The sequence below is a fragment of the Ranitomeya imitator genome, chromosome 1 (assembly GCF_032444005.1).
Source record: "Ranitomeya imitator isolate aRanImi1 chromosome 1, aRanImi1.pri, whole genome shotgun sequence".
Classification (NCBI taxonomy): Eukaryota; Metazoa; Chordata; class Amphibia; order Anura; family Dendrobatidae; genus Ranitomeya; species Ranitomeya imitator.
The window spans coordinates 410,265,729-410,409,907 of record NC_091282.1 but is presented as its reverse complement, the minus strand read 5'-3'; the positions used below and the strand labels follow the sequence as shown (position 1 = coordinate 410,409,907).

Here is a 144,179-nt window from a genome sequence, read left to right as displayed (position 1 = left end):
TACGTAGTATATTGCCCAGTGATGTAGTATATTGCTTATATATACTAGATGTTGGCCCGATTCTAACGTTTAATGCATCGGGTATTCTAGAATATGCATGTCACGTAGTATATTGCCCAGTCACGTAGTATATTGCACAGCCCACATAGTATATTGCCCAGCCACGTAGTATATTGCCCAGCCACGCAGCATATTATCCAGCCATGTAGTATATTGGCCAGCCACGTAGTATATTGCAAAGTCACGTAGTATATTGCCCAACCACGTAGTATATTGCCCAGCCACGTAGTATATTGCCCAGCCACGTAGTATATTTCCCAGTGACGTAGTATATTGCCCAGTGACATAGTATACAGCACAGAGCCACATAGTATATTGCCCAGCCACGTAGTATATTGGCCAGTCACGTAGTATATTGCCCAGACACGTAGTATATTGCCCAATTACGTAGTATATTGCCCAGCCACGTAGTATATTTGCCAGTCACGTAGTATATTGCCCAGTCACGTAGTATATTGCCCAGCGACGTAGTATATTGCCCAGTGATGTAGTATACAGCACAGAGCCACATAGTATATTGCCCAGCTACGTAGTATATTACCCAGCCAGGTTTGTCACAGGTTAAAAAATAAAAAATAAACATATACTCACCCCTTTTAGTCCATGGCAGCTTCCGGTCCCAGGGTTGGTATGAGCGCAGGACCTGTGATGACGTCGCGCTCACATGACCGTGATGTCATGGCAGGTCTTTCTAGCGCAGGCGCGCAGGGCCTGTGATGACATCGCGGTCACATCACCGTGACGTCATGGCAGGTCCTTCTCCATACCATCTTTGCCACTGGAACCTGCAACGGAAGATGGCGGCCGGCGCGAGCGACTACGGAGGGTGAGTATAGCAGTTTTTTTTTTTTATTATTTTTAACATTACATTTTTTACTATTGATGCTGCATAGGCAGTGTCAATAGTAAAAAGTTGGGGACACACAGGGTTAATAGCGGCGGTAACGGAGTGCGTTACCCGTGGCATAACGCGGTCCGTTACCGCCGGCATTAACCCTGTGTTAGCGGTGACCGGAGGGGAGTATGCGGGCGACAGGCACTGACTGCGGGGAGTAAGGAGCGGCCATTTTCTTCCGGACTGTGCCCGTCGCTGATTGGTCGCGGCAGCCATGACAGGCAGCTGGCGAGACCAATCAGCGAATGAATAACCATGACAGAAGGACAGACAGAAAGACGGAAGTGACCCTTAGACAATTATATAGTAGATATACATATATATAGAGAGAGAGAGAGAGAGAGAGTTTTTGGCAAAGCCAGCTTGCCGCTTTGAAGAAACAGGAATACATCCAACCCGTGGTTACAGGTCGCACGGAAAATGGAGTGGGAGGACAAATCCACACATGTAAAGAAAAACTTTTTGTTTCTCCTGCGATCAGTCCAATGATAGAGTAAAATATACCTTTTATTTATCCATTAAAAAGTTGTGGATTTCTTCAGTTACAATATTACATACATTCAATCCCTTATGTCCATAAGGGATTGAATATATGCAATATTGTAACTGAAGAAATCTGGAACTTTTTAATGAATAAATAAAAGGTATATTTTACTCTACCATTGGACTGATCGCTGGAGAAACAAAAAGTTTTTTCTATATATATACTGTATATAATATCTTTACAGTGTTGGTGCATATGTGGCCCTTGGGATTTGAATTGGCAGATATTTTGTGGGCTCATGTAATACCCTCAGCCAATAATACAGCATTTATACTTTATTTTCCTTATTTCATTGCAGACAGGATGTCACTATTGTCTTTGGGTTACAACAGCAGTGAAAAGAGTGTTAATCAGTCCATCATGCAGCACCAAAAAAAGTAAGAGGAAGTGATTGTGGTCAGTGGGTGTCTGAGTTTCATTTTATGTAAAATGTGTCAAGCACTGACTTTGGGAAACTCAGTCATTGTGAGACAATCTGTATCATTATTTAAAGGCACTTGGTTTAAAAAAAGATATACTATAAAACAGGGCCAGACTGGCTATCTGGCAATTCTGCCAAATGCCAGAAGGGCCTGTTTAGTTGTGGGCCTCCTTGTTTGCTACAGAGTTATCAGAATCTGAAGACACAAAAGCGCACAGAGAGGTAAAAAAATACTCTGTTGTAAAAAAGTCACAGTAAATAAGCAAGTGCTAGTCAAAAAATGAAAAAATACAGGGTATTTAGTTAATACGTTTTTTTTGCAAAAAAAGTATGTTAAGCTGCTCCACCAATCGCCAAGGTATACCCATAATAGAGCAGTCCTATCTAATGTATATAATCCCTATCTGATGTATTTAAAAACCTGATCATCTGTATAGTACCTGTATGAACAGGGTTCAGAGAGAAAATATCCATGTAGAGTTATCAGAATCTGCATCCTTGAGATGCCAATACTGTTAACAGTTGTGACGGAACACAAAGTCGCTGGCTTTGTCACTTGCTCCAGCAAGTGGTGGGCAACATTTCTGGCTGCGACCTGCTGGAGGCCAGCACCAACAGGAGACGTCGGCGGTGCAATAGCATCACTGCATTGCTCCGTCAGCATCTACTGCAAAAATAGATAGAAGAGGAGTCAGACATTGTGGATGATGAGGTGTCTGGATTAGGTGAGTATAGGGATTTTTTTATGTTGGGGGTTGTGGGGGACTATCACACTATATAGGTCACTGTGAGTTGACCGTCATAGTATATAAGAGGCTTTGAGGTGGATCACCATACTATATGAGGGACTGTGAGGTGGGCCATCATACTATATAGGGGTTATGAAGTGAACTATCATACTATATGGGGGCTATAAGGGTACCATCATATTACATAGGAGCTGTGAGTTGTACCATCACAATATATAAGGACCTGGTGGTTGAACCTTCATACTATATTGAGGGTGTTGTTGGAACATCATACTTTATAGGGGGATGTTGGAGGGACCATCATACTATATGGGGGAGCTGTGAGGTGGACCATCATACTATCATACTATAGAGGGTGCTATCAGGTGAAACATCATAATATATGGGGGATTGTTTAGGGTACTATCATACTGTATAGGGAATGTGAGCTGTACCATCATAATATATAATGAGATGTGAGGTGTACCATCATACTATATGGAGGGTGTTGGGGGAACATCATACTATATAGGGGTGATGTTGGAGGGACCATCATACTGTATGGGGGATGTGAGGTGGACCATCGTGCTATATAGTTGGCTGTGATGTGGACTGTTGTACAGTATAGGGGATATGGGGGATCTTCATAGTGTATGTGGGATCTATAATACTGTCTGGGGTGACTGTGGGGGACCAGCTGTAGGGTTTAGGGTGGTTGTGGTGGACATTATACTCTGTGGGGTGGCTGTGGTGGACATTATACTATCTGGAGGTCTATGGTGTACATTATACTATGTTGGGGGCTGTGGTGACCATCATACTCTATGGGATGGTTAAGTGGGACATCATAATGCATGAATGCTCATACAATCAGGGGTCTTTGATGGACATCAGACTTTATATAGGGTGTGGTGGACATCATACTGTGTGGGAATCTGTGGTGCCTCTCATACTGTATATGGGGGATGTGCTGGATACCATACTGAATGGGAGGCTGTGGTGACAATCTTACTGGGTGGGGCATCATACTTTATACAAAGTTTGTGGGGCAATCATACTGTGTGGGGTCATCATACTTCGTATGAGCGTAATATTCTATGGGGGTCATAAAAGGGGTATCATAGTCAGTGAGACCACTTAGGGGCTTCAGTAGGGGCAAAATAACTGTTTAAGTGCTGCAATACATTTCCTTCTATGTTCTTAAAATGTTGGGAGATATGCTCTTCTTTTACTGTGACGTGATAGGACTTTTTCTATGGGGCGCCTGTTATTTCTATGTACGCCCCCTGCTCAGCAGCATTAGTACAATAAAGAGGCACTGAGTGTCATTATTATAAGGAGGCACGATGGGGGCATTGTCATAATTTTCAGGGAAGCAAGGAGTCATTATTATTAGTAGTAATATTGTTAACATAAGAAAGCAAAGGGGATATTTGTATTATTATAAGGGGGCACAGGGTCATTATTATAAGTGGTCAAGGGGGGTCAAGCTTGAGAAAGGTCTCTACCAAGGACTGAAACATCGCCACATGGGCTATTAAAAAGCACTTTACAATTTTGGATTTGGTGTTCTGCCTCAACTTTTTTGGATATGTATTCATTAGGACTGGTATGTACCTGTGAGGCGTCTGCACCCTACCTCTTACTGTGCTGTTTTTTCTATATTTTATATAGATATACTTTGTATATATATATATATATATATATATATATATATATGTATATATATATATACTGCGTATATATATATATATATATATATATACAGCACAGACCAAAAGTTTGGACACACCTTCTCATCTAAGGTTTTTTCTGTATTTTCATGACTATGAAAATTGTACATTCACACTGAAGGCATCAAAACTATGAATTAACACATGTGGAATTATATACTTAAAAAAAACTGTGAAACAACTGAAATTATGTCTTATATTCTAGGTTCTTCAAAGTAGCCACCTTTTGCTTTGATGACTGCTTTACACGCTCTTGGCATTCTCTTGATGAGCTTCAAGAAGTAGTCACCTGGAATGGTTTTCACTTCACAGGTGTGCCCTGTCAGGTTTAATAAGTGGGATTTCTTTCCTTATAAATGGTGTTGGGACCATCAGTTGTGTTGAGCAGAAGTCTGGTGGATACACAGCTGATAGTCCTACTGAATAGACTGTTAGAATTTGTAGTATGGCAAGAAAAAAGCAGCTAAGTAAAGAAAAATGAGTGGCCATCATTACTTTAAGAAATGAAGGTCAGTCAGTCCGAAAAATTGGGAAAACTTTGAAAGTGTCCCCAAGTGCAGTTGCAGAAACCATCAAGTGCTACAAAGAAACTGGCTCACATGAGGACCGCCCCAGGAAAGGAAAACCAAGAGTCACCTCTGCTTCTGAGGATAAGTTTATCCGAGTCACCATCCTCAGAATTCTCAGGATAACAGCAGCTCAGATTAGAGACCAGGTCAATGCCACACAGAGTTCTAGCAGCAGACACATCTCTACAACAACTGTTAAGAGGAGACTTTGTGCAGCAGGCCTTCATGGTAAAATAGCTGCTAGGAAACCACTGCTAAGGACAGGCAACAAGCAGAAGAGACTTGTTTGGGCTAAAGAACACAAGGAATGGACATTAGACCAGTGGAAATCTGTGTTTTGGTCTGATGAGTCCAAATTTGAGATCTTTGGTTCCAACCACCATGTCTTTATGTGACGCAGAAAAGGTGAACGGATGGACTCTACATGCCTGGTTCCCACCGTGAAGTATGGAGGAGGAGGTGTGATGGTGTGGGGGTGCTTTGCTGGTGACACTGTTGGGGATTTATTCAAAATTGAAGGCATACTGAACCAGCATGGCTACCACAAAATCTTGCAGCGGCATGCTATTCCATCCGATTTGCGTTTAGTTGGACCATCATTTATTTTTCAACAGGACACTGACCCCAAACACACCTCCAGGCTGTGTAAGGGCTATTTGACCAAGAAGGAGAGAGATCGGGTGCTAAGCCATACCTGAACCCAATCAAGATGGTTTGGGGTGAGCTGGACCGCAGAGTAAAGGCAAAAGAGCCAACAAGTGCTAAGCATCTCTGGGAACTCCTTCAAAATTGTTGGAAGACCATTTCCGGTGACTACCTCTTGAAGTTCATCAAGAGAATACCAAGGGTGTGCAAAACAGTCATCAAAGTAAAAGGTGGCCACTTTGAAGAACCTAGAATATAAGACATAATTTCAGTTTTTTCACACTTTTTTGTTAAGTATATAATTCCATTTGTGTTAATTCATAGTTTTGATGCCTTCAGTGTCAATGAAACAATTTTCATAGTCATGAAAATACAGAAAAATCTTTAATAATAAAAAAAAATAAAAAATAGTTACATACTCACCCTCCGGTGGCCCCCCGGATCAGAACCGGCCCGGTGACCGCTGCATGCATTGCGGTCTCGAGAGATGATGACGTACGGTCTCGCGAGACCGTTATGTCATCATCACGCGAGACCGCAATGCACTCTTGGGACCGGACCGCGCACCAAGCATCGGGAACCGGCCGCTTCGATCCACAGGCTCCAGGAGGTGAGTATGTAACTATTTTTTATTTTAATTCTTTTTTTTAACAGGGATATGGTGCATACTATGTGACTGTGCTGTATACTACGTGACTGGGCAATATACTACGTGGCTCTGTGCTGTATACTACGTGGCTCTGTGCTGTATACTACGTGGTTCTGTGCTGTATACTATGTGGCTCTGTGCATAGCTGGGCAATATACTATGTGACTGGGCAATATACTACGTGAACTACGTGGCTGGGCAATGTACTATGTGGCTGGGCAATATACTACGTCGATGGGCAATATACTACGTGGCTGGCCAATATACTACGTGGCTGGGCAATATACTACGTGGCTGGGCAATATACTACGTGGCTGGGCAATATACTACGTGGCTGGTCAATATACTATGTGACTGGGCAATATACTACGTGGCTGGGCTGTGATAAAGACCGCTTGGTCGAAACGCGTCGCTCGCCTTACTATGTGTATGATGCCGTCCCAGGAGTTGTCTCCTTATTTTAATATGTTGGATTAAACTTTTATATTTTATTTGGAAGCTGGATCATCTTTTCGTTTTTTGGATATTCTTCACGTCACGTCAGGACGGAGATCCGTGCTTTCTGCATTTTCTCGGTGTGCTGGCTCCCTGCCTTTTGTCAATATACTACGTGACTGTGCAATATACTACGTGGCTGGGCAATATACTACGTAGCTGGGCAATATACTACGTGACTGGGCAATACACTACGTGACTGGGCAATATACTACGTGGCTGGGCAATATACTACGTGCCTGTGCAATATACTACGTGGACATACATATTCTAGAATACCCGATGCGTTAGAATCGGGCCACCATCTAGTCTAATATATAAAGCTGAATGTGTGTGTATGTGTGTGTGTATGTATGTCTGGGATTGGCATCTGCACCGTCGCAGCTACAGCCACAAAATTTTGCACAGTCACACGTCTGGACCCTGAGAGCGTCATAGGCTATGTTGTGAGGTGAAATTTTAACCCCGTGCTTTCCAATACACCAAACAATTTTGCCCCTATCTACATAATGGGGAAAAATTGAAAGGAAAAGTGTTGGAGGTGTCGCAGCTACAGCCACAATATTTTGCACAGTCACACGTCTGGACCCCGAGAGCGTCATAGGCTATGTTGTGAGGTGAAATTTTAACCCCGCGCTTTCCAATTCACCAAACAATTTTGCCCCTATCTACATAATGGGAAAAAATGAAAGGAAAAGTGTTGGAGGCAAATTGACAGCTGCCAGATGTGAACAAGGGGGACTTAAAGAATGAGAGCAATGGCGCCAAAGAGTATATACCGTACAGTTGCTAAGGTGGGGCCCCGACATGGAATACTCACTACACACGGGGATATGAACACACACACAAAATGCGCCACACACTACCACGTGCTTGAACACATATTACCCTCAGCACACATTTCACCACAAATACACCAACCTCACCACATAAAAGTCGAAACACAAAAGTCGCCGCTCAAAACTCGCCACGCGCTGAACTCGCCACATGCAAAAACTAGGCTCTTGCAAAACTCGCCACAAGTGCAAAACTCACCTCATGGAAAACTCGCCACACGCAAAACTTGCACACGCGCAAAACTCGCCATGCGCAAAACTTGCTGCACACAACTTGCTACACTAACCTGTCACATGCAACTCGACACACAAAAAGTTGCTACACGCATGTTGCCACACAAAACTCATCTCACAAAAGTCGCTACATGCATGTCGCCACACGCAACTGAACACACACAACTTGACAAACGAAACTCGCCCTAAAACACACACAAGTCTGGTATTATCCTTCAAAAATAAAAATCTGATTAATAAGCAGACAAACTACAACAAATGTACCATATAGGAAATACGGCAGCTGTCAGTCACATGACCTGTCTATTATGTGTATGTGTGAGCTAATATATACTGCCAGGGGGAGGGCTTCCTGTTGGCTGGGGATTTATCAGGCTGCCAATTTAGCTTACAAATACTGAGGTAAAAATACTGAGCAAATAACGTGTGAACGAGGTCTAATACAGGAGGAGATGACACACAGGTATATACTATATACAGGGGAGATGACACACAGATATATACTATATACAGGAGAGATGACACAGGTATATACTATATAGAGGAGGAGATGACATACAGGTACATATATATACAGGAGGAGATGACATACAGGTATATACTATATACCGGAGGAGATGACACACAGGTATATACTATATACAGGAGCAGATGACCTACAGGTATATACTATATTCAGGAGGAGATGACATACAGGTATATGCTATATATAGAAGATGACATGCAGGTATATACTATATACAGGAGGAGATGACACACAGATATATACTATATACAGGGGAGATGACACACAGGTATATACTATATACAGGAGGAGATGACATACAGGTATATACTATATATAGAAGGAGATGACATTCAGGTATATACTACATATAGGGGAGATGACACACAGCAGGTATATACTATATACAGGGGAGATGACATACAGGTATATACTATATACAGGATATGACATACAGATGTATACTATATATAAGGGAGATGACAAACATGTATATACTGAGGTGATGAGGTGAAAATGAGAGGTGTGAGGTGAAAATGAAAAGGTGTGAGTGCAAAATGAGAGGAGTGAGGAAAAATAGTGGAGTGATCAGAAAATGACAGATGTGAGGTTGAAATGACAAGTGTTAGGGGGGAATGAGAGGAGTGAGGGAGAAAATGAGAGGTGTGAGGGAGAAAATGAGAGATGTGAGGGGGTAAATGAAAGATGTGATTGGGAAAATGAGGCGTGATGGGAAAATAAGAGAAGTGAGTAGTCCGGTTCACTATGTATTGATTTAGGCCTTCGCCGGATTTTTTTGGAGAGTCTGAAAACTATACATTTTTGGAAAGGTTATAGTATAAGCAATACGAAAAACAATGTTTCCATTTGCCCCGAGTCCCACGTGACCGCCATATTGGATTTGAGAAAATGGCTGACGTAAAACCAATTTTCGTTAATATCTCAGCTTATAAATAACATAAAAATAAAATTTGACAGCTAAACATACATTTTAGGGCTAAGAAATGCAATATTACTAGTTGCAGATGTGTTTTAGATATTTACTACAGCAGTTTTTTATAATTAATTAGTATTGACATAATAATACATAATGACAGGAATCACATGTTTTTTTTTTTCTTTTATTACAGGAGTTGAACATGACAGACAAACCACAAGCTACTGAAGTCACTTGTGAAGGTGAGGCACCTATCAACTGGAAGCTATGTATGCTCTGTCAGTCTTCCAATGGCAATGAGAAGTTGGTGCAAAATCCTCGGATACAGTCTTACCAGCGCGTTTTGGACATAGTAGCAGAAAGGGCAAGTTTACAAGATGGCAACTATGTTGATATCCATCGACGGATTAGCAACAGGAAAGACACAATCGCTACACATCAGGCAGTCTACCATCGAAGTTGTTACACAAATGCAATTAACAACGACCAAATACAACGAGCCCGGGACCGTTATGCACATGCATTAGCTACTGGTAGCCACATTACCAAGAAACGAGGATTAAAAAGAGGACGTGCTGAAATGGACGAATCAGGTTCATTAACATCTGACTCTTCATCACCATTCACGAGGTCACATACATGGCCACTGGATAAGGAAAAATGTTTCTTTTGTCAGAACGATGAGAATGAGAAGCTTTATAATGTGAGGACAGTCAACGCAGGGAAATCGTTGAAACAAGCTATTGAAACATCAGATAATTTAACACTGAAAACAAGACTGAACACATGCATTGCACCAGGGGATGCACATTCTATTGACGTCCGGTACCACAAAAGCTGTTGGACAAAGCATGTTTTTCATGGACAACGAGAACGTAGTACCAACAGAACAGACCACAAAGAACCCTTATTACAACGTGCAAGTCTGCTAGAGTTGATAAACCTAGTGGATATTCAAACACAGAACCAATCATATCTATCTATACAAGATATCGAAACCACTTATTTGAATATGCTTGGTATAGAAGGCGTGGAAAATCACAAACCTACATTCACTAGAAAGTGGCTCAAAGAAATTATAATGAATGCCTTGCCACATCTGAAATCCTGTCTTTCAAAAAACAGAAGGGAATCAGCAGTTCTTTATTCACCAGAAGCCTGTGAGGAAATCATGGTTAATTCTGCAATGGAATGTCGTAGTGATGATGCAGACAACATGCAGACAATCTACAAAGCAGCACAGTTAATTAGGAAAAGCATTGCTAATTTTACAACGGAAGTCAATGATAAAAACACCATAACGGTCACTAGTGACATAAACGACGTTCCAGCAGAATTATATTCCGCTATCCGTTGGATCATAACAGGGCCGATTGACAGCCTTGAAACTCAAAGAAGGACCAAAATTGTTGACCGAGCAGCACTCACTATGAGTCAGAACATCATGTATGAATTCAAATCAAAACGCCAGGTCAACTACAAGCCAAAAACCGAATCATCAGTATTCAGACAACCCAACGCACGAGAAAACCCACAGGTCCTGGGGCTAGCTCTGACTGTTCATCACACAACTCGCGATAAGAAATTAATGAATCTTCTTAGTTCACATGGGTTTTGTGTTCCCTATGGCCGTACCCTACGAATGGAAACTGCTTTGGCTAATGCTGTTGTAGAAAACACCCGAGAGTTAAAAGGTCTTTACGTGCCAGCATTCTTGAAGAAGGGTACCTTTGTGTTCTTTGCAGTTGATAACACAGACTTTGCAGAGGATACCCCTGATGGGAAAGGAACCACACATGGAACTATTACTGCTGTATATCAGCAAGTAGATGCTGTTGGAGAACCAGTTGCACCACCCTTGAAGATAACAGATGCCCACACTTTATCTGTCACTCCATACCATGTACATATGTTGCACTGTGACAAGCCAAAAGTACAACATACTCAAAGATCAGAACACTTTGTCACAAACAAGGAAATATCAGGTTCTTCCCAACTTTCACAATTTGGATGGATTGTTGCTACTGCTGTATCCAGAATGCAGCAACTAGAGAAAGCATCGAGCAAAATTCCTGGATGGTCAGGATACAACTCACTGTTGTCCGAAAGCAAGTGATTTACCAACGTTGGAGCCTTACCACTGCTACCAGAGCTAGCACACGAGTGGTCAACCTTGCTGACTGTGATCATGCAAGCAAGTGAACTGAGGAAGTTGACTGTTGGTGAAGATCATCCCACTGTTATTTCATTTGATATGGCTCTGTATGAGAAGGTTGTCCAACTTCTAGATGCAAGACCTGATCTGAAACGCACCGTTGTTCCACGACTGGGAGAGCTACATGTTGTAATGGCTGCCCTGCGCGCTCTGGGTACCTCTACGGAGAACTCGGGTATTGATGATGCATGGATAGAAGGTGATGTGTATGGGTCTGCAACAACAAGGCAAATACTGAAATGTACCCATTACAAGCGTGCTCTTCGTGCTCACACATATACATATGTTGCTCTCCAAAAGGCATTTTTATTAAGAATATTCCCGAACTGCGATGGCATCTATTTTGCAAGCATATGGCAGAAAGTGACAGGTTACCTCCTACACTCGGAGCTCTAAAACAACATGTCCTCAGAGTCCATATCCAAGCCAGAGTGTGGGGACAAGCTAACATTGCTTTGCAGGATTCTCAGCTGGATCCCGAGAAGAATGGCTATCACAAAGGGTTGGATGGACAGTTGAAACCAACCATGACAGATGTTCTTCCAGCTCCAAAAGCAATAATCGAGATGATTAGTTGTCAATGCAAACATGACTGTTCTTCTTCAAGGTGTTCATGCCGAAAAAATAACTTATCCTGTACCGATCTTTGTCAGTGTGACAGCGAGTGTATGAATGACGAGGACACTCAGACCAAATATGAAACTGATGATGACAGTGATGGTGGCGATATGTAAAGACACTCTGGTTGTTCAAAAGTTAAAAACATTAACTCTCTGCTTTTCGAGTTCGAAAATTTGTTCAAATATAAACCGATACAATTTGTAGTCGTATATAGAGTATTTATTTGGATACCACTGCATTTCTTAGTACTCAAAATGTATGTTTAGCTGTCAAAATTTAAGTTTTACGTTACTTACAAGCTGAGATATTAACAAAAATCGATGTAAATCAGCCATTTTGTAAAATCCAAGATGGCGGCCACTTAGGACTCGGGGCAAATGGAAACATTGTTTTTCTTATTGCTTATACCATAGCCTTTCCAAAAATGTACATATTTGAAACTCTCCAGAAAATTCCGGCGAAATTACATAGTGAACCGGGCTAAGAGGTGCTATAACTAACCACAGATATTTACTATGCCCAGGCAACGCCGGGCTCTTCAGCTAGTATATATATATATTGAAGATCTAAACAAAAATATTGATGAAACATGCAACATACATAAAATTTGAAAATTAATAGGCAAAGCTCAATGGTCCTCCTATACTAATAGTTGAAAAGTGAGTGTTCTAATACACATATTTGTTAAAACCTTCAAGAAAAATATCACAATAAGGCCAGGGTCACACTTGCGAGTGCAATGCGAGAAGCTCGCACTAATCTCTTGCATCAATACCCTGCCGGCTCTTGGGACCGGAGCGTGCGGCTGCATGTACATCTATGCAGCCGCACGCTCCGGTCCCGAGTGCCAGCGGCAGTGCCAGGTATTGATGCGAGAGACTTGTGCAAGTTTCTCGCATTGCACTCGCAAGTGTGACCCCGGCCTTAAAGTAACCACAAGAGCAACTAATCTCAAGCTAACATATGAAACATCAACAGAAAGGGGCATGAAATTAAGCCCTAAAGAGCGAGTACTGTATATTATGCTCAAAAATATTAATAAAAAATTAGTATATTATATAATATAAAGCAATAATAAGGAACTGTGTACTAACAGGGAGAACACCATATAGGAAACCTAAGTCAAATACATGCAAAATCAAAACATTAATCGTACAGCATTAACCCCTTAGTCACAGAGCCAATTCGGTACTTAATGACCGAGCCAATTTTTACAATTCTGACCACTGTCACTTTATGAGGTTATAACTCTGGAACGCTTTAACGGATCCCGCTGATTCAGAGATTGTTTTTTCGTGACATATTGTACTTCATGATAGTGGTAACATTTCTTCGATATTATTTGAGATTATTTATGAAAAAAGCGGAAATATGGCGAAAATTTTTAAAATTTTGCAATTTTCAAACTTTGTATTTTTATGCCCTTAAATCAGAGAGATATGTCAATAATGTTAATGACATATAATGTTAATAAATAACATTTCCCACATGTCTACTTTACATCAGCACAATTTTGGTAAAAAAATTTTTTTTTTGTTAGGGAGTTATAAGGGTGAAAAGTTGACCAGCAATTTCTCATTTTTACGACACCATTTTTTTTTTAGGGACCACATCACATTTGAAGTCATTTTGAGGGGTCTACATAATAGAAAATACCCAAGTGTGACACCATTCTAAAAACTTCACCCCTCCAGGTGCTCAAAACCACATTCAAGAAGTTTATTAACCCTTTACATGCTTCACAGGAACTGAAAAAATGTGGAAGGAAAAAATGAACATTTATCTTTTTTTTGCAAACATTTTACTTCAGAACCATTTTTTTATTTTCATAAGTGTAAAAACAGAAATTTAGCCATAAATTTCGTTCTGCAATTTCTCCTGAATACGCTGATATTCCATATGTGGGGGTAAACCACTTTTTGGGCGCACCGCAGAACTTAGAAGTGAAGGAGCGCCGTTTGACTATTTCATTGCAGAATTGGCTGGAATTGAGATCAGACGCCATGTCACGTTTAGAGAGCCCCTGATGTGCCTAAACAGTGGAAACCCCCCACAAGTGACACCATTTTGGAAACTAGACCCCTTAAGGAACATATCTAGATGTGTGGTGAGCACTTTGAACCCCCAAGTGCTTCACAGAAGTTTATAACGAAGAGCCGTGAAAATAAAAAATCGCATTTGTTTACACAAAAATGATTTTTTCCCCAACAAATTCTTATTTTCACAAGGGTAACAGGAGAAATTAGACCACAAAAGTTGTTGTGCAATTTCTCCTGAGTACGTCAATACCCCATATGTGGGGGTACACCACTGTTTGGGCGCACCGCAGAGCTTGGAAGAGAAGGAGTGCCGTTTTACTTTTTCAACGCAGAATTGGCTGGAATTGAGATCGGACGCCATGTCACGTTTGGAGAGCCCCTGATGTGCCTAAACAGTGGAAACCCCCCACAAGTGACACCATTTTGGAAACTAGACCCCTTAAGGAACTTATATAGATGTGTGGTGAGCACTTTAAACCCCCAGGTGCTTCACGGAAGTTGATAACGTAGAGCCGTGAAAATAAAAAATCCTTTTTTTTTCCTCAAAAATTATTTTTTAGCCTGCAATTTTTTATTTTCTCAAGGGTAACAGGAGACATTGGACCCCAAAATCTGTTGACCAGTTTGTCCTGAGTATGCTGATACCCCATATGTGGGGGGGCACTGTTTGGGCACCCATCGGGCCTCGGAAGGGAATGAGCGCCGCTTAGAATGCAGACTTTGATAGAATGGCCTGCGGGCGTCATGTTGCTTTTGCAGAGCTTCTTATGTACCTAAACAGTAGAAACCCCCCACAAGTCACCCCATTTTGGAAACTAGACCCCCCAAAGAGCTTATCTAGATGTATGTTGAGCACTATGAACCCCCAACTGCTTCACAGAAGTTTATAATGTAGACCCATGAAAATAAAAAAAATCATATTTTTTCCACCAAAATGATCTTTTCACCCCCAAATTTTTACTTTCACAAGGGTAACAGGAGAAATTGGACTCCAAAATTTGTAGTGCAATTTATGCTGAGTAGGCTGATACCCCATATGTAGGGGAGACCACTGTTTGGGAGCATGACAGAGCTCGGATGGGAAGGAGCGCCGTTTTGGAATGCAGACTTTGATAGAATGGTCTGCGGGCGTTATGTTGCATTTGCAGAGCCTCTGACGTACCTAAACAGGAAAAAAAACCACAATTGACCTCATTTTGGAAACTAGACCCCCGAAGGAACTTATCTAGATGTGGGGTGAGAACTTTGAATGCCCAAGTGCTTCACAGAAGTATATAATGCAGAGTCGTGAAAATAAAAAATATTTTTTCTTTCCACAAAAAAGATTTTTTAGCCTCCAAGATTTTATTTTCACAAGGGTAACAAGAGAAATTGGACAACAAAAGTTGTTGGCCAATTTGTCCTGAGTATGCTGGTACCCCATGTTTGGGGGGAACCACTGTTTGGGTGCATGGCAGAGCTCGGAAGGGAAGGAGCGCCGTTTTGGGATGCAGACTTTGATAGAATGGTCTGCAGGCGTTATGTTGCGTTTGCAGAGCCCCTGATGTACCCAAACAGTAGAAACCCCCACAAGTGACCCCATTTTGGAAACTAGACACCCCAAGGAACTTATCTTGATGTATGGTGAGAACGTTAAATGCCCAAGTGCTTCACATAAGTTTATAATGCAGAGTCGTGAAAATAAAAAATATTTTTTCTTCCACAAAAAAAGATTTTTTAGCCCCCAAGTTTTTATTTTTACAAGGGTAACAGGAGAAATTGGACCCCAAAGGTTGTTGTCCAATTTATCCCGAGTACGCTGATGCCCCATATGTGGGGGTAAACCACTGTTTGGGTGCACGCCAGAGCTCAGAATGGAGGGAGCACCATTTGACTTTTTGAGCGCAAAATTGGCTGTCGTGTTTGGAGACCCCCTGATGTACTTAAACAGTGGAAACCCCCCAATTCTAACTCCAACCCTAATCCCAACACACCCCTAACCCTAATCCCAACGCGATGCATAATCCTAATCACAACCCTAACGATAATCACAACCCTAACCCCAAAACAACCCTAATCTCAACCCTAACCATAACCCTAATCAAAACCCTAAATCCAACACACCCCTAATCCTAATCTCAACCCTAACCTCAACCCTAACCCTAAACCCAATACACCCCTAACCCTAATCCCAACCCTAACCTTAACCCTAATCCCAAACCTAACCCTAATTCCAAACGTAATCCTAATCCCAAACGTAACCATAATGCCAACCCTAACCCTAATACAAACCCTAATACAAACCCTAACCCTAATCCCAACTCTAACCCTAACTTTAACTCCAACCCTAGCCCTAACTTTAGCCCCAACCCTAGCCCTAACTTTAGCCCCAACCCTAACCCTAACCCTAACTTTAGCCCCAACCCTAACCCTAGCCCAACCCTATCCCTAACTTTAGCCCCAACCCTAACCCTAGCCCTAAGGCTACTTTCACACTTGCGTCGTGTGGCATCCGTCACAATCCGTTGTTTTGGACAAAAAAAAGGATCCTGCAAATGTGCCCACAGGATGCGTTTTTTGCCAATAGACTTGTATTGCCTATGGATTGCGACGGATGGCCACACGTCGCGTCCATCGTGCACTGGATCCGTTGTGTTTTGGCGGACCGTCGTCACAAAAAAATGTTCAATGTAACGTTTTTTTGTACCTCGTGTCCGCCATTTTGGACCGCACATGCGTGGCCATAACTCCGCCCCCCTCCTCCTTAGGACATAGACTGGGCAGCAGAAGCGTTGAAAAACTGCATCCGCTGCCCACGTTGTGCACAATTTTCACAATTTTGAAATCAGGAAGGGGGCAAACACTTGTTCACACAACTGCATATACAGTGTGTAAATATATATATATATATATATATATATAAATAAATATATATATATGTATATATATATATATATATGTATATAAAATAAAGCTTCTTATATTTGTTTATGCTATTGTTTGCTGCAAAGTTTGCCTATCAGTTGCAATTAATTTATTTAATTTAAAGGGTAAATGTACTTTCAAATAGCTGCAATGATCTCTGCCATACACAGCACAGCACACAGGTATGAATTGGGCTCTTCATTTATTTTTTAGCATACATAAACAAATTGCAGCAGCATGGAGTAATTTATACAGCAGAGCTGAGCTATCTGAACGTGAATTAGCTTTCGGGTAAAGTAAATGATTTCATAGAAAGCTGATCGCAATTTTTGTATTTTTCTCTCTACCTGTTTCGCCTTGATGCTCCCCACTCCCCTTCTCTCAATAGATTATAATGAGCTATGTCACACGACACTTCCGTGAGCCTGCAGTCCATTTTGGGTGAACAAGGTGAATTTGGGCTATTTGTTTTTTCCAGAGTGGATGATAAGTTCAAGAGGTGAAGAAAATAATTATTTGATCCCTTGCTGATTTTGTAAGTTTGCCCACTGACAAAGACATGAACAGTCTATAATTTTAAGGTTAGGTTAATTTTAACACTGAGAGATAGAATATCAAAAATAAAAACAAGAAAATCACATTGTATAAATTATATAAATTTATTGGCATTTTGCAGGGAGAAATAAGTGTCAAAACCCTTGTTGGCAAGCACAGCAGTCAGACATGTTTTGTAGTTGATGATGAGGTTTGCGCACATGTCAGGAGGAATTTTGGTCCATTCTTCTTTGCAGATCATCTCTAAATCCTTAAGATTTTGATTTAGAGGCTGTCGCATGGCAACTTGGAGCTTCAACTCCCTCCATAAGTTTTCTATGGGATTAAGGTCTGGAGACGGGCTAGGCAATTCCATGACCTTAATGTGTTTCTTTTTGAGCCACTCCTTCGTTGCCTTGGCTGTATGTTTTGGGTTATTGTCTTGCTGGAAGACCCTGCCATGACCCATTTTTAATGTCCTGGCGGAGGGAAGGAGGTTGTCACTCAGGATTTTACGGTACATGGGCAGGCTCCATCCATTCTCTCATTGATGCTGTGAAGTAGTCCTGTTTTCTTAACAGAGAAACATCCCCAAAACTTTTATCAATATGAGCAAGTCATGGATTTCCAATTACTTTTGCACTCCAGTCGCAGACTGGGCAGACTGGGCAGACTTGGCGATCGTGTAATTTTTACTGTAATGCATTGATCTCGCTTTATTGCAGTCTGTGCCATCTTTGTGCTTGCTGTTGCTACTGCTGCTGATGTTATAAACAATTTTTTGAAATGTGGATAGTTCAAGTTGTGTCTCCATCTGGTGGGTTTCCTTTAGTAGAAGGTGTGTCAGAGGTCTATTAGGCTGCAATCACACTATCAGTATTTGGTCAGTATTTTACATCAGTATTTGTAAGCCAAAACCAGGAGTGAGTGATAAATGCAGAAGTGGTGAATATGTTTCTATTATACTTTTTCTCTAATTGTTCCACTCCTGGTTTTGGCTTACAAATACTGATGTAAAATACTGACCAAATACTGATAGTGTGACGGCAGCCTTATACTGTTTCTACTCCGTGGAAATTGATGCCACTTTAGTGGTGTGTAACAGTTATTTTTTGAAATGTGAATACTCCAAGTTGGGTCTCCATCTGGTGGGTTGCTTGTGCAAATAGGGCTCACAGAAAGACAGGCCTTCACTTACTTTCAGTCAACTACCTGTGTTACTTTCCTTGCATTTTTCTACCAATATTACTGTATAAAACTGATGTTTGTGCCATCTGAGTGTGCCTGGAAAAAAAAAATTGAGGTGCTGCAGCAGGTATTAAGGCACCTAACTAAGAAGACTTAGACCGCTACCTTAACCACCAGGTCCTCATTGAAACTTCAATTCCAAGCTGTAAATGCTGGGCCAGACCCTGATATCTCATGCATGGGCCATAGCTGACTGTATCTGTGCCATTATAAAAGGTTCTACTGTGGGCCAATTGATCAGTCAAATATCTATGCTACTTTCCTTTTATTTTTCTACCAATATTAATGTATGAAACTGATGTTTGTGCCATCTAAGTATGGCTGGAATAATAAAAAAAAATTGTAGGTGTTGCATGAGGTATCAGGTCTCCCAGCTAAGAAGGCTTACAACGCTCCCTTAACCATCATATCCTCATTGAAACTTCAATTCCAAGCTGTAAATTTGGGCCAGACCCTGATACTTCATGCATGGCCTATGGCTGACTGCTGCTGTGCCATTTGCAAATATCTACTCTGGGTCAATTGATGCCGCTTTTCATGGTGTCTTCCCCTAATTTTAGCTGCTTGGGGAGCTTTTTGTCAGACTTTAAGGTGCTGTGTATACGTTTGGTTTGGCCTCCCATTGAATCTAATGACGTTCGGATACATTCGGCCAACGTCTAAACGTTCGGTGAATTGAAACAAACCGATCCTTGAAAGGTTCATCTCTAATCCAGACTTTCAACACACAGTCTATTGACCTTCCACCTTGTAACTCTTTTATACAATTATCTAGTGAGTCCAGTAATCAAAAGCAGAGCAGAGCGTGCGGCTGCACCTCTGAGTGCCATGTGCAGTGCCGGGTATTGATGTGCAAGACTCATCTGAGTTTCTTGCAGGTGAGTATGAGCCCTAACACTATATCACATACATAGCCATCAGCTTTTATATTATGCATAGGTAATAATAATAATAATAATAATAATTTTTATTTATATAGCGCCAACATATTCCGCAGCGCTTTACAAATTATAGACGGGAATTGTACAGACAATAGACATTACAGCATAACAGAAATATAGTTCAATACAGATACCAGGAGGAGTGAGGGCCCTGCTCGCAAGCTTACAAACTATGGGGAAATGGGGAGACACGAGAGGTGGATGGTAACAATTGCTTTAGTTATTCGGACCGGCCATAGTGTAAGGCTCAGGTGTTCATGTAAAGCTGCATGAACCAGTTAACTGCCTAAGTATGTAGCAGTACAGACACAGAGGGCTAATACTGCATAAAGTGTATGAGAACATGATGCGAGGAACCTTTTTTTTTTTTTTTTTTTTATAAATAGGCCACACAGGGATCGTTAGGTTAATGCATTGAGGCGGTAGGCTAGTCTGAACAAATGAGTTTTTAGGGTACGCTTAAAACTGTGGGGATTGGGGATTAATCGTATTAACCTAGGTATTTGTTGTACCTATTTCTCTATAGCACACAAGTCCATCATAACCTGACAGGACGCGTACGCACTGTGCGCTGTGAGGATTCGTCAGTCTCAGAGCCGGGAATGGCAGTTACATGGCTGCAAGGGTGTGAAATGCGGACTTCCGGCCAGAATCTGACTAGAGGAACTGTTGGTGAATATAGGTCTGCACTTGGACCGCGGGTCTCCTGACCTGTACCCGGCAGCTTCACAGCATGTATGAGGATCCAGACCAGGGGATCAGTGTCCATTCCATGCACTGCTGTAGGAGCGCAGACCGACTTCCCCCTTTCAAAAATTACACTGACCTAATAATAAAGATGTTTCAAAATCATATATACCCACTTGCATCAATAATTCCTCACCCCACTTCCAAACCTCAACCAAAACTTATAAGGTACTGGATGATCCTGAGCACTTCTGCCTGATGTTGCAATTGGACATTTGGTTTTGCAGCAGGTCAGGGTCATCCAGTAGCTGATACATTCTTGTTGGTGAGTGGAATGGGGGGGGGGGGGGGGGGGCAGAATGATTGTATCATACACTCACATACTGAAATGGTGGAAAGGAGTACATGGACTTGTTAGTTACTCACACAGTCAATGTTGCCACCACGCCCACCACCCAGTCAAGAAGATGCTAATGGTCATCTCAGCCTGCCCACCAAATAAATGGAAAGTGTATATTATTGCATATACTTTATAATCACCGAGTATGCAAAACTAAAAAATATCTTTATTGGTATTTATTAAAAACTAGTGATGAGCGAATATACTCATTACTCGAGATTTCCCGAGCATGCTCGGGGGTCCTCAGAGTATTTTTTAGTGCTCAGAGATTTAGTTTTTCTTGCCGCAGCCGAATGATTTTCATCTGTTAGCCAAGTCCTTGAGGTGGTTGCTTGGTTGCTAGGGAATCCTCACATGTACTTATGCTGGCTAACAGATGTAAATCATTCAGCTGCGGCAAGAAAAACTAAATCTACGAGCACTAAAAAAATACTCGGAGGACCCCCGATCATGCTCAAGAAGTCTCGAGTAACGAGCATATTCGCTCATAACTATTAAAACCTATAAATTCTAGAACATAAATACACCTCAAAACTTAACTCAAAGTGATTATATAAAAAAAAGTAGTCAAGAGTAAAGGGGTGATCACTCCATTTGTTTATTTTACACACTTTTATAGCTGTTGTGAATTCTGCTCTTGGGCATCCCTCCGGTGGTTATGAGTGGTAGTGCTGCGGTAGTTAGATCGCAGCATTTATCAGGTGTATCCATTTTATGCAATTTGGGCTGGGCTACTTAAGTCCTGCTTTATCCTTTAGTCAGTGCCAGTTGTCCATTATTTTTGGAGGATTCACATCTATACTTGGTCTCTCCTGGTCTGCTGTTCATTTCTTCTAAGATAAGTTCTGGCCTTGTTTTTGCTGTCCACCTGCTGTGGACCTTATAGTCTGTGCATTTTCTTGTTTTGTTTTGTCCAGCTTTGTCTGTGAAGGATTTTTTGCAGCCTAGCTGTGTCTCTGGAGATGCAGATATACCCTCCATGTCTTTAGTCAGATGTGGTGTTTTGTATTTTCTGTGGTGGATATTTTCTAGTGTTTTAATACTGACCGCATAGTACTCTGTCCTATTCTTCCTTTTTAGCTAGTATGGCCTCCTATGCTAAATCCTGATTTCATGTCTGCGTATGTTATTTCCCTCTCCTTTCACAGTCAATATTTGTGGGCGGCTGTCTATCCTTTGGGGATTTTCTCTGAGGCAAGATAGTTTTCCCGTTTCTGTCTTTAGGGGTAGTTAGTTCTTAGGCTGTGTCGAGGGGTCTAGGGAGTGTTAGGTACCCCCCACGGCTACTTCTAGTTGCGCTGCTAGTTCAGGGTTTGCGGTCAGTAAAGGTACCACCTTCTCCAGAGTACGTCTCATGCTGCTCCTAGGCCAGCAGATCATAACAGTACAACTGGCCAACAATGAGTTAAATGCATCTCAGAAGAAGGGAAGGAAGCTCTTGAGCCAATTTTTTTCTCCAGTCTATTCTGTGTTCTCTTCCCTCTTAATCTCTGGGTGGCTACGGAACCTAGTATTAACATGAAGGTTCAGGAGTTAGTTTCTCGGGTGGATCAGCTTGCTGCTAGGGTACAGGGTATTTCAGATTTTATTATTCAGACTCCTGCCTTAGAACCTAAGATTCTCACTCCTGATTTATTTTTTGGTGACAGATCCAAATTTTTGAGTTTCAAAAATAATTGTAAACTGTTTTTTGCATTGAGACCCCGTTCTTCTGGTGATCCCATTCAGCAGGTTAAAATCATCATATCCTTGCTGCGTGGTGACCCACAGGATTGGGCATTTTCCCTGGAATCTGGCAATCCTGCTTTGCTTAATGTTGATTCTTTCTTTCAAGCATTGGGGTTATTGTATGATGAGCCTAATCCTGTGTATCAAGCTGAGAAGATCTTGTTGGCCCTGTGTCAGGGTCAAGAAGCGGCAGAATCGTATTGCCAGAAATTTTGAAAATGCTCTGTACTGACTAAATGGAATGAGGATGCCTTGGCGGCAATTTTCAGAAAGGGTCTTTCTGAATCCGTTAAAGATGTTATGGTGGGGTTCCCCACGCCTGCTGGTCTGAGTGATTCTATGTCTCTGGCAATTCAGATTGATCGACGCTTGCGTGAGCGCAGAGTTGTGCACACTGTGGCGTTGTCCTCCGAGAGGAGCCCTGAGCCTATGCAGTGTGATAGGATTTTGTCTAGAGCTGAACGACAAGGATTTAGGCGTCAGAATAGGTTGTGTTTTTACTGCGGCGATTCTGCTCATGTTATTTCTGATTGCCCTAAGCGTACAAAGAGAATCGCTAGTTCTGTTGCTATCAGTACTGTACAACCAAAATTTCTGTTATCTGTGACCTTGATCTGCTCATTATCGTCATTTTCTGTCATGGCATTTGTGGACTCAGGCGCCGCTCTAAATTTAATGGACTTAGAATTTGCCAGACGTTGTGGTTTCCCCTTGCAGCCTTTGCAGAACCCTATTCCTTTAAGGGGGATTGATGCTACACCGTTGGCTAAAAATAAACCTCAGTTTTGGACACAGCTGACCATGCGCATGGCACCAGCCCATCAGGAAGATTGTCGTTTTCTGGTGTTGCATAATTTGCATGATGATATTGTGCTGGGTTTTCCATGGTTACAGCTACATAATCCGGTGTTAGATTGGAAATCCATGTCTGTGACTAGTTGGGGTTGTCAGGGGGTTCATGATCACGTTCCTTTGATGTCGATTTCCTCTTCCCCCTTTTCTAAAATTCCTGAGTTTTTGTCAGATTTCCAGGATGTATTCGATGAGCCTAAATCCAGTTCCCTTCCACCACATAGGGACTATGATTGTGCTATTGACTTGATTCCAGGTTGTAAGTTCCCTAAGGGTCGACTTTTCAACCTGTCTGTGCCAGAACATGCCGCCATGCGGAGCTATATTAAGGAGTCTTTGGAGAAGGGGCATATTCGGCCATCTTCTTAACCATTGGGAGCAGGTTTTTTTTTTGTTGCCAAGAAGGATGGCTCCTTGAGACCGTGTATTGATTATCACCTCTTGAATAAGATCACGGTCAAATTTCAATACCCTTTGCCTTTGCTTACTGATTTGTTTGCTAGGATTAAGGGGGCTAGCTGGTTTACTAAGATTGACCTTCGAGGGGCATATAATCTTATTCGTATTAAACAGGGTGACGAGTGGAAAACTGCATTTAATACGCCCGAAGGCCATTTTGAATACCTAGTGATGCCATTCGGACTCTCTAATGCCCCATCTGTGTTCCAGTCCTTCATGCATGATATCTTTCGGAGTTATCTTGATAAGTTCATGGTTGTATATTTGGATGATATTTTGATTTTTTCCGATGATTGGGAGTTTCATGTGTAACAGGTCAGGATGGTATTTCAGATCCTCCGTGATAATGCTTTGTTTGTGAAGGGGTCGAAGTGCCTCTTTGGAGTGCAGAAGGTTTCTTTTTTGGGCTTCATTTTTTCTCCCTCATCTATAGAAATGGATCCGGTTAAGGTTCAGGCCATTCATGATTGGATTCAGCCCACATCTGTGAAGAGCCTTCAGAAATTCTTGGGCTTTGCTAATTTTTATCGTCGTTTCATTGCCAACTTCTCTAATGTGGTTAAACCTCTGACCGATTTGACGAAGAAAGGCGCTGATGTGACGAATTGGTCCTCTGCGGCTGTTTCTGCCTTTCAGGAGCTTAAACGCCGATTTACTTCTGCCCCTGTGTTGCGTCAGCCGGATGTTTCTCTTCCATTTCAGGTTGAGGTTGACGCGTCTGAGATTGGGGCAGGGGCCGTTTTGTCTCAGAGGAATTCTGATGGTTCCTTGATGAAACCGTGTGCCTTCTTTTCTCGGAAGTTTTCGCCTGCGGAACGCAATTATGATGTCAGCAATCGGGAGTTGTTGGCTATGAAGTGGGCATTTGAGGAGTGGCGTCATTGGCTTGAGGGGGCCAAGCACCGTATTGTGGTCTTGACCGATCATAGGAATCTGATTTACCTCGAGTCTGCCAAACGACTGAATCCTAGACAGGCTCGATGGTCCCTGTTTTTTTCCCGTTTTGATTTTGTGGTCTCGTACCTTCCTGGTACTAAGAATGTTAAGGCGGATGCCCTCTCTAGGAGTTTTTTTCCTGATTCCCCTGGGGTCCTTGAGCCGGTCGGCATTCTGAAGGAAGGGGTTATTCTTTCTGCCATCTCCCCTGATTTACGACGTGTTCTTCAGGAATTTCAGGCTAATAAACCTGACCGCTGTCCAGTGTGGAAACTGTTTGTTCCTGATAGATGGACTAGTAAAATGATTTCTGAGGTTCATTGTTCTATGTTGGCTGGCCATCCTGGGATTTTTGGTACCAGAGATTTGGTTGGTAGGTCCTTTTGGTGGCCTTCTTTGTCACGGGATGTGCATTCTTTTGTGCAGTCCTGTGGGATTTGTGCATGGGCTAAGCCTTGCTGTTCCCGCGCTAGTGGGTTGCTTCTGCCTTTGCCGGTCCCTGAGAGACCTTGGACGCATATTTCTATGGATTTTATTTCAGATCTTCCGGTTTCCCAGAGGATGTCGGTTATCTGGGTGGTTTGTGACCGGTTTTCTAAGATGGTACATTTGGTACCTTTGCCTAAATTGCCTTCCTCTTCTGATTTGGTTCCGTTGTTTTTTCAGCATGTGGTTCGTTTGCATGGCATCCTGGAGAATATTGTGTCCGATAGAGGTTCCCAGTTTGTTTCTAGGTTTTGGCGGGCCTATTGTGCTAGGCTGGGCATTGATTTGTCTTTTTCTTCTGCATTTCATCCTCAGACAAATGGCCAGACGGAGCAAACTAATCAGACTTTGGAAACTTATTTGAGATGCTTTGTGTCTGCTGATCAGGATGATTGGGTGGCGTTCTTGCCATTGGCCGAGTTTGCCCTTAATAATCGGGCTAGTTCTGCTACCTTGGTTTCACCTTTTTTTTGTAATTTTGGTTTTCATCCTCGTTTTGCTTCAGGGCAGGTTGAGCCTTCTGATTGTCCTAGTGTGGATTCAGTGGTTGACAGGCTGCAGCGGATTTGGGCTCATGTGGTGGACAATTTGGTGTTGTCTCAGGAGGTGGCTCAGCGTTTTGCTAACCATCGTCGGTGTGTTGGTTCCCGGCTTCGGGTTGGGGATTTGGTCTGGTTGTCTTCCCGTCATGTTCCTATTAGGGTTGAGCGACCTTTACTTTTATAGGATCGGGTCGGGTTTCACGAAACCCGACTTTTTCAAAAGTCGGGTCGAGTGAAATCGTCCGATCCTATAAAAAAGTCGGGGTCGGGGTCGGCCGAAACCCGAAACCCAATGCAGTGCATTGGGTTTCCAATGGTTCCCAGGGTCTGAAGGAGCGGAAACTCTCCTTCAGGCCCTGGGATCCATATTTAAGTGTAAAATAAAGAATAAAAATAAAAAATATTGCAATACTTACCCTCTGACGCGCCCTGGTACTAACCGGGAACCTTCCTTTCTTCGAATCAGCGCTTTCAGGACCTTCGGTGACGTCGCGGTGACGTCGCGGCTTGTATTAGTATATTAGTATATTAGTATTATTAGTATACCTAATAGGAATATACTCACCCTCGGACGCGCCCTGCTTCTTTCCGGCAGCCTTCCTTCCTAAGAATCAGCGCTTCCAAGACCTTCGGTGACGTCGCGGTGACGTCACGGCTTCTGATTGGTCGCGCGGCGGTCACATGGGCGGTCGCGCGACCAATCACAAGCCGTGACGTCACCGAAGGTCCTGAAAGCGCTAATTCGAAGAAAGGAAGGTTCCCGGTTTGTACCAGGGCGCGTCAGAGGGTAAGTATTGCGATATTTTTTATTTTTATTCTTTATTTTACACTTAAATCTGAATTCCGATACCAATTCCCGATATCTTAAACATATCGGGAATTGGTATCGGAATTCCGATTCCAGATTCAGAAGATCGCCGACTTCATGGCCGACCCCACACTGGGGTCGGGTCGGGTTTCATGAAACCCGACCTTGCCAAAAGTCGGCGACTTCTGAATATTACCGACCCGTTTCGCTCAACCCTAGTTCCTATGAAGGTTTCTTCCCCTAAGTTCAAGCCTCGGTTTATTAGTCCTTATAGGATTTCTGAGATTATCAATCCGGTGTCTTTTCGTTTGGCCCTTCCAGCCTCTTTTTCCATCCATAATGTGTTCCATAGATCTTTGTTGCGGAAGTATGTGGTGCCCGTTGTTCCCTCTGCTGATCCTTCCGGCCCCGGTGTTGATTGATGGGGAGTTGGAGTATGTGGTTGAGAAGATTTTGGATTCTCGTTTTTCGAGGTGGAAGCTTCAGTATCTGGTCAAATGGAAGGGTTATGGCCAGGAGGATAATTCTTGGGTTGTTGCCTCCGATGTTCATGCTGACGATTTGGTTTGTGCCTTTCATTTGGCTCGTCCTGATCAGCCTGGGGGCTCTGGTGAGGGTTCGGTGACCCCTCCTCAAGGGGGGGTACTGTTGTGAATTCTGCTCTTGGGCTCCCTCTGGTGGTTATGAGTGGTAGTGCTGCGGTAGTTGGATCACAGCATTTATCAGGTGTATCCATTTTTTGCAATTTGGGCTGGGCTATTTAAGTCCTGCTTTATCCTTTAGTCAGTGCCAGTTGTCCATTGTTTTTGGAGGATTCACATCCATACTTGGTCTCTCCTGGTCTGCTGTTCATTTCTTCTAAGATAAGTTCTGGCCTTGTTTTTGCTGTCCACCTGCTGTGGACCTTATAGTCTGTGCATTTTCTTGTTTTGTTTTGTCCAGCTTTGTCTGTGAAGGATTTTTTGCAGCCTAGCTGTGTCTCTGGAGATGCAGATATACCGTCCATGTCTTTAGTCAGATGTGGTGTTTTGTATTTTCTGTGGTGGATATTTTCTAGTGTTTTAATACTGACCGCATAGTACTCTGTCCTATTCTTCCTTTTTAGTTAGTATGGCCTCCTATGCTAAATCCTGATTTCATGTCTGCGTATGTTATTTCCCTCTCCTTTCACAGTCAATATTTGTGGGCGGCTGTCTATCCTTTGGGGATTTTCTCTGAGGCAAGATAGTTTTCCCGTTTCTGTCTTTAGGGGTAGTTAGTTCTTAGGCTGTGTCGAGGGGTCTAGGGAGTGTTAGGTACCCCCCACGGCTACTTCTAGTTGCGCTGCTAGTTCAGGGTTTGCGGTCAGTAAAGGTACCACCTTCTCCAGAGTACGTCTCATGCTGCTCCTAGGCCACCAGATCATAACATATAGCACGGCTTACTGACACAAGAAGAGGACTTAAAAAATCCTCCCAAAATTTTTCAAAAAAGTCACAGAGAAAGAAGAAGAGATGATTACCTGCTCAGGCCTCCAAAACATATGCATTGGCAGGGTGCAGCGGACCCGAGTAATGATGGCAGAAACACAGGTGCAACAATATCGATGAAACAACCACTTTCAATCTCGTGTTGACTGTTTGATATTTAACTGCACAAAAAGATAAAAGATAATAGTCTGTATGTGGCATTATTCACACAGGCAATGCAGAGCATCTGGCTTACAGCCTATTACTGACGCACATACAGGCGGGCCGCCCAGTGCTACAAAATGCATGCTGTGCGAACAGAGGCCAACAGTTTACAGAGCCATCTTGGTCCAACTGCACCCTGCAAGATAAAGTGCAAAAAAAAGCATATCAATATATGCAAGGTATTGGTTAATATTGGGGCCCAATATATAAGCTGGCAACCCACGTCAAGGGTCCTTACATTTTGCCAGTCCCAACACTAAACATCTCCTAACGCTAATCAAACAAGGCTCACCGACACAAAAAGAGGACTTAAAAAATTGTCCAAAACTTTTAAAGAAAAAAGTCAGAGAAAGAAGCAGAGATTACCTGCTTCTTACACTTTAATAGCACCATTAATTCCACAACTCTTTATACTTGTCAACTATTCTTGTTCCTACCTATTTGCAGAGGTTGGCACTCTCTTGAAACGCAATCATCAACTAGCCCTGGTGGTCCTCGCCATCTCCTCACCGACCCAGCAGCAGATTCCCCCTGCGGGATGCAGACTCACCCTAGCAACTTCCACCACTGGGAAGCAAACTCCCCACAAGAATCCCCCTGCAGGATGCAGACTCACCCTAGCAAACTCCAACTGCTGGATGCAGACTTCCCTCAGCACTCTTCCCCTACTAGCCTCCCCTCACCCTGTTGGATGTGGCCCCCAGTCCCCACTAGCCTCCCACTAGGCCCTGTTGGACATGGGCCCCCAGTCCCCACTAGCCTCCCCCTGGGACCTGTTGGACACAGCCCCCAGTCACCACTCTCCTTCCCTCATGAGCCACATGCTGCCAGACACAGCCACCTGAAGCCTATTCTGCTCACCAGAGAGACCATACGCAGTCTCCTCACTTCCCTCTGCCTGTCCGCCCCTGCCGCCTGGCCAGCTTACTTGTCTGCCCGCCGGTGCCGCCTCACCCTGCTTGTCAGATCTGCCTCAGCCTGCTCGTCCGCCTGCCGACTCATGATACACCGCATGCTGCTCTGCTCTGGAATGAGGAAGTGTGAGCACGAGCAACATGACGTCAGGACCATGATGCAACCGGGCCGGCTGCAGCTTAAAGGTACAGTGCCCATTTCCGTCCTCCGGATGCATTAACACTGTTGGTGTGTCTTTAAATCACCACAATGTTGTTATGCATCGGGCATTCAGCAGACTTGAACAAAATGTCCAGGGGCCCGATAAACAGAAGAAAAGAGTGGGGGGCCTGAGCGGAGCAGGCTGCCAGCGTGTTCGGGCCCCCATTTTTGGCTCTGACCACAGGGCCTCATACAGTAGTAAGGGCAGTAATGCCCTGATGGCAGCCCTGGGTAGAGTATTTGCTCTGCTTGTTCTTTTGAGTATATAAGAGTGTTAGGGGCCAGTGAATGGAAAGGGCCTTATATGAGTTAATGGTTTCCCAAATGAAAAATCATATAAGATTTTTTCCTGATTAATGCCTCAGCAAGTGAGCAAAGAAATAATGCTGATGCTGCTGATTGCGTATTGTTAGATGATATAAGGTGATTTTTAGGGTTGAGCGACTTTTAGTTTTTTAGGGTCGAGTCGGGTTTCACGAAACCCAACTTTCTCAAAAGTCGGGTCGAGTGAAATCGGCCGATCCTATTGAAAAGTCGGGGTCGGGGATCGGCCGAAACTCGAAACCCAATGAAAGTCTATGGTTTTTTTTTTTTATATATATATTTCCTTCAGGGCGATATAGCAGAAAAGCCGGTAATTCAATTACCGGCTTTTCATTTCTCCTGCCAAAACGCGACATGATATGAGACATGGTTTACATACAGTAAACCATGTCATATCCCCATTTTTTTTTTGCATATTCCACATTACTAATGTTAGTAGTGTGTATATGCAAAATTTCGGCACTCTAGCTCTTAAATTTAAGGGTTAAATTGCGGAAAAAATTGGCGTGGGCTCACGCACAATTTTCTCTGCCAGAGTAATAAAGCCAGTGACTGAGGGCAGATATTAATAGCCTGGAGAGGGTCCATGGTTATTGGCCCCACCTGGCTAAAAACATCTGCCCCCAGCCACCCCAGAAAAGGCACATCTGGAAGATGCGCCTATTCTGGCACTTGGCCACTCTCTTCCCATTCCCGTGTAGCGGTGGGCTATGGGGTAATGAAGGGTTAATGCCACCTTGCTATTGTAAGGTGACATTAAGCCAGATTAATAATGGAGAGGCGTCAATTATGACACCTATCCATTATTAATCCAACTGTATGAAAGAGTTAAAAAAAACACAAACACATTATTAAAAAGTATTTTAATGAAATAAACACATTGTTTGTTTTAATATTTTATTGTATGCTCAATCCACTGGCTGAAGACCCTCGTTCTGTAACATATAAAAAATAATAAACCAACAATATACATACCTTCCGTAGATCTGTAACGTCCCACGTTGTAAATCCATCTGAAGGGGTTAAAATATTTTACAGCCAGGAGCTCTGCTAATGCAGCGCTGCTCGTGGCTGTAAACCCCAGCGAATGAAGGTAATGTAGGTCAATGACCTGTAGTTACCTTCATTCGCGGTGATGCGCCCCCTGCTGGATGTCCCTGGAGCGTGGCAAAAGTTCCCAGGCTCGAGGTCATATGAGGACATCCAGCAGGGGGCGCATCACCGCGAATGAAGGTAACTATAGGTCATTGACCTACATTACCTTCATTCGCTGGGGTTTACAGCCGCGAGCAGCGCTGCATTAGCAGAGCTCCTGGCTGTAAAATATTTTAACCCCTTCAGATGGATTTACAACGTGGGACGTTACAGATCTACGGAAGGTATGTATATTGTTGGTTTATTGTTTTTTATTTGTTACAGAGCGAGGGTCTTCAGCCAGTAGATTGAGCGTACAATAAAATATTAAAACAACCTGTGTTTTTATTTCATTAAAATACTTTTTAATAATGTGTGTGTTTTTTTTTAACCATTTAATGCAAATGGATTAATAATGAATAGGTGTCAGAATTGACGCCTCTCCATTATTAATCTGGCTTAATGTCACCTTACAATAGCAAGGTGACATTAACCCTTCATTACCCCATATCCCACCGCTACACGGGGATGGGAAGAGAGTGGCCAAGTGCCAGAATAGGCGCATCTTCCAGATGTGCCTTTTCTGGGGTGGCTGGGGGCAGATGTTTTTAGCCAGGGGGGGCCAAAAACCGTGGACCCTCTCTAGGCTATTAATATCTGCCCTCAGTCACTGGCTTTACTACTCTGGCGGAGAAAATTGCGCGGGAGCCCACGCCAATTTTTTCCACGATTTAACTCTTAAATTTAAGAGCTAGAGTGCTGAAATTTTGCACATACAATATGCAAAAAAAGGGGGGATATGACATGGTTTACTGTATGTAAACCATGTCTCATATCATGTCGGGTTTTGGCAGGAGAAATGAAAAGCCGGTAATTGAATTACCGGCTTTTCTGCTATATCGCGCTGAAGTTAATATAAAATATATATATATATATATATGTCTGAATGACATATATATATATATATATATATATATATATATATAACGAAACCCGACTTTTCAGTAGAGATCGCCGACCGCCGACCCGATCCCAGAGTGGGATCGGGTCGGGTTTCACGAAACCCGACTTTGCTAAAAGTCGGCGACTTTTGAAAAGTGCCGATCTGTTTCGCTCAACCCTAGTGATTTTGGCATTAATGTGCAGGGTTTCATATAATTGATCTCACAAAAAGTCATAATTCAACTGGTGGTACAAAAATGGGTTAATAGGCATAACCAAAAGGCTCTGTCCACCCAGCTATGCCCCTATATGACATTTGAGATGTATATGTTAGTATAATATGACCCCACTTTTATGAGTGCTTTATTAAGGCTTCCTACATCCCAGAGGATGTGCTGAACCATAATTAAGTCGTGTGCATGAGCCAAAACAGCTTATCTAGGTTCCTAAAAAATAATGAGCTCTTTTCTAGTGTATTTCTAAAATAGATCATTTTATAGTGTGTGGCGCAAAACTAAACCTCCCACAATACAAATCAATTTAGCATGCTCTGTAAACTGGACTATACAGACAGAACTGAGAGACTTGCAGAATTGTAAATGAAGGTTCAGGTAGACTATGTATTCAAGACTGTTGAGTGTAAGTCAATCAAATCAAATTGACAATTGATTTGGATGGATTTTCCTTACAAAGGTTAATCATGAGCATTACTGTGTAAAAAAAGCTTTAATAACCTAACTTCTACTCATTTCCCATCCAGGCCACAGAGTTAAAGGGTTATTTGTATATTCTTAATCTCCCTTCTAATGGTAGAATAGCAAAAATAATAAACCAATATTTGCCAATGTTGTCACAAAAGCGCCCTTTTCTCCAGCTATTTCATCCTGATTTTTAGGACTGTTTGCCGCTCTTCCTCAGGGTGTTCAGCCACTGTTGCGATACAACATTGTTGGCTGTACATGCACTATAACTGGATTGAGGGAAGGTTTATTTAAGGGATGCCTCTCCAATTCTCTATTCAGATGTATTGAATGCATTAGGGCATGAGCAACAACCCTGAACCCACTCTGTAGACCTGCTAATAGCATTTAGTAGCTGAGCAAGAACTGTCAAGTCAGGCAAAAGAGGCGGCCCACCCAAAGACCAGGGTATTGACAGATGAGCCAGCGAGAAACGGGGGCTATAGGAAGTTTGCAATAGCCTTTAAGTGTTTTAAATCACTTGGTAATTAAGTTTTCATATAACTGTCTTATGGACATTGCTATCATCGGTACACATATTTTCCATACAAGTAGACCACAAAACTTGTTTAAAAATGAAAATTGAGAACATCACTGAAATTGATTTACAAACTAGTCTGAACTATAGATTAACAGGACAGATAAACTCTAAACATTATTCTGGTTCTATTGTTCATGAGAACTGTATGTGATGACAAAATAATTCACTCCTTTGATTCCAACCTTCTAAACTAAACAAACCACTAAAAATAGGTATAAGAGTAAAGCTGTGCCAAGAAAATAAACACTCTATTCCGAAGAGGCAATAAAGAACATGCAAGCTTCTTGCCAAAGTATAATGAGAATTTTGGCATCGACTTGTAGATGTTATTGAGCACTAACAGCCTAGATCAGACCAATACAGCCTGTACAAATGGATGCTACACGTCAACCAATACAATGTATGAATCACATAAATACATAAAGTCTTTTATCTCTCCTCCATACAAGGCTTGCTTTCCTAAATAGATGCTCCCCACAGCATATGTTTGTCTTAAAGCTCATTTGAAAGAATGATTACTAGTATTAAATATGAAGCTGCAGAGATGTTGGGAAGAAAAAAAAACACCTTGGTAGTTCTCCAAAAAAGCACAATGCAGTTAACCAGAAAATATGAGTTATTAGCTTATCATAATTACATCCAGTTTCTAAAGTAATGGAGCAGTCCGCGGTGAATTTCTTCAGGGAAGTGTAACAAAGAGTGTGAAATGAGCAGATGGATTTAATTTTTGATGAATTTCGACTGCTAAAATGATCTCTCTAGCTATCCTTGGTTTGGCATGTATCGTGTTAGTGGTTCTTAACCCTTCTGATGACAAAACTATGCAGAGGAAATACTTTTTTTTCACTATATCTTAACATATAAAGGGTTTTTGTCAAGTTTGTCATAAGTCTACTGTCAATTTATAATGTTTAGCTATGCCTACCTTAGGCTGGTTTCACATTTGCGTTTTTTTTTGCGTTTTTGCGCTAAAAAACACAAAAAAAGCATGCGTTTTTTTCCCTATACTTAACATTAACCCCTTTACCCCCAAGGGTGGTTTGCACGTTAATGACAGGGCCAATTTTTACAATTCTGACCACTGTCCATTTATGAGGTTATAACTCTGGAACGCTTCAATGGATTCCAGTGATTCTGACATTGTTTTCTCGTGACATATTGTACTTCATGACAATGGTAAAAATTATTTGATAGTACTTGCGTTTATTTGTGAAAAAAACGGAAATTTGGCAAAAATTATGAAAATTTCGCAATTTTCCAACTTTGAATTTTTATGCAATTAAATCACAGATATATGTCCCACAAAATACTTAATAAGTAACATTTCCCACATGTTTACTTTACATCAGCACAATTTTGGAACCAAAATTTTTTTTTGTTAGGGAGTTATAAGGGTTAAAAATTGACCAGCAATTTCTCATTTTTACAACACCATTTTTTTTTAGGGACCACATCTCATTTGAAGTCATTTTGAGGGGTCTATATGATAGAAAATACCCAAGTGTGACACCATTTTAAAAACTGCACCCCTCATGGTGCTCAAAACCATATTCAAGACGTTTATTAACCCTTCTGGTGCTTCACAGGAATTTTTGGAATGTTTAAATAAAAATGAACATTTAACTTTTTTTCACAAAAAATTTAATTCAGCTCCAATTTGTTTTATTTTACCAAGGGTAACAGGAGAAAATGGACCGCAAAAGTTGTTGGACAATTTGTCCTGAGTACACCGATACCCCATATGTGGGGGTAAACCACTGTTTGGGCGCATGACAGAGCTCGGAAGCGAAGGAGCGCCATTTGACTTTTCAATGCAAAATTGACTGGAATCGAGATGGGACACCATGTTGCGTTTGGAGAGCCCCTAATGTGCCTAAACATTGAAACCCCCCACAAGTGACAACATTTTGGAAAGTAGACCCCCTAAGGAACTTATCTAGAGGTGTGGTGAGCACTTTGACCCACCAAGTGCTTCACAGAACTTTATAATGCAGAACCGTAAAAATAAAAAATCATATTTTTTCACAAAAATTATCTTTTCGCCCCCAATTTTTTATTTTCCCAAGGGTAAGAGAAGAAATTGGACCCCAAAAGTTGTTGTACAATTTGTCCTGAGTAAGCTGATACCCCATATGTGGGGGTAAACCACTGTTTGGGCGCATGGGAGAGCTCGGAAGGGAAGGAGCGCCGTTTGACTTTTCAATGCAAAATTGACAGGAATTGAGATGGGACGCCATGTTGCGTTTGGAGAGCCACTGATGTGCCTAAACATTGAAACCCCCCACAAGTGACACCATTTTGGAAAGTAGACCCCCTAAGGAACTTATCTAGAGGTGTGGTGAGCACTTTGACCCACCAAGTGCTTCACAGAAGTTTATAATGGACAACCGTAAAAATAAAAAATCATATTTTTTCACAAAAATTATCTTTTCGCCCCCAATTTTTTATTTTCCCAAGGGTAAGAGAAGAAATTGGACCCCAAAAGTTGTTGTACAATTTGTCCTGAGTAAGCTGATACCCCATATGTGGGGGTAAACCACTGTTTGGGCGCATGGGAGAGCTCGGAAGGGAAGGAGCGCCGTTTGACTTTTCAATGCAAAATTGACAGGAATTGAGATGGGACGCCATGTTGCGCTTGGAGAGCCACTGATGTGCCTAAACATTGAAACCCCCCACAAGTGACACCATTTTGGAAAGTAGACCCCCTAAGGAACTTATCTAGGTGTGTGGTGAGCACTTTGACCCACCAAGGGCTTCACAGAAGTTTATAATGCAGAGCCGTAAAAATAAAACAAAAATTTTTTCCCACAAAAATTATTTTTTAGCCCCCAGTTTTGTATTTTCCCGAGGGTAACAGGAGAAATTGGACCCCAAAATTTGTTGTCCAATTTGTCGTGAGTGCGCTGATACCCCATAAGTGGGGGGGGAACCACTGTTTGGGCGCATGGGAGGGCTCGGAAGGGAAGGAGCTCCATTTGGAATGCAGACTTAGATGGAATGGTCTGCAGGTGTCACATTGCGTTTGCAGAGCCCCTAATGTACCTAAACAGTAGAGACCCCCCACAAGTGACACCATTTTGGAAAGTAGACCCCCTAAGGAACTTATCTAGATGTGTGGTGAGCGCTTTGACCCACCAAGGGCTTCACAGAAGTTTATAATGCAGAGCCGTAAAAATAAAACAATAATTTATTCCCACAAAAATTATTTTTTAGCCCCCAGTTTTGTATTTTCCCGAGGGTAAGAGGAGAAATTCGACCCCAAAAGTTGTTGTCCAATTTGTCCTGAGTACGCTGATACCCCATATGTGGAGGGAACCACCGTTTGGGCGCATGGGAGGGCTCGGAAGGGAAGGAGTGCCATTTGGAATGCAGACTTAGATGGAATAGTCTGCAGGCGTCACATTGCGTTTGCAGAGCCCCTAATGTACCTAAACAGTAGAAACCCCCCACAAGTGACCCCATATTGGAAACTAGACCCCCCAGGGAACTCATCTAGATGTGTTGGGAGAACTTTGAACCCCCAAGTGTTTCACTACAGTTTATAACGCAGAGCCGTGAAAATAAAAAATCTTTTTTTTTTTCCCATAAAAATTATTTTTTAGCCCCTAGTTTGTTTTTTCCCAAGGGTAACAGGAGAAATTGGACCCCAAAAGTTGTTGTCCTATTTGTCCTGAGTACGCTGATACCCCATATGTTGGGGCAAACCCCTGTTTGGGCACACGGGAGAGCTCGGAAGGGAAGGAGCACTGTTTTACTTTTTCAACGCAGAATTGGCTGGAATTGAGATCGGACGCCATGTCGTGTTTGGAGAGCCCCTGATGTGCCTAAACAGTGGAAACCCTCCAATTATAACTGAAGCCCTAAGCCAAACACACCCCTAACCCTAATTCCAACGGTAACCCTAACCACACCCCTAACCCTGACACACCCCTAATCCCAACCCTATTCCCAACTGTAAATGTAATCTAAACCATAACCCTAACTTTAGCCCCAACCCTAACTGTAGCCCCAACCCTAACTGTAGCCCCAACCCTAACCCTAAACCTAGCCCTAACCCTAACCCTAACCCTAGCACCAACCCTAGCCCTAGCCCCAACCCTAACCCTAGCCCTAACCCTAACCCTAGCCCTAACCCTAGCACTAACCCTAGCCCTAACCCTAGCCCTAACCCTAGCCCTAACGGGAAAATGGATATAAATACATTTTTTAAATTTTTCCCTAACTAAGGGGGTGATGAAGGGGGGTTTGATTTACTTTTATAGCGGGTTTTTTAGCGGATTTTTATGATTGGCAGCCGTCACACACTGAAAGACGCTTTTTATTGCAAAAAATATTTTTTGCGTTACCACATTTTGAGAGCTATAATTTTTCCATATTTTGGTCCACAGAGTCATGTGAGGTATTGTTTTTTGCGGGACGAGTTGACGATTTTATTGGTAACATTTTCAGGCACGTGACATTTTTTGATCGCTTTTTATTCCGATTTTTGTGAGGAAGAATTACCAAAAAACAGCTATTCATGAATTTCTTTTGGGGGAGGCGTTTATACCGTTCCGCGTTTGGTAAAATTGATAAAGCAGTTTTATTCTTCGGGTCAGTACGATTACAGCGACACCTCATTTATATCATTTTTTTATGTTTTGGCGCTTTTATACGATAAAAACTATTTTACGGAAAAAATAATTATTTTTGCATCGCTTTATTCTCAGGACTATAACTTTTTTATATTTTTGCTGATGATGCTGTATGGCGGCTCGTTTTTTGCGGGACAAGATGACGCTTTCAGCGGTACCATGGTTATTTATATCCATCTTTTTTATCGCGTGTTATTCCACTTTTTGTTCGGCGGTATGATAATAAAGCGTTGTTTTTTGCCTCAATTTTTTTTTTTTCTTACGGTGTTTACTGAAGGGGTTAACTAGTGGGCCAGTTTTATAGGTCGGGCCGTTACGGACGCGGCGATACTAAATATGTGTACTTTTATTGTTTTGTTTTTTTTATTTAGATAAAGAAATGTATTTATGGGAATAATATTATTTTTTTTTTCATTATTTTGGAATATTTTTTTTTATTTTTTTTTACACATTTGAAAATTTTTTTTTTTTATTTTTTTACTTTGTCCCAGGGGGGGACATCACAGATCGGTGATCTGACAGTTTGCACAGCACTCTGTCAGATCACCGATCTGATAGGAGTGCAGGCTGCTTCACAGTGCCTGCTCTGAGCAGGCTCTGTGAAGCCACCTCCCTCCCTGCAGGACCCGGATCCGCGGCCATCTTGGATCCGGGCCTGGAGCAGGGAGGGAGGGAGGTAAGACCCTCGCAGCAACGCGATCACATCGCGTTGCTGCGGGGGGCTCAGGGAAGCCCGCAGGGAGCCCCCTCCCTGCGCGGTGCTTCCCTGCACCGCCGGCACATCGCGATCATCTTTGATCGCGGTGTGCCGGGGGTTAATGTGCCGGGGGCGGTCTTTGACCGCTCCTGGCACATAGTGCCGGATGTCAGCTGCGATAGGCAGCTGACACCCGGCCGCGATCGGCGGCGCTCCCCCCGTGAGCGCTGCCGATCGCATATGACGTACTATTGCGTCCTTGGGAAGTAAAGCCCACCCCACATGGACGCAATAGTACGTCTAATGGCAGAAAGGGGTTAAAAACGCATGCTTTTTTGCATGCGTTTTGACACGTTTTTGCAAAGCATGCGTTTTTTCTCTGCATGCGTTGTATTGCAGAAATGCAACATGTAATAATTTTAGCGGCGTTTTTTTGCGACAAAAAAACGTATTGATGTCTATGTAAACGCATGCGTTTTTAAGCACATGCGTTTGCATGCGTTTTTATAGAAAAACACAAGAATACACACTGATAAGCCACCCCCAAACCCTAACCCTAAGGGATCCTAACCCTAAGGGTTAAGATCCCTAGGGTTAGGGTTAGAGTTTGGGTTAGGGTTAGAGTTTGTGTTAGGGTTAGGGTTAGAGTTTGTGTTTTAGGGTTAGGGTTATAGTTTGTGTTTTAGGGTTAGGGTTAGAGTTTGTGTTAGAGTTTGTTAGAGTTTGGGTTAAGGTTAGGGTTTGTGTTAGGGTTAGAGTTGGTTCCTCCATCTGTGCTCTTTTTCAAGTGACATAATTTCAAATGACCATGACCTATTCAATATATTTTTAAGCTAAAGCTGGTCAGCATTCAAAAAAAACAAAATGGACAGTGGTGGTGAGCAGCCTCTGACCTCGTCACCTCTGGTATCTTTAGTAATTAGATCAGAAAGACAGGGTAGAAAGCCGTGTGAACAGTCTCTTCTTAACTCAGCCTATCGGACATTTCCAGTATTAGATCAGAAAGTCATGGTGGACAGCAGTATGATCAGACTTCTTACAACAACACTCCGGATATCGCCAGTATTAAATTAGAAAGATATGGGGGACATCAGTGTACGCAGCATATTCTTATCTCATCTCAACACATCTGGCATTTCCAGTATTAGATCAGAAAGACATGATGGACAGCAGAGGGAGCAGACTTCAAACCACACCTCTCCAAATATCTCCAGTATTAAATCAGAAAGATATGGTGGACAGCAGTGTAAGCAGCCTATTCTTACCTTAGCACATCTGGTATCTCCACAATTAGATCAACAAGACAGGGTGGACAGTAGTATTGGTGCTTTTATTCTTATCTTAGCACTCCTTGTGTCTTCAATATTAGATAAAGAAGATAGGGGGGCAATAATGTGTTTATTTTATCAAAGCACCACTGGAGTTCTACAGCATTAGATCAGACAGAATGGATGATCAGTTTGAGCATAGTCTTACCACAGGACACAGAAATTACACAGAAAAGAAAGACAGGAGTGTGTTATCTCAGAACTCGTGGTACAGCGGGTACGGAAAGTATTCAGACTCCTTTAAATTTTTAATTCTTTCATTGTAGATATTTGGTAAATTCAAAAAAGTTCATTTTTTTCTCATTAATGTACACTCTGCACCCCATCTTAACTCAAAAAACAAATGTAGACATTTTTGCAAATTTATTAAAAAAAGGAAAACTGAAATATCACATGGTCATAAGTATTCAGACCCTTTGCTCAGTATTGAGTAGAAGCACCCTTTTGAGCTACTACAGCCATGAGTCTTCTTGTGAATGATGCAACAAGTTTTTCACACCTGGATTTGGAGATCCTCTGCCATTTTTCCTTGCAGATCCTCTCAAGTTCCATCAGGTTAGATGGTGAACGTTGGTGGACAGCCATTTTCAGGTCTCTCCAGAGATGCTCAATTGGGTTTGGGAAAGGGCTCTGGCTGGGCCAGTCAAGAATGGTCACAGAGTTGTTCTGAAGCCACTCCTTTGTTATTTTAGCTGTGTGCTTAGGGTCATCGTCTTGTTGGAAGGTGAACCTTCGGCCAAGTATGAGGTCCAAAGCACTCTGGAAGAGGTTTTCATCCAGGATATATCTGTACTTGGCCAGATTTATGTTTCCTTCAATGACAACAAGTCATCCTGTCCCTGCAGCTGAAAAACACCTCCATAGTATGATGCTGCCACCACCATGTTTCTGTTTTGGGATTGTATTGGGCAGGTGAAGGTGATGAGCAGTGCCTGATTTTCTCCACAAATACCACTTAGAATTAATACCAACAAGGTCTATCTTCATCTCATCAGACAAGAGAATCTTATTTCTCATAGTCTGGAAGTTCTTCATGTGTTTGTTAGCAAACTCTATGCAGGCTTTCATATGTCTTGCACTGAGGAGAGGCTTCTGTCAGGCCATTCTGCCATAAAGGCCTGACTGATGGAGGGCTGCAGGGATAGTTGACTTTGTGGAACATTCTCCAATCTCCCTATTGCATCTCTGAAGCTCAGCCACAGTGATCTTTGGGTTCTTCTTTACCTCTCTCACCAAGGCTTTTCTCCCCACAATTGCTCAGTTTGGCTGGACAGCCAGGTCTAGGAAGACTACTGGTGGTCCCAAACTTCTTCCATTTAAGGATTATGGAGGCCACTATGCTCTTAGGAACCTTGACTACTGCAGAAATTCTGTTGTAACCTTGGCCAGATCTGTGCCTTGCCACAATTCTGTCTCTGAGCTCCTTAGCCAGTTCCTTTGACCTCATGATTCTCATTTGGCCTGACATGCACTGTGAGCTGTGATGTCTTATATAGACAGGTGTGTGCCTTTCTAAATCAAGTCCTATCAGTTTAATTAAACACAGCTGGACTCCAATGGAGTAGAACCATTTCAAGGAGGATCACAAGGAAATGGACAGCATGTGACTTAAATATATGAGTGTCTGAGCAAAGGATCTGAATACTTATGACCATATGATATTTCAGTTTTTCTTTTTAAATAAATTTGCAAATATTTATATATTTCTGTTTTTTTTATGAGGAAAAAAAAGAACTTTTTTTGAATTTTCCAAATGGCTGCAATGAAACAAAGAGTGAAAAATTTAAAGGGGTCTGAATACTTTCCGTACACATTGTTTATCTGCATCAGATTAGAAAGACAGTTAAAAGCAGTGTGGACAGCATATACTAATATCAGCGCTTAATGTAAAGCACCATGGAATAAATGGCGCTATAATCATAAATAATAATGTATCTCCAGCATAGGATCAGAAAGACAGGGCAGACTGCAGTGTGAAAAAATCACTGAAAACAGGCAGAGATGCTTACCTGCCTAGGGCTAAAAAAAAATGCACCATCAGGGTGCAGTGGACCCAAGTAATTATGGCAACAATACAGTTGCAGCAATACCAATAAAGCAATCACTCTCAGCCTACCAACCCATGGATGGAGTGATTGTATAGTATACAAGTGCACACAGAAATATCTCCAATCTGTATGCGGCATAATTCACACAGGTAATGCAGAGCATCCGGCTTACAGCCTATTACCAACGTCCATACTTTTAGATCAGGCTGGCTGCCCAGTGCCTCCCAAATGCATCCAGTGTGAACAGAGGCCACAACTACAGCGTCATCTGGGCGTTGGTAATAGGCTGTAAGCAGGATGCTCTGCATTACCTGTGTGAATTATGCCGCATACAGATTGGAGATTTTTCTGTGTGCACTAGTATACTATACAATCACCCCATCCATGGGTTGGTAGGCTGAGAGTGATTGCTATATTGGTATTGCTGCAACTGTGTTGTTGCCATAATTACTTTGGTCCACTGCACCCTGATGGTGCATTTGTTTTGAGCCCTAGGCAGGTAAGCATCTCTGCCTTTTTCAGTGATTTGTTTTTAAATTTTGAGGATTTTAGTCCTTTCTGTGTCAGTCAGACTGCAGTGGGAACAGCCTGTTGTTACTTAAGCACCCCTGGTGTCTCCACTATTACATACAAAGAGAGTGGGCAGCAATATCAGCAACCAATTCTTACCACAACACCTCTGGTATCAATAGTATTAGATCAGAAAAATAGGGAGGACAGCAGTGTGAGCAGCCTCTTCTTATCTAAGCACTGCCGGTAATTCCAATATTTGCTTAGAAAGACAGGGTAGAATGCAGTGTGAGCAGCCTCTTCTTACCTCAGTACCCCCTGGTATCTTCAGTATTAGATCAGAAAGAGAAGGTAGACAGCAGTGTGTGCGGTCTCTTCATACCTCAGGACCCATAGTGTCTCCAGTATTAGAGTAGAAAGACATGGTGGACAGCAGTGTGAGCAGCCTCTTCTTACCTCAGTACCCCCTGGTATCTTCAGTATTAGATCAGAAAGAGAAGGTAGACAGCAGTGTGAGCAGTCTCTTCTTACCTCAGGACCCATAGTGTCTCCAGTATTAGAGTAGAAAGACATGGTGGACAGCAGTGTGAGCAGCCTCTTCTTACCTCAGTACCCCCTGGTATCTTCAGTATTAGATCAGAAAGAGAAGGTAGACAGCAGTGTGAGCAGTCTCTTCTTACCTCAGGACCCATAGTGTCTCCAGTATTAGAGTAGAAAGACATGGTGGACAGCAGTGTGAGCAGCCTCTTCTTACCTCAGGACCCATAGTGTCTCCAGTATTAGAGTAGAAAGACATGGTGGACAGCAGTGTGAGCAGCCTCTTCTTACCTCAGGACCCATAGTGTCTCCAGTATTAGAGTAGAAAGACATGGTGGACAGCAGTGTGAGCAGCCTCTTCTTACCTCAGGACCCATAGTGTCTCCAGTATTAGAGTAGAAAGACATGGTGGACAGCAGTGTGAGCAGCCTCTTCTTACCTCAGGACCCATAGTGTCTCCAGTATTAGAGTAGAAAGACATGGTGGACAGCAGTGTGAGCAGCCTCTTCTTACCTCAGGACCCATAGTGTCTCCAGTATTAGAGTAGAAAGACATGGTGGACAGCAATATGAGCAGCTCTTTCTTACCACAGTACCCCTGGTGTCTCCAGCATTAGATCAGAAAGACAGGATAGGCTGCAGTGTAAGCAGCATCGTCTTACCTCAGCACCCATTGTGTCTCTAGCTTACATACATAAAAAAGACAGTGCGGATAGCAGTGTGAGCGGTCTTTTTCTACCTCAGCATCCATGGTGTCATCTGTATTAGAAATAAAGACACAGTAGACAGCAGTGTGAGCAGATACTTCTTACCTCAGCACTCCTGATATTGCCAGTATTATATCTGAATATTCACATGGCATGTCTCCCTACACATGAAAGAAAGGGGCTCAGCTTCCTATGGCAAATGTACACAGGCACCTGATATATTAGTTCTTGGATAGGTGTCAGTAACAAGACAGCAGCCAGTTTGATGTACAGTAGTCAAAGGAAACAAATGACATTTGACGATTTATATGGACACCATCTTTAATTATATTTTCTCTGGAGAATCCCCTTATTTGACACTCGTCGCTTGATCACACTTTGAGGTGGATTGATATGGCTTTGTTTGCCAGAAGTATATAGCAACTGTTTACTAGCTGAGGATACATGGTGGTAGTACTTTGGGGATGGATTGCTGGCTAGTAACAGGTTAATACAGGGATGGATTTACACAGTTCCTTTTTGATAGGCCTCGTTCAGACATCGGTTTGTGACGTGTGTTTATTCATGGTTTTCACAGATAAAATATGTATCCATTATAGTGTATGGGGCTATTCACATCTGCAAAAATATCTTGGAGACAGATTAAAATTACCCACACAAGTCTATGGGTCCTTGAAAACCATGGACAGAACACGGATGGCATCAGTGTGCAATCCCTGTTGTGTTCATGGTTACCATTGCAATATGTAGGAATAGCTTTTTTTTTCATTTTTCATACGTGAAAATCACTGATGGTAAAAACCGACACACTGTCCAAACATTGATGACATTCATATTTTTTTTTTTAACAAGCATGAAAAAAAAAAAATCAGAGATGTCTGAATGAGACTTTAAAGGGAGTCTGTCAGTACCGAATATCTGCTCAAATCAAGTAAATGTGCACCCTTGGCATGGGCAAATCTTTACTTTCACCTTACCACCTACTGATTTTCCATTTATCTCTGCCCTTTTCTGGCTCTATAAAGTCAGAGCTGTCAATCAAAGAGTGGGTGGAGATAGAGGGAGAACACTTAAGTGGGAAGGTGTATATAAGGCAATGTGCACACGTTGCGGATTTGGCTGCGGATCTGCAGCGGATTGGCCTTTGCGGATTCGCAGCCGTTTTCCATGCATTGTACAGTACCATGTAAACCTATGGAAAACCAAATCTGCTGTGCCCATGGTGCGGAAAATACCACGCGGAAATGCTGCGTTGTATTTTCCGCAGCATGTCAATTCTTTGTGCAGATTCCACAGCGTTTTACTCCTACTCCTCAATAGGAATCCGCAGATGTAAAACCGCAGGTGGATTCCGCACAAAAAGCCACGGTAAATCCGCGGGTAATCCGTAGGTAAAATGCAGTGCGTTTTACTTGCAGATTTTGCAAAAATGGTGCGGAAAAATCTGCACACGAATCCGCACATAGCCTATATGTTTTGCCACACCAAGGGTGCACCGAGCACCTTTACTTGGTTTGAGCAGCCAATCTGTTGCATTTTGCATTTATGACTGTATTTTCTAAACTACATCTTGAATCGTTCAACGAAAAACCACAAAACTAATAATGATAAAAATGCAACTAAAGAAATAAATTGCATGTACTAAAACAGCAACTTAAAAGTGGCTATCCAGGCAAATGATATTGTTTACCAGTTCTTATCAATATCTGAGGGGATCAGACAAGTGTCACCCCCACAGATCAGATGTTCTCACCATCCATAAAAGAATGGAAGCTCAGCAGGAATTCTTCAAAGTCCACTACAAAGCCACATCCTATCCAAAGGATCATTAGCCTGGACAACACTTAATCACAAAAGTGTATGTGAAAGTAGCAAAATGTCCAGTGATCAGACTGCAGGATGGTGCTGAACCGTAACTCGTATCAAAGCAATTTGCTTCCAAGAGTTCCAGTTTTTAATCCAGGCAGGAAGGCGCCCAAACTACTGCTGTTTGCATAAGGCCCAATTTGCTTTCTAAACAAAGATTCAATTGCAATGTTTTAGAAAATTGTGAGGTCGCGTGCCCACGATCAGGAATGGCATTTTAACCCCTTCACGCCGCAGTCCATTTTCATTTTTGCATTTTAATTTTTTGCTCCTCTTCTTCCCAGAGCCATAACTTTAATTTTTCCATCAATATGACCGTCTGAGGGCTTGTTTTTTTGTGCGGCAAGTTGTACTGTTAAACAACACCATTAATTTTACCATGTAGTGCACTAGAAAATGAGAAATAAATTCCAATTTCAGAGAAATTGCAAACAAAAAAAAGTGCAATTCCACAATTGTTTTTTAACCTTACCCACCAAATGCTAAAACTGACATGTCATTGTGATTCTCCAGGTCATTTCAAGTTAGTAGATACTAAATATGTGTAGGTTCTTTTTCATTCAAGTGGTGAAAAAAAATAATGCAAAGTTTGTGTTAAAAAATAAAATTGCGTCATTTACCGAAACCTGTACCAAAACCTGTAGTATCCAATTTTTGGGATCTGGAGCTGGGTGAGGGCTTATTTTTTGCATGTGAAGCTGACATATTTATTGATACCATTTTTGTGCATACACAATGTTTTGATTAAAATCACTTTTAATAGGTCCAGTAAACCTGCTGCCATGTAGTCCTCCAGATTTATGATCTCTGTATAACCCTGCCCCCAGCACCAATTTGAAGCTTCCTGTGGACAATATACAAAGAGCTGCCAATCATTAGTGTGTTCGGTTCTATACGGAGCCCAGAATTCAGAGAATTGCTAGACATGCAGCAGATAAAAAGCCTAATTACTTACCGGTAATGCTCTTTTATGGAGTCCACGACAGCACCCACGAGAGGGATCCGTCCATAGGAACAGGAAACCTGCAGAAATAAAAGGGGGCAGTCTGCCTCTCCTCCTCAGTTGGATTTCAGAGTACCAGAGGAACCGCCCGAGCATTAGGTCAAAATATAAGTCTTTTTTTTTTTTTTTACTTACTATATACTTATATATAAAAATATAAATTCCTATATCCAACCACCATTACGTGATCTGCTTATATCTAACTTAGGGAGGGTAGTGAGTGGGTGCTGTCGTGGACTTAATAAAAGAGTAAAAAGTAATCCGCCTTTTTACTCTTCGCCACGACAGCACCCACATGAGAGATTTTCAGAGGGACCATCGTGCTGAAGACAGCTCTCCCACAGGCTAACTCCGAAGCAGATGCAAGATCCAGCCTGTTTTGGTTATAAAAGGTGGATTAAGATGACCACGTTGCGGCCTTACATATAAGTTCAATTGGAATGTCCGCCCTCTCAGCCCAAGAGAATGCCACTGCTCTCGCTGAATGCGCCTTTATACCCTCTGGAGAATTTTTGCCTTTTGCAGAGTATGCCAGGTAGATTGCATCCCTGATCCAATGGGATAAGGTGCCCTTCATGATCCCGTACCCCTTTCTGCGGCCCTGAAAGGATACAAATAGAGCCCTACGCTGTCTCCAGGTCCTAGATCTGTCTATGTATTTTAGGACAGCCCTCTTCACATCCAGGGTATGAAACTTCTCTTCCTCTGGAGTGGATGGATTACTAAAGCAGGAGGGAAGAATAATCTCCTGTGATCCATGAAACTTTTCTGCCACCTTAGGAAGGTATAATGGATCTGGTTTCAGTATAATTTTGTCTTAAGATACTAGCAAAAAAGGAGGATCTATGGAAAGAGCTTGGATATCGCTAACTCTTCTGGCTGAAGTCAACGCTACCAAAAGGGCTGTTTTTAAAGATATGTATTTCAAAGGGAACCTGATAGGGCCTCCAGAACTAAATTTAGATCCCAGGGAGGAACTTGGGAAATGTAAACCAGGTTACTGCGTTCACAAGCTGCGATGAACCGAGAAACCCACCTATCTCCTGCTACATTATAACCATAAAGGGCCCCTAAGGCAGATACCTGGACTTTTAGCGTACTAATGGGCAGTCCCAGTTCTCTACCTCTCTACTGAAATTCTAAAATAGGTGTGATCGGAATCTCCCTATAGAGGGTACCTGTATGGAATTCAAGGAATTTCCTCCATACTTTACTATAAATTTTTGTTGTAGACTCCTTCCTACTCTGCAGGAGTGTGTCAATTAAGCCTTCCGAGAATCCCCTTAATTTCATTAACTGCCTTTCAAGTTCCATGCCATCAAGTGAAGGCTCTTCACTTGAGGATGAAGGCATGATCCCTGAGAGAGTAGACCGGCATTGATGGGATGATCCATGGGTCGGTCATGGACATGGCATGCAGCCAGGAAAACCAAGGCCTCTTGGGCCAGAATAGTGCAATGAGGATTATCCTTGCTTTTTCTTCCCCTATTTTCCTGATGACCAGTGGTAGCAGCATTAATGGTAGAATGGCATATGCCAGTTTGAACTGCCAAGGAGCTTGAAGGGCATCCATTATCTCCGGATGGTCTGTTGTATTCAGAGAGTTGAATCTTCGCACTTGCTTGTTCTGCTTTGTGGCAAAAAGGTCTATTTGAGGAAGACCCCATAAATCCACGATGTTTTTGAATATATGGCGGTTGAGACACTATTCTCCTTGACGTAGCATATGATGGCTCAGGAAGTCTGCTTTTGAGTTGTCTTTCCCCCTGATATGGACAGCTGAAAGGAAAAGTAGATGGGCCTCAGCTAAATTGAAGATTTTTACTGCGGAAGACATCAGCTTTTTTGATCGTGTTCCGCCTTGTCGGTTCACATATGCAACCGCCGTGGTGTTGTCCAACAGGACTCTTAGGGTATATGCACACGATGCAGATTTAGTGCAGTTCTGCAGCGTTTTTTTCTGCAGCAGAAACGCTGCAGAACTGCACTGTGAGTTACAATTCAATGAAAATCAATAGGAAAAAAAAAGCTGTGCACATGGTGCAGAAAAATCCGTGCAGAAACGCTGCAGATTTCAAAGAAGTGCATGTCACTTCTTTTGTGCAGTTCTGCAGCATTTCTGCACCCATAGGCTCCCATTTTGTGGGTCAAATCCGCATAAAAACTGCAGATGTAAAAACCATCTGCAGATTTTATGCGGATTTGGGTGTCAAAACCGCAGCAGACGGAAGTGACGTCAGTGATGTGGAGGAAGTGTGTGGGCGGAGTGTAGTGAAAATGGATGGGGATCGATGTGAAGCGCATGGTGGAAATGGTATGTAGTGTCTGTGTGTGTGTGTGTCGGTCTGTGTGTGTGTCGGTCTGTGTGTCTGTCTCTCTGTCAGTAGTGACTCATTGTAGTCGTTCGTCGGGTGGAACTACTTCTCCCATCGAAATGTGATGATGGGAGAGTTGTCCCATCGTCAGGCGACTGACTACAATGGGTTAAAAACACAAACACACATAAAACATACATTACATACAACATATAACATGTGCCCCCACCCCACCGTTCCCCCCCCAAGCCACCGATCTGTCCGGTACACTGCTCCGGCTCCCCTCCGTCCTGTGCTCCGCTCCCCCCGTGCTCTTGTCCGCTCACCCCCGTGCTCCAATCACCCCCCCGTGCTCTGATCCAACCCCCCTGGACTCCGATCCACCCCCCGTGCTCCGATACACCCCCCCGTGCTCCGATACACCCCCCCGTGCTCCGATCCACCCCCCCGTGCTCCGATCCACCCACCGTGCTCCGATCCACCCACCGTGCTCCGATCCACCCACCGTGCTCCGATCCACCCACCGTGCTCCGATCCACCCCCCCGTGCTCCGATCCACCCCCCCGTGCTCCGATCCCCCCCCATGCTCCCCCCCACCCCATCATACTTACCGTTCCTCCTGGGGTCCGTCCGTCTTCTCCCTGGGCGCCGCCATCTTCCAAAATGGCGGGCGCATGCGCAGTGCGCCCGCCGAATCTGCCGGCCGGCAGATTCGTTCCAAAGTGCATTTTGATCACTGAGATATAACCTATCTCAGTGATCAAAATAAAAAAAATAGTAAATGACCCCCCCCCCCCCCTTTGTCACCCCCATAGGTAGGGACAATAAAAAAATAAAGAATTTTTTTTTTTTCCACTAAGGTTAGAATAGGGTTAGGGTTAGGGCTAGGGCTAGGGTTAGGGTTAGGGTTAGAAAATGACATCATGACATGGACAAAAATTTTTTTTTAACTTTATTAATTTAGCTTTAAAAAACGCTTACAAAACTGCATGAAAAAACGCACTTCAAAACTGCACTGAAAAAAAACGCATAAAAAACGCACAAAAAACGCACCTGCGGATTCTGCCAGGAGATGCAGATTTAGTGCAGATTTTATGCAGAAAATTCTGCACCAAATCTGCATCGTGCGCACACAGCCTTAGGCTGTGTGCACTCAAATTCTTTATTTTTTTAGTGTCCCTACCTATGGGGGTGACAAAGGGGGGGGGGGGTCATTTACAATTTTTTTAATTTTGATCACTGAGATATTATATATTATATCTCAGTGATCAAAATGCACTTTGGAACGAATCTGCCGGCCGGCAGATTCGGTGGGCGCACTGCGCATACGCCCGCCATTTTGGAAGATGGCGGCGCCCAGGGAGAAGACAGACGGACCCCGGGAGGAACGGTAAGTATAATGGGGTGGGGGGGGAGCACGGGGAGGATCGGAGCATGGGGGGTGGATCGGAGTGCAGGGGGGTTGGATCAGAGCACGGGGGGGTGATTGGTGAGCGGACAAGAGCACGGGGGGAGCAGAGCACAGGACGGAGGGGAGCCGGAGCAGTGTACCGGACAGATCGGTGGCTTGGGGGGGGATCGGTGGGGTGGGGGCACATGTTATATGTTGTATGTAATGTATGTTTTGTGTGTTTGTGTTTTTAACCCATTGTAGTCAGTCGCCTGACGATGGGACAACTCTCCCATCATCACATTTCGATGGGAGAAGTAGTCCCACCCGATGAATGACTACAATGAGTCACTACTGACAGAGAGACAGACACACAGACCGACACACACACACACAGACCGACACACACACACACACAGACACTACATACCATTTCCACCATGCGCTTCACATCGATCCCCATCCATTTTCACTACACTCCGCCCACACACTTCCTCCACATCACTGACGTCACTTCCGTCTGCTGCGGTTTTGACACCCAAATCCGCATAAAATCTGCAGATGGTTTTTACATCTGCAGTTTTTATGCGGATTTGACCCACAAAATGAGAGCCTATGGGTGCAGAAACGCTGCAGAACTGCACAAAAGAAGTGACATGCACTTCTTTGAAATCTGCAGCGTTTCTGCACCATGTGCACAGCTTTTTTTTTTTCCTATTGATTTTCATTGAATTGTAACTCACAGTGCAGTTCTGCAGCGTTTCTGCTGCAGAAATAAACGCTGCAGAACTGCATTAGATCTGCATCGTGTGCACATACCCTAACATGCGAACTTCAAAGCTGTGAAACAAAACAATGTAGTGCATGACTGACCGCTTTCAGCTCTTTCAAGTTTGAGGAGTTCTGCATCTCCTCTATGTTCCACTGTTACTGGGCTAGGCTGTCCCCTATATGGGAGCCCCAACCTTCCGGACTAGCATCTGTGGTGACTAGACTGGACGGTCTTATTACCCATGGGACACCGCTGGAAAGATGGGTATCGTCCAGTCACCAAGTCAAGGTGGTTAACACTTCTGCAGACGAGGTTATTATTCCCTCTAGATGACCGCGCAAGTTCTCCTTGCAGAGGACCTCATGCTGCAACCCCCAGGTATAGCACTGTGCCCATTGGACTGCCAGAATGCAGGAGGTAAGTGATCCTAAAAGTGATATAGCTTCTCTTCCAAGGTTTGTCCATCACCATTCTAACTTTCACATTTATACCTAATTTTTTTTACCTCTGGAAGCAGACATTTTTGATTTGTGGAATCCAAATGAAGGCCCAGGAAAGTCTGAAGGGTCTGTGGCACCAGCCTGGACTTCTCGAAATTGATAATCCATCACAACGCCTGTAGAGACGAAAATGCGTAAGTCGGTTACTACTTTGGGAGGTAGGTTGAGTTTCCCACTACTAGGAAATCATCTAAATATGGTATAATCAACGTATCCTGCGGACGTAAAAAGGACATCACGTCCAATATTATTTTTGTGAATAGTCAAGGTGCCATGGAGAGACCGAAGGGCATTGCTGCAATCTGAAAATGGCAGACTCTCCCTGCTACGATCACTGCCACACTGAGATACTGCTAGTATTTGATATATATAGGAAGATGATAATATGCATCTTTTACATCCAATCCGGCCATCATACATCTAGGAAATAAAAGTTTGATAGTGGAACTAATTTGACTCCATCTTCAATTTACGATTGTAAAGAAAGGTGTTTAAAGGGACACTGTCACCTGAATTTGGAGGGAACAATCTTCAGCCATGGAGGCGGGGTTTTTGATTCACCCTTTCCTTACCCGCCGGCTGCATGCTGGCTGCAATATTGGATTGAAGTTCATTCTCTGTCCTCCGTAGTACATGCCTGCACAAGGCAATCTTGCCTTGCGCAGGTGTGTACTATGGAGGACAGAGAATGAACTCCAATCCAATATTGCAGCCAGCATGCAGCCAGCGGGTAAGGAAAGGGTGAATTAAAAACCCAAAAACCCTGCCTCCATGGCTGAAGATTGTTCCCTCCAAATTCAGGTGACAGTGTCCCTTTAACTTCTTTAAATTTATAATTGTCCTAAATGACCTGTCCAGTTTAGAGACCAGGAACAAAGGGGAATAAAATCCCCTTCCTTCCTGACCCACTGGAACTTCTACCAGGACATTTTTGGACACTAAGTTAAGGATTTTTGATTCAAGAGTTACAGTGGGGCAAAAAAGTATTTGGTCAGTCAGCAATAGTGCAAGTTCCACCACTTAAAAAGATGAGAGGCGTCTGTAATTTACATCATAGGTAGACCTCAACTATGGGAGACAAACTGAGAAAAAAAAATCCAGAAAATCACATTGTCTGTTTTTTTAACATTTTATTTGCATATTATGGTGGAAAATAAGTATTTGGTCAGAAACAAAATTTCATCTCAATACTTTGTAATATATCCTTTGTTGGCAATGACAGAGGTCAAACGTTTTCTGTAAGTCTTCACAAGGTTGCCACACACTGTTGTTGGTATGTTGGCCCATTCCTCCATGCAGATTTCCTCTAGAGCAGTGATGTTTTTGGCTTTTCGCTTGGCAACACGGACTTTCAACTCCCTCCAAAGGTTTTCTATAGGGTTGAGATCTGGAGACTGGCTAGGCCACTCCAGGACCTTGAAATGCTTCTTACGAAGCCACTCCTTCGTTGCCCTGGCGGTGTGCTTTGGATCATTGTCATGTTCAAAGACCCAGCCACGTTTCATCTTCAATGCCCTTGCTGATGGAAGCAGGTTTGCACTCAAAATCTCACGATACATGGCCCCATTCATTCTTTCATGTACCCGGATCAGTCGTCCTGGCCCCTTTGCAGAGAAACAGCCCCAAAGCATGATGTTTCCACCACCATGCTTTACAGTAGGTATGGTGTTTGATGGATGCAACTCAGTATTCTTTTTCCTCCAAACACGACAAGTTGTGTTTCTACCAAACAGTTCCAGTTTGGTTTCATCAGACCATAGGACATTCTCCCAAAACTCCTCTGGATCATCCAAATGCTCTCTAGCAAACTTCAGACGGGCCCAGACATGTACTGGCTTAAGCAGTGGGACACGTCTGGCACTGCAGGATCTGAGTCCATGGTGGCGTAGTGTGTTACTTATGGTAGGCCTTGTTACATTGGTCCCAGCTCTCTGCAGTTTATTCACTAGGTCCCCCCGCGTGGTTCTGGGATTTTTGCTCACCGTTCTTGTGATCATTCTGACCCTACGGGGTGGGATTTTGCGTGGAGCCCCAGATCGAGGGAGACTATCAGTGGTCTTGTATGTCTTCCATTTTCTAATTAGTGCTCCCACTGTTGATTTCTTCACTCCAAGCTGGTTGGCTATTGCAGATTCAGTCTTCCCAGCCTGGTGCAGGGCTACAATTTTGTTTCTGGTGTCTTTTGACAGCTCTTTGGTCTTCACCATAGTGGAGTTTGGAGTCAGACTGTTTGAGGGTGTGCACAGGTGTCTTTTTATACTGATAACAAGTTTAAACAGGTGCTATTACTACAGGTAATGAGTGGAGGAAAGAGGAGACTCTTAAAGAAGAAGTTACAGGTCTGTGAGAGCCAGAAATCTTGATTGTTTGTTTCTGACCAAATACTTATTTTCCACCATAATATGCAAAAAAAAAATGTTAAAAAAACAGACAATGTGATTTTCTGGATTTTTTTTCTCAGTTTGTGTCCCATAGTTGAGGTCTACCTATGATGTCAATTACAGACGCCTCTCATCTTTTTAAGTGGTGGAACTTGCACTATTGCTGACTGACTAAATACTTTTTTACCCCACTGTATTTGTTGTTCTGGGGATTTGAGAGCTGTTAAAACGATTCATGAGGAATTCAACAGAATTCCAATCCGAACCTTACTAGGTTTAAGACCCAGGTACTTGCTGTCATTTCCTTCCATTTTTGGTGGAAAAATGTTTGTTTGCCTCCTACTGGAGGATCTGGGCTATCAGAACCTGCTACCGTTCTGTGAAGAATGTCCTTTGAATATAGCCCCTTTGTTTGCCCTCTTTCATTGCCCGGTCTTGGCTTCTTGACGTCTTTCTTTTGTTAAATGGATGTCTCTTAAATGCTCTCCTATAAAACGGAAGAGACTGATTAGGGAACCCCTTCTTTCTTTCACTCTGGTGAGTATCTCATCAAGTACACTTCCAAAGAAAAACTCACCCTGACACAGGATCGCAGTTACATTTTTGAGTCCGTATTTCCCTTCCAGCTCTTGAGCCACAAAGTGCATCTTTTGGCATTAACTAGACCAACTGATCTAGCAAGTGGAATGCAGCCGCTCCTCTTATTAATGGAGTGGTGGATAACAATTTTGTCTGCTCAATCTGTTGCTCAAGTTGGTCTATCCATACTAGCATTGACCTTGCCGTGCAGGTCGTGGATATGGCTGACTTAAATGTCCCAGTAGAGGCTTCCCACACCCTCTTAAGAGAGGTCTCTGCTCTACAATCAAACGGTTCAGATAACACCCCTGCATCCTCCACTGGCAGAGTTGATTGTTTAGATGTGGAGGCTACTGCTGCGTCCACTTTAGGGACTTTAGCCCAGTTTAACAATTCCTCATCACTAAATGGATATTTCCTCTTAGAAGCTGAGGGAAGGAAGCCCCTCTGGTTTTGTTTGTCCCATTCCCTTTTTACTAGGTCTTTTACTGCCGGAATTACAGGAAAGGCTTTCTTCTTTCTCTGAGCAAGTTCTGCAAATATTATGTCTTGAGTTGTTCGGGCTTCTTTGCATTTATGCACCCCATAGTGTTCCTAACCAACTTAACCAAATTGTCTATACTTTCTATAGGAAAGCACGATCGTCCCTCTACATCAAATGAAAGGGAGGATGAAGACAACTGCGAGGAGTCAGAAGCCTGTTCCTGCAGTCAATAGTAATAACGGTCCTAGGAGCGCTGGAAATGAGACCAAAACAAGGATTTTAGTGTTGAACAACAACGCGTTTCAACAGTTAAACCGTCTTCATCAGGTGGAACTTCCACCTGATGAAGACGGTTTAACCGTTGAAACGCGTTGTGGTTCAACACTAAAATCCATGTTTTGGTCTCATTTCCAGCGCTCCTAGGACAGTTATTACTATTTACTGCATTTTGTATCTTCCTAGAAGGTTAACGGCTGGAGCTGCGGTGGACCTTTTGCTTTCAATTCTAACTGTGACCCTCACAGCGCTCCCTAGTGACCGCTTTCTTTTCCCTTGTATTTCAGAAGCCTGTTCTTGGTCTCTATCGGACTCTGAACTGGATATGGGGGCCATCTTTTTCCTTTTTACTCATATGGCTCTTCGGTGTTTTGGTCTGGCCTAGGGCCTGACGCTCCTCTCTTAACATGCTAATGTCCGTTGATGTTACTACAGCCTCCCCCTGTAGCGTCTCACTAAAACAACCCTGACATAGTCTCTTGGGGTAGGAGTCAGGAAGGGACTCCCTGGATAATGCACACTCCTTATGCTTAGATTTTTTTTGCTTGGTTTAAACGGAGGTATACAGAAAGGGGAGTTACCTTAATAGGTAGAGCTCCGCACAGTCACCCAGTGAAGCTTATACGGTACCGGTTCTGGAGGTCGAGATACAGTCAAGAGTCCTGGATGGGTTTGATATTCCACCTCAAACTCCTGTCCATGTAGCCTCCTTCTCTGGAGTGTCCACTGGTCTTGCCCACACTATGCTCCTGTAAATCCACCACTGTTGGGTGTGTCTCATGTTCACCTGGGGATGACGTGTTTAGCACCCCGACGGTACTATATCCACCAGTATTTATAGTTACCTCCCAGGCATCTTTTTTTTTTTTTGCACATGCACAGTGCGATCCCCGCCATGCGCCGTCTGCATAACCTCCTCCAGTCCCCCCGGAAGTTATCCAGCCACTTCCAGGGCAGGGAACACTTACGGTCTACTGCACGTGACAAGCTATTCACTTCCCCGACACTGCGCGCTGATACCGGTTAAACAGAGGAGTCGGCAGCCGATGCACAAATCCTAGCTCCTGCATGAGCCCGGGCGGCCTCACACCATTCACGCACCTTCCGCCATATAGTCCTCCGTAAGGTAGGTGTGGATCTGGTCCTCACATACCCAGCCCAGACAGGAAGGGGAGGGGGGGGGGTGAAGAGACTGATAGACAGGGTTTCCCCAACACCACTTCTGGAACCGCAGTCCTTGCCGTTCTCAACGGATACTGCACAGGAGGCATGCATTGGCCTAGGTACGCTTCTTTTCTTCTCCGTAGGTTGTCCTTCGGTTCCTGTAGGAACAGGAAACCAAATGAGGAGAGGCAGGCCGACCCCTTTTATTCCTGTAGGTTTCCTGTTCCTATGGGCAGATCCCTCACATGTGGATGCTGTCATAGCGAAGAGTAAAACAGGGAGTTTATCAAAACTGCAGCAAGCAGTCCAGTAAGTGATGTTATGTTGCTCTCAGCTGGAACAGCATAAACTTGACACAATGCCTTTAAAATACAATAAAAAAAAAATAATAATAGAAGAAGGGGGCCCAAACAAATTACCTAGATGCACCATAATTTTGAAGCAGACTAAAAGGTGAAGAGTAAGCAACCCATGACTTTGTGTAATTAAGAGTAACAGGCTTGCAATATACACCAAACATATCTCACTGTGCACACCATTATGTTGCATTTTGCTGCATCAGCAGCCAGCATGGCCTACTTCCAAGATGTCCAAATGTAAAACCGCATCAATAAGTCTAATCCAGGTTGTCACAAAACAGAAACCTATAATAAACGGCCTCAACCTTGTTTGTCAGGCAGAGCCAGCTCTACGCTCCCACATCTGCATACTTCTCATACCTCACCATTAAAATGAACCTGCTGAGCCATATGGACAAACTTGAAAAATAGAGATTGTTGAGCAAGGCACAGCAGCGGTATTAATTCCCAGAAGCGATTTTCATGATTACCCCATGAGAGAAAATAAGCCATAATGGTTTTGCCATTCTTTGGATCAAACATCTAGATCTGGGGAAGGTTTAACATCATGAACACAAAAGCTCTACGTAAATAAAGCTAAATCTTATTATAATACTGTGGACAAAACAGAACTAAGACAAAAAGGTAGTGTTGTAGGCAAGACATTACTAAATGTCAATCCCTAGTATAAATTTACAAAGAGCTTGGTTGCCATAACGAGGTCCATTGCTGCTGTTGGGTGGGTGATGAACTGCAATCTGAAATGTGAAGAAAGCCAAAGAATTTGTTTAATCACTAAACATGTATGTATTATAGTATAAGTTAAGCAAAATACTTTCAAATTGCCATCTTCCCTGGTTTCCAGCAGCGCTCTAGTCCTCTTCTCACTCATGTGACTGGAATTCAAGACTTGACTAATCACACTGGGGTTTGTGTGTTAACTGGAAGTCGTTTTTTTACAATGTGACTTCTGGATCACATATAAAGCCCAACAGAAAAGTTAGAATAGAAGTCACATGAGAAGAGGATCAGAGCCAGGTTTTAAATAGGGGAAGACTGCTATCGGTAGCTTTTATTGCACTTACACAGTTATACAGGTTTAGATAAAAAAAAAAAATCATCGGAGTGCTTCTTTAACAATGGGTCAACACTGGAATACCATTTAATACTCTATAGACAAGTCATAATTGATATAAACTTATGATCCTGGTTTGGTTCAGGAGCACTGTGGGAAGTCTAGTTATTGTGGCTAGAAAGCAGATGCAAAATATTGTCTTATTACAACATCTGAAAACTTTTTTTTTTTGGGATGCAATGCACAATTTTTGTTGTGGTTTATGCAACTTTTATAAAGAACACTAATTTGCTGGTGTTTTAACCAAAAAAAAAAAAATGTAGAAAAAAAACATAATATATACAGCTCTGGCAAGAATTAAGAGACCACTGCAAAATGTTCAGTTTGTCTGATTTCTCTCTTTATAGGTATATTTTTGAGTAAAATGTAAATTGTTCTTTTATTTTATAAACTTCTGCCATGTCTCCGAATTGCCAAGCAGTAAATTGTTTTTTATTTCTGAAAAGGAGAACTGGTCAAAATTACAAAAAAAAAAAAACCCCAGTGCTTTCAGACCTCAAAGAAAAAAAGCTGAAAATCATTTAGAAACAACAATACTAATGTTGTAACTCAGGAAGAGTTCAGAAATCAATATTTTGTGGAATAACCATGATTTTTAATCACAGCTTTCATGCGTCTTGGCATGCTTTCCACCAGTCTTTCACCCTGCTGGTGTAATAATATAAGCAGTTCTTCTTTGTTTGATGGCTTGTGACTATCCATCATCCTCTTGATTACATTCCAGAGGTTTTCAATGGGGTTCAGGTCTGGAGATTGGGCTGCCCATGGCAGGGTTTTGATGTGGTTGTCTCAATTTTTTGCCAGAGCTGTATATTACATTGAAGAGGGAAAAAAAAAAAATTATATATATCTTTTCAATGCTAGAAGCTTCCAAACAACGAGAGAGTATATCAAAATATTTTGGTCACAGCAGAACCTGAAATATCAATCTTACTGATGAGAACATGTATAAAAAAAAAATAGAAAATAAAAAGTATACAGTGTATAAAAGTTTATTCAGACATACTAATGAAGTTTATACTTCATTAACATTAAAGTGAACCTTTAAAGCCGTTGAATGATTCATCCTAACAATGGAAGCAGAAATGGTACCAGCGTGTTGACCACTTCTTCAGCAAGAATACAACTAATGTTGTGCCAGCAACACAACCACTCTTTCCACATATCTCTAGCGAGAGTCTTATACATTCTGTCATGTGTGGACGTGGCCTTAAAAGTATATATTCCAAAATCTGCGGGTGGCAGTCTATGAATGAAATATGGTATCGAACGGGTGTAGGTTACGAATCTGCATTTTAAGACTAGAGCAACAAAAGAATATTCTGCATGACGCATCTATAAGAGCATGAACACTAATTTAGATCATACCACAGAGAAGGTCGAGAAAGTAACTTTAGGCTTAAATGGCCAGCTAAAATATCAAGCCGAATATGAACCCGAGACTTGAGATGTCACTAAATAAATGCACCCATCTAAACCGTCAACATCAAGAATATAAAAATAAAAGTGGACATTTCTAATCTTAAAAACGTATCTGTGTATGCACAGACTGACTCTTAAGGAAGGGCTCAGACAGGTATATTTCACAGTTCACATATGGATCGGATTTGCTTTGACCAGGTCTCACCTTCAGTACTTCGCAATGAAAACCGTAACTGTTTATTTCGTAAAACCAATAGCACACATGAAAAAGTGAGATTTCCTAATACATCTTATCAAAGAAATCTGCTACTTTCTACTCCAGGACTAAACGTTTTCAAAATCACAGGTAAGATCTGTCTTCAGTGAATACAGATTTCTCCATTAGAGAGAAAATCTCATCAACTGTCATTTATGTAAATCACTGCAAAGGGCCCATATATTATTCTTGCACAGGGGTCCTCTTCTGTTCGTGCCCACTCCTCCTCCTCCCCCTCTCACCTGCATAGAATGTGATCAGTAATGACAGTCGTCTCCCATTCCAGTAATGTAAAAATCTGTCTGCACTGAAGACAGATTTTACCCAGAAATGAAGCGTTGTGTAGACCCAAATGCTGTAGATCTGCATTCAGTTCGGCGACTTCTGTCTGTACGTGGACCATTGAATACACTGGTCTGTACCCAGTCTAAGTTTTGGGGTCTCAGTTTTGTGCAAAAAAGGGTTTTCTGAATGTCAGAGTTAACAGGAAGACCTCCACATAGGTAAAGTTATGAAGTTACAAGCAGATTGAGATAGGAGAAAAACAAAAAAAAGCTTCTGAGCTATAGGTCATTAAACTAGCAGCCTAGTACCCAGACGACAAGTGACTGCAGCTGCACTTTACAACATTTACAACTTCACTATACCTACTACAGTGTACCAAAAGTAAAATAGACCTCGACAACCTGACCGAATAATTACAAATCCTATATACACCATGGGTATCAATTTACATATTTGACAATAAAAAAAATGCTGTTGGTACTAAAGCCTTTACTGTAGGAAAACAAATATATTTACATTTTATACAAAAACCTTCAACAAAAAATATAATAAAAAAGTAAAGAAATGGACAACAATATTTAGGAGCTTGTATTTCAAGAATCTGGTAAGTCCTCCATCTTCAGGATATCTGTGCCTCAACACGAGTCACCAAAAAAAAAAAAAAATTCAGCAGACACATTAAGACATTTGATGTCCATCTTCTCTCGAGTTCGGTTTGTTCCAAGCCATTACTGAACCCACAATATATATGGATATATGTCTGTTTGTATGCACAGGTACAGTTTAAAATCCAAGTTAAAATCCCATTCTTCTCTTCTGTTAGAACAGTCTTCCTACTTCTACACAAACCCACAGATTTTGGCCCAGATAAGTCTTTCGAAAAATATGGCAGCCGTCACTTTGTGTGGATAAGCTTCAGTGATGATTGGTCACTATAGTCCTCACATATACGCACATGGTGGATTATTGTGGACTGCGGTGGTGGTGCATCATTTGTAGTCGTTTTATAGGCTGTTTCCCAGCCGTCACTTTCAGTAGATTACTTCATAGACTGTGGCCTTCTTGTCCCCTGATCCAGTGACAATGTATTTGTCATCCACAGAGATGTCACAGCTCAGCACAGAAGAGGATTCTTTGGACTGTAGGAAGAAAATTAAGAAATTAATTTGCAATTCTTAAAACTTAAATGAGTACCATATATATACTCGAGTATAAGCCGACCAGAGTATAAGCCGACCCCTCTAATTTTGCCACAAAATACTGGGAAAACTTATTGACTCGAGTATAAGCCTAGGGTGGGAAATGCAGCAGCTACCGGTAAATGTCAAAAATAAAAATAGATACTAATAAAAGTAAAATTAATTGAGACATCAGTAGGTTAAGTGTTTTTGAATATCCATATTGAATCAGGAGCCCCATATAATGCTCCATACAGTTCATGATGGGCCCCATAAGATGCTCCATATTAAACTATGCCGATATAATGCTGCATAAAAGGTTAATGATGGCCCCATAAGATGCCCCATAGAATATTATGCCCCATATAATGCACAAAGGTTGATGGCCCCATAAGATGCTCCATAGAATAATATGCCCCATATGCTGCTGCGATTAAAAAAAAAAAAAAAAAAAAATAGTAAATAAAAAAAAACAAACAAAAAAAAACAAAACACGACACTTGTCGCTGGGGGTCTGGTGCCGTGTCCTGAGCAGGTGCTGACAACGGCGCTCTATGGGGGCCAGGTGCGGGAGTCGCCGCTGGCTCATGACACCGGCACTTGCAATATTAACTTGTCCCCGTTCCACCGCCGCGCACCGCTTTGTCTTCCGGGTCTCTGCAGTGACTGCTCAGGCAGAGAGTGCGCACTAACCACGTCACCATAGTCAAATGCCAGGAAGCATCAAAAATCAAAGCTGCTTTATAGAAAACATGACGTACCAAAGAGCCAAAAATGTAATAAAAATGCATGTAGAAATACACATTAAAAAAATAAAATCAAATAACCCAATTAACCTAATTCGTGCAGAAAATCTGTAACATCAAGAACTCAAATAACCATAATGGGAACATGGCCTTAAAGTTATAAAATTAATGTAAATACTCACCTGGAATATACTGGCTCCATATGGAGTTCTCCAGGCATTAAGAAGGTTGTCTTTCCCTGTACTCACGAACCATTTACCTGTGCCAAAGAAAATAATAAGTCACTACAAATAAGGAAAGTCACATTAACATTTATTGCAGAATTTCAAGGATAGAAAAACTAATCAGGAAAAGCCAGGGATTTTCATTGCAGCTAATGGCCCGCCAATATTTAGCATTCGGCCATGTCGGGCACACGAGTACCTGTGTGCTCCCAGTCTGGAGGCCTAAAACAATTTTCATACTTAAATGCCCATCAAGTCATACAGGAATGTTTACAACTTTCCTATACCAGCAGTCGATAAAAGAATGAAAATCTGTCAGCTTTCAAAGTCCGGCTGCGTGCGGCAGCATAAATCTTGCCTAAAAATGTATTACACAGCATTGGTTAGCCACCCAACCTCACACTAAGGAAAAGAAAAGTGTTGGATGATCTCCAACACAAGCTTGGCACAGGATTGACCAAGGTACTAATAAAACAACTTGCTCACATTAAAGCTGGGGGTGTTTGCAGCTTTCAGCGCACATTCACTGTGGTCTGACTTTATAGCATAGCTGCCTTTTAGTCAGTCTAGCCCTGAGCTACAGTTTAGAGAAACTAACAGGAAGGGGACAATGTCACAGTGTTCCCCATCAGACCTTAAAGATGCCAGCGTCGCATCCGCTGCCGGCTGGCGCTATTGCCAAGGCAATACCCAAACTTAATCAGCTACTGACACAAAGCTCATCCCACCTGACTTATAACCGTTATTTTCACTGTTCTGTCTGAAGTATTGTGCTAGTTTTTAATCCAGAATTTCGTTTGAAAATGTGAAGTATTTTAAACACAATAGGTCTCGAAATCTACTTACCACAATAGGCAAACTTTAAGGACAACACGCAGCTCTCGTGAAGGTGTAACTGATATTTGTCAGGCTTATTAACATGTAGAACCTCCACATTACTGCTCTCCATTCCTACTGCAAGCCATTCACCCGTTGGACAGTACCCAAGAGAGAAGATCTAGAAGGTATGCAAGAGCATCAAGAAGATTAAATCACCTCTTTAGGTCCCAAAGGACAAACTGTTAGTGATAAATCACAATAAGTAAAGGTACCGTCACACATAATATCGTTAACGATATCGTTGCTTTTTGTGACGTAGTAACGATATCGTTAAGGAAATCGTTATGTGTGACAGCGACCAACGATCAGGCCCCTGCTGGGAGATCGTTGGTCGCTGAGGAAAGTCCAGAACTTTATTTAGTCGCTGGACTTCCCGCTGACATCACTGGATCGGCGTGTGTGACGCCGATCCAGCGATGTCTTCACTGGTAACCAGGGTAAACATCGGGTTACTAAGCGCAGGGCCGCGCTTAGTAACCCGATGTTTACCCTGGTTACCAGCGTAAACGTTAAAAAAACAAACACTACATACTTACCTTCGCTGTCTGTCCCCGGCACTGTGCTTCTCTGCACTCCTCCTGCATCCTGTGTTAGCGCCGGCCAGCCGGAAAGCACAGCGGTGACGTCACCGCTCTGCTTTCCGGCTGACTGGCGCTGACAGTGCAGAGGAAAGCAGAGCGCCGGAGGACAGACAGCTGAAGGTTACCGGGGACCTCGGGATCGTTGGTCGCTGGACAGCTGTCTGTGTGACAGCTCTCCAGCGACGCTGCAGCGATCGACATCATTGTCGGTATCGCTGCAGCGTCGCTTAGTGTGACGGTACCCTAAGCAGCAAGTAATGATAAGATCTGTTTGAAGTTCCTATAATACAGCCATACAGTTGTTAATCAGATGAGCGCCTACTCTTTAGCAACAGTACCGTTTTGCCAAGTCAGAACCCAGCAAATTTTATTTTTTAGTTCATGCCCACTGCTCACCGGAGTATATATTTTTTAAACCTTTCACGACACAAGGAATTGCCGCCAACAGGCAATTGTTAACCTGATTAAATGCGGCTGTCAATCTGACAGCAGCACTTTGTGCGCAGAGGAGTGAGAGTGTCCTTGTTTCCATCCATCGGAATGCCTATGGCAGAGCTTCAAAGGAGACAGCATACTGCGTACAGCACAAGCCATCTTCAATACACATTTGGTATTGCCACGATCAGAAAAGTCTGATCTATTAAAATATAAAAACAGTTAATCAGATCAGTGAACGCCGTAAACGGGAAAATTTCAAGAACGCCAAAATTACGGGGTTTTTTGGTAGCCAAAATTCCACCCCCAAAAATGCTGCAACAAGCAATTAAGAAGTCACATCTATCCCCAAAATGGTACTAAAAAAATTAAATAAAAAAAAAGTATTGCCCCCCCCCTAAATAAGCTATCATACAGCTTCATTGGATGAAAAATAATAACATTCCGGCTCTCAAAAAAGGTCAACTTAATTTTTTTTCTTTTTGCAAACTTCAGATTTTGTTTTCACCACCAAAATAAAAAAAACTGGACATATTTGGTACCACCGTAATCATACTGATGAGGCGAATCCTACTGCATGGCCATTATTAACCCCGCAAAAAAAATTACACCGTAAAACCAATTCCCAAAAAACAGTATCAGATTTGTGTTTTTTCAGAATTTCACCGCACTTGGAATTTTGTTCTCCTGTTTTTGAGTACATTATGTAGTAGATTTAACAGGTTCTCATTCTTGATAGGCGGATCCCCTCTCTCGTGTGGTGATGTCTTTGGCTCTAGAAATTTCTATTACTTGTATTTTATGCTTTTTTTTTTCTTTTTTAAACATATCCAATTGTGAAACTTATTCAAAGATCTACTGGCTATGCTTTGCAGACACGAGCCGCGATGGCGACAGTTTTAATTATATGACAAAACTGGTGACAGGTTCCCTTCCACCCCTTCATGCCGCAGCCCATTATTGTTTTTTTCATTTCTATTTTTCCTCCCCTTCTTCCTAGAGCCATAACCTTTATTTTTCTGTCCACATAGGTATCTGAGGGCTTGTTTTTTGCAGGATGAGTTGTACTTTTAAATGATGCCATTCATTTTACCACACAATCAAAATAGAATTAGTGGAGATGTAAAAAATAAAATAAAAATTTTTCAAACTATCATTTACCTTACACAACTTTCTCTCTAGGAATTGCAATTTCAATGTTGAGTGCATTTGCCCAGCTCAGAATAAATTCAACAAATTGCAGCCATAGCCACCTTACTAGTGACAGAAAACCATGGAATAGTTTTTTTTTTCTGATAGGCAATTTATACAGCCCCAACCACAGGCAGCATGGTCATATCGTATGAAACACTAAGTTTTGGCTGCCAAACTAGTTTGCGGGTAACTGACCGGTCTTCATCCATGTGTGCACATTGGAAGAGACCCAACTATCTTCTCCAGCAACACTGGGAATGGCCACTCAGGAGTAGAGCCAGATTACTTTAGTATTTTCCTGTAGTCTACAGCCAGATTCTTTTAAAGCAAGTTTCTTTCTGAAAGGTCAGAGCATTTCAGAGAAGAATATACTTTGCTGCAATCATGTAACCAAGTGGCGATTCATGCTCCCTATGGCTTGGACAGCGTGAGTCACCTGACAGGTTTCATTTAAATCCTTAAGAGCTCCAGGTACTAGCCCAGAGTTAAGAAGTCTTAATAGCATTAATGAGTTATTCGCTCCTGAGAATATGCTTTGTAGAGATACAGTTAGCTGTTAGCTGAAATTTAGCATTTTGCTCTTTAACAACTTTCCACAACAGAGAGGGGAGGGATATTATAGTAAGTCAATGCCATGTCAGGTAACCACATAAAACAAACAAGGGCTGCTCTGGTTGTAGAAACAGACTGGAGAGGTCAACATGAAACCAAGAAACTTGAGCAGGTGCCCAAGGCATGGTTTGTAGGCCATGTAAAGCTGAAGCTAGAACAAACAAAAAGTGGGTGAAACAAAAGCTACCTCCAAAAATAAACCAGTTACCTGTGAAGTGAAGTCGTGTTGCTGGAGCTGTCGGCCTTCACGTAGATCCCAGGACCTCACGGTGTTGTCCAAACCTCCAGTCCAGAGCTTGGTACCATCATTAGAAATGTCAATACAGCTGGCTCCATCTGTGTGGCCCTGGAATTGCCTGATAAGACAAACAAGATTGAATAATGATTTCCTGCCAGTAGTCAAGGTAAACATTGCTACATTGTTAGCTTTGGACTTTCCCTACATGTGTCATCTCTTGTAAATCCAGTGAAATGGAACACTAACCCTCCCATGCTAACACATCTAAACTACAACCACAGGTTCAAGCTGCTAGCATTATTAGAAGCAAGTTCAAAAGGCTTCAGTCTAAAGGCCCCTTCACATTAAGCGACGCTGCAGCGATACCGACAACGATCCGGATCGCTGCAGCGTCGCTGTTTGGTCGCTGGAGAGCTGTCACACAGACCGCTCTCCAGCGACCAACTATCCCGAGGTACTCGGTAACCAGGGTAAACATCGGGTAACTAAGCGCAGGGCCGCGCTTAGTAACCCGATGTTTACCCTGGTTACCATGCTAAAAGTAAAAAACAAACAAACACTAGATACTTACCTACAGCCGTCTGTCCTCCAGCGCTGCGCTCTGCTTCTCTGCTCTCCTCCTGTACTGGCTGTGAGCCGGAAAGCAGAGCGGTGACGTCACCGCTCTGCTTTCCGGCTCACAGCCAGTACAGGAGGAGTGCAGAGCACAGCGCTGGAGGACAGACGGCTGTAGGTAAGTATCTAGTGTTTGTTTTTTTTTACTTTTAGCATGGTAACCAGGGTAAACATCGGGTTACTAAGCGCGGCCCTGCGCTTAGTTACCCGATGTTTACCCTGGTTACCAGTGAAGACATCGCTGGATCGGTGTCACACACGCCGATCCAGCGATGTCAGCAGGGAGTCCAGCGACGAAATAAAGTTCTGGACTTTATTCAGCGACCAACGATCTCCCAGCAGGGGCCTGATCGTTGGTCGCTGTCACACATAACGATTTCATTAACGATATCGTTGCTACGTCACAAATAGCAACGATATCGTTAACAATATCGTTATGTGTGAAGGTACCTTTAGTAATACTGCACAGAAAGGCACCAAACCGTTTCCAAAACCGTGTCAATTTCTGGTACCATCAAAAACCAATCTGAAATTCTTGGAACTTTGTGGCTACCCCTTTGGAGGGAAAATGGCAGATTATGTATAAGACTAGACATCATTAAATTGCTTTAAAGCACTTTTTGCGTTTTCGTTCCCCTCCTTCAGAGCCATAACTTTTTTATTTTTCCATCAATATGGCCATGTGAGGGCTTATTTTTTGCGAGAAGTTGTACTTTTGAACGACATGATTGGTTCTAGCATGTCGTGCACTAGAAAACAGGAAAAAAATTCCAAGTGCAGCAAAATTGCAAAAAAGTGCAATCCCACAGTTTTTGGTTTGACTTTTTGCTAGGTTCACTAAATGCTAAAACTCACCTGCCATTATGATTCTCCAGGTCATTACGAGTTCATAGACACCAAACATGTCTAGGTTGTTTTGTATCTAAGGCTGGGTTCACATTGCGTTATGGCAGTCCGTTAGTCTGACTGCGTTACACCGCGGCATAACGCGGTGTAACGCAGTCCGTTAACGCTGCCATTAACCCCTGTTATCGGGCGCATCACCAACGCATGCCATAATGGGCATGTGCTAGTGATGTACCGTCATTCAGTGACGGACCCTCGGACGTGGACTGCAGCGTCTGAGGCTCTGTCGACGCTAGCACAGATAAATCTGCGCTAGCGGTATAGAATAACGCGATGGCGTGTATGCTATAGCGTTAACGCAGCCCGTCAACACTACGCGTTGAACGGGCTGCTTTAACAAAATGTGAACCTGGCCCAAGTGGTAAAAAAAAAAAAAAAAAAAAATGAAATTCCAAACTTTGTTAAAAGAAAAAAAAAATTGCACAATTTTCCAATACCCGTAGCGTCTCCATTTTTTGTGATCTGCGGTTGGGTGAGGACTTATTTTTTACGCCCCGAGCGGACATTTGTAATGATACCATTTTGGTGCAGATACATTCTTTTGATTGCCCGTTACTGCATTTTAATGCAATGTTGCGGCGACCAAAAAAAACGTAATGCCGGCGTTCAAATTTTTTCCTCGCTACGTCGTTTAGCCATCAGGTTAATCTTTTTTTATTGATATATCAGGCGATTCTGAACGCGTCGATACCAAATATGTATAGGTGTTTTTTTTTATTGTTTTATTTTGAAAGGAGCAAAAGAGGGGTGATTTAAACTTCTGTATTTTTTTCATATTTTTTTATTTTAAATTTATATTTTTATTTTACTTTTGCCATGCTTTAATAGCCTCCATGGGATCAGGTGATTGACTGCTACATAGTAGCGATGCGCAGATCGCCCCTATGTAGCCAAATTACAGCACTGCTATGAGCGCCGACCACAGGGTGGCGCTCTCAGTAATCCGGCATCAACAACCATAGAGGTCTTAATAGACCTCTGGTTGTCATGCCGACGCATCGCTGACCCCCGATCGCATGACGGGGGTCAGCTATGTGCTCATTTCCGGCCTGATGGTCGGAAGCACTGGTAAATAGCGGTGGGTGGATCGCGATTCCACCCGCTGCTATTGCGAGCACATGTCGGCTGTACAAAACAGCTGACATGTCCCGGCTTTGATGCGGGCTCACCGCCGGAGCCCGCATCAAAGAGGGGGTTCTGACCTTGGACATACTATCCCATCCGAGGTCAGAAAGGGGTTAAAGTACTATGAAGTATCGTTCCTCTCCTACAAATAAATGAAGAGTAGCACGTGTGTAGCTACCTTCCTAGTGGCATGCGTGATGGCACACCGTTCTCCGGCAGAGGGTTGGAAGAACCGAATCTGCACGAGATGAACTTTATACTATTAATGAACACTAAGAGAGAAAAACATTATCCAAGTTTTTATAGCTCACACTTTTCATCATGTAAGAGACATGTAAAAGTGGTTAACAGATCCATAGCATTTGACGAGGAAGGGCGGGTGGATAAGGGAAAGGACACTGGCTGGACTTGCTTAAAATTACATCTGAAGGTTGAGAGGAGAATTATCAGAGTCCCAAATCTGTCATGTGCCTGCCAAACAGCCTGTAAAGCCTCATGGATTTATTCCAGACAGAATAGTTTGCTGGCCTCCTATACAAGCAGGTTTGCCAACCTAATAGGATTCAAGAAGATGTGAGCTACATACAACCTAGCTCTAAGAGCAATTAAATAAAAATCCCTGCTAAGCCTTGTTTAACCCTTTTGGCATTCGCTGCTGGTATTAAGATATTCCAACTGCCAGGGTCATGGAACATAAAATACAAAAGGTCAGTTCCCAAGAACGTTATGTCAGCATTTCTCCATAATAAAATGACATTACCCTCCAGGAAAGCCATCAAAAGAGATGTCATTATTTAAAGAGAATACTAAAAGGGAGTCTTCTACTTTGGCTAAAATCTGACAACCACGGCAGATCCTTAGGAGGCAGCGCAATATTACGGTATGAGGTATTAAGAAGGAAAGAAAGGTGCGAGCACAGATTAATTCGTTTGACAGCATTCAATCGTGGGTGAAAAAAATTCAGCTTCTTTATTCTGCCTTATACTGCAACGTTTTGACCTACCAAACTTCAGAGACCTATGGCAGGTCAAAATGTTGCAGTACAAGGCAGAATAAAGCAGCTTTGAGTTTTTCACACAAGATTAAACGCTATCTGTCTATCTAATTCATGGCTTAAACACCATGTTAATGCAAATAAACTACTTTTCTGACATTTACTAGAAACATTAGACGTAAAAAATACAAATGTAAACGCACACAAACGATCGAATGCTACGTACATGTATATGCCGGTGTATATCATTTACGGCAGGGGTCCCCAACTCCAGTCCTCAAGGCCCACCAACAGGTCATGTTTTCAGGATTTCCTTTGCATTGCACAGGTGATGCAATTATTACCTGGGCAAGACTAAGGAAATCCTGAAAACATGACATGTTGGTGGGCCTTGAGGACTGGAGTTGGGGATCCCTGATTTACGGTAGGTGGCAGTGCAATTGCCAGTTATAAGTCTAAGTGATCAGGAGATTCCAGGACCACTAACAAAGCAGCTACCATTTATAGCTTCTGTTACAAAACTGCATGTAAAAGTAGAAGTATTTGTGAACCACAAAGCTCAATTGTAGCATTTTAGATAAAAAAAAAATAAAAAATAAAATCTGCCATCTCTAGTAAAGTTAGAGTTTACTTACAAAATTAATAGGAGATGGCACGACTTACCTTACAAGGGTCTGATTGTGCAAGTCCCACACGGCAATGTTGCCATCACTACAGCAGGAGAAGCAGACCTTGGAATCGGGGCTGATGGCCAGGGCATAGCAGGCGGGAGCAGATGAGGTGAGCTCTGCTTTTATACGTGGGGTAGGAGCTGCCAGGTCCCATATGGATAACGTGCTGGCTTCCCCTCCGACAATCAGAGTGCATCCATCAGGGAGTAATTTACATGACCTGATGTAGTTATCTCGATTCTAGAGAAAACAGAAAATCTAAAATGATTTTTGCATTTTGCCTAGGTATTCAACAGACGCCAACAGCGTGCTTAACTATGGACGCTCACATGTCCAAACACTGCTTCTGTAAACTTGTGGAAAAATAAAAACCACCCATGAACATTACGGGACAGGCCACTATTTCTGTGATTAGATGCAAGTTAAACACTTCACTTACTATTCTAGTGTTATAAATAGTGCACCATTATTTGCACAGGTACATTCCATTAAACAAATGACAAAAGGCAGTCTGTACGTGTACACTCAGAGCAACGCCAAGTCCTAAGATTATTTTTCATAACCGTCCTCTAACAATTTCCAACCACCTAATTGGCAAACAAGCAAAGTAAACACACACAGCGGAGATGACGGAGGCTCGGCCCACACGGCATGGGAATCCATTCTTTCAACTATCATACAATGAAGTAGTACTGAGGTGGCGCTGAACAAGAAGCCAAGAGATCCGAAGCAGCCCCAAGCCAGTGTGTAACTGCTACCACTAGACTTTGCCACAGGAACAAATCTGGTAAATTTAAGAGGAAGTGTTGTCAAAAGCAATATTAACCAAGTGCACTCCTAAAATACACATCACTAGAGGAAAAGTGAAAAAAAAAAAAAAAAAATTGTCCTGTGCCAAAATAACAGTACTCATTAGAAAACCTCGAGAATGTGTTTGGCAGTATTCAAGGCTTTAAGACAACACAAGCGATGGACCAAAAAACCATTTCCTTGTTCATTCTCCAAGGAGACATTACCTAGAACACAAGTTCCTGCTCCACTTACCAAGCAGTCCAGCTGAGAGACAGGGCTTTTGTTGCCAGGTTGGCTAATGTCCCAGACCTTGACACATCCCTTTCCACCGGTGTACACGTGTCTAGTGGGGTTGCTGATGGTAACTGCACAAACCACTTCCCCGTGATTTAGTGTGTTTATCTGCCGCGCGTGCCGAGGGATTCCGGGGCCAATCAGAGCATCAGGAGGGAATGGGACCGGCTGCATCTGGCCGTCTGCAGTAACGTGAAAGGAATAAGCCCTGGGGGACAAAATTACATTAAACAATGATGCAAGGAACACCTCGGTTGCAGCACTACAATGTGATCTGTAATAATTGCACGAGGACAGGCGTTCTGCTGTAAGCAGGAAAACACTTCATGATTAAATATAGTTTCCGATTTGGCCTGAAGCTTGGAAAACAATTAGAAGTTGAAATCTATAAGCATAGGACTATTTTCTCACTTGACATACATCTTCTGTGACAAAAATCAGTGCAACAACATCTGGGCTTCCACTTATTGTACGTGTGACACTACATAAGGGCGTTCTTCTAACAGGATATCCAGCTTACCCGCTCTACTGGGGTACACACAGTCTCGATTTCAATACACTAGAGCAAAAAGGGCCCAACTTGTGTAAGAGGCAAATAGATGGATTTTAACCTTACATGACTTCATCCAAGGCATCATACACATCCGTGTTTAAACACATAAGTGAAAAAATTATACTGGTGTCATCAGTGATGAGTGTTTTCCACTGATTGATAAAGACATTCCAAAGCTTCTCCTATACTTTGCAATGGTAAACACGGACAGGACATATACACAGATGTGTGTTTTTCAGACTTGCATTGGTCGTCATCTGTACTGCCGATAAAAAGAGAACATGTCCCCATGTGTTCTGCACAAAACACACGGTCTGTGAAAAGACACGGACATTTGAATATCACTATAGATTATAATAGGTACATGTGTGTCTATTAAAAACTATAGACAACACGTACATGGAACAAAGACGTTTGCATGCGACCCAAATGTTGGTAGAACATGATCGTTTCCAGTTTATAACAGTAAGCTTTACTTTTGGATAGAATAATCGGGCGAGTATGTGCATAAATCAATGAAATACAAGGCAGAGCCTAACCAAAAAAGAAAACCAATGTGGCAGGGTCAAGCAAGGTCACCAGGAGGCCCCATCTGTGCCTCCCCTTTAAAGCTTCATTCTCAATGATGCTACTGGAAAATGCTCAAGGTTTTAGAATCAGGAAGGAAAATGTGAAGAGACACAGTCCACCCAGTTTCGCAGGTAAACACCAGTATTCCCTGGAAACTCACACAGACATTACTCCAAACTGATGGAATTGTCAAAAAGATAAGATTTTAGCATGGTAGCTACACCTCTATTAGTGTGCAGGTAGAGATACAGTCGCTCATTGGGGCCACAGACAAGGCTGAGGAGCGATACAAGGAAAAGTGCTGTCAAATTTTTTCTGTTCCATTACTAGCTGACATCAATAATCAAAAGAGGGGGCTGTGTTCGGCATGAATAAATGGTCACCAAGGTGAATAATTGTATACGTACGGCTTTCCTCCAGGGATTCCAGCTAGATTTGGGGGCATTCCTGGCACTCGCATATGAGGAGGAGTTTCAAAGCCAACCTGGGGAAAATAATTGGAAACTGCAGTTAATCTTTGGCTTCTTGGGTGATGACCACTAAAGGCCGTCATTACAAAAGCCTAGAGGTAACAGATTCTTCATTACTAGGCAGAGTTCACCTATATCTTTGTTTATTTACGGTGCGAAATACCAGCCAAAAAGCTAAAACATGGCAGAGCAATACAGTTAAAGATGCATCACAAAACCAATTTGAGTGCAATCAGAATTTTTTTTTTAAATAAATTTGACATTGGGACATCATTTTTTTTTAAATTTTAAAATAAAATGTTGCCCTCACCATTGGTGACCTGCCATATGCCACTACGGCGGCGGCTGCAGCAGCTGCACTCATCTGCGGAGACATATTGTGTAAACTTGCGTATGCGGCTCCTGGACTGGTAAGTTCACCATTCATTCCGGCATGAGGTACCATCCCAAATGGGGAAGCATAGGGACCGGGAACTGCTAATGGTGTCCTCAAACCAGCAGCAGCTGAAATGAAAGAAGAAGAAGGGCTTATTATAGGTCATGATGCATTAGAAAACATAGGGAAGGGTGCACATACAATTCCAATATCACACTTTATGGACAAAATAAATAAAATGCAGCGGAACTTTGCGGCTTTGTCCTCTCCTGTAATGGAATTTCACCCCTCTTTTACATTGCCTGATCTCTGTTTACAATATATTTGCCTGCGCCAAAACTGAAAGATAAAGGCTGAGAGATCTGGAATTAATCTTATTCTAGGCCAGACTCCTGAATTTTAATAGTGGCTTCACAAAAGGAAAATAGATTTCTGCAAGGATTTACATGAAAGGACTTGCCTGCGAAAGTAAACATCGCTGCGTTCATTTGCTGTATGCATATAGCAAATATTAACCAACTGGAACTGGGAATTATGGGTTTGAGACCGGCATTACACTGAGAATACGTAGATGGATATCTCCCGCCTGCCTTTCTGAAAATTGGAGTATTTGGAATTAAAATAAAGCCAAGTGTAAACAGTCTGACGGAAAGTGGCGCAGCTGCTGAAAATGGAGTGCAAACATCTGCTATTCATCAGCCCGCTTTGATGGGAGGAAAGGGGAGAAAAACAGATTTAAGATTCATAGGGTATTATGTACGTAAAATATGCAATGTAAACAGCCGAGACGAAAAAAGGGAATTCTCACCAGCTTGGTTAACCAGAGGGTCCATGGAGGGAGGCTTGCCAAGTCCCGGACGAAGACCTGATGTAGCACTTGTGCCGGGAGTCGGTACATCGCTACGAGGAGTTGGCGTGCTTGATTTCAGGACAGGCGTGCTGGCTTTTTCATGCTAGTATCATTAAACAAATTAAATGAGTATTATTTTTAATCCAAGCCATATTACACAATTTATCACAACAGCAGCTGGGATACTGGGCATCTAATACCCGCGCCTTCAGCCAATTTTCATAAATCCACACAATGTTGACAGCATTAACTTGTGAGAAAGAAATGTTGACCTTTCATTCTACTGCCAAGACGAAAACTCAGATCTGTAGAAAGTGTTACACATTTTTTTTTTTCCCCTAGCTACAGCCGCGTAGAGATTGTTTAAAACTCATTTCTAAGCCTGCATATAATTTCCTCAATGTGGTCTTTTCACAGAGCTTGACAAATTAAGGACTATCTGGCATGAAGAGCGCTCTGCATCCAATACGGTTACAACTGGCCTACTAAGCTCGCGAAAAACGCAGGCCTCATGAAGTTGCCATCACTTAAGGCAGAAACGGATGCCAAACACCACGTTCTGTGGGATGTATGTTTCCACTGCTTTGCATTTAACTTACAAGCAACGTTCACACATTATAAAATATAAAGTTTAAAGAGGATCTGACAACCATCATACAGCCAAAACAATGAAGGAACTTTACAATCTCCCAAATACATTAAGGCCTTGACTCCACAAAAATCACAAAAGTGGAATAAAAGCTTTGAGAAGTTGCAAAATGTTAGCATGGTTTTTCACATCCACCTAAAGGGTAACTAGCTGTGGTGTTCCCCACTCCAGAAATCTCACTAGTACAATTTCTGGAGTAACACACTGGGCCACAATCCATTTGTCAGATGCTCGTTGCTCCGGTTTTCCCGAGCCCGCTCGGGTGCTCTCCGACTATTTGTAAGTGCTCGGTGATTTAGTTTTCGTTGCCTTGGCTGCATGATTTACGGCTACTAGCCAGCCTGAGTATATGTGGGGGTTGCCTGGTAGCTTGAATACATGTGGGGATTCCCTAGCAATCAGCCATAAATCATGCAGCCGAGGCAACGAAAACTAAACCTCCGAGCAGTTACAAATACTCGGAGATCATCTGAGCGTGCTCGGAAAAACCCGAACAACGAGTACACTCGCTCATCACTAATGAAGACACATGCACCTCCACCAGAAAAGTCGCCAGTCTTGATGAATCGGGGCCAAGACTGTTCTTAAGTTGTGATTGCACTGCTGCCCTGAATCACTGATGCAGTTATACAACCACTTAACTTTTCAGGGAAATGGATGATTCCTTAAAAACTCCAGTTAACCATTCATTCATTTTTTTAGAAGAGGCAATAGGAGAAAATATATTCCATAATCTATAAAGTAATTTTGGATACTACTAGGCAGAGCTTCAACAGGAAAAAACACCATTTGGTTTCTGGAGATGGTTTGCAGGCGCCACTTGCAGAGCCCTCAAATGGTCAAAACAGTATAAATCCCCCCCAAGAGACCCAGTTTCAAAAATTGCATCCACACAAATTAAAGGGACTCTGTCACCTGAATTTGGCGGGACTGGTTTTGGGTCATACGGGCGGAGTTTTCGGGTGTTTGATTCACCCTTTCCTTACCCGCTGGCTGCAATATTGGATTAAGGTTCATTCTCTGTCCTCCATAGTACACGCCTGCGCAAGGCAAGATTGCCTTGTGCAGGCGTGTACTATGGAGGACAGAGAATGAACTTCAATCCAATATTGCAGCCAGCATGCAGCCAGCGGGTAAGGAAAGGGTGAATCAAACACCCGAAAACTCCGCCCATATGACCCAAAACCAGTCCCGCCAAATTCAGGTGACAGGTTCCCTTTAATTAATTTAGGTTTGGTGCGTATTTTTAACCCACGGGTGCCTTTGAGTTTTATAATGCTGGGTCGTGGAAATTAAACTAAAAATATGTTTTATCACACACAAAAAAATGTTTTAGCCCCTGATTTTTCACAAAAGAAATATTAAGAGAAAATGTACCCCATAATATCTAAAGTAAATTCTCCTGAACGAGGTAGTATCCTCTATGTGGACAAACTATTTGGGAACACAGCAGATGGGGTGGTGTTCCATCCGTATATCGGTTTGTTACGGTCACTAATGGAGAAATTTTCTGATCAGTGAGTTCGAAAGGTGTTAGAACCCTACCAGTCTCATACTGAACCTATGGAAAGAGAAGTCCATTAAATCCATGTCCATCCCTTTAAGTGTGTTATGCCCCTCTGCAGCTATGCCATACATGTTGACGTTAACTGTGGTTTGGACATGCTGCTGTTCTTAGAAGGCTCCATTCGACTTTGGAAGCATAGACTTTACTGGATAAGATTTTGGGAGCAATATCACTATTCCAGATCCTTTGAGCCACCAGTGACATGGAAAACGTATTTTTTATTGACAGACAAATCTGAATAGGGGCTTGTTTTTTTTTTGCAAGCGTTGAGCTTTCTATTGATTGTATTTTCATCATCACTCTAGTCTGACATTTGGCAACCAGGATGAACAAAAAGAAATTCAGGAATTCTGTAAATTTATTATGCAGTTTTACCTTGTCGATTGTGCGGGTTAGTACGATTACAGCCAGGTCGGGGCTCTACACTTTTTTGTGGACACTTTAAACTTTCCACCTATAGAGTTGCGCAGTGGCTTACATTTGTGGGAGGAGTTGAAGCTTCTATTGGCACTATTTCGAATTACGTGATAGCGTCTGTAGATTTGAGTGGCATAAGGAACGAGAAACAGATTTGTTTTCTCTTTATGCCCTTCGTTTAAAACCGCATCCCCCCCCAGACAAAAAACCTTTATATATAACTTTTTGATCTACTGCCATGCTAATTTTTGTGTGTCCATAAGATTAAAACGATAGAGAGTATAATATATTAATATATATATAAAATTAATTTTTTTAGTAACACTGCACTCTGAGGCACTTGATCTCTCACTAGTATAATCACTGGTCTAATACCCGCAATACTTATGCTTAGCACCGACAGGGGGCCTGTTAAACCCTGCTTATGATGGCACCAATCGCAGCAGGGTGTCAGTCATTATATATAGCCGACTCCCGCAGATAATGAATCCGGCTTCCTCATCATGTCCTGGAAATGTAGTGCCCGATGCGCCAGACACGAAAGGCGGATGTTAGGAGAGAGTTAAGACCAGAGTGGCTCAAGGCTGCAGTGCAGTAAAACTGCTGCAACTGAACATGGCTTTAACAGTCTTTTCAATGGGACGAATACGTCTTCTCTCAGCACTTGCAAAAGCCTTACAGTCTATTCTCCTATTGCAGAATTTTCGCAACTAAATTCGCAGCGAATGTTCAACTGTGCACGGATCTGTGGCAATTCCATTCACATGAATGGTACAGATTTTCAGGTGAGGAAATTTCAACAAAATATGAAGTGTGGGAATTCACCCTTAACCCCTTCATGACCCAGCCTATTTTGACCTTAAAGACCTTGCCGTTTTTTGCAATTCTGACCAGTGTCCCTTCATGAGGTAATAACTCAGGAACGCTTCAACGGATCCTAGCGGTTCTGAGATTGTTTTTTCGTGACATATTGGGCTTCATGTTAGTGGTAAATTTAGGTCAATAAATTCTGTGTTTATTTGTGATAAAAACGGAAATTTGGCGAAAATTTCGCAATTTTCACATTTTGAATTTTTATTCTGTTAAACCAGAGAGTTATGTGACACAAAATAGTTAATAAATAACATTTCCCACACGTCTACTTTACATCAGCACAATTTTGGAAACAAAATTTTTTTTTGCTAGGAAGTTATAAGGGTTAAAATTTGACCAGCGATTTCTCATTTTTACAACGAAATTTACAAAACCATTTTTTTTAGGGACCACCTCACATTTGAAGTCAGTTTGAGGGGTCTATATGGCTGAAAATACCCAAAAGTGACACCATTCTAAAAACTGCACCCCTCAAGGTGCACAAAACCACATTCAAGAAGTTTATTAACCCTTCAGGTGCTTCACAGCAGCAGAAGCAACATGGAAGGAAAAAATGAACATTTAACTTTTTAGTCACAAAAATGATTTTTCAGCAACAATTTTTTTATTTTCCCAATGGTAAAAGGAGAAACTGAACCACGTACGTTGTTGTCCAATTTGTCCTGAGTACGCTGATACCTCATATGTGGGGGTAAACCACTGTTTGGGCGCACGGCAGGGCTTGGAAGGGAAGGAGCGCCATTTGACTTTTTGAATGAAAAATTGGCTGCACTCTTTAGCGGACACCATGTCACATTTGGAGAGCCCCCGTGTGCCTAAAAATTGGAGCTCCCCCACAAGTGACCCCATTTTGGAAACTAGACGCCCGAAGGAACTTATCTAGATGCATAGTGAGCCCTTTAAACCCCCAGGTGCTTCACAAATTGATCCGTAAAAATGAAAAAGTACTTTTTTTTTCACAAAAAAATTCTTTTAGCCTCAATTTTTTCATTTTCACATGGACAACAGGATAAAATGGATCCTAAAATTTGTTGGGCAATTGCTCCTGAGTACACCGATACTTCACATGTGGGGGTAAACCACTGTTTGGGCACATGGTAAGGCTCGGAAGGGAAGGAGCGCCATTTGACTTTTTGAATGAAAAATTATCTCCATCGTTAGCGGACACCATGTCGCGTTTGGAGAGACCCTGTGTGCTTAAACATTGGAGCTCCCCCACAAGTGACCCCATTTTGGAAACTGGACCCCCCAAGGAACTTATCTAGATGCCTAGTGAGCACTTTAAACCCTCAGGTGCTTCACAAATTGATCCGTAAAAATGAAAAAGTACTTTTTTTTCACAAAAAATTTATTTTCGCCTCAATTTTTTCATTTTCACATGGGCAATAGGATAAAATGGATCCTAAAATTTGTTGAGCAATTTCTCCCGAGTACGCCGATACCTCATATGTGGGGGTAAACCACTGTTTGGGCACACGGCAGGGCTCGGAAGGGAAGGCGCGCCTTTTAACTTTTTGAATGGAAAATTAGCTCCAATTGTTAGCGGACACCATGTCGCATTTGGAGAGCCCCTGTGTGCCTATGCAATGGAGCTCCCCCACAAGTGACCCCATTTTGGAAACTAGACCCCCCAAGGAACTTATCTAGATGCATACTGAGCACTTTAAACCCCCAGGTGCTTCACAGAAGTTTATAATGCAGAGCCATGAAAATAAAAAATAATTTTTCTTTTCTCAAAAATGATTTTTTAGCCTGGAATTTCCTATTTTGCCAATGGTAATAGGAGAAATTGGACCACAAATGTTGTTGTCCAGTTTGTCCTGAGTATGCAGATACCCCATATGTGGGGGTAAACCACTGTTTGGGCGCATGGCAGGGCTCAGAAGGGAAGGCACGCCATTTGGCTTTTTAAATGGAAAATTATCTCCAATCATTAGCGGACAACATGTCGCGTTTGGAGAGCCCCTGTGTGCCTAAACATTGGAGATCCCCCACAAATTACCCCATTTTGGAAACTAGACCCCCAAAGGAACTAATCTAGATGTGTAGTGAGCACTTTGAACCCTCAAGTGCTTCACAGAAGTTTATAACGCAGAGCCATGAAAATAAAAAAAAAAAATTATTTTCTCAAAAATGAATTTTAGCCCGCAATTTTTTATTTTCCCAAGGGTTACAGGAGAAATTGGACCACAAAAGTTGTTGTCCAGTTTCTCCTGAGTACGCTGATACCCCATGTGTGGAGGTAACCCACTGTTTGGGCACACGTGGGGGCTCAGAAGGGAAGTAGTGACTTTTGAAATGCAGACTTTGATGGAATGGTCTGCGGGCGTCACGTTGCGTTTGCAGAGCCCCTGGTGTGCCTAAACAGTAGAAACCCCCCACAAGTGACCCCATTTTGGAAACTAGACCCCCCAAGGAACTTATCTAGATATGTGGTGAGCACTTTGAACCCCCAAGTGCTTCACAGACGTTTACAACGCAGAGCCGTGAAAATAAAAAATCATTTTTCTTTCCTCAAAAATGATGTTTTAGCAAGCAATTTTTTATTTTCTCAAGGGTAACAGGAGAAATTGGACCCCAGTAATTGTTGTGCAGTTTGTCCTGAGTATGCTGGTACCCCATATGTGGGGGTAAACCACTGTTTGGGCACACGTCGGGGTTCGGAAGTGAGGGAGCACCATTTGAATTTTTGAATACAAGATTGGCTGGAATCAATGGTGGCGCCATGTTGCGTTTGGAGACCCCCTGAAGTGCCTAAACAGTGGAAACCCCTCAATTCTACCTCCAACACACCCCTAACCCTTATCCCAACTGTAGCCGTAACCCTAATCACAACCCTAACCCCAACACACCCCTAACCACAACCCTAACCCCAACACACCCCTAACCCTAACCACAACCCTAATTCCAACCCAACTCTAAGGCTATGTGCCAACGTTGCGGATTCGTATGAGATTTTTCAGCATCATTTTTGAAAAATCCGCGGGTAAAAGGCACTGCGTTTTACCTGTGGATTTACCGTGGATTTCCAGTGTTTTTTGTGCGGATTTCACCTGTGGATTCCTATTGAGGAACAGGTGTAAAACGCTGCGGAATCCGCACAAAGAATTGGCATGCTGCGGAAAATACAACGCAGCGTTCCCGCGCGGTATTTTCTGCACCATGGGCACAGCGGATTTGGTTTTCCATATGTTTACATGGTACTGTAAACCTGATGGAACACTGCTGCGGATCCGCAGCGGCCAATCCGCACCGTGTGCACATAGCCTAATTCTAAAGGTATGTGCACACGCTGCGGAAAACGCTGCGGATCCGCAGCAGTTTCCCATGAGTTTACAGTTCAATGTGAACCTATGGGAACCAAAAATCGCTGTACACATGCTGCGGAAAAACTGCACGGAAACGCAGCGGTTTACATTCCGCAGCATGTCACTTCTTTCTGCGGATTCCGCAGCGGTTTTACAACTGCTCCAATAGAAAATCGCAGTTGTAAAACCGCAGTGAAATGCACAGAAAAACCGCGGTAAATCCACGATAAATCGGCAGCGGTTTAGCACTGTGGATTTTTCAAATCCGCTGTGGAAAAATCCGCATAGGACCAGAATACGTGTGCACATACCGAAACCCTAACCCTAGCCCTAACCCTACCCCTAACCCTACCCCTACCCCTAACCCTACCCCTAACCCTAACCCTAGTTCTTACCCCAACCTTAGTGAAAAAAAAAAAATTCTTTGTTTTTTTTATTGTCCCTATCTATGGGGGTGACAAAGGGGGGGGGTCATTTACTATTTTTTTATTTTGATCACAGATATATCCTATCTCAGTGATCAAAATTCACTCTGGAACGAATCTGCCGGCCGGCAGATTCGGCGGGCGCACTGCACATGCGCCCGCCATTTTGGAAGATGGCGGCGCCCAGGAAAGAAGACGGACGGACCTCGGGCGGCCAGGTAAGTATAAGGGGGGGGGGGGAGATCAGGGCACGGGGGGGGCGTCGGAGCACGGGGGGGTGGATCGGATCATGGGGGGGGGTGGATCGGAACACGGGAGGGAGGATTGGAGCACGGGGAAGGATTGGAGCACGGGGTGAGGGATCGCTGTGCGGGGGGGGTGGATCGGAGCACGGGGGGGGGTCGCTGTGTGCGGGGGGGGGGATCGGAGTGCGGGGGGGTTTGATTGGAGCGCGGGGGGTGTGATTGGTGCACGGGGAAGCGGACAGGAGGACGGGGGAGCGGAGCACAGGACGGAGGGGAGCGGACCACAGATCGGGGGACTGGGGGGGCGATCGGAGGAGTGGGGTGGGGGCACATTAGTATTTCCAGCCATGGCCGATGATATTGCAGCATCGGCCATGGCTGGATTGTAATATTTCACCAGTTTTTTAGGTGAAATATTACAAATCGCTCTGATTGGCAGTTTCACTTTCAACAGCCAATCAGAGCGATCGTAGCCACGAGGGGGTGAAGCCACCCCCCCTGGGCTAAACTACCACTCCCCCTGTCCCTGCAGATCGGGTGAAATGGGAGTTAACCCTTTCACCCGGCCTGCAGGGACGCGATCTTTCCATGACGCATATGCTGCGTCATGGGTCGGAATGGCACCGACTTTCATGACGCAGCGTATGCGTCAAACGTCGGGAAGGGGTTAAAGGGAGTAGGTCAGCATGTTTTTGTAATCTGAGGACAGCATGAGATAGGAGTTAAACACTGATTTCAGCAGTGTGTCACTTGGCCAGCTGTGCGCTTGTTACTTATTCTGAAGGTTTTATCAGTTGATTATTGTCTGGACTACATCGGTTACAGCAGTGCCTGCTAGTCCCACTCCACCCCCTCCTGTGATATGCAGCCCACTGCCTATAACGTTTACACATATAGAACCTGCTGTGGGCGGCGGCAGCTTTCTCAGCTTTGCTGCATTGCCAAATCTAATACCTGTCAGTTTACTGGGTGCAGCCATTCTAAGGCCGGTTTCACATTTGCGGTTGTGTCCGCAGCGTCTGACGCACACATCCGCATGCGTCTTGAGTTCCTATCTTTAACATTGTAGACGCAGGTGCATGCGTTCGCCCGCGTTAGCTTACGCAAGCGTTTTTTCGCAGTGTGACGGGGCGCGGCTAATGTAACACGTTGGAATTTTTGAGGCGGCAAACTTCGGTCAAATATGCGCAGGCATGTGCATTAAAAAAAGGATTACTGTCTATGTGAATGCATGCGCGCGCATGTCTTTGCATACGCATGCCCTTGCGTACTTCGGCCTGCGCATGTCCAGGAACTGATTTAGACACGCCCACTGAGATACGCCCTCCTGGAAATATCAAACATGTGCATAAAAAGCGCAAACTGATTTAAAAACGCACACAAATACTGCAATTTTTTGCCGTCATGCGTAAGCTGATGCGGATAAAAAAAAAAAGCGTTTGCGGACAATACGCTGCGGACTCAAACGCAAATGTGAAACTGGCCTAAGTGATACATCATCTCTTTGCCTACATCAGGGGTATCAAACTGCATTCCTCGAGGGCTGCAAACAGGTCATGTTTTCAGGATTTCCTTGTACTGCACAGGTGATAATTTAATCACAAAGTCATTATTTGTGTAGGTGATTAAATTATCACCTGTGCAGTACAAGGAAATCCTGAAAATATGACCTGTTTGCAACCCTTGAGGAATGCAGTTTGACACCCCTTGCCTACATCATGCTGCTCTGAGTTGAGGTAACAAAAACCTGCTTAAAGATTCCCTTTAAAGGGAAGGTACCGCGTTTGTAGATCATTAATTAATCAATGTAATGTAGCATAACATGCTGTTATAACCCAGATTTGAATGCATGTAAAACAGATTTCGTGTGATATATGAGTAGAAAGAAGGAACTGGGGGCTGACATCTTGGTTTTGCAGCAGTAGTACGTCACTATCAGTGTCAGATTACGGCACCCCATGGACATAGGAGATAATAGACCGGCTCGGACCCTATCTGTAACATTGCAGCAGCATTAGCAGTGAGCTGGGCACGCCTCTGTGGGCTGCACAACTCACTGCTGTAGGTGTGACTAGCTGCCATTTTATTAGAGCCCAGTGCCATCTGCCGAGCTCCACTTGCTCTCTATCGCAGGACAGAAGCCCTCACTTCTCCTCTGTACTCCAGGCACTGCAGGTTCTGGGCAGACATCCTCTGCTCTCACACTCTGCCGTGTGCTTCCCTCTGCTCTGTCTCCGCCTCCCCACTTGCACAGAGTCCCAGTGATCTCCGGTAAACTGCACTCTCCCCCTGTGTCGCGGCGTGGGGGGGTCTCTGTGCGGCGTGGGGGGTCTCTGTGCGGCGTGGGGGGTCTCTGTGCGGCGTGGGGGGGTCTCTGTGCGGCGTGGGGGGGTCTCTGTGCGGCGTGGGGGGGTCTCTGTGCGGCGTGGGGGGGTCTCTGTGCGGCGTGGGGGGGTCTCTGTGCGGCGTGGGGGGGTCTCTGTGCGGCGTGGGGGGGTCTCTGTGCGGCGTGGGGGGGTCTGTGCGGCGTGGGGGGGTCTGTGCGGCGTGGGGGGGTCTGTGCGGCGTGGGGGGGTCTCTGTGCGGCGTGGGGGGGTCTCTATGCGTGTATGCAAGCATCGTCCGATGGGACTACAAGTCCCATCGGACGATGCCTGCTACAATGACAGTGATTGACACATTAGCCAATTATGGGACAGTAATAGTCCCATCATCCGGCTAATGTGTTGAATGAAAAAAAAAAAAAATACTCCATACATACATGCCACATACATGCTACATACAATACATTCATACATTACATACATATAGACATACAGTACATTAAACATAGATTTCATACTCCCCATTACTTGTCACTTTGTTCCCCGAAGCCAGTGTCATCTGTAAAAAAAATATTAAAAAAACAAACAACCAATATACTCCCTGTCCGCAGAAATCCACGAGTGTCCCACGATGATCTCCCGTGGAGAGCAGCAGCATCAGATAATGCGACCGCTCTCTAGGGGCTCCAGGAACACAACACAATGACAGCAGGAAGGTATCCTTCCACCACTGTATTCCTCCGCCGCTGTAAAAAAAAAAAAAGTCCCTAGTCTCACTTTATGCCATTGGTGTATGAGAAATTTTCCCAGGCAGCAATTGCCATAAAGTGAGACTTTGTCCTAAGGTAACCTCTCAGTGATGCACTGTAGGAGCCATTTTCTCCTGTCACTGTGTCACTGAGGGTCCTATAGAACAGTGACATCACCCGATGTCACTGTTCTATAAGGGGAGATCGTCGTGGGACACTCGTTATTAATTGGACTACGGCGGACAGGTAGTATACGGTTTATTATTTTACGTTTTTTGCAGGCGCTGAAGTATGGCAAGTATGGTGAAATGAAGAATATTAAAATACTTTTTTCCTAATGTGTGCGTGTTTTTTTTAACCCTTTCTTAGTATTGGATGTCTTATTGACGCCTCTCCGTTATTAACCCGGCTTAATGTCACCTTACAATAGCAAGGTGACATTAACCCTTCATTACCCCATATCCCACCGCTACACGGGAGTGGGAAGAGAGGGGCTAAGTGCCGGAATTGGCGCATCTTACAGATGCGCCATTTCTGGGGCGGCTGCGGACTGGTATTTGTAGCCTGGGGGGGGGGGGGGCAATATCCATGGCCCCTCTCTAGGCTATGAATATCAGCCTGCAGCTGTCTGCGTAGCCTTTCTGGCTATAAAATATAGGGGGACCCCACACAATTTTTTTTTTTGGGGTCCCCTTATTTTAATAGCCAGTAAAGGCTATACAGACAGCTGCGGGCTGATATTCATAGCAGGCTACAGATATTGGCCCCCAGCCGTCGGCTTTCCCCCTCTGGCGCAGAAAATTGTATGGGCGCCCACACGGTTTTTTTTTTTTTTTTTTTTTAATTCAACCCTCACAAAGGCCTTCTTCACACTTGCGTCGGTATGAGTCCGTCGCTATGCGTCGGGCCGACGTACCGACGCACGTTGTGAAATTTGTGCCCGACGTGGGCAGCGGATGCAGTTTTTCAACACATCCACTGCCCATTCTGAAGTCTAGAAGGAGGGGGCGGAGTTTTGGCAGCGCATGCGCGGTAGAAAATGGCGGACGCGCTGGACAAAAAAAAGTTCACTTGAACGTTTTTTCATGCCGACGGTCCGCCAAAACACGACGGATCCGTTGCACGACGGACGCGACCACGCGACGTGTGGCCATCCATCACGATCTGTCGCTAATACAAGTTTATGGGAAAAAAACGCATCCTGCGAGCACATTTGCAGAATCCGTTTTTTCCGCCAGATCCGTTTTTTCCACCGGATCCATTTTTTCCTTCCAGATCCGTTTTTTTCCGCCGGTTCCGTTTTTTCCCGCCGGATCCGTTTTTTTCCACAATTTCCTTTTTTTTCTGCCAGATCAGGTTTTTTTTTCCATCGGATCCTTTTTTTCCTGCCTGATCTGTTTTTTTCCACAATTTCCTTTTTTTTCTGCCAGATCAGTTTATTTTCCATCGGATCCTTTTTTTCCCGCCTGATCCGTTTTTTCCCGCCAGATCCGTTTTTTTCCCGCCAGATCCGTTTTTTTCCACAATTTCCTTTTTTTTCTGCCAGATCAGTTTTTTTCCATCGGATCCTTTTTTCCCCGCCTAATCAGTTTTTTTCCGCCGGATCCGTTTTTTTCCCACAAGTTCCTTTTTTCTGCAAGATCAGTTTTTTCCGCCCGATCCGTTTTTTCACGCCAGATCCGTTTTTTCCAGAATTTACTTTTTTTTCTGCCAGATCAGTTTTTTTTTCGCCGGATCCGTTATTTTCTCATTGAGTTGTATTAGCGCCGGATGGCCACACGTTTCATCCGTTTTTTGCAGGATCCGTCAAAACAGCTGTTTCTGCCGGACGGAAGACACATACAGAGGAACGGTTGAATCGCGATCTCACCTGCCGCTATTGCGGGCACATGTCAGTCATGTTTTTTTCTATTGACAGATTGGGCGATTCTGAACGCGGCGATACTAAATATGTGTAGGTTTGATTTTTTTTTTTGTTTTATTTTTGATGGGGCAAAAGGGGGGTGATTTAACCCCTTCATGACCGGGGGATTTTTCATTTTTCCGTGTTCGTTTTTCGCTCCCCTCCTTCCCAGAGCCATAACTTTTTTATTTTTCCGTCAATTTGGCCATGTGAGGGCTTATTTTTTGCGGGACGAGTTGTACTTTTGAACGACATCATTGGTTTTAGCATGTCGTGTACTAGAAAACGGGAAAAAAATTCCAAGTGCGGTGAAATTGCAAAAAAAGTGCAATCCCACATTGGTTTTTTGTTTGGCTTTTTTGCTAGGTTCACTAAATGCTAAAAATGACCTGCCATTATGATTCTCCAGGACATTACGAGTTCATAGACACCAAACATGACTAGGTTATATTTTATCTAAGTGGTGAAAAAAAATTCCAAACTTTGCTAAAAAAAAAAAAAAAAAAAAATTGCGCCATTTTCCGATACTCGTAGCGTCTCCATTTTTCAAGATCTGGGGTCGGTTGAGGGCTTATTTTTTGCGTGCCGAGATGACGTTTTTAATGATAGCATTTCGGTGCAGATATGTTCTTTTGATCGCCCGTTATTGCAATGTCGCGGCGACCAAGAAAACGTAATTCTGGCGTTTCAAATTTTTTTCCCGCTACGCTGTTTAGCGATCAGGTTAATACTTTTTTTTAATTGATAGATCGGGCGATTCTGAGCGTGGCGATACCAAATATGCGTAGATTTGATATTTTTTTAATGATTTATTTTGATTGGGGCGAAAGGGGGGTGATTTAAACTTTTATGTTTTTTTTATTTTTTTCACATTTTTTTTAACTTTTGCCATGCTTCAATAGCCTCCATGGGAGGCTAGAAGCAGGCACAACTCGATCACCTCTGCTACATAGCAGCGATCTGCTGATCGCTGCTATGTAGCAGAATTGCACATGTGCTGTGAGCGCCGACCACAGGGTGGCGCTCACAGCGACGGGCAATCAGTAACCATAGAGGTCTCAAGGACCTCTATGGTTACCATTCACAAGCATCGCCGACCCCCGATCATGTGACGGGGGTCGGCGATGACGTCATTTCCGGCCGCCCGGCCGGAAGCGGTAGTTAAATGCCGCTGTCTGCGTTTGACAGCGGCATTTAACTAGTTAATAGGTGCGGGCTCACCGCGGAACCCTGCATCAAAGCAGGGGAGCCGGCATCGGACGGTATAGTACGTCCGATGCCGGTAAGGGGTTAAACTTTAATTTTTTTTATTTTTTTTCATATTTTTAAAAACTTTTTTTTCACATTTGCCATGCATCAATAGCCTCCATGGGAAACTAGAAGCTGGCACAACTCGATCGGCTCAGCTACATAGCAGCGATCATCAGATTGCTGCTCCGTAGCTGAATTACAGGCTTGCTATGAGCGCCGACCACAGGGGGGCGCTCACAGCAGGCCGGCATCAGTAGCTATAGAGGTCTCAAGGACCTCTATGGTTACCATCCCGACGCATCGCCAACCCCTGATCATGTGACGGGGGTGGACGATACGCCCATTTCTGGCCGTGCGGCTGGAAGCGGTAGTTAAATGCCGCTGTCAGCATTTGACAGCGGCATTTAACAGGTTAATAGCGGCGGGTGAATTGCGATTTCACCTGCCGCTATTGCGCGCACATGTCAGCTGTACAAAACAGCCGACATGTCGTGACTTTGATGTGGGCTTAGCGCCGGAGCCCACATCAAAGCAGGAGACACGACATGCGCAGAACATGTTGCGTTTTTTACTGCGATGCGTTTTTCCCCCAGAAAAAACGCAACATATGCACAAAAATTGCAGAATGCATTATAAATGATGGGATTCATATGTATGCATTTTTAAATTGTTTTTATCACATTTTTATAGCGAACAAACGCAAAAAAATGCGAAAAATCCTGAACGTGTGCACACAGCCTCAATGTGTATCTCCCCATCACACTCCATATGTCTCACTCATCATACTTCACGTCTCTTTCTCTCCCATCAGTCACTCTTAGGCCGGGGACACACACAACGTATAAAAAAACGGTCCGTTTTTGATGGACGAGAATCGCACAAATGTTACCAAAACAGTGATCCGTGTGCAGTGCGAGGATGCGATTTTCTCGCATCCAATGATCCGTTTGGCATCCGTGTGACATCCGTATGGCGTCCGTATGGTGAGATTTTCTCACACACTTGCAAAATGAGCAAATAATGGCCGAGCCTTTCCTGTCACCTGCTCAATGCCTGAGAATTTCTTGCACGTCACACTGATGGTCCGTGTACTGTGCGATTTTTTTTTCTCACCCCCATAGACTTTCATTGGCCGAGATACGCTGACAATCGCAGCATGCTGTGATTTCACTCGGATCCTGAATACGGCCGAGAGAATATCGGATGATGGGAGCTGCCCCATAGATTAACATTGGGACGAGTGCTATGCGATTTTTTTTATCGCATTGCACTCGTCCGTATTGCGGTCTAGTGTGACCCCGGCCTTAGCCATACAATGCATCTCTCCCCTCCCTCCATAATGCCTGGCTATTCACTGCAGAGCTGGAGCTCCCACACAGCTCCTAATGCTGCTCCATGCACACCATGTCTTCACTCTTCTTGGGTCCAGATGCTGCTGAGCCCACTGTGTTCTGCTCCTCTGTAAACACGCTGTGCCTGTGATGCAGTAAGTGCTGGTGATAGCAGGTCACAGGGCAGTCACACACAAAATGGTGCTGCCTGTGATGCTGCTCTTCATTCTTACTGTTGGGGCAGTAACTGCTGACATCACCATTTCCCTCCCCTTTTGGGTGGTCTAATATCCCTGGGGCAGAGCTGCTAAATCTTACTATAGCTGCTTGAGGTCTAAAACGGAAAATGCTCCCCCTAGTGGTAAATATGTATATTTGTAGAAAAAATATATAATATTTTTCATATAGAAATGTTTGCAAACAGTGCAAACGTTGCATTAATACATTTTAATTACTATTTTAAGCTTAATTTCACAAAAAAACAAAATACGAGAAAACTGGTGGCACCTTCCCTTTAAAGGGGAAAAAAAAGAAAATGCAGCTTTCTTTCTGGAAAATTCAATTTGTCTCACATTTTATCCTTTGCAATGTAAAGCGAGTTCTACAGCATTAGTTGGCAAGCTAAAAGACTTAATGTCTGTTAATTTACTCAGTGGATTTTCTTCACAGTATGTGATTGATATTCAACGACAACTCGTTCACAACACTGCTACCGTATTTTGCAGCAGATTTTGGGCACGCAGCTCTGCATTGCAAAGTCAGCTGTGTACTCACCCTATGGGAACATACCCTTAAGGTTTTATTTCCCAGACCAAAGGACGCATTACAATTTATGTATGGATATATCTGGCAACAGTTTTTGGATGAAATTTGTAAAAGTAATACTGCAACACTACATGACCATCTTGGATCTCCTATTGCTATCCTCTATATTACAAAAGGGTTAGTGAATACTGCTTGCACCACCCATGCACCTCTGTGACAGGTGAAGATGGAACCCAGTGGGTGCCAGAATCCGTTTAGCATTTACCTACCATACTCATTTCTTTAGATTTTAATGACGTGGAGCTCCCTGATGATGCCGTAGATGCCGGACTGCTCGATGCATCTTTTTTCAATAATCTGCTTTTATCAATTCCATTTTCTCGAGGCGAATGAGCTGGGCTTGCTCTTGGGGAAGAAGGGTCCTTCAGATGTGCAAACAGACACAGTAGTTTTACATGCTGTGGTACAATATGCATCATGTCAAACATGTCAAAAATCAAGCTAAAGAAACCACTTTTAATCCAAACCAAGAACTCACCTCATTGGAGACGTCAACGACCAAATTGTCATCACTTTTGTCCCCATCACTATCCTGTAAATATAAAAAAAAGGGTATTTTGGGTAGTTTTTTATTTTTTTAAGGAATTGAATTACAAATATTTCCTGTAATCTGAGCAACACTGACGAAACGTTATACATCTGCTTTGTTCCAAAGACAATTAGCAAAACGAACACATTGAGATTTCTAAAAAGATTTTACAAATCACAGTTCAGATGTAGGACTATGCATAAAACAATACTGCGAGAATTTCTAAGGTTTCAAAAGGTTCCAGAAATGTGATACCCCACTGTTCCTGCGTGTTTTGTCGTCTGTGCGAGACTCTGTGAAACTACTGGAGATGCTTGACTTTCAAACCGGAAAACCGAGAGCGTTCACTGTGTCTGGCTTTGTGAAAGACAAACAGGAAATAAGTTTGCTTTGTGAGACAGGGTTATCAGAGGGCTAGAGCACATCTCCTAAGTGTGCTGCCAAGTATTCCCATTTCCTTCAGCAGCCCCATCGTCAAACCACTGAAGTGAAGAGCAACCACTGGTTTCCCAACGCTTCGCAGGCAGATTTTCTGAAGTAGGAATGATTAGTATATGCCTCACTAACGGGAAATCAAGCAAGTCATAATGTTAGCTATCAGGTTCAGGTTTATTTGGGATTGAGAAAAGTATATTCTATTAAAATTGGCTACATCAAACATGCCATTTATTAAAGTGGCCATGTAATATAAGATTGCAGCCTTTATTAAAGACACATTTTGGATTAAAAAAAAAAAAAACAGATGTGACAAGAAAGGTCACAGTATGACTGCTATAAGGCCACTGCTCCGGCCCTTCTGCAATCACATCGTATATCCAGCTAAAAAAAAAAAAAAAAATCTAACAACCTGACTAAGGCTACTTTCACACTTCCATCTTCTCGGCTCCGTCGCAATCCGTCGTTATGGGCAAAAAACGCATCCAGAAATGTTTTTTTTTTGCCCATAGACCTGTATTCGCGACGGATGGGCACATGTCGCATCCGTCGTGCGACGGATACGTCGTGTTTTGGTGGACGCGACGCACAAAAAAAGATCAATGTAACTTTTTGTGCGACGTGTCCGCCATTTCCAACTGCACATGCGCGGCCGGAACTCCGCCCCCCTCCTCCCAGCTCATCACAATTGGCAGCGGATGCGTTGTAAAACTGCATCCGCTGCCCACGTTGTGCTAAATTTAGCACAACGTCCGTCGGGCCGACGGTTTGCGACGGCCCCGTACCGACGGAAGTGTGAAAGTAGCCTAAGCAATCAGTCTTGCTTGGGGTTGTCAGACAGCACATCCCTAGCAATCAGATCATTTTTTACTTCATTTCAGGGGCGTGAGTATTGTAATCAGAATTCGCATGGATGTACAGTACAGACCAAAAGTTTGGACACACCTTCTCACTTAAAGATTTGTCCCTATTTTCATGACTATGAAAATTGTACATTCACACTGAAGGCATCAAAACTATGAATTAACATATGTGGAATTATATACTTAAAAAAAGTGTGAAACTACTGAAATTATGTCTTATATTCTAGGTTCTTCAAAGTAGCCACCTTTTACGTTGAAGACTGCTTTGCACACTCTTGGCATTCTCTTGATCAGCTTCAAGAGGTAGTCACTGGGAATGGTCTTCCAACAATCTTGAAGGAGTTCCCAGAGATACTTAGCACTTGTTGGCCCTTTTGCCTTCACTCTGCGGTCCAGCTCACCCCAAACCATCTTGATTGGGTTCAGGTCTGGTGACTGGAGGCCAGGTCATCTGGCGTAGCACCCCATCATTCCCCTTCTTGGTCAAACAGCCCTTACACAGCCTGGAGGTGTGTTTGGGGTCATTGTTCTGTTGAAAAATAAATGATGGTCCAACTAAACGCAAACCGGATGGAATAGCATGCCGCTGCAAGATGCTGTGGTAGCCATGCTGGTTCAGTATGCCTTCAATTTTGAATAAATCCCCAACAGTGTCACCAGCAAAGCACCCCCACACCATCACACCTCCTCCTCCATGCTTCACGGTGGGAACCAGGCATGTAGAGTCCATCCATTCAATTTTTCTGCGTCGCACAAAGACACGGTGGTTGGAACCAAAGATCTCAAATTTGGACTCATCAGACCAAAGCACAGATTTCCACTGGTCTAATGTCCATTCCTTTTGTTCTTTAGCCCAAACAAGTCTCTTCTGCTTGTTGCCTGTCCTTAGCAGTGGTTTCCTAGCAGCTATGTTACCATGAAGGCCAGCTGCACAAAGTCTCCTCTTAACAGTTGTTGTAGAGATGTGTCTGCTGCTAGAACTGTGTGGCATTGACCTGGTCTCTAATCTGAGCTGTTAACCTGCAATTTCTGAGGCTGGTGACTCGGATAAACGTATCCTCAGAAGCAGAGGTGACTCTTGATCTTCCTTTCCTGGGCAGTCCTCATGTGAGCCAGTTTCTTTGTAGCGCTTGATAGTTTTTGCCACTGCACTTGGGGACACTTTCAAAGTTTGGCCAATTTTTCGGACTGACTGACCTTCATTTCTTAAAGTAACGATGACCACTCGTTTTTCTTTACTTAGAATTTGTATTATGGCAAGAAAAAAGCAGACAAGTCTATTCAGTAGGACTATCAGCTGTGTATCCCCCAGACTTCTGCACAACACAACTGATGGTCCCAACCCCACTTATTAAACTTGACAGGGCACCTGTGAAGTGAAAACCATTCCCGGTGACTACCTCTTGAAGCTCATCAAGAGAATACCAAGAGTGTGCAAAGCAGTCATCAAAGCAAAAGGTGGCTACTTTGAAGAACCTAGAATATAAGATATAAAAAGTGTGAAACAACTGAAATTAAGTACGTAATTCCACATGTGTTAATTCATAGTTTTGATGCCTTCAGTGTGAATGTACAATTTTCATAGTCCTGAAAATACAGAAAAATCTTTAAATGAGAAGGTGTGTCCAAACTTTTGGTCTGTACTGTATGTGACCATTCACAGCTTTTAGCCAAACTATTTTTTTTCTCCATATAAATTTAGGTGGCAAGATCTTTTGTGGTCAATGCCATATTCAAAATGTGTAACTTCAAATACAATTCTTTCATTGTTACAATATATCAAGTCAGCGAGCAGTTGAAAAAAAATAAAATAAAAAAGGTTTTAGGACAAGGAAAATAATTCCAAAAACATAATCCGCGACATTGAGAATGCAACTGTGCAGGGACAGGTCATTCACTTACATAGTGGCTTGAATCCTTATCATCCACTTTCCTCTTTTTGAGATCATGAGAATAATCTGGTCCATTTCTCCTTTTATCTGATGCTCGAAGGCTGTCGGAAACCAGCAAAGAATTACTCTAAAGAGAATAAAAAAAGTGAATTATGAGTTTATTGTAAAAATCATTAAAATGTCACAAGCCACACGTCTACAAAAAACACATTTCCATATATTTATAGTAAGGGTTTTCAAAGAAAAATCAGTTTGTGAAGTGTCAAAATCAAGATAGCTCTGCTTTTTACAGACTGCTGTATTTTTCTATAATTGTCCATATTATTGCACAATTTGAGCTCACTAAGGGAATTACTAAGCCAGCATTTTAAGCATCTTCCGATACAGACAGCCAACAATGCCAATCAGTTTCAAGGCAAAAGTGATATTCCAAGATGGTTACCAATGGTCATGAACAGAAGACTAAACAAATTACGGTAATTCAATGGATCATTAAGAGTAATTTAAGAGGAATTCCCATCTCAGCCATTTATGGCTTAGCAACCATTTTCTGTACCACCATAGATATAATTTGAGAGAAGAGCAAAAGACCAGCCACGACTACAGTGGCCACTTCTACAGAACAGGGGAAGAGGCACTCACATTCTGGTAATAGAAGTGGGACCAAAATCTGAAACCTGCACCTATCAGATGAATGCCATATTCTGTGGATGTAGCCAAAATGGAAATACCCCCTAAACTAGCTGTGGTTGATGACAAAAATGCCTTTATTGGTTTTATTGGTTTAATAATTCAGTCACGAGACACCAACTAGCTTTCAGGAGAAACCCCTAATCCATAAGAAGGTCCGTTCTCAAGTTTGTGAACAGCTATTAAATGAAGACACCATTTTAAAAAGAAAATATATGTTCTCCATTAGGGAATCCATGTAACGGGCATTAGAAAACTCATGCAAGTTATTAATACAAAGGTAATTTTAAAAAAAGACCCTTAATCTGGTTGTAACTCAAGTTTAAGTTTTTTGTTTTTTTTTAAAGAACAAATGGTCTGAAAGTCTACACACAAACGCCAACTCCCCTAACTCATGTGCATACGTATTTGGCATGCGTTCCGGTTGGTAAGAATAAAGGGTCCCACCCGCTCTCCTATCACAAGAGCCACTGCAAACTAGTCTGTGCCAGACAAAAAGGATACGCAGTATAAGTTTTGCAGACCAGATCCTCCTCAATCGTCTTTTAGGAAAGATTAGGGAGGACTTTATTTTAGTGATGAGTGAGTATACTCGTTGCTCGTGTTTTCCAAGCAAATACTCGGAGGTCACCCGAGCAACGAGTACACTCGCTCATCACTAGACTTTATCCTGCTCTATTGTGTAGGGGGCATTAACACACATGAAGGGAGAGGAGTGCCTTGGGCACGAGAATAAATTACGGTACTCTAACACAATCTACCATTTTCCTGAAAGATCTGTCCAGACAGCACTCAGAGACCTCAATAGAAAATTGTACACATTTGATCTTTGAGGCATTGACCATACTTTGCATGCTCACACCCAATGGACTGACGTAAACCATCTCCTTCAGATGCATCAGTAACCTCAAGGGCCTATATGATTAACTGACATTGAGAAGATTCTTCCATAGCTTCACAGAGAATATAAATATCCAAGGGAGATGGGGGGGACAAACGGATAAAAGTTTACAACCCTTCTACATTTGATAGTAATCATAAAACAGGTATACGAGCACAGCTCACTAGTTTTCAGGCATGAGAAGACTGAAATACGGTGGATAACAAAAGGTTCTCCAGGTCAAAGGGATACTAGCTCCTAACAGAGATGTAGAAGACCTATAAAAGTGTCAGCTTCTAAAGGACAGCTTGCAAAATCTAATAAATTAAATGTGCATTTCTTTCACCAATTGTTCTTGCTTTCCCAACCATTTTTAATCTTAACTCCAAGGTCTCCTAATAATTCTTTAAAAAGGAACGGTTTTAACCGTTGAGATTTTTTTTTTGTGTCACATGTACTCCACTCAAAGTGTAACATTTTCAGAACAGTGTTATGAATCCCCAAGATAAAGCCTAGACATTAGTGTGAAACGGGATGTGGCCTGTACGCCAAAAGAAGTCTTCAAAGGAGGTTTGGTGAAATTTGAGCAAGGGGAGGTTTCTACAGTTGGTAAAAAGTGGTCAATGGTAGCAAAATAGCATTTTTTTTTTCATAAAGCTGACTAGTCATTTTGCACAGACTGACATCTATAATAATAGAATGAGAAAGGAGCAATTGACTTTTCCATGTTCACAGTTAATATCCATGCTGAAAAATGAGGAAAAATTTTTTTTACACAAATATTGGAAGAAACCTGCAAAGTCAAACCTGTTCCAGTGTGCTCTAAAATAGGAACTTTTCGGCAGCCATCTTGCATACTGCACCAGCACTTCTAATGAAATGGACAATGCTCAGAACGCTATGGTGATTTGGACTCCGGTTTACAAGCACCCATGAGAAGTCGAGGTTTCAAGGCGGATATATTGACATTGAAAAGTGGCACCCATCATAGCCGTGTGAACATTCTCACCATGTTCGGAACCTCATTCTAAAGCTATCAGTCTCTAATAATATGTATTTATCTATACAAATAAAACTATTTTGATGTCGATACCCATTTGAAATGGCCACCCACTGACATGAAGACACTTGACGACTGAGCATGTAAGCATGAAGTGCATTACTTACTGTTCCTGGCTCTCTCTCTGCTCATGAGGAAACCCAGAAATGAAGACATGTCCATTGTGGTAAAGAAGCACAACGCAAAAAAAAAAGAAAATAAAAATGACAAATTAGAAGTCATAGAAGTTTTTAAAGGGCGTTTTATTATCCATTTAAAAATCACATTTACATTTTACACAGACAACCAAACAAGAATTAAAAGTGCAATTGTGCCTGTTCCACTGCAGACAATATGGTGCAGCCTTTGCTGCAGTTCAGTTTGAAAAAAATTCTATGTGAAAAAAGTAAAATAAATTGAACAAAATTGATTTTTGATACAATGCAAATACATTTGCAGATTTTACAATTTCTATTAGATCGATTATACAAACTGTATAAATTTAAAATTGGGATTAATACATCCCGTACAAACAACTTGCAGTCCAAGTTCTCTACAGTATTTCATTCTTAAAGAGCTACGTCGCTCATTAACTGCTATGAAATATGCGACTAGGTTGGTATAGTCAGTTATGGCATAGCATAGTTACAGTGCATTGTATAGTTTTCCTTTTGAGGATTATCTAGCACAAAAGGTGAAAAAAAATGCAAATGGTAATCTTTGAAGAAAAAAAAAAATCCTACAACTGCTTGCCATGCCTCTCACCTCTATGGTGGTCTGACTCATGATGCTTCTTGTCATCCTTTAGGGCAAGGTGAGATTGCCCTCCAAGTGCATTAGAAAGGGCAAGAAGGCTGGCGCTGCTGCCTAGAGGTGGGATCCCAGGGGGCTGGAGTCCTGATGGATGTGGAGTTAGAGGCACTGGTGGTCCATGACTATGCGACAAGTGTTGAGCTTGTAACTGCTGCTGCTGATGTAGAGATTCGTAGCGCACACGGTTTCCCAAGGAGAAATGGAAAGGAGAAAAAAAAAAAAGTTAGACGGAAAGGACAAAACACATTATGAACACCACAAACTGGATTAACAATCAAGTTAAGCACTTATCAGATATATTCCATTTACACCCAAGGGCAAGTTCACATGTTCCAGCCACACATTCGTGACTCAGTCAATGGTTCCGTTCAAAACTCTGAAACAATTGGATTTGGGATAGGCCCAACAGACTTAAAATATCCAACCGAGTCCAAAACATGCAAATTGGAAACCATAGAACACAGTTACAGCCCCCCCTCAAAAAAAAAAAAAAAAAAAAAAACCCACCACCATAAACCATCTCAAGTTGCACGTTTTGGACTGTGATGTTTGAGGTCTATAGCTCCAACGCAGACACATTCAAAACACTGTTTTGAGGGTTCAGATGAAAGCCCCAAAGGAGTCACGAACAAGTGGTCCAAATGTGATGTGAACCCAACCTTAAGGCTACATTCATGAGTTTTTTTTTTTATGCTGTATATTTTTGATAAAATTCAAGTAACCCATGTTACTTAATGGGTGCAGAAAATCCGCAACATCACAAACTCATCAAAAGCTCCTTGTAGGAACATAGCCTAAAGGTCAATTCGTTCATACTAAACGAGATTAGAAGAAATATGGCTGCTTTCTTTCAGAAACCACACTTGTCTATGAGATGTATCCGGTATTGCAGCCAAAACCTATTCAAGTGAATTGGGCAAAGTTTTAATACCAATTTCAACATATGGCCAAGATGGCGCCATTTCAGGAAGAACACAACCAAGTTCTCTGCTCTCAGGCAACCACTCAAATAAAAAGAAAAAAAAAACACCCAAAATAAACAAAAGTTGTGTGTGCATTAGAGTACCATACATTATATCAGAAGATGAATGCAAACAGATAGTACACAAAAAAATATATTAAAAAACTACCAACTTGGCTGAGCCGGCTGAGATGTTGAGCAGACAAAACTGGTACATTTGCCACCTAAGTGTACATAAAGAAACCTTTAAACCAGTCATTCACTGAGCAATTGTAGAAGCAACACGTTTGGTATAAAAATGTGTAAAACAGAAGGTTAGTTAATTGTCACAAATACAATTGCATCCAACAAGGCAAATAAAAAAAAGGAGGAGTAATGGACTATGGCAGTAGGCGAAACACGCCACAATGGTCTAACCATATGATCTCCCCACCCAGGAACGAGAAGAAAACTCATCAAGCGGTGATCACACAAAAAGTTTAATAGTTTCTATACATCCAAATCTATAAACAGCAAGTACATGAAAAAAATACTATGCAAATTGGAGACCCTACAAGTGATCAGAATGACATGTACATTATGTAGCAGTCGCAGGGAACAGATTACCGAGCTTAATTTAACACATGTAATACTACACCCAATATCGAGACTGCACTCTACAGACTGCAGAGGATAGCTGATACTAAATCTAGGGATTGGAAACTAAAGCCAACAGATTACAAACTGGAGAAGAGATAAAAGCAGACCAGGATTAAACTTAGACGACAACGGCATTTTCAAACCTTCCATATTAATAAAGGAGGCCTTCAACAATACGATCTAAAGAAAGAAAATTCTAAAACGTGGAGGGAGGGTTGCTACACCTGCCATATATTATTCCATTCCTCGTGTAAGACAATATATGCAACCTAGTTATTTATAGGCTTTCCAAGGATTAACTAGATACTCACACAAATAAGCCCTCAAGAGGTTAACCTCATCCTCTTAAGCTTCACACACCACAATCCTAGATATAGCTGGCAACCACCGCCAAGGAGCGACATAAACCAGCATCTTGCTAATCCTTTCGCCAATCGCCTCATGCAAAGGCGAAGCCTGTTAGGCGACAGACAACTCAATCCGCCGACGCTGGCTCAGACTTGACAGAATGCTCAATCGTAATACATTATGGAAGAAATGATCACAGCTTGCCGACGGTCCGGGGCCAACATTGACCCATATGCTGTGTAGATTGCCAGCTAAAAGGCACTTTTTTTTTTTTTGCAAAGAGCAATATTTAAAAAAAATAAAATATTGGAGTACATGAAAGCCCTAGCGTATATCAATATTTCTCTATACCTGGTTATGAATGTTTGGGAAAGGAAAGACTAAAAAAATAAGGTTGCCTTGCAGAAACAGTCCATCGCCATCACAAATTGTCTGCTGCTGGGAAGTGGAGCCTAACGTGATCAGAGAATTATGTCGGACTTATTTGCATGAGAAAACACATGATCTTTCACACTCCTAATAGGTGTCTAAACCGTTAAATTACTAGTTCTTTTTTTTCCTGGTGTGAAAGATGCCGCTCCTCGGGAGCATACCTCCCCCCTCTATTGTTCTGCCTGCTCAACAATACTGACAGCTGCTATCAGTGCATACTTCCAATGCAGCTGCTGCTTCTAGCAACAGACAGGGGGCTCCTCGCATCCCCTCCCCTCCAGGGATACAGGTTGACACACTGCATTTTCAATGAAGGGGAGCAAAGGTCCGGCGAATTGTCAACCCAATTTTATGCTCCTGTGACTCTGCAGGAAGCACAAAAGACTCTTAAGCAGGGAAAGCATATGCCGGAAAATGAGACTTCTAGCGCGGCGCCATATCGTTATTGATCACTTAACATATGCAAATTGAGATATCAGATTTAAAAGAGGCCAAAGATTAAACTATTCCGGTATTAATGGCGGATGATCGGCGCAGTAATACTAGTGTTCGTGCGGAATAAATGAAATGGATCTTCCTGCACGCAGATTGGATTACGTATATTGATTTAAATTTGTTCCGCAGCGCTTCAGATGTAAAATAAGCTCGCCATTTGGGGAGTGGGCGATGTAAATGAAGCTGTGTTTGGAGGGGGGGGGTGGCGGAGTGAAGAAGGTTAGGGGAGGGAATGTTTATGCAAGGCTAAGCTGTCAAGTGTAATAAAGCGGCTTGAATAAAACGTAAGCTGAAAATCCACTGAAGCTCCCCATTTCAGGGAGGAAAAAGCTATTAAAAGGAAATGAAGGTCACCCTCCCAGTTTATTTCACCTAATTGACTGCCAATGGCTTACCACAGGCGAACCAACTGCAGATCTGCAATTGAGAAACTGATGAAAGGAGAGTTTTCAAGCTGAGACTCATTCTTTTACCAGCACTAATCCTCCCGCGTTTTTATGGGGGGGTTTTTTTTCCTTCAGTCTCCAGTTGGGATGTAATTTTAAGCACAGATGGATTAACTGGTCCCATTGTCTGCAGACGTCACCGGACTATGGCCCTGTTAATCCATACAGCAGCATGTCTAATTATCATTACAAAGTGTCTGAGGGAACCATAAAGACCAGCAGGGCATCTTCTCACAAGCAATTAACATAAATTGATAAATGAGTAATCTGAATCGGCTCAAGCCGCTCACATGAATAAAATCAGAAAGGACAGCTCCTTGATTCGGCTACTTCTTTCTGCCAGCGTTGGGAGGCCAGAAAGCCGGCAGAAATACTCGAGACTGTGTGGCGGGAATAATTGAATTCACACAGGGGGAGGAATGCATGGTTCAGTGAATTCATTAGCGCCCAAACAAATAACTTGTGATTGACAGTCTCACGGAGGCAGAATTAAGCAATAAACAGATTAAAAAGCAGGGATAGAAAGACTGGGAAAAAAAGCACCCAATAAAACCTGCAAGACACCATCATGTCAAGCAATTAAATATATAGGCACACACAAGCTGCTCAGTCCAGCTCTAGATTCCAGAAATGGACATTGATGAAATAGAAATGGTCGGCCAAACCCCAAGGGACCATCAACTGAGGGGAACAATTTGAAAGGGGAGTTTTAACACCCTGCACTGAGTCACCTACACATAATGGGGTCCTCAAGTGAGATGACATTTATTATGTTCGTTGGATATCTCACGCCAACAGTCTTTTTAATTCCTGGGTTGTGCCCATAATACAGTTCCCACCAAGGAGAGGCCTATACTCAAGCCAGCAATGGTCAGGTTTTTAATGGTCTTGTCAAATAAGAGTAACACCTATTTTGCATATATACTTAGTTGAAAATCTTAAGCGCCTTTCTAAGAGTTTGGATTAGCCCCCACCACCCCAAAGACAAAAAAAAAAAAAAAAAAAAAAAAAAAAAAATATAATAATAATAATAATAATAATAATAATAATAATAATAATAATAATAATAATAATAATAATAATAATAATAATAATAATAATAATAATAATAATAATAATAATAATAATAATAATAATAATAATAATAATAATAATATAACCCCTCACCCAACGGGTAAGGGAACAACTTGCTGATTTTGGGGGTCCAGAAATCTTAAGATAAGGGACCTGCAATCTTGAGAACCTAGCTCTGCAATCCATCCTAGATGCCCACAACCAGACATTCCTGGCCATTGGCAAGGGTCTTGAATAAAAAGGACATCTTCATTGCTCAAGAAAGGTTTACCATTAGGTGTGAATCTCCTGGCAATGCAGGAAATCTTTTTTGGGTCTTTCTATAACAGAAAAATCAGTAACATGCTACAGTAAGGTAAATTCCCAGAAAGATTCATTTGCCAACTAAAAGTCATTTCAGATACATAGAGACATCTCTACAAGAGAAAATCTGTTTTATGAAATTTGCTGCTTATGAGTGAACCAACAGCACCGCCGGGGTTTAGTGGTAGGCCTAGAACACAATGCGGACATGATCTCTGTATGTGTAAGGCTTCTTTTACACTTGCCGTGTTTTTGCGGCCTGTTTTTGTGGGCCGTATTATATTACAAATTTGCTTATTTTCATGTGTTTAATTGATTTATTAAATACAAGTTAAAATCACTCATGGATTTCCTGAAATTGCCGTCTATTACTTGTATATGTTTTAAAGGGTTTAAGCAATCTAAAAAAAAAAAAAAAAAAAAAAAAAAATAATGCGTTCACATGCATTCACTGCCCATTGACTACAGTAACTCCTAACATTCCCAGGCCAATCTTGTCAACTCCACTGTTTTTTTAAAGGGTATCTGTCAGCCCCGGGACGTATATGACCTATTAATATGGGCATACAGGTTATAGAAATGTTACACTAGCCCTACCTGTATGCCTCATTAACGGTCTTATTGCTGACAAATGTTATATTTCATTATGCTAATGATTTCTTCCAGGCACTGCACGCCCCCGAGCCTGGAAGAAATCCCTGCCCCTCTCCTCATTGCAATATTATTCCCCTCCCATCAGCGTCGGTTATGGCCCCAGAATCCTGCGCCCTGCAATCCCTCCACAAAAGATGCCTTTTCATCCCTTCTATGGGCACTGCATCCATGGATCTCCGGGCGCAGGCAAGTCACCTTGACCACCGGCGTGCGCACCGATAAAGTGCTCCCCCCACTTCCTCCCTGCATAGTCATCGTTCGGAACCATGTGTACGTAGTGATGACTATGCAGGGAGGAAGTGGGGAGAGCACCTTAACAGCATGCATACCAGGGGTCACTGGAGTGGAAGTCTACTGCGCAGAAGATCCCTGGATGCAAAGCCCACAGAAAGGAGGAAAGGGTACATATTGTGGAGGGATTGCAGGGCACAGAATTCTAGGGCCATACCCGACGCTAACGGGAGGGGGAGTAATATTACAATGAGGAGAGGGGCAGGGATTTCTTACAGCACCGCACACCCCGAAGCCTGGAAGAAATCATTAGCGTAAGGAAAGAATATAACATTTCTCAGCAGCAAGACCGTTAATGAGACATACAGGAAGGACTAGTGTAACATTTCTATTACCCGTATGCCCTTATTAATAAGTTATACTCACTGAAAGAAATCCATTTAAAAAACAGCAAGAACCACATAGAAAGCTGCAACATTCAATCATTACTATCCATAACAATGAACTCAGTATGCAGGGCAAAATATTTATCATAAGATTGTGCCAAATTAGGTCACAGCCTTCACACAAACTGCATTTTTAAAACAAGGTAAAAGCTTTTTTTATATATATACAATTCATTTTCCCCATCTAGTTCTTGCTTCGGTTAAATACCTGCATCAAGACAGTCCAATCATTGTACCATTTGTAAAGGGGTCACATTTTGCAAGATGCCTCAAGTTAGCCACAAATTGAAATGTCTAACAGCCTTAAACCCTTTCGTGCACTCATTCACTTTTTGCATTAAAAATCACAATTCGAAATCAAACAAAATGTTAAAGATAAAAACAGTAGCCAAGATAAGAACTCATGATAGTATTCTGATTTTAGACTTTTTTTTAGGCCCAAACTCATCACAGGAAAGGCTTATTGGGTTTCCGCTAGAAGTCTGCAGTTAATCCATGTGACTGTAGACTGACTGCTTACAATGCGTGCACACCGCATGCAGTCAGGATTCTCTGGCTATGCCAACAAGAGTGAAGGTTATGTTCTTTACATAATTCAGGCCACATTACACATAGAAGTGCTCAGCCTCACTCAAAGTGAACTAAAAAGGAGTATGATCATGTCCAGTCAGAATATGGACGGAAGCATGCAAATTTCTCTTGGCAGCAATTCTGTTAATACAGACAGATTCCTGTATACATATTGTAAGGATTCCAAAGTGTGCACACTCAGGGACTGGAGACTTGTTAGAAGACCAGACAACCCCTATAACACCTACATAAGTAAATAGAAAGTCACCACTTCTCCATTCATTCTCTGCTTGAGCATCAAGACCATTAGCCGCTTCACCGGTAGAGACAGGGGTTCAGACCCCATTCTAAAATAGCATCAAGATCCTGATTATGGAGATAACTGAAGGGTAGGTTCCACAAAAGACAACATTATAAAAATCAGAATAGCCCTTTAACAATTAAGTGACCCCTTCTAACTCCAAAACGACACTTTTTGGGTATGTACCGAAGTCCATGGAAGTAAACTGGAACAGACCGTAATTAAAGCATAAGCTACACTGAATAGTTTCATTACAGCACCAGACTGTATGGGGAGCACACTTATTTTTTCTTAAACGCAAAAAAGGGTTAGGAGTCCCCAAGTAATCAGACAATGAGAACATAAGACACACTAAACGAGTAAAGAAAGCTGTTATACACACTGTAGGAGGTAGACCTGGAAGGCCACGTACCCCGATGATGGCATTCAGCTCTGCCATGGTCACTTGTTTGGCGCGCTCTACAGCTTGAGCCACCTGTTGTTGGTGCTGCAGGGGGAAGCAAAACAACATTTAAGAAAACTATTACCGAATGTAAAAAAACCAAACAGGAGAGGAATTAAACAGAGGGTCACAATTAAAACCAAGACTAAACATGTTCTCAAAGGATTCCTGTAATGTAAAATGAAGCCAGATTGTACCCCAGCACTCTGCATGCCCGCTGATTTGGCTACAGAACTGACGTCACAACGAAAGCATACATCACCGATGCAGCCAATCCCTAAGCTCAGTGTCTGTCGACGTAGTGGGCACAGATCCCGGAGCTCAGCAATCAGCTGCGATGGTGAGGAGCTGTCCAAGTGCCATCACTGCAGCAGTGAGGAGCCAGAGCTTTATTTTACATTACAGAACAGTAGGCCCCAATGGCTTCCCAAGAGCAGAAAACCCCTGCAGGGCCAGTGTCATACGGCCATAGTGGGGTAAAACCCACATCTCATGTTCTACAGAACCCAATAACACCATAGAAACAAATAAGGCAACCTTAGTTATGTGGGAACAGGAACCATCGATGATCTACAGCATCTGGCTGCAACACTCAATGTGGGGACACAGATGCGAAGGTTTTTCTTTTAAGTCACACTTTTTTTCAAGTGTGTTTTTCACTGGCTATTAAGCAACAAATTCAAACTGGTGCACAGAGTTCATTTTTGCGCAAACCATTTTTAGCATAAAGTCGCATATTATGCAAAACGGCGTAAAAAAAATGTGGCCCAAACTGGCATACATAAAACCTCACTCAGGGGGACACTGGAGAAAAGTTGCACAAAATGGTGCCACTTTTCAAGAACTTGCATTTCATGAATCAGTCTAAGGGTATGTTCACACGTTCAGGATTTCCATCCTTTTTTTTTCCTGACTTTTTTAAAAAACTGCAGCTCTTGGCAGAAAACGCAGGTCCTTTTTTTGGTCCGTTTTTGATGCGTTTTTTGATGCGTTTTTTTGATGCAGTTTTCTAGCCAGAGTCTGTGTGTTTTCTAGGAATTTTTTTAGGGTCAAAATGGCTGAAAATACCCTAACCCTAACCCTACCCCTAACCCTACCCCTACCCCTATTCTAACCTTAGTGAAAAAAAAAAAAAAAAAAAATTCTTTATTTTTTTTTATTGTCCCTACCTATGGGGGTGACAAAGGGGGGGGGGTGTCATTTACTATTTTTTTATTTTGATCACTGAGATAGGTTATATCTCAGTGATCAAAATGCACTTTGGAACGAATCTGCCGGCCGGCAGATTCGGCGGGCGCACTGCGCATGCGCCCGCCATTTTGCAAGATGGCGGCGCCCAGGGAGAAGACGGCCGGACGGACACCGGGACGCCGGGTGAGTATAAGGGGGGGAGATTAGGGCACGGGGGGGGGGCATCAGAGCACTGGGGGGGGGGGCATCGGAGCACTGGGGGGGGGCATCGGAGCACGGGGGGGCGGGATCGGAACACGGGGGGGGCAGCCACACTCCGCCCACGCACTTCCGCCCGCTCCCCGCACTTCCTGCTGCAGCGGTTCTGCACATCAAATCGCAGTAAAACCCGCAGATATATTTTTGATCTGCGGGTTTTACTGCGGTTTGGACCTCACAATGGAGGTCTATGGGTGCAGAACCGCTGCGGCTCCGGAAAAAGAATTGACATGCTCCTTCTTTTTTCCGGGAGCTATTCAGCGCGTCTTTTTTTTTACAATTTCCGGACCATGTGCACAGTGTGTCCTGTTTTCCATAGGGTACAGTGTACTGTACCCTGCATGGAAAACAGCTGCGGAACCGCAGCGGCAAAACCGCCGCGGTTCCGCGGTAAAAAACGCACTGTGTGAACATGGCCTAAACCATCTGGAAATGCCACATTGATGTAAAAAGAAAACTAAACAAACTTGGGGGAAAAAAAAAATGTGCAAGTTGTTTGATAAATTTGTTGCAAATCAGAGTCACTAATTGAGAGGTGTTCACGCCAATAAATTGGCAGAAATGCAATGACTCGGATTCATTATTTCCATGTGAAACTGGCCTATGCTCATTTTTACCTTCACTGAAAAGGGATGCATACACCTTAAAGGGGTATTCCCATCTCCAAGAGCCAATCCCAATATGTAATAGGTGTAATAATAATGTTAGCAAATACCTCCAATTAGAAATGTATCATTTTTCTGATTTGCCATGTCTTCTCATGCACAGGCATTGCAGGACCTTAGGTATCAATGGTTACGACGATTAGCAACTAGCTAACTCACTATATCACTGGTTGTAACCATGGATACCCAAGGTCCTGCAATGCCTACACATGAGAAAAAAACATAGCAAATCAGAAGAACTAGACTGCATTTCTAACTGGAGGTATTTGCTAATATTATTACACCTACTACATATTGGGACAGGTTCTTGGAGGTGGGAATACCCCTTTAAAAGAAAAGATTGGATTCCTATTCAGTTTAGATATTTAAAAACGATAATCAATGAGTCGGCAGCCATACGAGCTGCACTATTTTGGTTCACACAGCTTAAATACTCATTAAAGTTTTGCATTAGTCATATTCCGTACAAGCACGTCTCATTCGTCAAGTTGGGCCCATTTGCTGTTGTGCAGCAATTAGAGTAGTGCACTAGATAATATATGAAGCGCCTGTATCCTCCATTCCCATCGCCTGCCCCGCAATCTGTTATGTAAAGAAGCAGGGGGCTCCACACTCCATAACTAGAACAGATGTTCTTCACACTTATGCAACGCAATAAAATTAACATTGTAAAGCTGACTAATTTGCAAACAGAGAAGTAGCATAATTGCACTTTAGCAGCCAGCGTTTTTTACTTACTTCCTGAGAAAGAAATGGGATGACTTGTGCACAAATAGTGTTCAGTCTCTTGGCAATTTCTGTCTGTGGTGAAGAAAGAAAAATTCAAAAATTAACAAAAGACAAAAAAAATGGAAACAATGCCGATGTATTAAAGTAACTATTATTGGACATTGTACTGAAGAGTGGCGACGGCACTGAGAAGAGGTGCAGAATGGCCCTGGATACTGGGGAAGACCGTAGGGAGTATAGTAACACTGCAGACACATTCACAGATCTAGGTTTAAAAAATATTATATAAAAATAAAGAGAACCCATCAACCAAGGTCAGTCTTATGTTCTTTTTTTTCTTAATTTTTAAATTCATCATAAGATTACAGAGGGTGCTAATTTTTATGTTTTTTTATGTGGCTCCCAGGACTCTTTGGGACATGTCTTCAGGCTCCTCTGCACAGCCACCATGGTAAGGAGTCCTTACTAAGGACCATAACAATTAGCAATAAAAGTTATACTATATATAATGTTATAATATATAATGGTTATGGGGTGGCTGTGATCAGCCTTATCCACCAACAATGTTTCAAGCAACAACGGTGTTCGTCAGCAGTATAAGTGTGAACACAACAGAGTGGTAACCAGAACCAAATAATAGTGTTTTTACATGCATAAGTGCACATGCTCGCAGTTGTGTCATCCCCTAAAATTGTGGTAGATTCAAAATGGCATTATGGACTGCAATGGGTGTCAATTCTGTCTCAGATGTGCCTTTCTTTTCTATTTTCTCTGGCCATTTTGACCATAGCACTGCTTTGACACATTTTATAGATATATAGCTAGAAAATATATAAAATCTCTCTATATACACACTACTGTGTAAAGGTTTAGGGTCACTTAGAGATTTCCTTATTTTTGAAAGAAAAGCACAGTTTTTCCAATGAAGCTAACATTAAATGATTCATAAATACACTATACATTGTTAATGTGGTAAATGATTATTCTAGCTGCAAACGTCTGGTTTGTAATGCAATATCTTCATAGGCGTATAAACGCCCACTTCCAACAACCATCATTCCAGTGTTCTTATGGTACTTTGTTTGCTAACTGTGTAAGAAGGCTAATGGATGGTTAGAATGCACAAGGGTTTTCAAGGGTAAGTATGCTAGCACAGCTGGAAACAATTTGGCTGATTAGAGAACCTATAAACCTGACCTTCCTTTGAGCTAGTTGAGAATCTGGAGCATTACATTTGTTGATTCCATTAAACTCAAAATGGTCAGAAAAGAACTTTTATGTGAAACTCGAGCGACAGTCTATTCTTGTTCTTAGAAATGAAGGCTATTCCATGAGAGAAATTGCTAAGAAACTGAAGATTTCCTACAACGGTGTGTACTATTCCCTTCAGAGGAGAGCACAAACAGGCTCTAAGCAGAGTAGAAAGAGAAGTGGAAGGACTCGCTGCACAACTGATCAACAAGACAAATACATTAGAGTCTGTAGTTTGAGAAATCAACACCTCACAGGTCCTCAACTGGCAGCTTCATTAAATAATACATGCAAAACGCCAGTGTCAACGTCTACAGTGAAGACGCGATTCCAGGATGCTGGCCTTCAGGACAGAGTGGCAAAGAAAAAGCCATATGTGAGTGGCTAATAAAAAGGAAATATTAATATGGGCAAAAGAACACAGACAGAGGAAGATTGAAAAAAATATATGAACAGACGAATCCAAGTTTGAGGCATTTGGATCACACAGAAGAACATTTGTGAGACACAGAACAACTGAGAAGATCCTGGAAGAGTGCGTGACGCCATCTGTCAAGCATGGTGGAGGTAACGTGATGGTCTGAGGTTGCTTTGGCGCAGGTAAAGTGGGAGATTTGTACAAGGTAAAAGGGATTTTGAATAACGAAGGCTATTACTCCATTCTGCAACGCCATGCCAGAGCTTGATTGGAGCCAATTTCATCCTACAACAGGACAAGGACCCAAAGCACACCTCCAAATTATGCAAGAACTATTTAGGGAAGAAGCAAGCAGCTGGTATTCTATCTGTAATGGAGTGGCCAACAGTCACCAGATCTCAAATCCATTGAGCTGTTGTGGGAGCAGCTTGACCATATGGTACGCAAGAGTGCCCATCAAGCCTAACCAGCTTGTGGGAGGGGTTTCTGGACGCATGGGGTGAAATTTCTCCAGATTACCTAAGCAAATTAACTGCTAGAATGCCAAAGGTCTGCAATGCTGTAATTGCTGCAAAGGGAGCATTCTTGGACGAAAGCAAAGTTTGAAGGAGAAAATTATTATTTCAAATACAAATCTTTTTTTTTTTAACCTTGTCAATGTCTGGACTAGATTTTCAATTCATTTGGCAACTCATTTGATTAATAAAAGTATGAGTTTTCATGGAAATCTAGATGGTGGCCCGATTCTAACGCATCGGGAATGAATGAATGAATGAATGAATGTAGCAGCCACATAGTATATAGCACAGGCCATGTAGTATATAGGAGCCATGCAGTATATGGCAGACAAATACTATGTGGCCTGTGCTATATACTATGTGGCTGCTATATACATACATATTGTAGAATACCCGATGCGTTAAAGGGACACTCACCTGAATTTGGAGGGAACAATCTTCAGCCATGGAGGCGGGGTTTTGGGGTTTTTGATTCACCCTTTCCTTACCCGCTGGCTGCAGTATTGGATTGAAGTTCATTCTCTGTCCTCCATAGTACACGCCTGTGCAATGCAAGATTGCCTTGTGAAGGCATGTACTACGGAAGACAGAGAATGAACTTCAATCCAATATTGCAGCCAGCATGCAGCCAGCGGGTAAGGAAAGGGTGAATCAAAAACCCCGCCTCCATGGCTGAATATTGTTCCCTCCAAATTCAGGTGACAGTGTCCCTTTAATACAGGCCACGCAGTATATAACACAGCCCAAACAGAACATAACACTGACCACATAGTATCTAACACTGGCCACGTAGTATATAGCAGCCACGCGGTATATCACAGCCCACATATTTAGCAGTATGGGACCCATATCCCTGTTAAAAAATTATTAAAATAAAAAAATAGTTCTATACTCACCCGCCAGGATCCAGTGAAGCTGTGCCGATGCGCTCGTGACTGCCACCATCTTCCGTTCCCAGGATGCATTGCGAAATTACCTAGATGACTTAGCGGTCTCGCTAAGAGAATAGCAGGATAGATAGATATAGATATACACACACACACAGCATCAATAGTAAAAAAGTTGGGGACACACAGGGATAATAGCATTAACCGAGTGCGTTACCCGCGGCATAACGCGGTCCGTTAACCCTGTGTGAGCGCTGACTGGAGGGGAGTACGCGGGCGCCGGGCGCTGACTGCAGGGGAGTAGGGAGGGACTAATTCTCGGCCGGACTGTGCCAGTCGCTGATTAGTCGCGGCATCCAGGACAAGCAGCTGGCGAGACCAATCAGCAACACGGGATTTCCATGACGGATGTTGCCGACAGAAAGACGGAAGAACCCCTTAGACAATTATATAGTAGACAATAGTCTGGGTGACTACAAAATTTGGAATGGTAGTGTATCTATATATCCATCCATCTCTATATATCTATATATATATTAATTATGGGAGCAGTGGAAATAGAATAAAAGCAAAACCAACAGGTGGCACAGACGTACTGACAGGTCTTGTTTAAGCTACCCCAAATAGCCGTAGCATGTAGAAGATGGAATACAAAAAAAAAAAAAAAAAAAGCCATATGCATAGAAGACAAAAAAATCTGCAAAAAGATTGTCTAGTGCAATGCTTCAAGGATATCAGCAATTATGTATCTGTTGCATTTCGAGTAGTTTTACATCCAGAGTACAGCGCTGTAATGTGTATATTCAACCCGACACTGCAAATCAAGATAAGCAGGAATAAACCAAATCCTTCATGCTTGAAGCAGCTCTGGCAGACAGAATAGTAATAATTGTCCAAGTTCTTTGGCACCATAAAACACAGCCTACAAAGTCAGGAAAAAGGCTCTTGTATCTGTATGGCAGCACTCAGAACAGCTCAAGAGCCCTTAATTGTTTATGTTCTTAATGCCGACTCTCTCTCGAGTGTTCATTTTTAATAGCTGGCTCAAGTGTACAGCCTATGAAAAGACAGCAACACAACCTCACTCATTGGTTCCCACTATCTGAATGATGACCACGGTTTATTTGCAAACGACAAGCTTGGTAGCAGTGCCCTCCGTTCAAGAGCTGTCCTCCTAGGTTATGCATCATTGAAATTAGCAATAAGAAATCACAGCATCCTGCAAATGGAAGCTTGGTGCCTCAGAATTCAATTTTTGCAGAGTGTCCCCTTCCCCGAATCTATGGCCTAATGGACAAATTACAGTATCATCCCACCTCTGGTATAGAATTATAACTCCCATTGCAGTCCATACTGCCATATTGAAACTACCACAATTTGGGGAGGATGACACAAAGTTGTTGTTTTTTTCTTGTCAGTTCATAGATAATCTTAAACTGCCAACATGTGCCCTTATGCATATAAAAATACAATTATTTGGTACTGGTTACCACTCTGTTGTATTCACACTTTTTATACCACTGACCAACAACGTGATACACAGTTGGTGCTTGAAACATTGTTGGTGGATAACGCTGATCACAGCCAACCGCAACCATTTACTATGCTACTATACTGCCAACCCAACTGCTCCCAAACATGCCCAAGTTATGTAGGACCTATTCTGGGAGACAAACGCCTATAGCCACCAGTAGAGTAGTGTATGTTTTACAGTCTCAACTCGAAAGCAGGCATGTCCCCTAGATAGGACTGGCCACTACCCTTATCGATGTCCTATCCTTAGAAAAGGCCTTCAATATTTTGTCGGTGGGAGGGTGAGAACCAACACCCTCGCCAATTAGCTGTTGTTGGTGCCGGCCTGAGGTTCTCAGATGCTGCCAGAACACAAAGCAGCTACAGCCAGACACTACAGAAACGATAGAGCTGCGATTCTCAGGCAGCATCCAAGAACTTCCATCCAGCTCCAGCAACAGCTGATCAGGGGAAAAGGTGGACCATCTTAAGAATAGGCCAATTAATCCAAAAAATAGTGAGCAACCTTTTTGATAATGCCCTAAACAATAAAAATAGACCACCATATGGGAGAGATGGTTACCAAAACTCAACTAATACCCAGGCTTGATTGGGGGAGGGGGAACATCACCTCTACTTACATCTAGTACTGGCACAACAGGCCTTCCGCAACTGACGTGGGGTTAAAAAGCCTGGTTCAAGAGCTCAAAAGTCTTCCTAGACATAAAAATGGACTTCCTGCCATTTATACTATGCAACATTGTAAACCACAAAGGAATAAAGGTCAATGTTGCACTTTTTGTCATTACTGAATCATTTGAGATAATCTGTGTGGCGGATGAGAGAAAAATCGAAGGCAGCGAGAACGCTGCAAATGGCTTATTGACCTCAGAGCAATTTTCATCTCCATCTGTCTAACAGCAGACATATGGGAAAGGGGGGGCAAAAGATGCTCTTTGCCGAGCGTTCTTCCTTTTTAAATCCACGCCACTCTTAAATGCTTGGCACTCATTATGTAAACCAGGAATCCATTAATTGATTGGTTAAGAAGAAACCACAAAAAAACACAGCAGTATCACCCCTCCCCCAACCAGTTTTTAAAAGGCAGGCCATGAATATTTAAAGCATAGTCAAATGACACTTTCAATTTATTTTTTTTAACGAACTTCGGCATTAGAAAACAAACTTTCTGAAGAGGTGAATGACCGGCACGTTTGTGAAGTAGTAAGAAGTGATCCATTTAAAAAGCAAAATCCTATGGATCTGGAAGCCGCGGTCCCTATAGTATATCAATGTCAAACAGCATGTCAAGCCGAGAATCAATTCAGGTATATGCCACTGCCAAATTTCTCCGATCCCAAATGAGCTTTAAAATTATTTTATTGCTCAAAATTTAATTTGCTCCAACTCGTGTCTCCATGACAACGTTGGCTAACCCTGCAAATCATTTGGGTAATTGGATATCTTATCTCTCTATTGCTCTCAAATCGAATGATTCTGCTGGAATTGGAGCAGCCAATCAAATTTACAGGTCTCCTGAGTAAAAGGCTTAGGAAAGTAGCCACATTCATCTCCTCTTTACTGCCATATTAACTGGGATATGACAAACTGCAGAGGCTGGCTCTCCAAGAGCATGTGGGATTAGCAGCAGTTATCTCTGCATGCCCTTCCGACATTCATTCATGTACCGATATAGTGCACCCATAATGCCCAGATCGGCGTTTTAGCTTTTCTATCACAATACACAAACTTCGGCAGCGTTCACGCACAACCAACACACTTCGACGGGATGCCCCAGGAATAAAGTACATTCTAATCAATAGATCTTGTAATAAGTTCCACAACTGGATGCATAAGAGTTCTGCATTGAGAAGCTTATTAATGTGTCCCTGCTTTTTATGGCCAATGCAGGAACATGGCCAGCATATACCACAGTTCCTGGCCTTATAGAATATACAGATGAAATAGTAGTACAGTAGTTTTTCCGCTTTCTGTCCGGTAACATTTACCTGCCTGTTTTATCACAGGAGTGAATAATTCTGCTGTCTGAAGCCCTCTGAGCTCATTATAAATTAAGTGGGGTATGCCCCCCAGCAGTCTGAGAGCTCATGTCACAGACTTGATTTATGAGGAGCTCAGAGGGCTGAAGTTGTGACAAACATTCATGTGATAGAGCAGGCAGGCAAGCGTTTTCCCTCACAGAATCAGCTGTCCTGTCTGTATACTCTTTTCCTTCCTCCCCTGCCCAGGAGCTGTGGTATGTACAGACCATGCCCCTGTAAGATCAGACAGCCATTACACAGCACATTTATAAGATATCAGCACAGGAACAGTTATTTATTTATTTTTTTTAACACATCAAACGTGGAACTAATTATTTCAAGAACTATTGATTAAAATGCATTTTGCTCTTGGGACAACTCTTAGTTGTCCAGAGCTCTTATCGGACACATTAACAATTACAACTCCCTCGGGGAATGTCAACAAGTCTCAAGACTCTTGACAAGACAAAAATTAAAAAAAAAAAAAAGTACAAAATTTGAAAAAAAAAAAAAAATATATATATATATTTTTTTTTTTTTTCTTGCGTGCCTCAACCATAGACTACCTAGTACAGCAGCTCACACAAACTGCGTTTTACTATTTTGTGAGCGATACTGATTGTAGGCCAACTTTGACAGTAAAAGATATTGTACAAAAACAGAATACTTAGCAAAAATCTCTCAAATAAAAAAATCACACAGAGCAAAACTATGAAGTGTGGGCGTCTTTCAGCCTCAATGTCCCAAGTGTGGGCTACAGCACATCTTCCAGCTCACTAGCAGCTGTAACTGCTGCTGACATGAAGCCAATTGGCAGCAGGAGACCCTTGTCAGGCTCTCAAGTTCTGCTCTTGTACATCTTTAGCATGTCAGAACTTTTAACCATAGTTTGAAACATGATAACCCTTGAGTGCCTGACACGTCTGAGACATCACGCTGTTTTCACAATATAGAGCTCAAACTTAGTGAGGGTCAGGGGAAGGGAAAAAAAAAGCCAATTTGGCATTACTCAAAATACTTTCACTAACATGAGCACATGAAAATGTCAGCAATCAAGCAGGTGTCATGCTGTCACAAAGTGAACCTTTGGCTCATAGACATCAGTCATGGCATAAAAATACTACAGGCTACAATTAGCAACAGATGACAGCATGACCACTTAAGTGAAAAGCTAGAGCACGCACATACCAGAATACTACCATTAATAAGTGGCTGGCAATCACACCAAGTGGTGGAGACCAAACAATCCACCCAAACTAATAAAGATAATGAGCGCTTAACTGCTCTCCAGTTGACAGCTGGCCTTACAAATATCGGCACCATACCCCAACATGTTAGTCTGACAACTGTCCACCAAAGGGTGACAATAGAGGGAACACATTTAGTGCCAAATTCGCTTTTTACATAAGTAGTCCCCATCTACAGTGTAAAACTATTGTCCTTCCATTGAAGTGTGGTCAAGTGTAAACTGAAATATAGTATGACGCTTGCCACAAGGCATGTCCACCGAATCCCACAGTGAGAAAAATGGCTGCCAATATTGTTGAGAGGGTGCAATTAGACCACACAATGAACCAGAGTGAAAGTCGCATTGAAAGTTCTGAACCACAGTGTCGGTCCTGTTTTTTTTTTATATATTCTTTTGAGCAAGTTTGAGTTTACATGAGCGACCAGCACTTTATTTTTTTTTTAATTTTGCCAGATATAACTTTAAATGGAACCTGTCACCCCCAAAATCAAAGGTGAGCTAAGCCCATCGGCATCAGGGGCTAATCTACAGCATTCTGTAATGTTGTAGATAAGCCCCCGATGTATCCTGAAAGGTAAGGGTACCGTCATACAGTGGCATTTTGATCGCTACGACGGCACGATCCGTGACGCTCCAGCATCGCTCCAGCGTCGTAGACTGCCGTCACACTTTGCAATGTACGACGCTGAAGCGATAATTTCATGACGTATGTGCGATGTGGAAGCCGTTGGTTACTATGCGCACATCGTATACAATATCGTGCACACCTTTGTTACACCATGCGATCATGCCGCCACAGCGGGACACTAGACGACGAAAGAAAGTTTCAAACGATCTGCTACGACGTACGATTCTCAGCGGGGTCCCTGATCGCAGGAGCGTGTCAGACACAGCGAGATCGCTGGAACGTCACGGATATATCGCTGGAACGTCACGGATCGTGCCGTCGTAGCGATCAAAATGCCACTGTGTGACGGTACTCTAAGAAAAACAGGTTAGATTATACTCACCCAGGGGCGGTCCGATCCTGTGGGCATCGCGTTCCGGGGCCTCCCATCTTCATAGGATGATGTCCTCTTATCTTCACGCTGCAGCTCTGACGCAGGCATACTTTGTCTGCCCTGTTGAGGGAAGAGCAAAGTACTGCAGTGCGCAGACGCCGTGCCTCTGACCTTTCCCAGCGCCTGCGCACTGCAGTACTTTGCTCTGCCCTCAACAGGGCAGACAAAGTATGCCTGCGCCGGATCTGCGGCAAGAAGAGGACGACATTATAAGAAGATGAGAGGCCCCGGACTGCGATGCCCATCGGACCAGACCGCAGCGGGACCGCACCTGGGTGAGTATAATCTAACTTTCTCATCTTTCAGGATACATCTGGGGCTTATCTACAGCATTACAGAATGCTGTAGATAAGCCCCTGATGCCAGTGGGCTTAGCTCACCCTCGATTTTGGGGGTGACAGATTCCCTTTAAAATATAATGTATCATTAAAGGTAACCGGTCACCTCCAGAGCGAGCAGTCAGTGAGCAGGAGAGTGCTCCCTGTACTGCCCCAATGACGAAGCGAACGAACAGCAGCAGGCAGAAAGGAAACGTCATTTTTTCCCCTCCCTGTAGCCGCTTCTCTAATAAGCCAACAACAAATTTATACGAACACCATAGGCCCGATTCATCAAGACTAGAGTCGTTCATGCTGGTCTTGATGAAGAGGCTTGCTGGAGTCAGACACTTCCGATTCACAAACAGGTCCACATCTCTTCATGAATCTGGAGCATCTGACGAGTGCCTCCCCAAAAATCCTACTCCACTCAGGTACTGGAGTAAGATTTCTGTTATAGGGAACTCCACAGCTTGTCATGAAACAGATGAGAAGTGGCATCCCTCAGTGACCCAGCGCTGGGGAAAAAAAAAAAAACCCACACACCCCACATTCATTTTCTCCTACATTAAATCAATCTTCATTTTCGTATGGATGGCAAACATTACAGATATGCCATGCCACCTAATTAGCACTGCATGGACAGGACTGGTATGGATTTTTTCAAACTGTTAAACAAGTGGTATTAGCAACCTGCTTGTGAGCTTCAATGTATTGGCTGGAAATCCCAATGGCTTCCCCTACTCATGCATTTATTTCCTTACATTTGTCAATAAATTGACAACTCACCTTTCCGACTTCTTGTAATAGACGGAAGAACGAACAAGCATTAACACTTCCAATAACGATGGTCACTGACAACTATTTTTAATGATGGTGGAATAAATAAGCCAGTTATATACTTAAAGGGGGTTTTCCACTACTAGGACGACCCCTTTTGATCAAAATGTTTGGCCCCCATGAAATAAAGTCTATACTCTCCTCCAGTGCTGGCTCAAATCCGTCTCCCCGGGGCTCTCGTGCAGTGTTGTGACAAGTGACACCGGCGCTCAATCAGAGCTGGCGTCACTGTCTCCATCTTTGAAGAAAAATAGCAAACGCGAAGAGGAAGTCAGAGATCAGCTGCAGCCCGAACTTTCCCTTCTTGTTTGATTTGTCCAAAGGATAACAGTGACGCCAGCGCCGATTAGGTGCCAGCATCACGTGTCACAACACCACACGAAAGCCCCAAGACAGTGCCGACACACGAGGGTGGTAGCAGCTTTATTATTTTATCGGGGCCAAGCAAAGGGTATGACAAGAAGTTGTCCAAGTAGTGGATAACTTCTTTAAAGGTCCTTATGGTTTACCAGTGAATAAGTCTTTTCCCCCTAAGATTTAAAAACTGCACCAAAATTGTATTCTAAAAAAAATGTTGGCCATGACTTAGATGCTAAGCAGCTCAAACCCAAAATGTTAGAGTTTTACGTGTGTAAAGATGATAAACTGCAATTTCCCCATACAAAATGGTCAGTCGTGTTCTATAAAAGGGAGGGCAGTGTGCGGAAAACTAAGATTTCCCCTGCAACATTCAATGGGCCTAAGCCACAATACGAGAGTCCGTGGACAGCTCTCCATGGTACTGTTTCTGGAGGATTGCATGGTCTTATTTTAGGTAACCAACTTAATTACATTGCCTGTAGTAGGCAAAATGTGAAAGAAAAAAAAAAAATTAGAATTCTGCAGTGGCTTGTCGATGCCAGAAAACAGAGGTTAAAAAAAGAAAAGCAGGTGGTTAGAGGGTCAAAATTACAGGGACATGTAAAATGTTCATTACAGGGCAGGTCTTAAACATCATGCCTATTCAGAGAGAGACACAAAGCCCTGATCTATCACCTCAGCAAGAGAGAATACTGTTTCCAAGGACAATTTTACGGTTCCTCAATAGGCTCTGTGATCAATCTCCTGGGGGTCACTTGACCAGGGGGGAGGAGGGGGATCTCATCTTACACTAAAGCCTTTTTCAGGATGAGGAACTATATGATACTGCAGGCACAAACACCACTTAATGCAGACAAATGCTAGCCACGACGTGCATGGCCATCATAAAGCACATTCCAGGAGACCAGCTGGTGAAGGACAAAATATAGATCTGCACATATTTACCAAGAGCATATCCCATTCACGCATCACAGTGCTAAGAGATGACAGTAGTCAGGCGGCTTTCACAAAATGTACGCAAAGCATCTACACAGCAGCCAGGGCGGAAGAATGTGAACGCTGTCTCTACGGATTTCATCTGCCCCTCTTCCCATCTCCCAGTAACAAAGATGTTGTCAGAAATGACATTTTTTTTGCGTCCCCAGATGATTCCTTGCTACCATTTGGTTATAAGCCATAAAGCAGGAATAATTTCAGCCTGTCAGGAGTCTAGCTAATGCCCAGTTTTCCCCTAGAGAGAGTTCCTGTCAAACGTAATGAGTGCTCCAAAGGCCCCTTCTACAACATAATGAGCACTTAGGCCATGCTGGTGATCAGTCAGCAAAAAGCAGCAATTTGAGCCCGCCTGCACCCCGGGGTCTACACGTCACCAGTTTTCATAAGAATTATGATTACTAGCTACCAAATGCCTCCTTACTATTATTAATGGCTACAACCAAAGGAAAAAAAAAAAAAGACATCTCAAGCACTAGTTTTTGAAGGATAAAGAGGTAAAAGCTGACACTACTGATGAGCGCCAAGTCACCATCCTGCTCTAAGAATTCAGTGCGGCAAGGTATAAATGACCCCTAAAGAGCTATAGTCCCACTACACACAAGTCAGCAGAGAGCACGTTGGGAATATTAGTTATTACACCAGGCACTAAAATAGTGACCCAATTAAGACATCATGCTGACTTATGCCATGAAAAATACCAATATAAAACCATCGCCAGTCACAACAGATTTTATATCTCTCCCTATAAAGAAGCACACGGGTTACACTAGACGCACACAGGAGGAAACAATCCTTTCCACAAGAACCCACGTGATCTTCGGCAATGGACAAAGCAGCTTTCTTGGAACCATTTACAGCCGACATGTGAATGCTAATGTCTACCCTACAGCCACATATATAGACTAAGAAACCCCCCACAGTCACTCAGCTCCTTACAATTGCTAGCTAAAGGTCTTTGAATATACTCAAGACCCGAAGCCTGAACTAATCAATTTCTCTGCTGTGCCCTGGTCGGTCAGCCATGCTCTTTAATTTAATGAAACAAGAATTTTAGATGGAGTAGCACATATACATCAAGCACGAAGTGTATTGTTGCACTTTGAAATGTGTCCAACTGTGCAACTTCATCTAATGATAATCTTTTTTAAGAGGCAATCGATTTCTTAAAGACTTATTGTACCATCATCTTGATGAAAAAGTGAGCGTCAGCATATCTGCTGAATACTTACACCCTGCCATTAATGCTTTCTTTGGCAGACAATACGAGCTCAATTGAGGGTCCTCTGGGTTGAGCAATCATTTAGCCGCTCTTCTCTTATGAGGCCCTTAGTGCCTTGTTCCAGTTCAATACTCTCTTTATTCACCATTAGCGTGGTCATAAGTGAGAACTTTATGGGATCACGCAAACCATAAGCTCATACCTCAGGTTTCCAATTCCAACGACCTAATTGTACTTCTTCAATGCCGAGATTTTGTAAGCTAGCTGACGCTTCCTTGCTGTATCAAGTTCAGCATGTTAAGTAGTCACCAGGTAAGAGAAGACATGAAAAGATGTCTGCCACCTTAAAAGGGTTGTCCACTACTCACACAACCCCATCTCAATCAGCATGTTTCACACCAGTAAATATTTTTACTCCCCTCCGATGCAGTTTGCACTCTCGGGGCTCACATCACATTGTTGTCACACCAGCCCTACATCCAATCGGTGCTGGCTTCTCTATCCCCACCTTCGGACATATCAGACATCAAGAGGAAGTCAGTGGCAAGCCTCAGCTGGTAGTTCCTCTAGATGTCAGATTTGTCCGAAGGTGGGATTCAAGAAGCCAGGGCTGATTAGACGCAGGGCTCGCATGCTGCTAGAACGGCACCGCAGTGTTATTATATACAGGACAAAACACGCTCATGGAGATGGGGTTGTCTCCTCTTTAGGAGATCAGCCCATTAAGTGTCCCACATGTCCCTTCCATTCTTTAAGTCACTAAAGCTTGATACGTGCCACACAAACCTACGGACAAAATTCTCTCTGTACATAAATCTTTTCAACTTCTTATTTCCACCAATAAAACCTATTCCAGAACTTATTTTCAAGGACCAGTCAACAGTTATTACTCCTAAAAATGTATGAATACATTGCCAACTCTTTTTGTCAAACATGTGCGCCCTTAAATAGTCTGCTATAGCAACACATTGGACAGCATCAGACACCACCCCCAAAACTGGTAATGCCTAATTGTCAATTTATAGATCATTTATAAAAGAGGAAAGAAAGTAGATATTTAAAGACCGGTAATACATTACTAAAAGATGTCAATAGAGCTGACAGGTCCTCTTAAGGCTGGTATGAAAAAGCTGGGTGAATAATCCAATGAAATATGAATAGAGAAATAGCAAATTTGGATCCTAATAAAACTTAACCTTTAATATATAATAGGTATCTAAAATCTAAAGTCATGCAGACGTGCACAAAATGCAGCACTAAAAACAAAAAAGGGAGGGGAAAACCTAGTGAGGTGTGCCCTATGAACCATACACAGAAGGAGAAGACATACAAAACAAACGAATATAGACAATAAAAAATGACAGTACTACTGGCCCTGCTGGAAAAATCTCTCTATACAGGAGGATGATATTGATTTATACTGTACAAGTGTATCCATTAAAGGTGCACCAGTTTTGGAATGGCATATGTAAGGAGAAAAGAAACCCCCACAAGTGTGGGTGGATCTCACCGCAGATAGGAGAGGTATAGCTTTGCGTGTAATCTCTCATGAGTGGTGAGACGAACATGGAAGCCCCGGCTTGGCGTCTCCCGACGCGTTTCATCGTAATAGAATCATCAGGGGAGGTGATACGTTGCATCCGCCGCTCTTCAAGCGTACATATGCCATTCCAAAATTGGCCGGCATATAAATGAACCCATGTATATTTTCAAAATACCCGCAAATTAACCACATAGGAACGCTGATAATTAATGAGACAGCATGGTTCCGGATTAATGTGTGTGTTGTGTTTGCATTGGGGTAATGTTCATTTACGGCATTGGAAGTCCCTTGCTTTTAAGCTGCTATATTTGACAGTTACTATAAGGGAATGATAGAATACCTTTGTCTATTCATATGTACATGTGCAATTGCTGTATACTGCGGACCATGCGCTGCCTAAGTGGTATCTACGTCAAGGAGACACTAATATGAAATATAGGGGGCATTCCTAGTCACAGTAGAAGGCTGCAACCCTGTTCTCAGACAGATATCAGCATTTCATAGGCATGGTTTGGCATTTTGTTTGGCTTTTACTATAAAGCCTTAGTTTGTACATTTTGTATACGTTATATTCTTTGGTTTCCATACTAGTACAGGTTTTGTTGGTAATAAGCCTCCTTATATTCCTTATATAACATTGTGGGCTATACCTGGTGCACCTTTAATGGATACACTTGTACAGTATAAATCAATATCATCCTCCTGTAAAGAGATTTTTCCAGCAGGGCCAGTAGTACTGTCATTTTTTTATCGTCTATATTCGTTTGCTTTGTATGTCTTCTCCTTCTGTGTATGGTTCATAGGGCACACCTCACTAGGTTTTCCCCTCCCTTTTTCGTTTTTAGTGCTGCATTTTGTGCACGTCTGCATGACTTTAGATACCTATTATATATTAAAGGTTAAGTTTTATTAGGATCCAAATTTGCTATTTCTCCTCTTAAGGCTGGATTCACATATCCGTGTGTCATGATCAGCGTGGACCGGACAATGATCTCATGACTCGAACTCAACATTCTTATATATACCCAAGAGGCTGTCAAGTTTGGATTAGAGACCTGCGCTTCACAGACTGCGACACACGGATGTGTGAATGTGGCCATCCTGCAAGAGAAAGCTATGAAGAATGAGAAGAATATATAAATATATATCGATCTCCTAGCAAGTTATTCCATAAATGATCTCAAACAACCAGGAGCATATAACTGATAGAAGCACTGCACGAGCAGTAGACAATGGCACACCAACTACGTAACCTACCTGTTTATGCATTTCAATGTTCAGTCCATAAGACATCTCATAGTACTGTGTGGGGGGGAGCAAAAGAAAAAAAAAATGAATGTTACAACAACTAAGTAACTAGATGAAAAGAAATCCACTACTGGAAGGCAACCTACCATCACATAATGCCTCTGCATCTCTGTCTTTTCACTTGCCAGTTTTTCGCATTCCATCTTAAGGCTGTGGAAGATAAAAATACATAGGAATAAAGCAAGTTTTCAAGAAGTAAATGTTTATATGTGCACTAGATGGTGGCCCGATTCTAACGCATCGGGTATTCTAGAACAAGGGTCCTTAACTCCTGTCCTCAAGGCCCACCAACAGGTCATGTTTTCAGGATTTCCTTTGCATTGCACAGGTGATGCAATTATTACCTGGGCAAGACTAAGGAAATCCTCAAAACATGACATGTTGGTGGGCCTTGAGGACTGGAGTTGGGGACCCCTGTTCTAGAATATGCACGTATATAGCAGCTACATACTATATAGCACAGGCCACGTAGTATATAGGAGCCATGTAGTATATAGCATACAAATAGTATGTGACTGCTATATACATACATATTGTAGAATACCTGATGCGTTGTATATAACGCAGCCCTCTCAGTATCTAACACAGGCCACGTAGTATACAGAAGCCATGTAGTATATAGCACTGCCCACGTAGTATATAGCACTGCCCACGTAGTATATAGCACTGCCCACGTAGTATATAGCACTGCCCACGTAGCCCACGCAGTATTTAGCAATGTGGGAACATATCCCTGTTAAAAGGCTCGGCAGACTACGGAGGGTGAGTATAGCAGGTTTTTTGATTTTTAATATTTTTAACATTACATTTTTTTTTTTTTACTATTGATGCTGCATAGGCAGCCTCAATAGTAAAAAGTTGGGGACACACAGGGCTAATAGCGGCGGTAACGAAGTGAGTTACCCGCGGTATAATGCGGTCCGTTACCGCCGGCATTAACCCTGTGTGAGCGGTGACTGGAGGGGAGTATGCGGGCGCTGGGCTCTGACTGTGGGGAGTAAGGAGCGGCCATTTTCTTCCGGACTGTGCCTGTCTGATTGGTCGTAGCTGTTTTGCCGCGACCAATCAGCGACTTGGATTCCATGACAGACAGAAGCCGCGACAAATGAATATCCGTGAGAGACAGAAAGACGGAAGTGACCCTAAACAATTATATAGTTGATAAATCTAGATGAGTAAGCATGTTTTGCTGCCCCATCTGAAAACTGCATAAAGCAAGGGCAAAGCGGGCAACTGCAGTGCTGTGTCAGTCAAGAGGTCTGGCTAACCCTGCCCTTTACCCCCATCCCCAAAATAATTGTCAGATCCCAGCCTGGTACAAAAAAGATAAAGAGAACTCCTTAGAAAAAAAATATAGCGGTATATCAGCCCATAGGGGCCCCTGGGACGTTTCGCCTCAAGGTGTGAGCCCTTCTTAAGTTGTCAAAGCAAATGGAGAACCAGAAAGTGCCAAAAAGAAAGCGGCCTTATTAGCACCTGATATAATAAGTAATAAAGAGACAAAAAGCAGCGATGTAACTGAATGTAGCTGGTGCAGAACGTTCCATAACTCCTCACGGTGGGACCCGCCGGGATAGCGAGACCTGTGACCGTTACTGGAGACGCCACTGCCGCTCTCATTTACTAGTTAAACAGCCCTATTACTGCTGAGCAGCTCCTGGAGGTACACAGCTCAGACTCAGCTGCTGTTTTCTAGGCAAGATTTTGCTACAAAATGAAGAGCAAATATTGACAATTCTCAGGCAGGTAGAAAACAGAGGAGAGAGACAACTTTATTTGTACAGGACGAACCAGTCTGAAAACAATGGCACGTCTGACGAGCATCGCCACCTACTGGGGACGCAGAGAACTGCAGCATTCAGTTACACATCATGAATGAAGCTAGAGGGAAAACTGGAAAGCAAGAAGGGTCCTAGAAGGCTTGGAAGCTGCGGCTCATCGGACCATGTTTACTAGGAGTGCTTTATTTTACTAACTTAGGAAAATATAGGAATGTTTCTCTAAAACTGGCTGGACACTTTACATGGCAGCACTTTTTACGCAAACGGAAAAGTGCACACTCGGTGCGAATGGAATAAACTCCACAGCAGCTCATCAGAGGAAGAGTGAGGATGCCGGCAGGGAAGAGGAGGTTCTCTGGGCTCCAGGCCAGCCACCACAGAATGCCAACATGGGCGAAGGACCCTGAAAATCCATTCACTCCAGCTCCAGAATGCAGATGTGGCAGCAACGGATTTTCCTTCAGAAGAAGATTATCAGGTGCGTTACCCAATCTTCCTCCCCAGAGCTACTGAACAAGACCTGGCGCTAGAGGACAAAGCCTCCTATACACAGATTGTCCAAAGGAGCAGGTTTGACAGAAATTCATCTTAATGCACGGCCATATTCAGGCCCCACTCGAGTGGTGCTCCCAATGTAAGGTCCCTGACCCTAGTCTCACACCTGCCACGCTGGGCCCACTCTGCCAACTTGTGACAAATTTCTGGCTGACCCCCGAAATCAGAGGTAACGGTCTGAAACGCTCAGTGCAAGTCTATGAGGGCATCATTCTGGCTCTCAGGCTTACATAAGGTTGTGACTGTCGAATCGCCCCGCGAACACTGGAACAATAAGAGTGGCGCCAATAAATGATGAAGACTAGGTGTGGGTGGGTGGGTGGGTGGGTGGGTGGGTGGGTGGGTGGGTGGGTGTGTGTGTGTGTGTGTGTGTGTGTGTGTGTGTGTGTGTGTGTGTGTGTGTGTGTGTGTGTGTGTGTGTTATATTATATATATATATATATAAAGTTTTTGTTTTTTTAAATTGCAGCAGCTACCAAGAGGTACATACATTCTAGATCTTTGGGCCAAGCCCTAGAGCCACATGATCCCTACCAGCACCATACGTGTGCTTCCAATCACTCGGGATTGTCTTCTAGCAGTTACAGTGCAGCCACCCTACTTTATGGCAGCCACCCTCGGACCACCTCTCCGGCCCATTACCCAGGGAGTCAATGACGTCTATACATATACCACTGGAGATATATAACCTATAACTGACAGGCTTGGCTATACATATGATCAAAAGAGGCTCGATCCTTCCAGAAGGATTTTCAGAGATTTGGACTTTTTTTAAATCGATATAAAGAATGTGAAGGGACAAAAATATATAAGATTTCCACATAGTTCAAATTCTCTCTGTGCCCTGCTGCCATACCCACACTCCCCAGATGGCATGGATGCAGTGCCCACCATAGGCCCAGAGTAATAACGCCAGGTGACATCTCACCACGTGTGGGACCTCTATGCCTTTAGAAGAAAAAAATAAAAGGATTTATGAAAAATACTTCTTACACTAAAGATGACATTCGCTTCAGACATTTAAGACCTGGAGGTGTCAAGTTAAGGCTTTATACGGCAGACCACGCACACCTATACGGCAGACCACGCACACCTATACGGCAGACCACGCACACCTATACGGCAGACCACGCACACCTATACGGCAGACCACGCACACCTATACGGCAGACCACGCACACCTATACGGCAGACCACGCACACCTATACGGCAGACCACGCACACCTATACGGCAGACCACGCACCCCTATACGGCAGACCACGCACCCGCCGAGGTACAGACCCCTCCACCTCCCTTAGATACTCACCTGTGATACTGCGCTTGGAGAAACTGGAATTCCTCCTTAATCCGGTCCAAAGACTCCGGGATGGTGAATTTAAAAGGCTGGCCTGCGGCCTGGTGCGGCGTCTGAGGAACCAAGAGACAGGAACGACATTAAATATTAAAACTGCAATACAGCTTCCACGTGAATGATACTGGGGGCGGCGCAGACGTAATACCCTGCAGTCGGATTCCCACAACAGCCTCATAGAAGCCACCAAGAAATGTTTCCATATGACCTGCCAAGCAAAGCAGGAATGCTGGTTAACCCCTCCAACACCAGAAGGCGCAGATTCCCAGCAAACACAGCCAATATTGTTCTGCGGAAGGAGGAGGCGCCACACACTGTACCAACCCCCCACCTGCAGGACAGAAACAGCTGGAGCCCCCCAGGTCTCAGGACGTCACATCCATTCCTGGGCTTCATGGATGACAATAGATGGGCAATGGTGGTTCCACCACGGGACCCCCAAGGTGTCCTCTCCAATAGGATCTCCCCGACATCTGACGGAGGAGTCAGAGGACCCCCATACACAACAACAGATACTGGTCTCAATGCCTATGGGGGTCTTTAATGGAGAGAGAAGGAGAGCGCATCCTGCCAAGAGGCCTCATCTAGAAGGGAAGGAACAATCATCCCCACACAGACCACGGGGGTCTCACAGGCACTGCTAGGCCTCATGCCCACACAATCAGGATCCCTGGATCTTCCCAGGACATAAATCCACACACTAGGCGAGATGGACCAAGAGGATCACAAAGGGCCCAGCAGTCTTTTGTTCTCTGGTAGCAGCCACCAGGCCTCAGCGATGACTGCACACAGCAGCCAGGGGGCAGCAGTGAGACAGGGGGCCGAGCCCTCCCCACGTGGGCACAGACACGGGCTGAGGGAAGCCTGGCACCAACCAGGAAGTCCAGGCTCCTCGGCGGCGGCACAATGGGGGCAGAGTCCGGGGAAGGTGGGCGCCACTCACCGGGTGTCTGCTCTGGGGAAACATGGCTCTCCCGGCCGCCGCTTTACCCCTTGGCAGCTCAATTCTCGCCGCTGTCGCCCGACTCCAGTGATGGCAGGAGGCGTGCTGGGGCCAGTAGTGCGCGGGCGGAGAGCTACAAGCACCGTGCCCAGCCCGCCAGCATCCTAGCGCCGCGGCCTTTGTCTGGGGCAGTGCCCGGCTCGCCAAACTTTCCGGGGCCAAGTTTCCAACGGTCTCCGGGGAAATGCTGAGCGGATAGATCCACAAGGCGGGGGTCCCCAACTACCGGGGGCTCAGTGCACACGTCGGGGGGCTCGGTGCGAGGCGATGCAGCAGCAATCCGTAAACATCCAGATGGACGCTCGCAAACACTCCGGTAACAGCCCGGCCACGGAAACCGCACAAGTTCTCCCAACACATGAGACCCGGGCGGGCGTGGTGCAGACGAGATGCCGAACACGGGCTCCAGGCCTCGGCGGAGACGGGACACAAACGGCTCGGGCCGCCCTCTCCTCTCCACAACTGGTTACATTAACACGCGGTTTCACACTCCTCCAGCTAACCAGCACCCGGCCCCGCCCAGACCATGCTAGGCTCGGCGCGTCTCGGCCAATCACATCACTGCTGGCCCAACGTGGGGTCATGACGTTCCTGAACACCACAACCAATCAGCGCTCTCCCCTTGTCATTCCTGGGGAAGCCTTCCACCCGGACAGCAGAGCACAACAAACAGCCAATAGAGTGAGGGCTGGGGAGGAGCTTAGTGGCAGGCAGCGAGGGAAGGGCGGCGAGATGGAGAAGTAGCTGCCTGACTGTCAATCAAAGTAACGTGGGGCCGAGAGCGTCAAGCGGCGTGTGTATGTTTATAGCGCTGGGCTATGTGCTGGAGCCTCTCTGGGCGGTGTATGGGGGCAGCGAGCTTCCAACGTGCCGGGACGGCCCCTCCAGCTTACACCTACCGGTGTTGGCTGTCAGTAGTTCCAGATAGCGCCGACATGTGCCCCAGAGCGGTACAGTAACCAAGGGGTGCGACATGAGGGCGCGTTACCGCCTGCTGAGGGGACTGTGGACGCGATGAGTCCATCCGACCCCCCATAGTCCCACACTTCTCCCACACTTGTCGCCAGTGGGGTAACTACAAGGTTATGGGCCCACATGCCAACATTGGCATTAATTTCCCTCACTAACCTATGTAATGCGCTAGTGTGGCTAGCATACAAGATATATATATATATATATATATACATTTCTCATTCACTACCATTAAATGCAGTAAAACCACATCTGTGCTTTCCTTGACCGCAACACTGCAAAAATGCTAGTGCATGCCCTTATCATCTCCCGCCTCGACTACTGCAACCTCCTACTCTCTGGCCTCCACTCTGGCACCGCTCCAATCCATCCTACACTCTGCTGCCCGACTAATCCACCTGTCCCCCCGCTATTCCCCAGCCTCTCCCCTGTGTCAAGCCCTTCACTGGCTTCCTATCGCCCAGAGACTCCAGTTCAAAACCCTCACATTGACATACAAAGCCATCCACAACCTGTCTCCTCCATACATCTGTGACATGGTCTCCCGGTACCTACCTACACACGACCTCCGATCCTCCCAAGACCTCCTTCTCTACTCCCCTCTCATCTCTTCTTCCCATAACCGCATCCAAGACTTCTCCCGTGCTTCCCCCATACTCTGGAACTCTCTACCCCAACACATCAGACTCGCACCTACCATAGAAACCTTCAAAAAGAACCTGAAGACTCATCTCTTCCGACAAGCCTACAGCCTGCAGTGATCCTCAACCTACTGAACAGCCGTACAGCCAGCTCTTCCCTCTCCTAGTGTATCCTCATCCATCCCCTGCAGACTGTGAGCCCTCGCGGGCAGGGTCCTCCCTCCTTATGTACTCGTGTGCCTTGTTATCTGCTCATGTTTAATGTATTTGTCTATATTTGCCCCGTATTCACATGTAAAGCGCCATGGAATAAATGGCGCTATAAAAATGTATAATAATAATAAATAATAAAATCTTCTTTATTGTCACATGCGTAGTAAGTGCGGAAACGCAGCTCACTACGCGGGTGTACTAATTTACATAATGTCTTACCTTGTGCCACAGCTGGAAGTTCTCGTCCGCTGCACTTCTCGCGATGAGATCAGCTCACCAGGGGAACTGCCATGCACGTGACCGCCTGGGTTATATCCGGTCACTAAGCTAAGTTTTCACGGTCAGCTGACAGGAAACTGCAATGCAGGTGATCGGTGGAGACCGAGTTATCTCCGGTGGTTATCTACAAACTCTGCTGTTTCTGGATGTCAGGTTGGATGGTGGCATCATGCCACCATTCATCCAAAGGCATCCACATGTAGCAGAGATGGACTCATTGTGGGACACTTGGTAATTGGACTACGCTGGAAAGGGAGTACAGGTCCTTCTCAAAAAATTAGCATATAGTGTTAAATTTCATTATTTACCATAATGTAATGATTACAATCAAACTTTCATATATTATAGATTCATTATCCACCAACTGAAATTTGTCAGGTCTTTTATTGTTTTAATACTGATGATTTTGGCATACAACTCCTGATAACCCAAAAAACCTGTCTCAATGAATTAGCATATTTCACCCATCCAATCAAATAAAAGTGTTTTTTAATAACAAACAAAAAAACAACAAATAATAATGTTCAGTTATGCACTCAATACTTGGTCGGGAATCCTTTGGCAGAAATGACTGCTTCAATGCGGCGTGGCATGGAGGCAATCAGCCTGTGACACTGCTGAGATGTTATGGAGGCCCAGGATGCTTCAATAGCGGCCTTAAGCTCATCCAGAGTGTTGGGTCTTGCGTCTCTCAACTTTCTCTTCACAATATCCCACAGATTCTCTATGGGATTCAGGTCAGGAGAGTTGGCAGGCCAATTGAGCACAGTAATACCATGGTCAGTAAACCATTTACCAGTGGTTTTGGCACTGTGAGCAGGTGCCAGGTTGTGCTGAAAAATGAAATCTTCATCTCCATAAAGCATTTCAGCCGATGGAAGCATGAAGTGCTCCAAAATCTCCTGATAGCTAGCTGCATTGACCCTGCCCTTGATGAAACACAGTGGACCAACACCAGCAGCTGACATGGCACCCCACACCATCACTGACTGTGGGTACTTGACACTGGACTTCAGGCATTTTGGCATTTCCTTCTCCCCAGTCTTCCTCCAGACTCTGGCACCTTGATTTCCGAATGACATGCAAAATTTGCTTTCATCAGAAAAAAGTACTTGGGACCACTTAGCAACAGTCCAGTGCTGCTTCTCTGTAGCCCAGGTCAGGCGCCTCTGCCGCTGTTTATGGTTCAAAAGTGGCTTTACCTGGGGAATGCGGCACCTGTAGCCCATTTCCTGCACACGCCTGTGCACGGTGGCTCTGGATGTTTCCACACCAGACTCAGTCCACTGCTTCCTCAGGTTCCCCAAGGTCTGGAATCGGTCCTTCTCCACAATCTTCCTCAGGGTCCGGTCTCCTCTTCTCGTTGTACAGCGTTTTCTGCCACATTGTTTCCTTCCAACAGACTTACCATTGAGGTGCCTTGATACAGCACTCTGGGAACAGCCTATTTGTTGAGAAATTTCTTTCTGGGTCTTACCCTCTTGCTTCAGGGTGTCAATGATGGCCTTCTTGACATCTGTCAGGTCGCTAGTCTTACCCATGATGGGGGTTTTGAGTAATGAACCAGGCAGGGAGTTTATAAAAGCCTCAGGTATCTTTTGCATGTGTTTAGAGTTAATTAGTTGATTCAGAAGATTAGGGTAATAGGTCGTTTAGAGAACCTTTTCTTGATATGCTAATTTATTGAGACAGGTTTTTTGGGTTATCAGGAGTTGTATGCCAAAATCATCAGTATTAAAACAATAAAAGACCTGACAAATTTCAGTTGGTGGATAATGAATCTATAATATATGAAAGTTTAATTGTAATCATTACATTATGGTAAATAATGAAATTTAACACTATATGCTAATTTTTTGAGAAGGACCTGTATTTGTGTTGGCTTATTTGTTTTTTTTTTTTGCAGGAGATCGAGGGCGTCGGGGATTAGGCGATGCAGTAAGTATGGTAAATTAAGATTATTAAAGGACTTTATTCTGGCCAAGTGTTTATTGACCTTATAACTATAGGATTAGTAATGGATAGGTGTCTTATAGACGCCTCTCCATTACTAAGCCGTGGGCTTGATGTCACCTGACAATACACAGGTGACATCAACCCCACAAATATTACCCCACTTGCCACCGCTACAGGGCAAGTGGGAAGAGTTGGGTAAAGTGCCACAATTGGCGTATCTTTGGATGTGACAATTGTGGGGGGGCTGCGGGCTGCTATTTTTAGGCTGTTGAGGGACAAAATCCATGGGCCTCACCAACCTGAGAATACCAGGCCACAGCTGTCTACTTTTTCCTTGGCTGGTTAACAAAAATAGGGGGACCCCATGCCGTTTTCTTTGGAAGGGATCCAACTATTTTTGCTAACCTTCCAAGGTAAGAAGACTGCTGTGACCTGGTATTATCAGGCTGGTGAGGTTCATGGATATTTGATCCTTACCAGCCTGAAATACCAGGCCACAGCTGTCTGCTTTTTCCTTGACTGGTTAAAAAAATAGGGGAACCCTACGCCTTTTTTTTTTTGGAGGGAATCCCACTATTTTTGGTAACCATCCAAGGTAAGAAGACTGCTGCAGCCTGGTATTATCAGGCTGGTAAGGTTCATGCATATTGGATCCTTACCAGCCTGAAATACCAGTCTCAGTAGTCTGCATTACTCTGGCTGGTTAACATATATATGGGGACCCCACACTATTTTTTAATTATTTACTAAAAAGGAGGGGACCGCTCTCTGTGCTTTCCTCTACTTTCTGTGTCATGAACGCCCGGCTGTGTCACAAGATTCACCGTTATGTAAATTAGTACACATGCGTAGTAAGCTGTGTTACGGCACTTAATGCGCATGTGACTAGGAAGATAATGTGGTTCTACCGCATCTAATGAAAGTGTATAGGTAATTTACACAGCGGAGACGGAGCTTCTCCACTACATAAATTGACATGCTGCGGACTAGAAAGATGCGCCACATGTCCGTCTCTGCTGGTGAACCGCAGGCAGCGGTGCACACATAGTGGGCATGGGATTTCTTGAAATCTTATCCACTATGCTGTAACAGCTGGACGCTGCAGGTTGGATGCTGCAGATGTACGCAGCGTCCAACCTGTAGCGTTTACTGACCGTGGGAACATATCCCAATATATCTGCAAACAGGAAATCACTTTTTTTCCTTCCCAGAAACCAACTTTCAATTAGCTTTATTTCATTGACAAAAAAAAAACGCATGCAATGAAAAACTGCATCAAAGAAGCTCACGGAAAAAACGCATCAAAACGCATGTAAAAATAGCATCAAAAACGCAGGTGACCTGACAGTGACCTCAGATGCAGATTTGGTGCAGATTTTACCTGCGTCAAATCCTGAGCAAATACTGAGTCATTCCTGATCGTGGAAACACAGTACAGTACTAGGCAATGCCAACGTGCCAAATGTAAACCCAAAAAAGATCTTGCCAGTGCTCAGCGGGAGTGCGCTTGGAACTGGAGTGAGGGAGGACATGAATTCCCAGAGCTGGGCAGGGCCCTAAGCACTCCGGGCCCATCGCAGCTGCGACCCCTGTGACCTCTGCAGTTATGCCCCTGCTTCTCCTACATTTCTCCCACACTCTCCCACATTTTTCCCATACTTTTCCCACATTTCTGCCACACTTTTCCCACATTTCTCCCACATTTCTCCCGCACTTTTCCTACATTTTTTTTAAAAAGCCATTTCCTCAGCCTTGTCAAGTCTAAGGGATCTAGTTAATAATATAGACAGTTTGCATTTGGTAATCTTGAGATAGATCCACTATAAAAAGAGTTTGTCAGCATAGAATGACTGTTCAAACCAAGCACAGGCTCATGGTGCACCCTTGGCGTAGTGCATCTTCCCAACTTCTTTTTTTTCTTTTTATCTCCTCTTCCTTGATTGACAACTTTGGCATTAGAGGGGACAAAGGAGCGCAGAGATAGATGGAAAACAAGTAAATTGGAGGAGGTACTGAACTCGTTAGCAGTACCAAGGGTGTACTGACTGCCTGTGCTTGGTTTGAACAGTCATTTCGCTCTGACAGAGTCCCTTTACATCCATTGCCCTAGCACCATAATACAGGAGTACTAACTACTGATCTGCCATATATCCGAGCTATTGCCCCACGTTCTGTGACTGTAGTCTGAGTGGCTAAAAGTCTATCAATGTCTTCCATTTTATGTCAGGTAATTGCATGCACTCTATATGTCCTGCCAAAATATGCCTAACTGGTATGTTGCCAGAAGCTTTGCTGAAATGTGCTGTATGATATATAGTTTATGTGCTTTTAAAAGACTGGAAGATTTTGCAGCCGAGCAGACTTATTTCTAATAAACAGAACATGATTAGCCCTTATTTTTATTTTAGCTCCACAAACATTGCGGCAATGAGGCTGTTACCATCAATTACAACTCTAAGTGTTTTAAATATGGACGCCGAGCTCTCTCTCTCTGCGCGAAACGAGGGCATTAATTGCTTGGGAAATCCAACTGGAGAAAAAACACAACGCAAAAAACTTAAAGACTAATTAAACCATATTTAGCGTCTAATTGTAATAATCCTCCAGAACTAGGGATAATATAGTGATTAATGCTCCTGTATGCGTATAGGCCTTCTGCTAGTCGTCAGTCCTTCGTCACCTACTGTATGGCCACGAATAAATGCACATATGAGCCTGAAATCACTCTATGAAGCACAGGGCCTGCGCACTGCCCTTATTAGCCCTATGCAAAGCAAGTAGCCTGTATTTACTGATAGCCTTGCTCCTGTCATCCTAGCCTCACAATAACCTGTGACATTACCAAGGTTCTGGGCTCTACAGCAGATCATGCAAACAAAGGAGTACAAAGAGCCCTTGCATTCCCAGGACAGGCAGCTTATCAAATGGGGTAAAGATTTGCATTATGTTTATTTTAGTGGAATTTTCAGTCATGGGTTCCATCTTATTACTAAATAACACATTTCCTCATTTCTCATTTATTATTCCCCCCCCGGGGAGATCAGCAGTGCATATATCTACAAAGCAAAACATTTCCAGGTGTCAGCATAATAACACGGCATGGTCAAGATTATAAAGATAAATACCTATTAGGTTACTGTGGATGTTATGTGAACTCGCTGGTTGTGCAAGCTGCACTTCATTAAATGCCTGAAGAGTTGTAAAACAGATATATATATATATATATATATATATATATATATATATATACACTGTATATAGGATATATAGATAATAGATAGATATGGGGTATATAGATAATAGATAGATACAGATAGATCGATAGATAGATTGGATTGATAATAGATAGATATATATGGGATAGGCAGAAATCCAAAAAATGGAGGCAGCGCGCCATTCTCAGTGAAAAAAAAGGAAGATGTGAACCTTCTTCAAGGTTCACATCTTTATGAACCGAAATGTTGCTAAGATGGGCTAATAAAAGTGCCGTAGCTACCTTTTTTTCACTGAGAACGGTGTGCTGCCTCCATTTTTTGGATTTCTACAATTGAGGTTTGGTCTGTGCCAGGGGGGCTCTGCACCCAAACTTTCCCTTTTCATATTTTGTGCTGCTTTAATCCTCTTTTTTCTAGATAGATACCGTAGATAATATATGAAGAAAAACAGAACAGCACAACAAGCAGATAGAGAGTCCGGGTACAAAAAAGCTCCCAAAGGCAAAAAACAAACCTTGAATGCAGGAATCCAAAAAACAGGAGCAGCACACCGTTATTAGTGAAAAAGGAGCTATTTTTATTTAGCCCATGACAGCAACGTTTCGGTCCTAGAAAGATAGATACAGTAGATAGATAGATATGGGATAATTAGATAGATAGATAGATAGATAGATAGATATGAGATAGATATGGGATAGTTAGATAGATATGAGATAGATAGATATGAGATAGATAGATATGGGATAAATAGATAGATAGATAGATAGATAGATAGATAGATAGATAGATAATAGATAGATAGATGATAGATAGATAGATAGATAGATAGATAATAGATAGATAGATAATAGATAGATAATAGATAGATAGATAATAGATAGATAGATAGATAATAGATAGATAGATAATAGATAGATAGATAGATAATAGATAGATAGATAATAGATAGATAGATAGGAGATAGATAGATATGGGATAAATAGATAGATAGATAGATATGAGATATATAGATAGATATGGGATAAATAGATAGATAGATAGATAGATAGATAGATAGATACAATGATAGATACTTAACCGTATCCCTTTTGTGACATCTTTTTGTGAGGAAAGTGGAAAAAATGCTGATATTATATCAAGACATTGGGGGATGTTACATAAATGTTTGCCACAAGTGGGGGAATTTTCAAGGCTGCCAATTTTTTTTCTATAGACGTAATCGTACTATTGCTTCAACCCTGATAAGGTCTGATATTGGATCCTTTAAAAAATCCAGTCAACTAACATTTACTGGTTAAGACAGAAAAGGTTGTTTTCTATGTTTATCTTGTGTTAACTGTTGTTTGATGCTAAATGGCTCAAGTTTCACTCATCCTGTAACAAATGAGGAGTTTAAGATACAACACTTTTTGACATGTGATTCAGAATTTGTGATATATTTACTACAATGTCCTTGTTCCTTATGGTATGTGTTAGGACTGGCGGAACGCACCAAGTATAAGATGAAATATTAATAGGTGCGTTCGCAGTCCGGGGTCCACCATGCAGGTGAAAACCTGCTGCTAGTAAATGGCAGCGCTATATGGCGGTGGAAGCGAACCCTGTAAAGCCACAGGTCCGCAATACCGCACTAAAGAGTGCAAGCAAGGAGTCAGCGAACTCAGCCCCAAGACTCGGGGTTGAAGTCCGTTCAGACTACTTGCACACAACACTGCAACTCGGTGTGTTAGGTAACTGATATACGGTAAGGAAACACGGCACTCAGTAGATATGAGGGTTGGCGGTGCACAGGTAACTGATATAGTTAGAGCACCGAAGTGCGAACTGTGCCGTGCTGGCAGACACCACTAAGCACCCAGACGAAGCGCAATACTGGTGCGTGGCGCCGCACTGGCGGTCACAGCAATAGACGCTGATTCGTGTGTGACACGTTGAGTGGTTAGTCAAGCGCTAGATAGCAGCCATACACCTTACGCGAACAGTCATACAATAGGGTAGGGGTATTTAATGAACGACTTGCACTCACAAGAAACACACGTATACAATTGTACACTAGCGCATGGCCGTGCAGTCATGTGAAGCTTATATAGCTGCAGTACGTTTAGGGCCTTCCAATAAGGGACCAATGGGCAGCTGCCACAGAAGTTAGCCCTTTCAGGACCCTCCAGGAGGACCAATGGGAACCGCTGCAGCATCTGAGCATGTGACCCTCAATCTCCAATGGGAGATCTCACGCTGGGCATGCTCAGAAGGGAAAAAGCAGGACTTAGTCCCAAAAGCGTCCGCTTGCTGCTGCCCAGCACTGGCTTTAATGGCAAAAGCTGGAGAAGCAACAGCAAGCCTAAGCACAGAGTGAGACTGAGCCAGACGCAAGGACTGACGTCTCTGCTGAGCAGGTTCCACTGTGGCAGGAGAAGAATGGGAGACCGCAGCAGAAATGGCCCGAGATTCCCCCTGTGCAGAAGCGGGAACTTGACCCCTAACATCATCCCCCCCCAGGGCTCCCCCCCCCCGGGCCCTGCTACGCTCGAAGGCAGCAATGAGCTGCGGAGCCCGAATGTGCTCAGCAGGCTCCCAGGATCTATACTCAGGACCGTAACCCCTCCAGTCCACCAAATTAAATTTTTTGCCACGAACCACCTTGCACCCCTAAATAGCGTTCACCTCGTAATCGTCCGTAGACGAACCCGACGTCCCGGTAGATGACTCAGGAAACCGGGACATGTACACGGGCTTAAGGAGGGACACATGAAAGGTGTCGGTGATACCTAGGCGTGGAGGAAGGGCTAGACGGCAAACCACAGGATTAACCTGTTCGAGGACCTTGAAGGGACCCAAGTAGCGAGGAGCAAACTTAGTGGACTCAACACGCAGCCTGATGTTATGAGCGGAGAGCCACACTAAGTCGCAAGGAGCAAAGGTCGGAGCAGGGCGCCGATGTGCATCGGCAGAGGACCTCATTCTCTCCTTAGAGGCCCGGATGGCATCCTGAGTGCGGTCCCAAATGTCTCATGCCTCCACTGCCCAGTCTGCCACCCTGGAGTCAGCAGAGGACACGGGCATAGGCACTGAAACCCGCGGATGCTGGCCGTAATTAAGGAGGAAAGGAGTCTGACAGGTGGAATCAGCTACAGCATTGTTAAGGGCGAACTCTGCCCACGGTAACAAGGATGCCCAGTCATCCTGCCTGGCAGAGACAAAATGTCGCAGATATGTGACCAAGGTCTGGTTGGCTCTCTCTACCAACCCATTCGTCTCGGGATGATAGGCAGAAGAGAGATTTAACTCAATACTGAGAAGATGACAAAGCTCTCTCCAGAACCGAGACGCAAACTGAGGACCCCGATCACTGCCAATTTTGTCCGGCATACCCTGAAGGCGGAAGATATGTTTAATAAACAACGCTGCCAAGACCTGTGCAGAAGGTAGCCGAGGAAGCGGCACCAAATGCACCATTTTAGAAAAATAGTTGGTGATTACCCAAATGACAGTACAGCCACGTGACTTGGGCAAACCCACCACAAAGTCCATCCCGACCATCTCCCAGGGCCTGTCTGCCTCCGGCAGAGGATATAACAATCCAGCTGGCCGTTGACGAGGAGACTTATTTTTGGCACAGGAGATACATGCCCGAACATCGTCTCCGACATCACGAACCATATGTGGCCACCAGTACATTCTCGCCAGCAACTCAGATGTCCTCTTTGCCCCAAAGTGTCCACCCACTTTGGACGAATGAGCCCAAGAGAGAACCTCCAGTCGCAAATTGATGGGAACAAAAGTCTTGCCCGGAGGCACAGACTCTAGCGAAACTGGAATTACGGTTCTCAGACTCTCTGAAGGGACAATAAGCCGAGGCTCCTCTTCCTCCTCCTCAGTTGACACAAGGGAGCGAGAGAGAGCATCAGCAGGAATGTTCTTCTCCGCTGCGAGACAATGGAGAGTGAAGTGGAACCGGGAGAAGAACAAGGACCATCTGGCCTGACGAGAATTCAGCCGCTGGGCTGTATGCAAATATACCAAATTTTTGTGGTCCGTGAAGACTTGGAAGGGAAACCGATCACCTTCCAAAAGATGTCTCCACTCCGAAAAGGCCAACTTCATTGCTAGCAACTCCCTATCCCCGATGGAGTAATTTCTCTCCGCTGGTGTGAAGGTCTTTGAGAAGAAGAAGCATGGATGCTTCCAACCTTGAGCATCCTTTTGATAGAGGACTGCTCCAGCACCAACGGATGAGGCATCCACCTCCATAAGGAATGGCTTATCCACATCGGGACGATGTAAGACGGGAGCGCTAGCAAAATGGGACTTTATAGAAGTGAAAGCCTTGGAGACCTCTTCCGACCACAATTTGGGATTCGCTCCCTTCTTGGTAAGGGATACCAAGGGAGCTACCAAAGTTGAGAAGTGAGGGATGAACTGGCGATAGTAATTTATGAACCCCATAAAGCACTGCACCGCTTTAAGAGAATGGGGTTCTTGCCAGTCCATCACAGCCTGTAGTTTGGCAGGATCCATAGCCAATCCCTGGGCCGAGATGATATAGCCCAGGAAAGGTAAAGACTCCTGCTCAAACACACACTTCTCCAACTTTGCATAAAGGGAATTCGCCCGTAAGAGTTCGAAGACTCTGCCAACATCTCTCCGGTGGGAGTCAATATCTGGAGAGAAGATGAGAATATCATCCAGATAGACTACGACCGAGGTGGAAAGCATATCCCGGAAGATATCGTTGACAAAGTCCTGAAAAACGGCTGGGGCATTACAGAGCCCGAAGGGCATCACCAGTTACTCATAGTGCCCATCCCTGGTATTAAAAGCCGTTTTCCATTTGTTCCCTTCAGGGATGCGAATCAGGTTGTAGGCACCCCGCAGATCTAGTTTGGTGAATACCTTTGCTCCCCTTAGCCTGTCAAAGAGCTCAGATATCAGGGACAACGGGTACTTATTTTTAATGGTGATAGCATTAAGACCCCTGTAATCGATGCAAGGACGTAATTCCCCGTTCTTCTTCTGTACGAAGAAGAATCCCGCCCCTGCAGGAGACACTGACTTCCTAATGAACCCTCTTGCCAAATTCTCCTGGATGTATTGAGACATAGCCTCTGTCTCAGGGAGAGAGAGGGGATATACCCTTCCCTGAGGAGGTTCAGCTCCAGGCAAGAGATCAATAGGACAGTCGTAGGGGCGATGAGGCGGTAGAGTTTCTGCAGCCTTTTTAGAGAATACGTCAACATAGCACCAATAGCACTTGGGAAGAGAAGAAAGGTCTGCTGGTACCTCGGTAGTAGAAACCTATACACACTCACTCACACACCTGCCCATACAAGACTTACTCCAACCCAATATTCTCCCTGAGGACCACTCAATATGTGGGGAGTGGAAACGGAGCCAGGGTATTCCCAGCAAAATCTCATCCATTCCCTCGGGAAGGACAAGAAGGGACATAATCTCCTGGTAGGAATCGGACATGGACAACGAGAACAGAACAGTCTGGTGTGTGATTTGCAGTGGAAGTGTCGCCCCATTCACAACTCTAACTGTTACAGGTTTGGCGAGTACTACTAGTGGTATAGCGTGGCGCAGAGCAAAAGCAGAGGACATGAAGTTTCCCTCTGCTCCTGAATCCACACAAAGCTCGACTGTTAGAGTGGAGGAGCCTAACAGGATGGTCCCTTTAAAGGACAGTTTGGAGGAAAATGCAGCTGTGCCTAGTGAACCTCCCCCAATGGTTACTAGACGCGATCGTTTCCCGACCGCCGTGGACATTTATTGGCGTAATGTCCTAGTTGGTGACAATTTTTGCAAACCACGGGTAGTCGAGCGGCCTGAGACTTAGGTCCCGCTCGAGAAACCTCCATGGCCTCGTGGGAGTCGGACGCCAAAACAGGAGACTCAAGAAATCTGGCGAAGGTGGGAGCCAGCCGAAATCTCTGCCTACACTGGGTCCGCTCTAACTTCCGCTTGAGGTCGATGCGGGTAGATAATAATAATAATAATAATAATTTTTATTTATATAGCGCCAACATATTCCGCAGCGCAGTAGATACTGAAATAAGCTCCTCCAGTGTGGCGGGTATCTCCCTGGTGGCCAAGGCATCCTTCACGTGATCTGCCAGTCCCTTCCAGAACACCGGAATTAGAACTTTGTCTGGCCACTCTAACTCTGAAGCTAGAGTCCGGAACTGGACGGCAAACTGGCTGACCACGGACGTGCCCTGAGTAATAGTCAACAACTGGAGCGCAATATCGTGGGTAACACGAGGTGCTTCAGAGCGTCCAGGAAGAGAGGAGCACTCTGTACCACACGATCATCACGCTCCCAAAGTGGCGTTGCCCACTCCAACGCCCTGCCCGACAAGAGAGATAGAATAAATCCCACTTTCTCCTGTTCCGTAGGGAAACGTGACGCCAGGAGCTCAAGGTGTATGGAGCACTGGCTCACGAATCCGCGACATTGTTTACTGTCACCAGCAAACTTGTAAGAAAGCGGGAGACGGGATAAAGTCGGAGCAGGGGTGGCAGCGGACAAACTGGCTGCGGCTACACTTGCAGCCTGAACAGCGACAGCAGTGACATCCACAGCTGAGGTTGAATGCTCTAAAGCCGCCAACCTTCCCTCCAGCTGCTGGATGTACCGCTGTAAAAGCTGATCGTCCGCCATTTGCTAGCCAGACCCTGGCGCTAGTGTTCTGTTAGGACTGGCGGAACGCACCAAGTATAAGATGAAATATTAATAGGTGCATTCGCAGTCCGGGGTCCTCCGTGCAGGTGAAAACCTGCTGCTAGTAAATGGCAGCGCTATATGGCGGTGGAAGCGAACCCTGTAAAGCCACAGGTCCGCATTACCGCACTAAAGAGTGCAAAAGGAGTCAGCAAACTCAATCCCAAGACTCGGGGTTGAAGTCCGTTCAGACTACTTGCGCACAACACCGCAACTGGGTGTGTTAGGTAACTGATATAGTTAGAGCACCGAAGTGCAAACTGTGCCGCGCTGGCAGACACCACTAAGCACCCAGACGTGGGTCAGGAAGCGCACTACTGGCGCGTGGCGCCGCACTGGCGGTCACAGCAATAGACGCTGATTCGTGTGTGACACGTTGAGTGGTTAGTCGGGCGCTAGATAGCAGCCATACACCTTACGCAAACAGTCATACAATAGGGTAGGGGTATTTAATGAACGACTTGCACTCACAACAAACACACGTATACAATTGTACACTAGCGCATGGCCGTGCGGTCATGTGAAGCTTATATAGCTGCAGTACGTTTAGGGCCTTCCAATAAGGGACCAATGGGCAGCTGCCACAGAAGTTAGCCCTTTCAGGACCCTCCAGGAGGACCAATGGGAACCGCTGCAGCATCTGAGCATGTGACCCTCGATCTCCAATGGGAGATCTCACGCTGGGCATGCTCAGAAGGGAAAAAGCAGGACTTAGTCCCAAAAGCGTCTGCTCGCTGCTGCCCAGCACTGGCTTTAATGGCAAAAGCTGGAGAAGAAACAGCAAGCCTAAGCACAGAGTAAGACTGAGCCAGATGCAAGGACCGACGTCTCTGCTGAGCAGGTTCCACTGTGGCAGGAGAAGAATGGGAGACCGCAGCAGAAACGGCCCGAGATTCCCCCTGTGCAGAAGCGGGAACTCGACCCCTAACAGTATGTTGGTGAAACTACTTGTGATTTTAAGACAAGAATCAATCAACACCGACATACCATAAGGAAAAAACGCATGGATTTACCAGTTTCCAAACACTTTGCGGAAAAATCACATACCGAGAAACAATTGCGTTTTCGCATAATAGATATAATACCTATCCAAAGGAGGTGAGGAGATCGTGTGCGATTATTGAAAAAGAGGGATTTGGAATGGATAGTGAAATTCCATATTCTTAAACCACATGGTTTGAATGTAGACTTTAAATTAAACCAGCTTATTTAACATACAGTGTACATATTCTTCTCCTGATTATATATTATTTGTTTTTATATAAAAATCCTTTTGGATTGAAAATAACGTTTGTTCTTTTCTTTCTCTTTCCAGGTGTCCCATCCTATGAAACAAACATTTTTCTATTTTTATTTTGATTATTTTTTATTTTTTATTTCTCCATTTTCCTTTGTTTTTTTTTTGCATTTTTTTGTGTTGATTAATGATGTATATTGCAATTGATGGAATTAAAACATATGTCTATTCTCTTTTGATGGCAATGAAATGGTAAAAGACTAAAATAAATTTCTATCAGCAACTCTAAAATCTTTGTGCATTTGCTCTTATATGCACTAGAAGGGATTTGGACTATGGGGCCAAAGATCTGTGGTCTTTAGGTGTCACACGCAATGGATTGCAGAAACATGGGGGCTTAACCGCCTCCTTGGATCTCTAGGTCCATGCATTGGAATGGGAGGCCCCACTTAATTGGGGAGGGTCTTCCCAGACCTAGTGACACTGTATTGGGCTTATGCCCTGACCCTGTATCTCTGCGGTACATTGAAGTATGTCCCTTAAGAGAACAGAATTATGTTGCGCTTTTTGATTAAGGTTCCCTTATATTGCCTCATATAGAGAGAATTGGAGTTTTTAATAAAATTTTGCTCAGTTATTTATTATTTATTTTTAGATTCCGTCTTATATGGATATATTAATAATAGGGGTACCACGGTTAATACGACGATGTGTTTTCCGATATTGCTCTGCGCATTCGTATACCTGAATACTGTGGGTTTTGGACATACAGTTAGGTCCATATATATTTGGACAGAGACAACATTTTTCTAATTTTGGTTATAGACATTACCACAATGAAGTTTAAACAAAACAATTCAGATGCAGTTGAAGTTCAGACTTTCAGCTTTCATTTGAGGGTATCCACATTAAAATTGGATGAAGGGTTTAGGAGTTTGCATCTCGGCTTCAGGAAAATGGCCCCCGCGATCTCCATCTGCGCACGCGTGGCATCCCGCGGCCATTTTCCTGAAGCCCCGTGCAGCAGAGCACTCCATCTGCGCACGCGCGGCCTCAGGAAGATGGCCGCCCCCACCGATGACAAGGGTAATAGCGCAGATCGCGTGCTTTTTCTTCACCTGCGTGCAGTGGATTCGGCACTTGGACATGCGCACACCACTACGCCACCAACGGATAGCTGGGGAAGAAACAGCGATGTCACCACGCCCACCTGACCTGACCAGCCTGATTGACAGGCGAAAACGGCGACTTTGGTAATGTATTTCGCAGCATAGGTGGGGAATCAGGGTACACTACATACACTATTGTAACGCACAGCGCAGGTCCTATTTAACAGCATTTTTATCTCAATCTGAAAAATCGGGGTCACAGGTTCCCTTTAAGGCAGTTCTGCAGCTTAGTTTTTACGCTACATGATCACGTGCTCTGTGTGGAAGTTTTTGGTTTTCTTTGGCACTTACACAGTACAGGGTACTTTCACTGTTGA

The 144,179-nt window shown here is 43.4% G+C and overlaps 1 protein-coding gene across 8 annotated transcripts; it reads right to left on the bottom strand.

The window, feature by feature from the left end:
• Positions 1-58,760: 58,760 nt before the first annotated feature.
• LOC138674955 (transducin-like enhancer protein 1) lies at positions 58,761-127,929 on the bottom strand. Of its 8 annotated transcripts, none has more exons than XM_069762839.1 (21): positions 127,397-127,929; positions 126,409-126,509; positions 122,851-122,914; positions 122,714-122,758; positions 107,253-107,315; positions 104,341-104,445; positions 98,193-98,243; positions 97,011-97,215; positions 96,374-96,390; positions 93,647-93,763; positions 90,396-90,449; positions 90,127-90,279; positions 74,009-74,153; positions 73,135-73,328; positions 72,762-72,838; positions 71,190-71,439; positions 70,138-70,385; positions 65,805-65,952; positions 62,742-62,892; positions 61,854-61,930; positions 58,761-60,886 (listed from the first exon to the last, which is right to left on the bottom strand). In XM_069762839.1, exons 1-21 carry the CDS (start codon positions 127,418-127,420, stop codon positions 60,779-60,781), a joined length of 2,397 nt encoding a protein of 798 aa, XP_069618940.1. In that variant the 5' UTR covers positions 127,421-127,929; the 3' UTR covers positions 58,761-60,778. The 8 variants fall into 8 exon arrangements, with proteins under 8 accessions (XP_069618940.1, XP_069618958.1, XP_069618924.1 ...); XM_069762857.1 differs by having other exon boundaries at positions 104,371-104,445; XM_069762823.1 differs by having other exon boundaries at positions 90,127-90,315; positions 127,397-127,889.
• Positions 127,930-144,179: the final 16,250 nt, after the last annotated feature.

Excerpts from the sequence above, each read along its gene's own strand:
- LOC138674955 (XM_069762823.1), bottom strand. The coding sequence starts at position 127,420 with ATGTTTCCCCAGAGCAGACACCCG. Across the intron at positions 107,316-122,713 it reads ACATTGAAATGCATAAACAG|ACAGAAATTGCCAAGAGACT; the intron begins GTAGGTTACGTA and ends TCTTCACCACAG. Across the intron at positions 104,446-107,252 it reads TCCCATTTCTTTCTCAGGAA|CACCAACAACAGGTGGCTCA; the intron begins GTAAGTAAAAAA and ends TTCCCCCTGCAG.